This window comes from Somniosus microcephalus, chromosome 1, assembly GCF_052327205.1.
Source record: "Somniosus microcephalus isolate GS21.2 chromosome 1, FLI_Smic_1.0, whole genome shotgun sequence".
NCBI classification, from domain to species: domain Eukaryota; kingdom Metazoa; phylum Chordata; class Chondrichthyes; order Squaliformes; family Somniosidae; genus Somniosus; species Somniosus microcephalus.
The window spans coordinates 35,808,053-35,952,231 of NC_140987.1; the positions used below are offsets into that span (position 1 = coordinate 35,808,053).

Consider the following 144,179-nt stretch of genomic DNA (forward strand, 5'->3'; position numbering starts at 1 on the left):
CGAAAACATTCCAGGAATTCCTCCTCCTCAGAATTTTTACTAATTTGGGTAGTCCAATCAATATGTAAATTAAAGTCACCCATGATGACAGCTGTGCTCTTATCGCACGCTTCTCTAATTTCCCTTTTTATGCCTTCCCTCACCTCCATATTACTATTTGGAGGCCTATATATCACACCAACTAACGTTTTCCTCCCCTTGCTATTTCTCATTTCTACCCATACAGATTCCGTTTCATCCGAGTTAATATCCTTCCTTTCCATTGCATTAATCCCCTCCTTTACCAGCAATGCTACCCCACCTCCCCTACCTTTTTGCCGATCCTTCCTAAATATTGTATATCCCTGGATGTTAAGTTCCCAGCCTTGCCCACCCTGCAGCCACGTTTCTGTAATCCCAATCAAATCATACTTGTTTACCTCTATTTCCACAACTAATTCATCCACCTTGTTCCTAATGCTTCTAGCATTAAGATACAAAGCCTTCAGGCTTGCTTTTTTCACACTCTCATTATGAATTAGTTTGGCCCTTTGTGTTTCTCTCCTTTGCTTATTGCTTCTCACCTTTCTACCATCTATTTCTGACTTCATATGACTTCCCTCTTTTCCACTATCTAGGTTCCCATCCCCCTGCCAAATTAGTTTAAATCCTCCCGAACCGCCCTAGAAAATATTACCCCGAGGACATCGGCTCCCTCACAGCTCAGGTGTAGACCGTCCCCTTGGTACAGGTCACTCCTCCCCAAGAACTGGTTCCAATGCCTCAAGAATTTAAATCCCTCTCCCTTGCACCACTGCTCAAGCCACGTATTTAGCTTATCTATCTTACTCTCTCTAAACTTATTAGCTCGTGGCACTGGTAGCAATCCAGAGATTACTACCTTTGAGGTCCTACTTTTCAATTTAGCTCCTAACTCCCTAAATTCAGCTTGTAGGACCTGCTCCCTCTTTTTACCTACATCGTTGGTACCTACATGTACCACGACAACTGGCTGATCCCCCTCCCCCTTCAGAATGCTCTGCACCCGCTCCGAGTCATCCTTGACCCTTGCACCAGGGAGGCAACATACCATCTTGGAGTCTCGGTCTCGGCCACAGAAACTCCTATCTATCCCCCTTACAATTGAATCCCCTATCACTATAGCCCTATCCCTCTTTTTCCCACCCTTCTGTGCAGCAGAGCCAGTCATGGTGCCCTGAACCTGGCTGCTGGTGCCTTCCCCTGATAAGTCATCTCCCCCAACAGTACCCAAAACGGTAAACCTGTTTTGGAGGGAGATGACCGCAGGTGACTCCTGCACTACCTTCCTGCCTTTACCCTGCCTTTTGGTCACCCATTTACTGTCTGAGCTAACCTTTACCTGCGGTGTGACCAACTCACTGAATGTGCTATCCACAACATCCTCAGCATCGCGTATGCTCCAGAGTGAGTCCATTCGCAGCTCCAGCGCCGCCATGCGGTCTGCTAGGAGCTGCAGCTGGACACACTTCCTGCACACATAGTTGTCAGGGACAGTGTCCCTGATTTCCCACATGGCACAGGAGAAGCATGACACGGGTCCGAGCTGCCCTTCCATGACTTAACCCTTACAATACCCTTTTATTTACTACGATTTAGCTTAACTATTGAATTCTACTTAGAATAAGTTTGTGAAAGTATTCACCAACCAGTCACCTACCTGTTTTCTGGTGTTGTATTTTCACTGCCGCCTCCTGTCCTGGAACCTTCTCCACCTAGGTTAGGCTCCTGAAATAAAATAAATTGAACCTACCTTTTCAACTTCCCCTAACCCCTAAAAGGTTAGAGGAGGTGGAAGGGTGGGAGACACTACACTGTAGTGTTTCGGGTTTAGCAACAGCTCCACCTATATAAGAGTTACTGGCCTCCTGCTCTCCCGTCTGCACCAGCTGTGAAAGAAAAAGCCCGCGAAAGGTGAGCTTTTAAACTCACCAGTTACTGGCCTCCTGCTCTCCCGACTGCCCCAGCTGTGGTCTCGGGCCTCGCCTCTCTCCGGTTTTTATACCGGCTCTGAATCACTGCTCCCGACTGGTCTCGGGCCTCGCTGGTCGCCGGGTTTTCTCCCGAGCTCCTCCTCGCTGCTCCCGCTGCTCCCGACTGGTCTCGGGCCTCGCCTCTCTCCGGTTTTTATACCGGCTCTGAATCACTGCTCCCGACTGGTCTCGGGCCTCGCTGGTCGCCGGGTTTTCTCCCGAGCTCCTCCTCGCTGCTCCCGCTGCTCCCGACTGGTCTCGGGCCTCGCCTCTCTCCGGTTTTTATACCAGCTCTGAATCACTGCTCCCGACTGGTCTCGGGCCTCGCTGGTCGCCGGGTTTTCTCCCGAGCTCCTCCTCGCTGCTCCCGCTGCTCCCGACTGGTCTCGGGCCTCGCCTCTCTCCGGTTTTTATACCGGCTCTGAATCACTGCTCCCGACTGGTCTCGGGCCTCGCTGGTCGCCGGGTTTTCTCCCGAGCTCCTCCTCGCTGCTCCCGCTGCTCCCGACTGGAAAAGGGACCATCTCTGGAGACGCTGTGCTGTCATCACTGAAACACCCTTCTTAGGGTTAAAAATGGATACCAACGGCTGATGGTCTGTCAGAAGTGTGAATTTTTGGCCCTGCAGGTAATGATTAAACTTCTTCACTCCCCATACAAGGCTAAGAGCCTCCCTATCGATCTGCGCATCGTTGCGCTCAGCGGAGGTCAATGATCTGGATGCAAACGCGACTGGCCTTTCCGCGCCATTTGGCAACTTGTGTGAGAGTACTGCCCCAATACCATATGGAGAAGCATCACAAGCCAACCGAATAGGCAGTGTCGGGTTGAAGTGAGCAACACTTCCTCTGAGGTGATCAATTCTTTGCTTTTGCGAAATGCCTTCTTACAGTTTTCGCTCCATTCCCATGGTACCCCCTTCTGTAAAAGAGCGTTTAGCGGGTGCAGTACCGTGGATAGATTTGGTAGAAATTTATGGTAATAGTTAATCAATCCTAGAAACGACCTCAACTGAGAGACATTATCCGGAGCGGGAGCCTTTACAACTGCCTCTATCTTGTCAGGAGACTTATGAAGCCCCTCCCGGTCAATGACATGACCACAGTACGAGATCCGCTTCTGGAAGAACTCACATTTCTGCCGATTAACTCTAAGTCCATACTCTTTCAGTCTGTTGAGCACCAGTTCCAAGTTTGCGAGGTGTTCTTCATCACCATCACCTGTAATCAGAATATCGTCCAGGTAACATTGTGTGCCTGGAATTCCCTGTAATACCTGCTCCATGGCCCTCTGCCAAATTGCTGGAGCCGATGCCACTCCAAAAACCAACCTATTGTACTGGTACAACCCTCGATGTGTGTTGATCGTGAGGTATTGGCGTGACTCTTCTTCAACCTCCATCTGCAAGTACGCCTGCGCCAGGTCTATCTTGGTGAAGTGTTTCCCGCCAGACAACGAAGCAAAAATATCCTCAATCCGCGGAAGCGGATACTGCACCGTGTGAAGCACCGGATTAACGGTGATTTTGAAATCTCCACAGATGCGAACCTTCCCTGGTTCTCCTGGCTTGTTGCTCGAAGGACGTTTCATAACGGGAACAATGGGCGTAGCCCACTCACTCCAATCTACCTTAGACAGTACACCTGAACGTTCTAGCGCTTCCAGTTCCGCTTCAACAGTAGGTCGTATTGCATAGGGTACCGGTCTGGCTTTAAAACTTTTTGCGTGTGCATGTTCATCAACCTTGATGTTTGCCGTAATTCCTCTCAGTGTTCCCAGTCCCTGCTGGAACACCTCTTTAGCATCATCCAATATTTTGGACAATCGTTTAGGTTTGACATCTGTTTCCCCGGAATCTACCGTTAGTGCCTTCAAGGAGTGCCAGTCCATATTCATTTTCCTAATCCACTCCTGTCCCAGTAGTGGTGGACCTCCTTCAGGTAGCACATATAAGTCCATTACTTGGCTTTCTTCGCCCTTGTGGACCACTTTTACCTCTATCTTTCCGATGGGGTACACTCTTTGCCCCGTGTATGTTTTCAATATAATCTCCGTATCCCGTAGGGGAATATGTTGGAATAACCTTTTGTAATCTTTCTTATTCATGACCATCAATGCCGATCCAGTGTCCAATTCCATCTTTACTTGGACTCCTGCTATCTGAAGGGTGACCCAAATTGTCTGGAGATCTGCATCCTTACCAACGTTGTGTACTCTTAAGCTACCCAGTTCATTACTGCTAGCATCTGAATCTGACTTCTGTTCGGTCGAACTGTTCTTTGTCACCTTGTGTACCTTTATGTATTTTCCTTGCGGTGACTTTTTGTTGCTGGTCTTCTTTCCTGACCGGCATACTTTAGCTATGTGGCCAAGCCTGCCACATGTTCTGCATTCTTGGTTTTTAAACCAACACTGGTTCTGATCGTGCGTTGTCTTTCCACAATGATAACATTTTACAGCACTCAAACCCAATTTATTTGTACTGAGTTCCGGTGACTGTAGCTGCATTACTGCCGTGCCTCTCGCTGCGGCTTCGTGTGCTGCTGCCATAGTGACCGCTTTCTCAAGCGTCAGCTCATTCTCCTCGAGCAGTTGCTTTTGTGTATCTTCTTTTAATAAACCACACACAAATTTATCTCGTAGCGCCTCTGTCAGTCTCGTTCCAAACTGACAGTACTTTGCTAGCTTATGCAATTCCATTAAATATTCAACATTGCTTTCATCCTTCAGCTGCCTTCTGCTGTAAAATTTAAATCGTTCCGCTAGCATCAGCGGCGTGGGGTTTAGATGATTTTTCAGGACAGTAACAATCTCCTCGAACGTCTTATCCGCCGGTTCATCTGGTGATAAAAGATGTTTCAATTGCCCGTATGTCTTCGCACCCATTAAGTTTAATAATGTTAGTGCTTTCTCTTCATCTGGGATTTTATTTGCTTTACAATAATTTTGTATGCGTTCTACATACATGGCCCAATCTTCAATGTCGCTATCAAAGGTGTTAATGTTCCCATGTTTAGGCATCGTTGCAATTTAATTTATTTTAATTTTTATCCAAGGTGGCGGCTTCCCGCTCTTGTCTTCGTCCTCCGCCTACAAAATGGCGGTTTTCCCACGCTTGGCAGTCTTCACCCGTCCCCCGACGCTGTCTCCGCTTCACCGCGGCTCTCGCGCCTTCAGTTGCCCCAGACGCTGCACCTTTTTAGCCCGAATGCAGCCCGGCCCTTATCACCAGCCGCAATCGATGTCCCCGTGCTGCGCCTTTCAGCCCGAATGCGGCCCGGCCCTTATCTCCGGTCGCGATCGATCTCACCGCCCTTATTCCTCCGTCTTCCCTTCCCGTCTGTACAGCCAACGCGGCCGACTTTCTGGTCGCGTCGCTGCCCGGCTTACCCACCACCGTGGTAGAAAGAAGATAGTTGACAGCCGCTGATGGAGGCTTCGAGTTCAGGATGTCTTCTGCACTCTGGTTTCTCGATGTCTGCCAGCAGGGTGATGAGGGTGGAAGCCTCTCTTCGACGTCCGTTCTGTGGACGAAGCCGCCATGGATATAAACTGCCACAGGGTAAGAATCCCATCCTCGTCGCCACTGTTAAGTCTGTGTGTTCTAGTTGTAATTACTAACACAGACTACAAGATTAAAGTTCAACAGGTCTTTACTGGTTGGAGGTCAGGACTATACTAAAATACAATATTACTACACAGTGCTTATATACCGGTGGTCACCATCGGTATTACGTATACAGCAGCCAGAGAAAGTAGTACATCTCTTAAGGTGGAACAGGCTTAAGTTCTCTTAAGGTGAAACAGGTTACATACACCACAGTTAGGATATATCACTGACGATGCTGTGCGATTGCAGGGCGGAATGATGGTGCACAATGCATTGTGAGCTTTCCCTAGTTGGGATCATCTCCGAGAATGGAGCATAGATCAATTAGTCCTGGGGTAAGGATTTAGTATCCTTTGTTATGTTGAATTTATGGGATTAAGATATGGGACTAAGGCAATTCAACAGCAAATGTCAGAGCTTGTAAATTAGATATGGTTGGCTTAGTGCAATTTATTCAGGTTCTGTGAGCCTATTGAAGCTTTTGGAAGAGGCTTTAGAAGTGCACAGGTTAGTGGTGAGAATGCTATTTCCTTTAGAAAATTTAAGATGAGTGCACCACAATCACAAAGGCACCTGTTGCCCACTAGATATCCAACGGTTGTTCATTGGCACTCACTACCATAAAGGTATCAACCCTCTCGGCAGCGTCAGCTGTGGCTCACTTGGTAACACTCTTGCCTTTGAGTCAGAGAGCTTTGGGTTCAGGTCCCACTCCATAGACTTTAGCAGGAAATCTAGGCTGACACTGAGGGAGTGCTACACTGTTGGTAGGTGCTGTCTTTCAGATGAAAAGTTAAGCTGAGGCCCTGTCTGCCTTCTCGGGTAGATGTAAAAGGTTTCATGGCACTATTTGAAAGAGTACAGCAGAGTTTTCCCCAGTGCCCTGGCCAATATTATTCCCTCAAGAAACATCTGGCTATCATCACATTGTGGGAGCTTGCTGTGCACAAATTGGCTGCTGTGTTTCCTAGATTACAACTGTGACTACACTTCTAAGGCATCTTCATTGGCTGTAAAGCACTTGGGAAGTCCTTGAAATCCTGAGGTCATGAAACACCAGTTCTTTCTTTCTTTTCCTTCACTACTAGAGCATGAAGGGATAGAGGGAAAATAATATTCTCACGAGGCTTGTAACTCCCATTGGAATACCAAAAGTTGCTTTAAATGTTTTTATAAAGGATAAAGCCTCTGGGGTTCTGGGGGTGGACTACGAGCGGGTGGCGGAATGAGTCCATTCAGCCCATCGAGTCCGTGCCGGCTCTCTGTAGAGCAATCCAGTCAGTCCCATTTCCCTGCTCTATCCCTGTAGCCCTGCAAGTTTATTTCCCTCAAGTGCCTATCCAGTCTCCCCTTGAAAACATTGAGTGTCTCCGCTTCCACCAGTTCCGTCGGCAGCGAGTTCTAGGTCCTCACCACTCGCTGTGTAAAAAAGTTTTTCCTCACATCCCCCCTGTAACTCTTGCCCAAAACGTTAAACCTGTGTCCCCTAGTCGTTGTACCATCAACTAGTGGGAACAGCCTTTCCCCGTCTAGCCTATTCAAACCTGTCATAATCTTGCACACCTCTATCAAATCACCCCCTCAACCTCCTTTGCTCTAATGAAAACAAATCCAGCTTCTCCAACCTAACCTTGTAGCTAAGTTTGAATATCTGTCCCCTCATCCTACTCTCACAATTTAGCTCAAAGTAATTTTCTGGATCTATCTTCTCTCTACTGGTTACTATTTTATATACCTCTCAAAAGACATCTCTGAGTTGCCTCCTTTCCAGGCTGAAAAGCCCATCTTTCCACATACCTCAGTCTTCTGAGGAATCAGCCTCCTGGCTTTTCTATGCATTGCCCCCTTAGTGACCAGAATTGGTCACCGTATTCAACTTGTGGTGTGACCAGACCTCTTTGAGTTTGGACATGACTTCCTCTAACTTGCACTTTACTGGTTTGGCTATATAGGCCATTCAGCCCCTCAAGCCTATTCCACCATTCAATTAGATCATGGCTGATCTACATCTCAACTCCATTTACCCACATTGGTTACATAGCCCTTAATACCCTTACTTAACAAAAATCTATCAATCTCAGTTTTGAATTTTTCAATTGACCCCCCCCCACACAGCCTCAACAGCTTTTTCAGGGACAGAGTTCCAGATTCCCACTACCCCTTTGTGTGAAGAAATGCTTCCTGACATCACCCCTGAATGGCCTAGCTTGAATTGTAAGGTTATGCCCCTTTGTTCTGGACTCCCCCCACCAGAGGAAATAGTTTCTTTCTATCTACCCTATCAAATCCTGTAATCATCTCAAACACCTCGATTAGTTCACCCTTTAATCTTCTATACTCCAGGGAATACAAGCCTAGTCTATGCAACACGTCCTCATAATTTACTTTGCTTTGCTGATTGCTGCACACAGGAAGGACTTCCAGGTAGGATAGTGGATTAAAGAAACATAGAAACATAGACGATAGGAGCAGGCGTAGGCCAATCGGCCCCTCGAGCCTGCTCCGCCATTTAATGAGATCGTGGCTGATCATCCAAATTCAGTACCCTGTCCCTGCTTTCTCCCCATATCCCTTGATCCCTTTAGCCTTAAGAAATATATCCAACTCCTTCTTGAATATATTTAATGAATTGGTCTCAACTGCCTTGTGTGGTAGAGAATTCCACAGGTTCACCACTCTCTGGGTGAAGAAATTCCTTCTCATCTCAGTCCTAAATGGCTTACCCCTTATCCTTAGACTGTGACCCCTGGTTCTGGACTCCCCCACCATTGGGAACATCCTTCCTGCATCTAGTCTGTCTAGTCCTGTTAGAATTTTATAAGTTTCAATGAGATCCCCTCTCATTCTTCTAAACTCTAGTGAATATAAACCTAATCGACCCAATCTCTCCTCATACGTCATTCCTGTCATCCCAGGCATCAGTCTGGTGAATCTTCACTGCACTCTCTCCATGGCAAGAACATCCTTCCTCAGATAAGGTGACCAAAACTGCACACAATACTCAAGGTGTGGTCTCACCAAGGCCCTGTACAATTGCAGCAAGACATCCTTGCTCCTGTGCTCAAATCTTCTCGCTACGAAGGCCAACATACCATTTGCCTTCTTAACTGCCTGCTGCACCTGCATGCTTACCTTCAGCGACTGGTGCACAAGGACACCCAGGTCTCATTGCACTTCCCCTTCTCCCAATCTATTGCCATTCAGATAATAATCTGTCTTCCTGTTTTTGCCACTGAAGTGGATAACCTCACATTTACCCACATTATACTGCATTTGCCATGCATCTGCCCAATCACCCTGTGATGAAATATTCCATTCACCACTGCCTGTGACTGAGATCGGTTTCAGTGTCATTTCCCTTCCCCCAGACCTCATTGTATTGTGTACTGGAATGTGCTGTATTGTATACTGGAATGTGCTGTGTGTAGGGCTCCGCCCATACCTGGCCCCATTTGTAAGCTAGCTTCAGTCTGGCCTCAGTCTCCAGAAGGAAGACATCTCTCTCTCTTACGTGTTACTTTCTAAGTTAATAAAAGCCTTTTTTTTATTTCTGCTAACTTCGAGTCTCGGAATTATTGAGGCACATCACACCCAACCTGTCCAAATCATACTGGAGTTTCTCTGCATCCTCCTCACAGCACACACGCCCACCCAGCTTTGTGTCATCTGCAAATTTGGAGATATTACATCTAGTTCCCTCGTCTAGATCATCATTAATATATATATTGTGAATAGCTGGGGTCCTAGCACCGATCCCTGCGGTACCCCACTAGTCACTGCCTGCCAGTCAGAAAAAGACCTGTTTATTCCAACTCTTTGCTTCCTGTCTGCCAACCAGTTCTCTATCCAAGACAGTACCTTACCCCCAATCCCATGTGCTTTAACTTTGCACGCTAATCTCTTATGTGGGACTTTATCGAAAGCCTTGTGAAAGTCCAAATACACCACACCCACTGGTTCTCCCTCATCTATTCTACCAGTTACATCCTGAAAAAATTCCAGTAAATTATTAAAGAAGAAATCCAGAAATAATTTAAGGAACAGTTGGATGCTGTGATGGTGGGGAAACTTCCTGCAAGGATGAGTTATGATGGGCTGAATGGCCTTGCTTATAGAATCATAGAATGAGACAGCACAGAAGGAGGCCATTCAGCCCATCTTGCCTGTGCCGGCTCTCTGAAAGAGCTGTCCAGTTACTCCCACTCCCCTGCTCTTTCCCCATCGCCCTCTACGTTTTTTCCCTTCAAGTTTTTATCCAATTCTCTTTTGAAAGTTACTATTGAATCTGCTTCCACCGTCCTTTCAGGCATCGCATTCCAGGTCACAACAACTCGCTGCGTAAAAGCAAATCCTCATGCCACCTCTCGTTCTTTTGCCAATCATCTTAAATCTGTGTCCTCTGGCTACCGACCCTTCTGCCACTGAAAACCGTTTCCCCTTATTTACTCTATCAAAACCATTCATGATTGTTGACAACTCTATCAAATCTCCCCTTAACCTTCTCTGCTCTAAGGAGAATAATCCCAGCTTCTCCAGTCTCCCCACGTAACTGAAGTCCCTCATCCCTGGAACCATTCTGGTAAATCTCCTCTGCACCCTCTCCAAGGCCTTGACATCCTTCATAAAGTGAGGTGACCAGAATTGAACACAATACTCCAGCTGAGGCCTAACCATTGTTTTATAGATGTGGTCTCCTCTACATTTGGGAGACCAAACGCAGATTGGGTGACCACTTTGCGGAACACCTCCGTTCAGTCCGTAAGGATGACCCCGAGCTTCCAGTCGCCTGTCATTTTAATTCACCGCCCCATTCCCACTCAGACCTCACCGTACTCAGGCTCTTGCATTGTTCCACGGAAGCTCAGCGTAAGCTCGAGGAACAGCACCTCATCTTCCGATTAGGCACTTTACTGCCTTCCGGACTCAATATCGAGTTCAACAATTTCAGATCATAACCTCGGCCCCATTACATTTTTATATATTCTTTATCCACACCTTTGTTTTGGCCCTTCCCCCTTTTTTTCTCTCCCACATGGCAGCTGTCTCTCATTCTGCCAGCGCATTTCACACCTAATCTAGAGCCGTCTTTTGTCTCCACTAGTCCTATCACCATCTCGTCTCGATTTGAATACCTCTTAATGTCTCTTCACTTCTCTTTTGTTCTCTCCCAGCCTCCAAACTGGCCTTTAAATCTGTTTCATTTCCTGTGCTTTTTCAGTCCTGACAGAGGGTTTCGACCTGAAACATTGACTCTATTTCTCTCTCCACAGATGTTGCCTGGCCTGCTGAGTTTTTCCAGCATTTCCTGTTGTTATTTTGGATTTCCAGCATCCGTGGTATTTTGCTATCGTACCATTGTTTTATAGAGGTGCGCGTATCTATCTTGGTGCCGCACACAATATATTTAAATGGCCTTTATCAGGGATGAGCCATCTGCAATAGCAACCTGTTTGCTACTTGTAAATCATTAAAACACATTGAGAAATACAACTGCTCCCTTTGTGGGAAGGGCTGATGAAATTGAAGCTTGGAAGTGACTGTGAGTGCAGTCATTGTGTGAACGCTTCATAAATCCTCTCTACTTTTAATGGGTGTGCTCACCTGTTTATATTAAATGAGTTAATGCCTCCAGTATAATAGATGGGAGAGTTTGATACAAGCCCCATCATACAGTAAGATCTTCCTGGGCTGGTTAGTTTTTGAAAAATAATGTGTAGCGTTAGTCAACTTTTTTTTAAAACCTTTTTCGCACCGCGTTATGTAGGCTCAAAACAAAATGGTGGGACGGTGAGGTGAAGTGAAGGTATGCGAGGTTAAAATCAAAGCAGTCTCATGACCAACGTTCCTTGTCATTTTTTTTTTCATGCACCGTCCCTTTAACTGGCTGCGTGGCCCCTTCAAATTTTCATGCGCGCGCTCAGTTTCTCCCATGTGAAAGCCGGCGAGTGGCTTGCGCGGGACCTCCAGATTTGATTTATTTCGTAGTGACCATCATTCCTTCCTCAAACAGCACTACCAAAAACTGACCACCTTGCTGTTTGTGACCTTGCTGTGTGCAAAATAGCTGTTGCGTTTGGCGACATTACAGTCGTCACCGCACTTTCATTAAGCGTAGATCTTGAACTCTGCGCGATTGTGTAAAATGGGTGGTAGTGAATCGGCAGCCCGTTTTAACATCTCTCCCAATTTTTATTTCCGTATCAAACCAGCGGCTGGAAGATGGTCATGAGCAACGTTCCCATTAAGCAGTCCAAAGATATTAATGGCCCAGAAATTCGGGTCGGAGGCTTCCCGCGGGTGCAAGCCTCCGAACTGCACTTACCTAGCGCACCGGCCGTTGTGCTGTGGGCCCGCGTGGGATTCCGATCCTGGGCCTGCTCCAACTGCCGGCGTGCAGTGCTTGCGTATCCCAGGGGCGCAGTTAGTTCGATGCGTCCCCTGGGATCACGTGGGCCACGGAGAGCCAACGGTAGCAGGGAATCTCCATTCATCAAATCTATGAATACAATTCAGCCCCAAAACATATCTAAAACTTCAAATAAATTTTTAAAAAATCATCACATTTTTAAAATTACATAAAATAACTATTTTAAACAATAATTTAAATTTTTGAAAAAATTAATTATACTTTCTAACGGGGCTAAAAATAAACTTACCTTTCTTTAAAGTATTTAAAAATAATAAACCTGTGGAAAAAATGTTTTAATTTTACTTAATTCACCGCTTACCTTGTTAAAAGCAGGCCTTGTGACTACTTTTTACATGCGTAGCTCCTGGAGATTTACCCTCCCGGAAAAACATGGAAAAAAAACGGGAGTTCCAGGCATACGCGCTGCCTCTCCGGCGCACGCGTTCAACCGGTGAACCCCTTCCTTTAAGGGAACGGAAGTTCCGGTTTCCTGCATATGCACAGTGCATGCACAAAACCGGCACTTTCATTGGGCCTACGGGTGAGTACCCAGCGCGTACTCACCCGTGGGGACCCGAAGTTATGGCCCATTAGTATCCAAAAATTCTGATGCTTGACGGCAGTGTAGCCATAAGGAGTTGCTTTAATATCGTTCAATGATCAATACAAATTAACAGCAGTTGAGACAGTACAATTTTATTTTATTGCAAAAGAAAACTTGAGTTTCAAACACTAACAATTTGTATTTATATAGCGTTTTTAAGGTAGTATAACATCCCAAGGTGCTTCACAGGAGCATTAACAAATAAAATTTGACAGCGAGTCACATAAGGAGATATTAGGGCAGGTGACAAAAGCTTGGTCAAAGAGGTAGGTTTTAAGGTGCATCTCAAGAAGGAGAGGTAGAGAGGTGGGGAGATTTAGGGAGGGAATTCCAGAGCTTAGAACCTTGGCACGGCCACCAATGGTGGAGCGATTCAAATCAGGGATGCTTAACAGGCCAGAATTAGAGGAGTGCCGAGATTTCAGAGGGTTGTGGGGCTGGAGGAGGTTACAGAGATAAGGAGTAGAGTTATGGTATTCCACGGCGTGGGGGTGTATCACTGGGACCGAGACTTGGTACATCAATGCTGTGAGGCTTTTCATATCCCCAGCCCCTCGTCGTTCCCTGAACAAGTTTGTGTAAATGTCATTTTAGTGCAACTTTGAACTTGAACACAGCCCAAGGGGGCAATTTTAACCTTTTTTTCCCATTTGTTTGTGGGATTTGGGTGTCGCTGGCAAGACCAGCATTTATTGCCCATCCCTAATTGCCCTTGAGAAGGTGGTGGTGAGCCGCCTTCTTGAACTGCTGCAGTCCGTGTGGTAATGGTACTCCCACAGTGCTGCTAGGTAGGGAGTTCCAGGATTATGACCCAGCGACGATGAAGGATGGGCGAAATACTTCCAAGTCAGGATGGTGTGCGACTTGGAGGGGAACTTGGAGGTGGTGGTGTTCCCATGCGCCTGCTGCCCTTGTCCTTCTAGGTGGAAGAGGTCGCGGGTTTGGGAGGTGCTGCCGAAGAAGCCTTGGCGAGTTGCTGCAGTGCATCTTGTAGATGGTGCACACTGCAGCCACGGTGCGCCGGTGGTGGAGGGAGAGAATGTTTAAGGTGGTGGATGGGGTGCCAATCAAGCGGGCTGCTTTGTCCTGGATGGTGTCAAGCTTCTTGTGTGTTGTTGGAGCTGCACTCATCCAGGCAAGTGGAGAGTATTCCATCACGCTCCTGACTTGTGCCTTGTAGATGGTGGAAAGGCTTTGGGGAGTCAGGAGGTGAGACACTCGCCGCAGAATACCTAAGCCACCCGTTGGGAAACTGACGGGATCAGGTGCAATACTGGGTTCACTCTGAAGTCATTGGGGAGTAATATTGGGCGGGGCGTAAAAACCAGCATTGCGCCCTATTCCGCGGGTTTCTCATCCAGCTCGCTAAGTTAAAAGGGCCTCCCCACCCCCTCTCCGAGCTGCCGATTTAAGTGCTGCACCCGGGACAGAATGGCCCTGAAATACTTAAAAACAGGCTCAAAAAGCTTATTTCTTCTTCTTCACATTTTGCTTTTAAATCAGACATGAAAATGAACGTCCACATGATATCTCCAACAGTCATTTCTAGGCTATCAGTGGAGGAACAATTAAGAAGTTTGTACGGTGCGCCGCTGTCTGCCGTTTAACGGGAGGAATGAACACGGTTTAGTTTAAATGAGTTAATGGGCTGGATTTTGATACTGGAGGCGTGTAGGAGGCGGGACTACAACTTTCGAGGTTGTAGTCCTGCCTCCATCGAGTTGTGGCCAACCCACGCGATTTTCACTTGATTGACCTTGTTGAGCCCGCCCAGTAGGCTCAGCAGGCCAATTAAGGGCCACCCGGCAACAGGTGACATCACAGATTGACATTTCATCTGTCAAGAGCTTTTGACAGATGAAATATCAGCGTTTGACAGCTCTTTGAAGCTGTCAAACACTGACAATCTGTACTCTAAGGTAATTCCTTCCTCTCAGGCTGATTTAGAGATCTCTCCAGAACAGAAAGCTGAATGCTGCAACTTTTGACAGCTCGCGGCCATTCTGCTTTCTGTGCCGGTGAGATGAGGGAACTCCCAAGACCTGAAGGAAGGCTGTAAAGGTAAGTAAAACTTCTTTAACACTTTACCAAACACCAAACACACTTACCTCTGCACTCATGCACCCATCACTCACCTGAACAACGGACATCTCGAACCGTCCAAGCCCTTCAGCCAGACGGTCCGCCTCGCTAACTTGGCGTGGTTTGGAGCCGTCGGGAATCCCACACTTCAACCTTAAAAATAGGGATTAGACTAAAAACTGCCTGTTAACTACTTGTTAACAGGCAGTTAATTGGCACTAATCTCCTTCCCACCTCGGGGAGGTGGCTCCCAGCACAGGTCGGGTATCCGCTTCCTTTGAAACTTGCATGGAGGCGGGTTGGGGGCGGGATGGGTTTGTGCCCCCCGATTTCGAGATTTTAACCCCCCACACGCCTCCAATCCCGCCTCCATGGCCCAATGAAAATCCTGCCCAATGTCTCCATTAAAATGGCAGGCAGAGGACTGTCATGTGACCACGTAAAGCATTCGTCTACTATAAATCCCCAAGAGTAGTTGCCAGCCTTGTAAATTCCAAGTGCCCATTTGCTGTTTTCTATTTTTTAAGTAGTTATCACATCGTCAGGATTTTAAAATAGCATTTTTTTTAAACCTTCGACTTCACCCTCTGAACTCGGGTCACAGGTCAGCTTGCTGGCGCCGCCACTTGCTGACGATGTGACGCCCTCTGCTCACTTAATGTGGGCTCGTAACCAGGGCAGGCCATTTGTACACGGATCTCCGCTCGTTGCCGGGCCTCAGCACCGTTGGCTGGCAGAGGACCACCAGTTGAGCAGTAGCGCGGACGCCCGTTTTTGCGTTGGGATTGTGCCTGACAAGAAGTCTCCGGTCCCACTCAAAACCGAGGAGAATGTCACTGCACAACCGTGCTAAAAAAAAATATAGATGACGCGCGGAAACCTACCATCCCCTCCATCGCTGTAGCTACGGTGGGAGTCACAAAATGGCGGCGGGCACCCGCACGGTCTTGATACATCATGGGCACCTGACAAAGGGGAGGGGGGGGTAATAAGCGGAATAAAATGTGTTGCTGGACAGCTGATGGATTTGCCTGGAAAATGGAGGCCCTTTATAAGGGGACTGATTTCACAGAGGCCATAGATTGAATATGGCGAGTGTTCCAGACCATTCACCTGGCCTGGGCCTTCACCTCTGGGCCTCCTATATACCGCACACCTGCATCACGCTGGTGTACAGTGCCTTGGGGGCCTAGGAGGTGGGAGCAGGGGTAATTCCAATGGATGACACCATCTTGCTGGTCCCACCTCCTTTTAATGCACCAACCCCACTTCCTTTCCCCACATTTCCATGCCTGCTTATTACTTTAAATTATTTTTAGCAGCCTTTGATAACAGATTAGTCTCAATAATCTTTGGTCCCAAGGTGATGATGGCTTTTAAACTGAGTAACAAAAAAGATATTGTGTCTTTAAATGTGTCAAAAATACACTTTGCGACGATTAATCACATCATCCTTAATATAGAATGATGTGAAAACTCGAGCCTTGATTTGAACTTCACCCCAACGGGCAAAAAACAGGTGGGGAGGAGGGAACTGTTAGAATGGAGCGGGGTGGATGGTTACTTACCCACTCTTTCCCCTTCTCCATCTGACCGACAGCAATTTTAAATTTCAGGTGGCAAGGCCACCTGGCGGGATCCTCTTTAAATATGCAGATTCGGTTGGATGGTGTCATCGGGGCCTGAGCAGTGGTGGTTTTCCCCACCAGGCCAAACCTGTCGGGAACAGCTGCTGGGACCGCAAGAGGCCGCTCGCCATTTTTGTTTTTTTAGTTTCCTAGTTGGCCGGGGGGAGGGAGGAGCAGGAGCAGGTGTACCCCAGCTCTCCGCCATTTCCTTCGCGGTTCTGGAGTTACGGAAGGAGACCGGAAGAGAAACCCCTGTGGAATTTTAGAACCAAAGAGTTTATGATTTTGCTACACTAACACACAGAAAGAACCCCCCTGCCTCCTTTGCTTTAGTCTGTTTTCCAGCAGATGAACCACATTTTGACATTAGGGTAGATTTTATGAATCCTTGCCCACCACTGTATTGAAAAATCATGGGTAAGGCACCTGCAATTCTCTAATACACGGTGGCGGCCGGCGAGGACTTGGAATGTCTACGATTTTGTCTCCCTTAGTGGCTTAGTTGGTAAATGCACCTGTGGTACGACACTGAGCTGTACAGACCAAGGTCTCAGCCTCGATCCCTGGTCTTTGCTGCGTTCACGGGCCGGAGAATGAAGAGGCTGATCCTCGGCACAGTTGTGAAGAGTTATGAGGAACAACTCAATAAAGTCGAGCTCTTCAGCCTCGGAAAGAAATGTCTCAACTGGGAACCTTATTGAATCCTCTCCACCACCCTCTCCTTTAAGATGCTCCTTAAAACATACCTCTTTGACCCTACCTCTGACCAAGCGTTTGCTCACCTCTTCCAATATCTTTTTAGGTGGCTCAGTGTCAAATTTTGTTTGGCAACACTCCCATGAAGCTCCTTGAGGTGTTTTACTACATTAAAGGTGCTTTAAAAATGCAAATTGTTGTTGAAAGCAAAACCAGAATAATAGAGATAAGGCGGGGTGCGGGTTCAGGGTTGCAAAGGTGCAGGTTTACGACTTTACATCGTGCTGATAAGGGTTGCTCGGGACAGTGTTGAGGCAGGACACTAGGGGCTGTAATGGGAAAATAGTAGAGTTGACGTTGCAGAAGGAGGTGATCAAATGCGTTGAAGAACTTGCTTCATCCGAACCTCTCTCAGGATCATGCGATTCCACTCAGAAGGCAGTGGATACGCAGTAACTGAGTCTGGCTCAGGAGGGGGAAAAAAAGTCCAAAAAGGTTCCCGCTCTTGTTCAATCTCCAATAATCCCTGCTGGACAGCGCGGATGTGTGGACACTGGACCAGGGCGGGACTGCATTTGTTTATGATGTCCTGAGCCGCACGATCTAGGCTCAGTTAGGTGAGTCATTGGAAGCCTCCAGCACCATAGAATGATACTCCTAGTACAGGGGGGGTAGCGAATGTACAGAACAGACTGCTCAGGGAGAGAGTGACAAGGCAGTGTGTCAGTACAATAACAACAACTTGTATTTATATAGCACCTTTAACGTAGTAAAAAGTCCCAAGGCGCTTCACAGGAGTATTATAAGACAAAAAATTGACACCGAGCCACATAAGGAGAAATTTAGGGCAGATGACCAAAAGCTTGGTCAAAGAATTTGGTTTTTAAGGAGCGTCTTAAAGGAGGAAAGAGAGGCGGAGAGGGTTAGGGAGGGGATTCCAGTAGATGGATACAGTAGCCTGGTGGTTGTGAGTTAAACCCGATTATTTTGGTAATGTCGGGAACATTGAGTTCAGTAAATGTGGTAATTCCTGGGTTAGCGCTGGATAGAATGACCATGAAAAGTACTGGATTGTTGTAAAGACCCAATCGGTTCACCAGTGTCTTTCAGGAAAGGGAGCCTGGTCTGGCCTACATGTGACTCCAGTCCCACACTATGTAGTTGACTCCTGATGCCCTCACGGCAACTAGGTATGGACGATAAATACCTGCGAGAAGTTATTTTAATTTCCCTGCACGTTTCGTGATAAGTTAAAGTATGTAAACGCCACGTCTCCATTGGTGGAATTTTAAACTCCTGGGCGGAAAAGGGGGAACACAGGTTGGTGTCGGCCCAAGCGCTCTTTGTGGGGCTTGGCGGAACACTCCTGCTGCTCCTCGCGCTACAATGCTTGGCTTTAAGTTAAAATTGCATCAGGGTCTTAATGACATCATAGCTAGGCCCTGATTTCCATTTATTCAGGAGCTCCCGACTTTAAAAAAAAAATTTGTTCGCGGGATGTGGGCGTCGCTGGCAAGGCCAGCATTTATTGCCCATCCCTAGTTGCCCTTGAGAAGCTGGTGGTGAGCCGCCCCCTTGAACCGTTGTAGTCTGTGTGGTGAAGGTGAAACTCCCACAGTGCTGTTAGGGAGGGAGTTCCAGGATTTTTACCCAGCGACGATGAAGGATCGGCGATATACTTCCAAGTCAGGATGGTGTGTGACTTGGAGGGGAACTTGGAGGTGGTGGTGTTCCCCTGTGCCTGCTGCTCTTGTCCTTCTAGGTGGAAGAGGTCGCGGGTTTGGGAGGTGCTGCCGAAGAAGCCTTGGCGAGTTGCTGCTGTGCATCTTGTAGATGATACACACTACAGCCATGCTACACCGGTGGTGGAGGGAGTGAATGTTTAAGGTGGTGGATGGGGTGCCAATCAAGCGGGCTGCTTTGTCCTGGATGGTGTCGAGCTTCTCGAGTGTTGTTGGAGCTGCACTCATCCAGGCAAGTGGAGAGTATTCCATCACACTCCTTACTGAGTCGGGCAGGGCGGGGCCTCAACCACCCCTGAAAAAAGTGGCGGGAAACGAGCGGGAAGTGCACCTCATTGGATTTTAACCCCAGTTCCACTTGGTCTCTGCTTGGGACTTGGGAGTTGGAATTACACTGCTCATCTGCAGCAGTTGATAGTTGGCTGCGATCATAGGATCATACGGCCCAGAAGGAGGCTGTTTGGCCCATCGTGCCTGTGCTGTTGATGCAAAAAAAAAATTGAGCAAAAGCATTATCTAGGAAACACTCCTGCTGAGCCTGGCCCACAACTTCCCGAATATGTCCTCGCCTCCCTTGAGTGGCCGGGTTTCCTGCTGCCTGGGACACCTAACCTGCTATGGTAAAACCGGCAAAGCAGTTGTGACGAAGTTCCGATGAAGGGTCATCGACCTGAAACGTTGGCTCTGTTTCTCTCTCCACAGATGCTGCCTGACCTGCTGAGTATCTTCAGCATTTTCTGTGTTTATTTTAGGTTAAAGCAGAGGCTGCCAGCCTCATTAAAATATTTAAATTGCCATCCTGCCTCCTGAGAGCGGATTGGTTGCCCACCCTTTGCCCCGCCTCCATAAAACCCAGAATTGGATGAGTTGGGGCGGGGGGGGGGGGAGGTGGAGGGTCAGGGTTCAGATTTTTTTAAATTTTAGTATCTGTCTCGACCCCAATGCACCCGTTTCTGGCTGTTAAAATTCAGCCCAATATTAGGCAATGCCAAAACAAACAAATCCGCTTGCGAATAATAAATTGGAAAACATTGCAGAGGCCACAAAGGAAAAAAACCTATAAATGATTATTACAGAATTCAACCTATTAGCTGATATATTAAGAGGATCATTTTGTACGCATGCGCTGAGGGGCGGGGGACCCTATGTACAGGGTGCACCACGCTTTAAACTGTCCAAATAACACACACACAAAAAAAAAACATCACGTTTCACTAACGGATTCCTGGGAAATTTGAGCCATGATCAGGCTAAGTGGATTTGCGGAGGCATTTGTTTTGGGAAGCTGAGGGAGGTCCCCTAGTACATAGTGAACAAAACCTTGGCAACTGGGAAAGCATTGCAAATTCAAGCTCCTTATTGTTAGTTTAAACCATAATTAGTCCAACGAAACCCACAATTATTTCCCACCACAGGGTTCCTTTTGATTGTAAAACGTAATTAAATTAAATAATTCTTTTAAAAAGGTTAAAATGTTTTTATGCAGGCTGTGACACAAAAAGTCGTCCAGGAATGAGCCTGTGCAATCTGTGACTATTTTGGCATTGGTGCCGAAGCACCGTTTCATCTACAGGAGGGTTTTGATTTTTTTTTTGGTCGCTCTACACTCTCTTCCACCGTGTTCATTGGGCAGGAGAATTGAAGAGAGGCACGGTTGGCGAGACCGGGGCGATCTCGACACTCGTCAAGGTGCTTTACTTCAGTTCCGGCTGAATCAGTGTCGTCTCGTAGTTCTCAAAGTGGATTCCCATTGACTTGGTTATCTTCATTACGGCTCCGTTCAGCTCTTCCTCTTGAAGTATTTGCATCAGCCCCTGAACGATTAACGAAGGTCTGCAAATGGCGACAACAACAAAAAATAAAAATCGGTAACAATTTAAATTGCAGGTACAAACTGGTAAAAGGCAAATTCAAGACTGATGTTAGGCAGCATACGAATATACATACAAATTAGGAGCAGGAATAGGCCACTCGGCCCCTCGAGCCTGCTCCGCCATTCAATATGATCATGGCTGATCCGATTACTCCATATTCCCGCCTACCCCCGATAACCTTTTCACCCCCTTGCTTACCAAGAATCTATCTACCTCTGCCTTAAAAATATTCAAAGACTCTGCTTCCACCGCCCTCTGAGGGAGAGAGTTCCAAAGACTCACGACCCTCTTGTGAGAAAAAATTTCTCCTCGTCTCTGTCTTCAATGGGCGACCCCTTATTTTTAAACAGTGACCCCTAGTTTCTAGATTCTCCCACATCCACCCTCTCCAGACCCCTCAGGATCTTATATGTTTCAATCAAGTCACCTCTTACTCTTCTAAACTCCAGCGGATACACACACAAAAAAAATCAAATCATAGAAACATAGAAGATAGGAGCAGGAGTAGGCCATTCGGCCCCTCGAGCCTGCTCCACCATTCAATGCGATCATGGCTGATCATCCAAATTCAGTACCCTGTCCCTGCTTTCTCCCCATATCCCTTGATCCCTTTAGCCTTAAGAAATATATCCAACTCCTTCTTGAATATATTTAATGAATTGGCCTCTACTGCCTTCTGTGGTAGAGAATTCCACAGGTTCACCACACTCTGGGTGAAGAAATTCCTCCTCATTTCTGTCCTAAATGGCCTATGCCTTATCCTTAGACTGTGACCCCTGGTTCTGGACTCCCCGACCATCGGGAACATCCTTCCTGCATCTAGTCTGTCCAGTCCTGTCACAATTTTATAAGTTTCAATGAGATCCCCTCTCATTCTTCTAAACTCCAGTGAGTACAAGCCCAATCGACCCAATCTCTCCTCATACGTCATTCCTGCCATCCCAGGTATCAGCCTGGTGAATCTTCGCTGCACTCCTTCCATGGCAAAAACATCCTTCCTCAGATAAGGCGAACAAAACTGCACACAATGCTCAAGATGTGGTCTCACCAAGGCCCTGTACAACTGCAGCAAGACATCCTTGTTCCTGTACTCAAACCCTCTCGCTACGAAGGCCAACATACCATTTGCCTTCTTAACTGCCTGCTGCACCTGCATGCTTACCTTCAGCGACTGGTGCACAAGGACACCCAGGTCTCGTTGCACTTCCCCTTCTCCCAATCTATTGCCATTCAGATAATAATCTGCCTTCCTGTTTTTGCCACCAAAGTGGATAACCTCACATAACAGCACGTCGGCCGGCAGCTCCTTGGCGGGAAGCTCACAGTCCGACTGGGAGGAGTGGAGCTGGGCATGGTGGCCAGAGGTCGGATCGTGAGTGGGAGAAGCAGGCCACCACACGTGGAGCCGGCAACAGTGAGGAGGAGGCCGCGGTGACAAGGAGGACGGAGCGGCTGAGGGACATCGTGCTCCCACTGCTACTGGATGCCATTGAATTGACTTTCTGAACACGGCGCTGTAAGAATAGCTGACGTGTCCCCACGGGGAGTAAGCATTCCATTGTACTTGTACTAGTACTAGTTACATATGGCAAATAAAATTGAATTGAATTGAATTTATCCACGTTATATTGCATCTGCCATGCTTCTGCCCAATCACCCAACCTGTCCATTCTCAGGATGTGGGCATTGCTGGCAAGGCTTGCATTTATTGCTCATCCCTTGTTGCCACGAGAAGGTGGCGGGGCCTTCTTCCTGAACCAATGCGTTCTTTGTAGCGGTTTGATACAACCGAGTATCTAGACCTCTTCAGCTAGTTATTAAGAGTCAAGCACATAGTTGTGGGACTGGAGTCCCATGTAGGCCAGACCAGGTAAGGGGGTAAGGTTTTCTTCCCTAAAGTAGAGAACCAGTTGGGTTTTTAATGACAATCTGACAGCTTCGTGGTCAGATTTACTTATACCAACTTTTTATTTCCAGATTTAAAAAAAAAAACGGTATTTAAATTCTCAAACTGCCATGACGTTACTTGCCATTATTAATCCAGGCCTCTGGATTACTAGCCCAGTAACATAACCACTACACTACCGTATCCACTTCTTCACACAAACAGCAATTAATAGGGATGGGTAGGCTTCCATGGAAGAACATAAGGAGCAGGAGAAGGCCATTCGGCCCTACGAGCCATCCCATCACAGCATCCAACTGCCTTTCAATGACTCCAGAGTTTGCACCGATTCTACCCTACCTGGAAGTCCGTTCCAACCATTAATTGCTGTTGTGAGTGAAGAAGTGGGTCGTGTAGTGCAGTGGTCATGTTACTGAAAGACGGGCTGGATGGGCTGAATGGCCTCGCTCACCTGTCCTTTTGGATTCTTCACGGAATTTCTAAAATGATAGCGACTGTACTCCTGGCCAAGGTGAAGCTACTTGCTAAACGATGTTCCCTTTAAGCTGCGCAGCCCGGGACTGGCTATTTCCAATGTTAAATTACGCGCATGCGTGAAACTGTGAATGGGCCGTGCGGTCCCTTAAAGAGGCCGCGCACCCAAAAACAAATGAGGGGGAACATGGTGACTTAAGGACCCCATTGAGAGTACTGCGTTCAGTTCTGGGCCCCAAATTCTGCTGGTGAAATTCATCTCGGGCAGCAGCGGTAGGGAATCGGGTTCACACTTTGTCTGATTGTCTCTTCCATTGATTTTCAAACCAAGCCAGTTGGCTGGCATCTGAAAAAGACAAGTTAGCATTTCAGGGGGAAGAGACTCTTAGACCTGTTCTGATGATGGGTCTTTATGAAGCAAGAATCTATCTTTTACCTAGCAGACGCCAAGGAGCCTGTTGCAGATTTCCAGACATTGTTTCATACACGAAAGTACACCAAGGAAGTGGGACTAGAGGATACAAGTATGAAATTAGTTAAGTTTGTTTCAGGGAAAAAAAAAACCTCTTTAAAAAAATAATTAAAAAGGCAAATAGAATGTTGGCCTTCGTCTCAAAGGGGTTGGAATACCCAGGGGGGTGAAAGCTATGTTACAGTTATATAAAGCTCTGGTTAGACCCCATTTAGAGTTCAGTTCTGGGCACCAACCTCAAGGAAGGATATATTGGCCTTTGGAGGGGGTATAGCGCAGATTAACTAGAATGATACCGGGGCTAAAAGGGTTAAAATATGAGGACAGGTTGCAAAGACTGGGCTTGTATTCCATTCAGTATAGAAGATTCAGGGGCGATCTAATTGAGTGCTAGCTGCTGAGCTACAACTGTTGGCATTTACATGAGGCCACAGCAGACTTTCGGTTTGCCCAGCCATAACTCACTAGAAATCCTCTGTGCATTTTTGTTTTACCCTCGTTGACCACAAGGCCAAATTTGGCATAAAAATAAAACAAAAAAGGTGACTCAACCGTGGGTAACTAGGGAAATTAGGGATAGCATAAGATCCAAGGAGAAGACATATAAATTGGCCAGAAAAAGCAGTAAACCTGTGGATTGGGAGCAGTTTAGGATTCAACAAAGGAGGACAAATGGATTAATTAAGAAGGGGAAAATAGAATATGAGAGTAAGCTTGCAGGGAACATAAAAACTTACTGTAAAAGCTTTTATAGATATGTGAAGAGAAAAAGATTGGTGAAATCAAGCGTAGGTCCCTTGCAGACAGAATCAGGGGAATTTATAATGGGGAACAAAGAAATGGCTGACCAATTAAATACATACTTTGGTTCTGTCTTCACAAAGGAGGACACAAATAACCTCCCAGAGATGTCAGGGAACATAGGGTCTGATGAAAGGGAGGAACTGAAAGAAATCAGTATTTGTAGGGAAATGGTGTTAGGGAAATTGATGGGATTGAAGGCCGATAAATCCCCAGGGCCTGATAATCTACATCCTAGGGTACTTAAGGAAGTGGCCCTAGAAATAGTAGATGCATGGCTGATCATCTTCCAACATTCGATGGAATCTGGAACAGTACCCATGGATTGGAGGGTAGCCAATGTTGCCCCACTATTCAAAAAAGGTGGTAGAGAGAAAACGGGGAATTACAGACCGGTAAGCCTGGCATCGGTAGTGGGGAAAATGCTAGAGTCCATTATAAAAGATGTAATAGCAGAGCACTTGGAAAAGAGTGACAGGATCGGACAAAGTCAACATGGATTTACAAAAGGTAAATCATGCTTGACTAATCTACTGGAATTTTTTGAGGATGTAACTGGTAGGATAAGGGAGAACCAGTGCATGTGGTGTATTTGGAATTTCAGAAGGCTTTCGATAAGGTCCCGCATAAGAGATTAGCGTGTAAAGTTAAGGCACATGGGATTGGGGGCAAGGTATTTACTTGGATAGAGAACTGGTTGGCAGACAGAAAGCAAAGAGTTGGAATAAACGGGTCATTTTCTGAGTGGCAGGCAGTGACTAGTGGGGTACCACAGGGATTGGTGCTAGGACCCCAGCTATTCACAATATATATTAATGATCTAGACAAGGGAACTAGATGTAATATCTCCAAATTTGCAGACGACACAAAGCTGGGTGGGCATGTGTGCTGTAAGGAGGATGCTGAGAGACAGGTTGGGTGATTGGGCAGAAGCATGGCAGATGTAATATAACGTGGATAAATGTGACGTTATCCACTTTGGTGGCAAAAACAGGAAGGCAGATTATCTGAATGGCAATAGATTGGGAGAAGGGGAAGTGCAACGAGACCTGGGTGTCCTTGTGCACCAGTCGCTGAAGGTAAGCATGCAGGTGCAGCAGGTGGTTAAGAAGGCAAATGGTATGTTGGCCTTCGTAGTGCGAGGGTTTGAGTACAGGAACAAGGATGTTTTGCTGCAGTTGTACAGGGCCTTGGTGAGACCACACCTTGAGTATTGTGTGCAGTTTTGTTCGCCTTATCTGAGGAAGGATGTTCTTGCCATGGAAGGAGTTCAGTGAAGATTCACCAGGCCGATGCCTAGGATGGCAGGAATGATGTATGAGGAGAGATTGGGCCGATTGGGCTTATACTCACTGGAGTTTAGAAGAATGCGAGGGGATCTCATTGAAACTTATAAAATTCTGACAGGACTGGACAGACTAGATGCAGGAAGGATGTTCCCGATGGTCGGGGAGTCCAGAACCAGGGGTCACAGTCTAAGGATAAGGGGCAAGCCATTTAGGACAGAGATGAGGAGGAATTTCTTCACCCAGAGAGTGGTGAACCTATGGAATTCTCTACCACAGAAGGCAGTAGAGGCCAATTCATTAAATACATTCAAGAAGGAGTTGGATATATTTCTTAAGGCTAAAGGGATCAAGGGGTATGGGGAGAAAGCAGGGACCGGGTACTGAATTTGGATGATCAGCCATGATTGCATTGAATGGCGGAGCAGGCTCGAGGGGCCGAATGGCCTACTCCTGCTCCTATCTTCTATGTTTCTATGTTTCCAAGCGTAAACAGCGGAAGGAGCGCACGTCAGCCCAAGCACCCCACCCACCCGCCCCTTCAACCACCGTCTGCCCCACCTGTGACAGAGACTGTAGGTCCCACATTGGACTAATCAGTAAGCTGAGAACTCATTTTTAGGGTGGAAGCAAGTCATCCTCGGTTCCGAGGGACGGCCTAAGAAGTATGCCTTAAACCGCTCCGCCTCTCTCTCCTCCGTTAAGGCGCTCCTTAAAACCTACCTCTTTGAGCCAGCTTTTGGTCGCTTGTCCGTCTATCTCCTCACGTGGCCGTGTGTCAATTTTTGTCCGATAACGCTCCTGTGAAGCGCCTTGGGGACGTTTTACTACGTTAAAGGCACTATATAAATGGAAGTTGTTGTTGCAAGCGCTATTTTCCACCTTTTTTTCCCCTCCAACTAGTATCAGCAGCAAAGACTCATTGATCAAACTCAGAAAGATGAGAGTGGACTGTTCCAGAATCTATTAAAGGACCCCTTTGAGAATGTTTTGCATCCTATTGAAGAACACGGACTTCAATGGCAAACAAAATATGGTGGAATGTAAAACGGGCGGGCGATTCACTGACGTCAGTTTTCCACTTCTGCCCAAAACAAACTTATACCCTTATTTCCTCCGGTAGGGAATTAGAAACAACAGGGGCAATTTTAACCTAACCCGCCCATTGGGAAACTGACGGGACCGGGTGCAACACTGACTATACACCTCGCCCAATTTTGCTCTCCACTGAAGTTCCACCTAATCCCGTGGGGTTCCCACCTTGAGTATTGTGTGCAGTTTTGGTTGCCTTATCTGAGGAAGGACGTTCTTGCCATGGAAAGAGTGCAGCGAAGATTCACCAGGCTAATACCTGGGATGGCAGGAATGACGTACGAGGAGAGATTGGGTCAATTGGGCTTGTACTCACTGGAGTTTAGAAGATTGAGAGGGGATCTCATCGAAACCTGTAAAATTCTGTCAGGCCTGGACAGACTAGATGCAGGAAGGATGTTCCCGATGGCCGGGGAGTCCAGAACCAGGGGTCATAGTCTAAGGATAAGGTGTAAGCCATTTAGGAATGAGATGAGGAGGAATTTCTTCACCCAGATAGTGGTGAACCTGTGGAATTCTCTACCACAGAAGACAGTGGAGGCCAATTCATTAAATATATTCAAGAAGGAGTTGGATATATTTCTTAAGGCTAAAGGGATCAAGGGATATGGGGAGAAGGCAGGGACAGGGTGCTGAATTTGGATGATCAGCCATGATCTCATTGAATGGCGGAGCAGGCTTGAGGGGCCGAATGGCCTACTCCTGCTCCTATCTTCTATGTTTTCTATGTAAGTTAGCTTAAAATGGCCCCAATAGGCACAGAGGTTGGCCATTCAGCCCCTCGAGCCTGGTCGACCATCCAATTAAATCATTGCTGATCTGTATCTCAACTTCCTTTACCTACCTTTTTTGCCCCCCACCCCCATATCCCTTGATACCATTACCCAATAACAATCAATCGCTCTCAGTCTTGAAAATGTCAATTGCCCTGGCATCCACAGCAAGGTTGGGGCAAGTGGAGAGGGGAGTTATAACTTCCTATCAGACTCACTTCCTATCAGACATTGTTGTTTTCTTGCATTACTTTTTCATTTCAAAATGTACTTACTCTAATACTCCGTAGTGCTGCATCAACTTTTGCACGGAGTCCTTGAACATGTAATATTTTCCCATCAGTTCCTCGCAATTCACAGAGTTCAGAAGTGGAGTATCCACAAAGGCCGGACAAATCGTATTGATCCGAACTCCATAGCCCGAGAGCTTTGATGTCAACTGAAAGGAAAGCCACTGGAGAGTTACCATCCTCCGCACAATGTGGTCCCAGTGAGCACATCTTACATAAATCGGGGAGGGAATGTACCAGTGGCTGGGCGTCCAGTGAAGCTCCCTGGGAGTCCCGGGGCAAGTGTATCCTCAGAATTTTTACACCCCACCAGGATGCTGAGAAGTCATTTGTTTTGGGGGTTCTTTGGGATCTGGGGTTTGTTGACAAGGCCGCCATTTGCTGCCCATTCCTTAGTTGCCCCTTGAAAAGGTGGTGGTGGGCCTTCTTGAACCGCTGCAGTCCATGAAGGTACTCCCAGAATGCTCATAGGCACAGAGTTCCAGGATTTTGGGGACCTTCTGGATGCCAAGGTCCATCAGCAGCCAGAAGGCCCCGATCTAAAAAGCCTGAAGCTGTGCTTATATTTCCTGCCCCTTCTGCCAGTACGAGGCCCTACCATGGGTGCCCCAGGGTCATAGTAATCATCAGAGCCCCAGGTCATCACAGCCAGAGTTCCTCAGGGCAGCACCCTTGGACCAACCATTTCCAGCTGCTTCATCAATTACCTTCCCTGGTCAGGAGTGAGGCTGTTTGCTGGCGATTCTCCAGTGGCAATAGTCCAGGGCAGGAAATCCTGGCACTCCTGGTCCTCGATAGTAGCAGCATACATTGGGCAGCAAAATCTGTCCTTATATTTCCAACTTGAAAACACCAAGATCTAATACATTCGGGGGAACCGAGTGGCATGGTGGGTTAGACACTGGCCTTCTCTTTCAGGGAACTCGGTTCAAATCTAATCCAGATAAACAGGATGAGAATTTTCTCCGTCAAGGGTCCTACATGAAATGGGTTTTGGCAGTCTCAATCCAGACCCTTGAAGGGGGAGGAGGGCCTCTACTTCAACATTCAACACGCATGGTCACTCAGGATAACAGGACAGCTAATATGGAGAATGGGAGAATGTTAAATGAAGCAATGGGAACCGCCAGTCTGAGGCCTTGTTGACGTGGCAAAGTGAATAAAACGTTGTTCCACTCCCCAGCACCAACATCTTGAGCACTAAGTTGTGTACAATACAAAAGTCATAAAGACATTTTAAACGCTGATTCCACCTGACCACAATGACAATGGGAGAAAAATAATGACTCAGATGTACTTACTGCAATAGCCCTGGTGAATCCAACCACACCATGTTTTGTGGCTGTGTACACTGGTCCATGTGGTGCTGGGAATATACCTAAATGGATATACAAAAACACTAAAATGGACCAAACAACAATAACTTGCATTTATATAGCGCCTTTAACGTAGTAAAATGTCCCAAGGTGCTTCACAGGAGTGTCACCAAACACGATTTGACCCCGAACCACATTAGGACAGGTGACGATCAAAAAGATAGGTTTTAAGGTGTGTCATAAAGGAGGAGAGGGGAGTAGAGAAGTGGCGAGGGAATTGCAGAGTTTAGGGGCTAGGCAGCTGAAGGCACGGCTGCCAATGGTGGAGCGATGAAAATCTGTGATGCGCAAGAAGCCAGAATTGGAGGGCCACAGAGATCTCGGAGGGTTGTAGGGCTGGAGGAGGGTTACAGAGATAGGGAGGGGCGAGGCCATAAAGGGATTTGAAAACAAGGATACCTGAAATACGAACACCAAATACTGGTTACGCAACTCTTACACCATGGAATACAACTGTTGGATGAAAGGTCATCGACCTGAAATGTTAACTCTGTTTCTCTCTCCAGCATTTTCTGTTTTTATTTCAGATTTACAGCATCCGCAGTATTTTGTCTTTGTATCAATGCAATATAGCTCCATTACTCTGTATATGATCTCACATCTGCACACACTCCATAGCAACCTTTTCCATTCGAAATTGAGGCGGTTTTCATTAGAACAGAGGAGATTTGACAGAAGTGTTTAAAATTATGAAGGGATGGGACAGGGTCTGGAACATGGAGTCATAGATACAAGTTTAAACGCAAGAGATTTAGGACAGAGAGTGGGAGAAAAAAAATTTACACAAAAAAGGTGGAATGTACTACCAGAATGAGTTGACTTCCAAGGATAGGTTAGATACGTGGTTGAAGGAAAGGGGAATAAAGGGATAGAGGAACAGGTTGGGCACTGTGGGATCAGGAATACTGTTCCTATGGAAGATAAACACCAACACGGATTGGTTGGGCCAAATGGCCAGTTTCTGTGTTGCAATTTCTTCGCAGTTCAATGTAGAATTCTTATGCCCACATCTATACTGCCCAAATAATGCTTAGTGCAGCGCCACCACAGGCGGGAGGGTAACAAGGTCACACAGGCGGGAGGGTAACAAGGTCACACAGGCAGATCCCATTCTAATTCTGGACAGGAAATTAATGACTTATTTTTATTATTTGTTCATGGGATGTGGGCATCGCTGGCAATTCATTGTCCCTCCCGAATGGCCCTGGAGAAGGTGGCAGTGAACCGCCCTCTTGAACCGCTGCAGTCCGTCTTCTTTGCAATGGTTTTTTTACAACTGAGTGACTTGCTAGTGACCATTTCTGAGGGTAGTTAAGAGTCAACCACATTGCTGTGGGTTTGGAGTCACACATATCGGCCAGACCGGGTAAGGACGGCAGATTTCCTTCCCGAAAGGTCATGAGTGAACCAGATGGGGTTTTACGACAATCCGGTAGTTTCATGGTCACCATTACTGATGCTAGCTTTTTATTCCAGATTTATTTAATTAACTGAATTTAAATTCCCCAGCTGCCGTGGTAGGATTTGCACTCACGTCTCTGCATCATTAGTCCAGGCCTCTGGATTACTAGTCCAGTAACATAAGCACTATGCTACCGTAGCCCATGAAAATGGAAATGAAAATACAAAAAGAGCAGAATGTACGGCTTTAAAAATGACTGAACCAGATCTGTATCTGATTCAATTGTCCAAGTGTTCCCTGCCCTCTATCCCTGCTGCACCTTAAGGCAACACTTGGTTTTGACTCCCTGTGGGTAATTTTGACATTCTGGAGGACAGTGTGGAATGGGCGACATCGGAACAGCTGGCCCGAACTTCAACGGGAGGGATGTACCACGGGCGGCCGCCATCTGATATCGCCCGATTAACACCATCACCCAAAGTCAAAATGATGTGTGCAACCTCATGGGAGATCAACTAGTGTTTTACAAACAGTGCTGGGGAGAGCGGGGCTCGGGCAGAGAGCCATGCCTTTGTGTGCTGCTCTCTCCTGTTCACTCACTTTTTCTGCCACCTCTCCTAATCAAGCCCAGAGGCCAGAAATTCCACTGATAAAAGGAAGGGGATTTTTATCAACGGAATTCATTAAATGGATAAAAGGGGGTGCAGGAACAGCAAGTCCTGGCAGTTCACATACCCAAATCTTTGAAGGTGGCAGGGCAAGTTGATAAGGCTGTTAATAAAGCAGACGGGATCCTGGGCTTTATAAATAGAGGCATAGGGTACAAAAGCAAGGAAGTTCTGGCCAATATTTATCCCTCAAACAACTCCACTACACAGCAAGGTCATACAAGCAGCAATGAGATAAATGACCAGTTACAGGAAACTTTGGTTTATCCGGAGGTTGTATGGCCGGAAACTTTGCTCTAACGGCAGAAATCAGCAGCCGTTTTAGTTAGTTTTTTTTTCTTCTCCTAACATTCTGTTAACAGGCAGGCTCTGGAAAGTGTCTTTGTAGCTTCGCAACAGCTTCAGAGATGCTTCAAGGTATGGGCCGAGTTATTACGAGCTGTTGCTGAGCAACAGTGTTTGTTGTCAAATACGGAGATTTTCATCTCCGTATGCTTCAACGTTGACTTTGCATGTCCAGCACTTTTGATAGATCGGCAACACGCCGGTCCCGGATATCAGAACTTTTCCTGTAATTGGTCTTTTTGGTCGTGTTGGTTCAAGGTCCAGAACACCCAGAGAAATCCCCTGCTCTTCTTCGAAATAGTGCTTTGGGATCTTTTATACAATCATAGAATGGTTACAGCACAGAAGGAGGCCATTCGGCCCGACGAGCCTGTGCCAGCTCTATGCAAGAGCACCTTAGCTAGTCCCACTCTCCTGCCCTTTCCCCGTAGCCCTGCAATTTTTTTTCCTTCAGGTACTTATGGGAGACAAAGGAAAGGGAAACAAGGATAGAAGCAACAGACGGGAAGGAGAAAAACAAAGGTGGCAATCAGAGAAATCAAGGGTTTAAAACAAACATGGCCACAGTAATTAGTAATTCTAAAAGGTCTAAGAGCGTTAAAAAAAAAGCCTGAAGGCTTTTTGTCTTAATGCAAGGAGCATTCGTAATAAGGTGGATGAATTAGCAGTGCAAATAGAGGTAAATGAATATGATATGATTGGAATTATGGAAACATGGCTCCAGGGGGAACTCAACATCCAGGGGTATTCAATATTCAGGAAAGATAGGCAAAAAGGAAAAGGAGGTGGTGTAGCATTGCTGGTTAAAGAGGGGATTAACACAATTGTAAGGAAAGATATTGGCTCTGATGATGTGGAATCTGTATGGGTAGAACTGAGAAATACCAAAGGGCAGAAAACATTAGTGGGAGTGGTGTATAGACCCCAAAACAGTAATGCAGACATTGGGGATGGCATTAAAAGGGAAATTAGAGAAGCGTGCAATAAGGCCACAGCAGTCATCATGGGTGACTTTAATCTACATATAGATTGGGCTAACCAAATTAGTAACAATACTGAGGAGGAGGAATTCCTGGAGTGTATACGGGATGGTTTCCTGGACCAATATGTTGAAGAACCAACTAGGGATCAGGCCATCTTAGACTGGGTATTATGCAATGAGAAAGGATTAATTAGCAATCTTGTTGTGCGAGGCCCCTTGGGTCGGAGCGATCATAATATGATAGAATTCTTCATTAAGATGGAGAGTGAAGTAGTTGACTCAGAGACTAAGGTCCTGAATTTAAATAAAGGGAACTATGATGGCATGAGACGCGAGTTGGGTAGGATTGATTGGGTAATGTCACTCAAAGGGTTGATGGTGGATAGGCAATGGCAAACATTCAAAGATCGCATGGATGAACTACAGAATTTGTTTATCCCAGTTTGGCATAAAAATAAATTAAAAAAGGTGGCTCAACCGTGGCTAACAAGGGAAATTAGGGATAACATAAGATCCAAAGAGAGGACATATAAATTGGCCAAAAAAGCAGCAAACCTGAGGATTGGGAGCAGTTTAGGATTCAGCAAAGGAGGACAAAGGGATTAATTAAGAGGGGGAAAATAGATGATGAAAGTAAGCTTTCAGGGGACATAAAAACTAACTGTAAAAGCTTTTATAGATATGTGAAGAGAAAAAGATTGGTGAAGTCAAGCGTAGGTCCCTTACAGTCAGAATCAGGGGAATTTATAATGGGGAACAAAGAAATGGCAGACCAATTAAATACTTATTTTGGTTCTGTCTTCATGAAGGAGGACACAAATAACCTCCCAGAGATGTTGGGTAATATAGGGACTAATGAGAGGAAGGAACTGAAAGAAATCAGTATCTGTAGGGAAATGGTGTTGGGGAAGTTGACGGGATTGAAGGCTGATAAATCCCCAGGGCCTGATAATCTACATCCTAGGGTACTTAAGGAAGTGGCCCTGGAGATAGTAGATGCATTGCTGGTCATCTTCCAGAACTCGATAGACTCTGGAACAGTACCCATGGATTGGAGGGTAGCTAATGTTACCCCACTATTCAAAAAAGGTGGTAGAGAAAAAGCGGGGAATTATAGACCAGTAAGCCTAACATCGGTAGTGGGGAAAATGTTAGAGTCCATTATAAAAGATGTAATAGCAGAGCACTTGGAGAGCAGTGATGGGATCGGACAAAGTCAACATGGATTTACAAAGGGTAAATCGTGCTTGACTAATCTACTGGAATTTTTTGAGGGTGTAACTGGTAAAATAGATGAGGGAGAACCAGTGGATGTGGTGTATTTGGACTTTCAGAAGGCTTTCGATAAGGTCCCGTATAAGAGATTGCTTGCAAAATTAAGGCACATGGGATTGGGGGCAAGGTATTGACTTGGCTAGAGAACTGGTTGGCAGATAGAAAGCAAAGAGTTGGAATAAACGGGTCATTTTCCGAGCGGCAGGCAGTGGCTAGTGGGGTACCGCAAGGATCGGTCCTAGGACCCCAGCTGTTCACAATATATATTAATGATCTGGACGAGGGAATTGATGTAGTATCTCCAAATTTGCAGATGACACAAAGCTGGGTGGGAGGGTATGCTGTGAGAGGAGGATGTCGTGAAACTCCAGTACGATTTGGACAGGTTGGGTGATTGGGCAGAAACATGGCAAATGCACTATAATGTGGATAAATGTGAGGTTATCCACTTTGGTGGCAAAAACAGGAAGGCAGATTATTTGAATGGCAATAGATTGAGAGAAGGGGATGTGCAAAGAGACCTGGGTGTTCTTGTGCACCAGTTGCTGAAGCTAAGCATGCAGGTGCAGCAGGCGGTAAAGAAGGCAAATGGTATGTTGGCCTTCGTATCAAGAGGGTTCGAGTACAGGAACAAGGATGTCTTGCTGCAGTTGCACGGGGCCTTGGTGAGACCGCACCTTGAGTATTGTGTGCAGTTTTGGTCGCCTTATCCGAGGAAGGATGTTCTTGCCATGGAAGGAGTGCAGCGAAGATTCACCAGGCTGATACCTGGGATGGCAGGAATGACGTATGAGGAGAGATTGTGTCGATTGGGCTTGTACTCACTGGAGTTTAGAAGATTGAGAGGGGATCTCATCGAAACGTATAAAATTCTGTCAGGCCTGGACAGACTAGATGCAGAAAGAATGTTCCCGATGGCCGGGGAGTCCAGAACTAGGGGTCATAGTCTAAGGATAAGGGGTAAGCCATTTAGGACTGAGATGAGGAGGAATTTCTTCACCCAGAGAGTGGTGAACCTTTGGAATTCTCTGCCACAGAGGGCGGTGGAGGCCAGTTCATTAAATATATTCAAGAAGGAGTTGGATATATTTCTTAAGGCTAAGGGGATCAAGGGACATGGGGAGAAGGCAGGGACAGGGTACTGAATTTGGATGATCAGTCATGATCTCATTGAATGGCAGAGCAGGCTCGAGGGGCTGAATGGCCTACTCCTGCTCCTATCTTCTATGTTTCTATATCTATGTTTACTTATCCAATTTCCTTTTGAAATCCAATTTCCTTTTGAAAGCCACGATTGAATCTGCCTCCACCATCCTTTCAGACAGTGAATTCCAGATCCTAACCACTCTGCATAAAAAGGTTTTTCCTCACGTCACCTTTGGTTCTTCTGCCAATCACCTTAAATCTGTGTATTCTGGTTCTCGACCCTTCCGCCAATGGGAACAGTTTCTCTTTATCTACTCTGTCTAGACCCCTCATAATTTTGACATCTCTATCAAATCTCCCCTTAACCTTCTCTGCTCTAAGGAGAACAACCCCAGCTTCTCCAGTCTATCCATGTAACTGAAGTCTCTCATCCCTGGAATCATTCTCGTAAATCTTTTCTGCACCCTCTCTAAGGCCTTCAACATCCTTCCTAAAATGCGGGACCCAGAATTGGACACATACTCCAATTGAGGCCGAACCAGTGTTTTATAAAGGTTCATCATAACTTCCTTGCTTTTGTACTCTCTGCCTCTATTTATGAAGCCCAAGATCCCGTATGCTTTTTTAACCGCTTTCTCAACCTGCCCTGCCACCTTCAACGATTTCTGCACATATACCCCCAGGTGTCTCTCTTCATGCACCCCCTTTAGAATTGTACCCTTTAGTTTATATTACCTCTCCTCGTTCTTCCTACCAAAATGTATCACTTCAATACATTTTATGTCCACCCGAGAGGGCAGTGGCGGCCTCGTTTTAAAGTCTCACCTGAAAGACGGCGCCTCTGACAGTGCAGCACACCCTCGGTATTGTACTGAAGTGCAAGCCTAGATTACGTGTTCAATTCCTGGCGTGGGGCTTGAACCTATAACATGCGATTCAGAGTAGGCTATCGAGGCATTCTTTTTTAAGCTGGATGGAGATGGGGGTGGGCTCAAGTTGAGTCTGAAGCTTGTAGATCCCCAGGCATCTATACATCAGCATGCTGTAAATGGAGTGACAGCTTTCGAGCATGTCGTCTATCCGACATTTTGGGGGTGAAATTCAGCTTGGGTGGTAGAGCAAAACAAACAACAAACAATAGCACATCGGCAACCAGCTTTACAGGCCGCCCAGTTTTCTGTGCCATTGAGGTTCATGAATTTCACCCCCTTTATTCCAGGAACATATGATAATATACTTACCTCAGAATTCACAACAGTATTATCAAAAGCTCTCTTTCCAATCAGAGATGGCGTGTCTTGGCAACATAACATTTAGTTTTACTGCATTGTGATTGGGCAGAAAATCTCAGGGAAGAAAGGGTTTGGCAATTTAATTAGGAACAGAGGAAGAGAAGGAGACCATTCAGCCCCTCGAGCCTGGTGCGCCATTCGATGAGATCATGGTTGATCTGTAAAACCCAACTCTATCCACCCGTCCTGGCTCCATATCCCCTAATACCTTTGTCGAGCAAAAATCGATCGATCTCATATTTTAAATTATTAATTGAGTTACCATCTACTGCTCTTTGTGGGAGAGAGTTCCACACTTCTACCACCCATTGTGTGAAGAAGTGTTTCCTAACTTCTCTCCTGAATGGCCTGGCTCTGATTTTAAGGTTATGTCCCCTTGTCCAACACTCTCAACACCGGCGGAAGAAGTTTCTCCCTATCTACCCCATCAATTCCTTTCAAAATCCCCAAAACCGCAAACAAAATCGGCCCTTAAACCTTCTATTTTCCAGGGAATACACGCCCAGTTTATGTAATCTCGCCTCATAATCTAAATTTTGGATTGATGAAGAGCAAAAAGTAGAAAATGACCCATTAGAAAAGGAGATTTATCCAATGAGGAAAAAGGAAAGGTATTCGACCAATGAAGAGAAAAGAGCAATGGATATTCACGACAGGCACTGTAGTCATACATTTGTTTTATTCTATAGACAGGTAGATGGGCGGATGGATAATCTAGTTTTGCATGTGCATGGGAGGAGTCTTGTTGGTACAAGGATTAGGTTGTCAGCGTGCTCTGTGCTAAAAGTACATGACGCCCCAGTTACTGAGGTATGAGGGACGTGGACTACTGAGGAATAATCTTCAGCTGATTACAGGGAAATTCTATCTCCAGCATATACTGCAGAGTGCCATTCCTTCCTCATTACACCTGAGGAACACACAATTAAAATGCCTACGTGTTACATGACCGCAGCTAAAGAGCAGGCATGTCACATGTTTAAAGAGGACCACGCCCTGTGTTACGCAAAGTCTGCAGGTAAACAACCCTCACACAAGCAGATGTTTGACACAGCTTACAAGTGCAATAACAGTATGGACACCTGGCAAAGCAGTTTCACTTTAAAAGTCGAAACAATGCTTGAAAGACATTGCTGATTTAATGACACTGTGTGATAGGGACGATAGCGTAGTGTACTGGAAAGGGCACTAGACTTTGAACACAGAAGTTATAAATGTTCTATTCCACCACGGGCAGGTCGTGAAATTGAAACTGCTGGATTGTTGTGAAGACCCAAATGGTTTGCTAATTTCCATTCAGAAAAGGGGAACTTGCTACCTAAGCTACACATGACCTCAGCCCCCACACTATGGCTGGAATTTTACCGGCACTCAGAGTGTGGGTTTGGAGGCGGGTCCGCTGTCAAAATCAAAATGATTGACAGTGGGTCGGTATCCCGCTGTAAACCCGCCTCCTTGCCAGTTTCCCCAAGTGTTGGTGTCGGGTCTGTTCCGGGATGACTGACCCAAGCAGCGGGTCAGCCAATTTAGATAGTTGAAAGCTTATTAAAAAGGTTAAGAACCATTTTCCCATGTACTTACCATTTTACCAGGTTTTCAACGAGGTTCCCGGAGAGCGGCCATCATGTCAGGTAAGTATGTCGGGTTCTCAATGACTGCGGAAAGCTGCAAAAGTGGTCTAAAACCGACCATTTCACAGCTGTTCACTTCCCAATCTCAGAAGCTGGAGCATTAATGATTTGGATCCCACTCTTGAGCTTTATGCACTTTTGAAGTGTTTGCAGTAATCGCTCTACCCACTGTCACCTCCTTGGAACAACCTATCTCAACATTGACAGATTACTTCTGTCATCTCAACCTCACCTGCCAGCTATTCCATCAGCATCGGTGCCTTTCAAAAAAAAAATCTCACCTTGGTCCTCAGAATCCAAACACGATCAGACCCAACACCAGCATCACCGGGCATACAAGCAGCACCAACATCCACACCAACCTTCTCCGCAATCAACTGACGCTGCACTAGACACAGGGCATCATCACCCATGTAAACTGCTGCCCGGGACCCCAGTGATGACATCACCATGTCCAGATTTGCTACACCCTGGCTGTCACATGATGCACCAGGTTGGCACCACCCACACCAACACCATAAAGCATCCCTACAATGTCCAAGTCATTCCTTTCACACTCAATCACCATTGGGGGGGGGGCGGGGGGGATGGTGCTGTTCACCATTCACTGGAACTCATTAAGACACATTCAAAGCTGCATACAAATCTGTTCAAGAAGGCAAAGCGGTGAAAATAAGGATTTCAATGCTTGACAACACATTAACAGAAAGTTTACATGAACATTGGCTAAAACACCCTTGGATGTTGTCAGTTGGTATGATTGGACTAGGATGAGGGTGAGTGTGAAGGGTGGCTAGTGAGATGGGGAAGTGATAATGTAGATTGAGAGGGATGGGTGGAGGTGCATGGTAAGTTGGTGTGAGTGAGGATGTGCAGGAGTAGGGTAGGGAAGGCAGAGTGATCGGGATGTGATGAGAGGCACAGGAGGATGAGATTGTGTGTGGCTTTGTACTAACGTTTTGTGATCTAGTGAGATTACTGAAAAGTTTGAGCCACTGTAGCCTGGTCCTCCTGATGACATCCCTGCTTGTGTCCTCCTGTGCAATGTGCAACCAGGCTGTGTTGGTGTCTGGGGGAGAGGTCTGCCGCCCATTGGAAGGGAAGAAAACCTCCCAGCGTGCTGTGACTCTCGCCATAAGCATATGCTTATGGAGGGAGTCATGGGAGAGCCTGGGTACAGCCGTGCACCTCTGTGCAGTGCTCGTCAGTGTTTGCAGCATCTCAATGCTGTAGAACACTAAGAGCAGAACTGCCAAAATGAATGTGGACGTGGCCCCTTTAAGGAAACCGGCTGATGACGCGTCATCAGAGCCGCTTCCTTTTAATTGGCCGGGAACCTCACAGGGCGGGCTTAACGAGCCCAATCAGGGCAAGATCACTTGGAGGAGGCGGGATGAAGATGGGAGCGGGGTTTGAGGCCGCTCCGTACTCCGGCTGCACCGGATTCGCCACGGCTGGCGAAACCGCGGCCTATGTGGTTACCAATGCCTTCAAGCAAGCCCCTCGGTTATAAAAAGTCACCATGACAACTCGGGACGGCCAACGAAATGTGGTGTTGACAGTATCAACCACACTGAGAGCACATGAACTTACTCAACACGTGTGTAAAACTGTCTGTCTGCTACTTTAACAGAGGCGCTGGCCTGTCTATTTAAATACGTTAATGCCTCTGTTAAAATAGTAAACTCATTTCATATAAATACGGTAAAAAGTGGGTGATTTTGGAGTACCCTGCTCCCAGCAGAAAGCTGCACTCGAAAGAAAGACGGGTCGCTCGTATTTTCCGACATATTCTCTCTGCGAGCGTGGTCTGCGGCCGCGGGATGATAGAATTACCTCTTCATTGGTCGTACATCAACATCGCACAGTGTAGTTTTTAGGCTCATAGTATAAAAACATAAGAGCAGGAGTAGACCATACGGCCCCTCAAGCCTGCTCCGCCCTTTAATAAGATCATCGACCTCAACCTCACTTTCCCGCCCGACCTCCATATCCCTTGATTCCCCTAGAGTCCAAAAATCTATCCATCTCAGTCTTGAATATATTAAAGACTCAGCATTCACAGCCCTCTGAGGCAGAGAATTCCAAAGATTCACAACCCTCTTGAGTGAAGAAATTCCTCCTCATCTCAGTCTTAAATGGCCGACCCCTTATCCTGAGACTATGCCCCCTAGTTCTAGACACTCCAGCCAGGGGAAACAACCTCTCAGCATCTACCCTGTGAATCCCCTTCAGAACCTTGTATGTTTCAATAAGATCACATCTCATTCTTCTAAACTCCAGAGAGTATAGGCCCATTCTACACAATCTCTCATCATAGGACAGCCCTCTCATCCCAGGAATCAATCTAGTGAACATTTGTTGCACCGCCTCCAAGGCAAGTATATCCTTCCTTAGATAAGGAGACCAAAACTGTGCACAGTACTCCAGGTGTGGTCTCACCAAGGCCCTGTACAATTGTAGCAAGACTTCCTTACTCTTATACTCCAACCCCCTTGCAATAAAGGCCAACATGCCATTTGCCTTCCTTATTGCTTGCTGTACCTGCATGCTAGCTTTCTGTGTTTCTTGCACGAGGACACCCAAATCGCTCTGAACACTAACATTTGAAAGTTTCTCGCCATTTAAAAAATATTCTGTTTTTCTATTCTTCCTACTAAAGTGAATAACCTCACATTTCCCTACATTATACTCCATCTGCCACCTTACTGCCCACTCACTCAGTCTGTCTATATCCCTTTGCAGACTCTTCGGGCAGGATTTTCATTGGGCCTTGGAGGCGTGGGGGGTTAAAATCCTGAAATCGGGGGGCACGAACCCATCCCGCCCCCAACCCACCTCCATGCCAGTTTCAAAGGAGGCGGGTACCCGCCCCGCACTGGGAGCCGCCTCCCCGAGGCGGGAAAGGGATTAGTGCCAATTAACTGCCTGTTAACAGGTAGTTAACAGGCAGTTTTTAGTCTAATCCCTATTTTCATAGCTGAAGTGTGGGATTCCCGACGGCTCCAAACCACGCCAAGTTAGCGAGGCGGGTCGTCGGGTTGATGGGCTTGGAAGGGTCGAGATGTCCGATGTTCAGGTGAGTGATGGGTGCATGAGTGCAGAGGTAAGTGTGTTTGGTGTGTTTTAAGTTTTTAAAGAAGTTTTACTTACCTTTACAGCCTTCCTTCCTTCAGGCCTAGGAAGTCCCTCATCTCACCGGCACAGAAAGCAGAATGGCCACAATCTGTCAAAAATTGCAGCATTCAGCTTTCTGCTCCAGGGAGATCTCTAAATCAGCCTGAAGGGAAGGAATTAACTTGGAGTACAGATTGTCAATGTTTGACAGCTTCAAACAGCTGTGAACCACTAATATTTCATCTGTCAAAAGGTCTTGACAGATGAAATGTCAATCTGTGACGTCACCTGTTGCCCCTTAATTGGCCTGCTGAGTCCGCTGGGCGGGCTCAACAAGGTCAATCAAGTCAAAATCGCGTGGGTTGGCTAGAACTCGATGGAGGCGGGACTACAACCCCGAAAGTTGTAGTCCCGCCTCCTCAATGAAAATCCAGCCCTTTGTGTTATATAACAACAAAAATGTGCATTTATATAGCGCCGTTAACAGTAAAATATCCCAAGCCGCTTCGCAAAAGAGTTATCAAACAAAGTTTGCCACTGAGCTACATAAGGAGATATTAGGGCAGGTGACCAAAAGCTTGGTCCGAGAGGTAGGTTTTAAGGAGCATTTTAAAAGGAGGAAAGAGAGCTAGAGAGGCAGAGGGGTTTAGGGAGGGAATTCCAGAGCTTTGGGCCTTGGCAGCTGAAAGCACAGCCGCCAATGGTGGAGCGATTCAAATCAGGGAGACTCAAGAGGCCAGAATTGGAGGAGCGCAAAGATGGAAGAGTACAGCTGGCCCCTGTTACAGAATCTCAATCACGTGCATGTTATATGAGCTGTTTCCAGGACATCATTTGAGTAGTGGCATATGCAGGAATGTAACCTTTAAAGTTGGTCTGTCTTTCAGTTCAGGTATTCGTGATTTTTCCATTGTACTGGGACATAGGCAGATCTCAAGTGTTAAGACTTTACATGAGGGGTGACACACACTGACGTTTCTCACTTCACTGCAATGGTTGCAAAGTCATGTCAAAGTACAACTTGCTACCTTTAAATGTGTCACTAATAGATGATTGCTGACCCATCTTTCCTAAAGTGCACCTGGAGAAAAGAACACAGTTTTGCCAAATTTATGGCTGAGAAATGAAGCCCTTGCTAAAAAAGGAAGAACTTCCATTTCTATCGCGCCTTTCATGACTCGGGACGTTCCAAAATGCTTAACAGCCAATGAAGTACTTTTGAAGTGTCGTCACTATCGTAATGTAGGAAAACGCAGAAAGGTCCCAGAAACAGCAATGTGATAATGACCAGATAATCTGTTTTAATTATGTTAGTTGAGAGATAAATATTGGCCAGGACATTGGGGAGAGCTCCCCTGCTGTTCTTCAAATAGTGCCATGGTATTTTTTACATCCACCCGAGAGGGCAGTCAGGGCCTCCGTTTAACATCTCATCCAAAAGAGGGCACCTCCGACAGAGCAGCACTGCTAATATCATCAACAACTTGTTTTTAAATGTAGCGCCTTTAATGCAGCAAAGTGTCATTCTTGGGACGCCAAGCCAAAGAAAGCAAGGTAGGTCAGCAAGGTCAGAGGTGGTAGGTCAGTGAGACCTGGTGTAGGATAGGATAGTGGCAGGAATGACGTATGAGGAGAGATTGGGATGATTGGGCTTATACTCGCTGCAGTTTAGAAGAATGAGAGGGGATCTCATTGAAACTTATAAAATTCTGACAGGACTGGACAGACTAGATGCACGAAGGCTGTTCCCGATGGCCGGGGTGTCCAGAACCAGGTGTCACAGTCTAAGGATAAGGGGTAAACCATTTAGGACAGAAATGAGGAGGAATTTCTTCACCCAGAGAGTGGTGAACCTGTGGAGTTCTCTACCACAGAAGACAGTTGAGGCCAATTCATTAAATATATTCAAGAAGGAGTTGGATATATTTCTTAAGGCTAAAGGGATCAAGGGATATGGGGAGAAGGCAGGGACAGGGTACTGAATTTGGATGATCAGCCATGATCGCATTGAATGGCGGAGCAGGCTCGAGGGGCCGAATGGCCTACTCCTGCTCCTATCTCCTATGTTTCTATGTCTCTATGGCAGAGTTTTGGATGAGCTGAAGTTTATGGAGGGTGGGAGGCTGGCCAGGAGAGCACGGGATTGGTCGAGTCTGGAGGTGACATGAGGGTTTCAGCAGCAGTTGGGCTGAGGGTGGGGTGGAGGCGGGTGATGTTACCGAGGTGGACGTAGGTGGTTTTTGTGATGGATAGATTATGGGGTTGGAAGCTCACCTTCGGGTTGAATCGGATACTGAGGTTGTGAACTGTCTGGTTTAGCCTTGGATTGTGACCATGGAGGAGGATGGAATTAATGGCAAGGGCATGGAGTGTGGGATGGGGCCCGAAGACAATGGCTTTGATCTCAATGTTTAATTTGAGGAAATTACGACTGGAGTCTGACATGTCTGCAGAGGCAATGGAGGAAACGAGATAGGTGCTGGCGAGCTTAGGCTGGGCGTCGTCAGCATACATGTGAAGCTGACGCCACGTCTGCAGATGATGTCGCCAAGGGGCCACATGTAGTTGAGCAAAATGAGCTGGCCAAGGATAAATCTTAGGGAGGGCTCCAGAGATAATGCTATTGGGGGGACAGAAAATGGAACCAAGTGAGGGCAGTCCCAATGAGGTAGACAATGGTGGGGAAGTCCTGGAAGAGGATGGTATGGTCAACTGTGTCAAAGGCTGCCGAGAGGCTGAGGAGGACAAGGAGAGATGGTGCAACACAGTCATGTGTGACTTTGGCTACATTAGTGACTATTCGTTATCTGCAGTATCGGTGCTCACCCATAGTCTTTGCCCCCATTTTAGTGATCTGGAAATCTGCCATCATTGTTTTCTGCCGTGCAAAGCCTAAGCCTTTTACACTGAATTGTGCACAGCAGGAGCCTACCTTGGCTCAACCTATCTAGTCAAAGAAATACATATCCTGGAATAACCACAGAGCTTAAAGATTAATCTATGTCTGTTCACAGCTCACTGAAACCAAAAGGATAGCTATAGTTGATGCTTCTGAATACAAGAAAGGAAGCTTTTAATAACTCCTCATTCGGTACTGCAATGACTCGCATTTATATAACATCTTTTAAGGTAACAAAATATCCCAAGGCATGTCACAGGTGGGGTTGGATCTGAGCAAATGCAGTTGGGAGAGGTGGCCAAAGAGGTAGGTTTTAAAGAAGAACTCTCATTAAATATAGCATTTTATCACGTGATTATATAGAATTACTCAGAAATTACAACATGGAAACAAATCATTCGGCCCAATCAGTCCATGGGACTTTATCCTCCACATGAGCAGTAATCCTAATCCCATATGCCCGCTCTGTTCCCTTATCCCTTTATTCTCTATTCCTTCAACCACCCATCTAACCCATTATTAAATGTTGACATGGTCTTTACTTCAATCGTTGTAGGGCATTCTAAAGCTTCACAACTCTAAAAATGTTTTTCCTGCTTTCCATCCTAAATTTCCTACATTTAATCTTATGTCCTCTTGTTCTCGGTTCCCCTTCCCACCACTAGAGTGCTTCGCAACCAATGAATTACTTCTGAATTTGACTGTTATGTAGGCAAATGTGGCAGCCAAATTGTATTATACACATCATGGTACCTTAAACATTCACTCCCTCCACCACTGGCGTACCGTGGCTGCAGTGTGTACCATCTACAAGATGCACTGCAGCAACTCGCCAAGGCTTCTTCAACAACATCTCCCAAATACGCGACCTCTACCACCTAGAAGGACAAGGGCAGCAGGCGCATGGGAACACCATTGCCTCTATGTTCCCCTCCAAGCCACACAACATCCCAACTTGGAAATATATCGCCGTTCCTTCATCGTCGCTGGGTCAAAATCCTGGAACTCCCTACCCAACAGCACTGTGGGAGTACCTTCACCACACGGACTGCAGCGGTTCAAGAAGGCGGCTCACCACCACCACCTTCTCAAGGGCAATTAGGGATGGGCAATAAATTCTGGCCTTGCCAGTGATGCTCACATCCCGTGAATGAATAAATAGAGATGTAGCAAGGTGGAAGGGTGGCAAAGCAAGTTGTGCAGAGGACTCAAAGAATCTGCAAAGGGATATAGACAGACTAGGTGAGTGGGCAAACATTTGGCAGATGGAGTATAATGTGGGAAAGTGTGAGGTTATCCACTTTGGCAGGAAAAATTAAAAAGCAAACTATTATTTAAATGGAGAGAGATTACAAAATGCTACAGTTCAGAGGGAGCTGGGGGTCCTTGTGCATGAAACACAAAACGTTAGCATGCAGGTACAGCAAGTAATCAAAAAGGCAAATGGAATGTTGGCCTTTATTTCAAGGGGGTTGGAGTATAAAAGCAGGGAAGTCCTGCTACAACTGTACAGGGTATTGGCGAGACCACACCTTGAGCACTGCGTACAGTTTTGGTCTCCTTATTTAAGGAAGGACATACTTGCATTGGAGGCAGTTCAAAGACGATTCACTAGGTTAATTCCAGAGATGAGGGGTTTGACTTATGAGGAAAGGTTGAGCAGGCTGGGCCTATACTCATTGGAATTTAGAAGAATGAGAGGTGATCTTATTGAAACATGCAAGATACTGAGGGGGCACAACAAGGTAGATGCAGAGAGGATGTTTCCCCTCATGGGGAAATCTAGAACGCGGGGGCACAGTTTTACAATAAAGGGTTGCTCTTTTAGAACTGAGATGAGGAGGAATTTCTTCTCTCAGAGGTTCGTAAATCTGTGGAATTCTCTGCCCCAGAGAGCTGTGGAGGCTGGGTCATTAAATACATTTAAAGTGGAGATAGACAAATTTTTGCAAGATAAGGGAGTGAAGGATTATGGGGAGTGGGCTGGGAAGTGGCTTTGAGGCCAAGATCAGCCATGATCTTATTGAATGGCGGAGCAGGCTCGAGGGGCCAAGTGGCCAATTCCTGCTCCTATTTCTTATGTTATGTTTGGGGAGAGAGTTCGAGAATGTGGGACAAGGTGACTGAAGCCCTCCGTCATCAATGGTGAAATGGAAGCAAGAGGAACACTCAGTAGATCAGAATCCGAAGAGCAGAGGGCATGAATGAGATGCAGAGCCAGGGAAGGTTGTGGTGGTTAAGAAGAAAGACTTGCATTTATATAGCGCCTTTCATGACCACCAGATGTCCCAAAGCGCTTTACAGCCAATGAAGTGCTTTCTGAAGTCACTGTTGTGATGTAGGAAATGCAGCAGCCAATTTGCACACAGCAAGCTCCCACAAACAGCAACGTGATAATGACCAGATAATCTGTTTTAGTGATGTTGATTGAGGGATAAATATTGGCCAGGGCACTGGGGATAACTCCCCTGCTCTTCTTCGAAATAGTGTCATGGGATCTTTTACGTCCACCTGAGAGCGCAGACGGGGCCTCGGTTTAAAGTCTCATCCGAAAGACGGCATCGCCAGCAATGAGATAAACGACCTGTTAATCTGATTCAGTGGTGTTGGCTGAGGAATAAATGTTGGCCAGGACAATGGGAGAACTTCCCTGCTCTTCTTCGAATAGATAAGGTGGAGCAAGGGCACGGAGGGATTTTGTACTAAAATGTGGGCATATTTCCTTCAGTCATCAAATTTAATTTGGCACCCTGCCTAATCGAGTTAGCAAGTTTTACTGATCATCCTTCCGCCTTCCCCCCCCTCCACCCACCTCGCCAACCTTCACACTTGCCCTTCGGTCACGATGCTTGTTTAACACCACAAATAGCTATATATTGGTCAGACCTCCACTGTTCGGACTAGTTATCATTGACACAGCTTGCTGGTGTTTGTGAAAGTGCTCAAACAAATACATTGGGAAAACAGGAATTGAATGACAAGCTTAGACTTTGAGCTGGATTTCACTGCCCTGGTGTTGATGCCAAAGTTCTTCAGCACAAGCACGGCAGCAGTGACTGAAGCCTGTGGGGAGGGCGAGGCAGGTAATGTGACACCAGCAATGAAATGTTATTAACTTCAGAGAAGACACAATGTCCTGGCCTCTGTGTGACGCTGATTCCACCATGTTGGAGTGGCTCAGAACTAAGAAACAACCGAGAGGTTCTAAAATTCCTCAGTGCTAATCCCGCAAGTCATTTCATTTCCTAACCTCCACTTGTGAAGTTATCTCCGTCCTGGCAAATGGGGGTAAGATGTAAGCCAACCGCCCAAGGCAGTCGGCATGTGAAAGAACTGTCGGCCTCCAAAGGAGATACTGACGCAGACAAGCGAGGGTTAACCATTTAAAAAAAGATGTCTGACGTCAGGTGATCTTCTGAAAATGCAAAAGCAAAAATACTGCGGATGCTGGAAATCTGAAATAAAAACCAGAAAATTCCTGGAAAACACTCAGGTCAGGCAGCAGCAGCGGAGAGAGAAAGAGAGTTAATGTTTCAGGTCGATGGCCTTTCTGAAACATTAACAGTTTCTCTCCCCACAGATGCTGCCTGACCTGCTGAGTAGGAACATAGGAACAGAGTAGGCCATTCAGCCCCTCGAGCCTGTTCTGCCATTCAATGAGATCATGGTTGATCTACAACCTAACTCCATATACCCACCTTTGGCCCCTATCCCTTTAGTTAACAAAAAGCTATCAATCACAAATTTAAAATTAACAATTGATCTAGCATCAATTGCTATTTGTGGAACTACAACAACAACTTGTATTTATATAGCACCTTTAACGTAGTAAAACGTCCCAAGGCGCTGCACAGGAGTATTAAAAGACAAAAATTTGACACTGAGCCACATAAGATGAAATGAGGGCAGATGACCAAAAGCTTGGTCAAAGAGGTAGGTTTTAAGGAGCATCTTAAAGGAGGAAAGAGAGGTAGAGAGGATTAGGGAGGGAATTCCAGAGCTTAGGGCCCAGGCAGCTGAAGGCACAGCCACCAATGGTTGAGCGATTATAATCAGAGATGCTCAAGAGGGCAGAATTTGAGGAGCGCAGATATCTCGAGGGGTTGTGGGGCTGAAGGAGATTACAGAGATAGGAAGTGGCGAGGCCATGGAGGGATTTGAAAACAAGGATGAGAATTTTGAAATCGAGGCGTTGCTTAACCGGGAGCTAATGTAGGTCAGCCAGCACAGGGGTGATGGGCGAACGGGACTTGGTGCGAGTTGGGACACGGGCAGCCGAGTTTTGGTTCACCTCAACTTTACGTAGGGTAGAAGGTGGGAGACCAGCCAGGAGTGTGTTGGAATAGTCAAGTCCAGAGGTAACAAAGGCATGGATGAGGGTTTCAGCAGCGGATGAGCTGAGGCAAGGGTGGAGACGGGAGATGTTACGGAGGTGGAAATAGGTGGTCTTAGTTATGCTGCGGTAATGTGGTCGGAAGCTCATTTCAGGGTCAAATATGACACCAAGGTTGCGAACAGTGTGGTTCAGCCTCAGACAGATGTTAGGGAAAGGGATGGAGTTTGGAAGAGAGTTCAAAACATCTGCCACCCTTTGTGTGTAGAAGTGTTTCCTAATTTCACGTCTGGCTCTAATTTTTAGACTATGCCCCCTAGTCCTAGAATCCCCAACCAGCGGAAATAGTTTCTCTCTATCTAATCCCATTAATATCCTGAAAACTTCGATCAGGTCACTCCTTAACCTTTTAAATTCTAGGGAAATACATTAATTTGTGTAATCTCTCCTCGTAATTTAACCCTTGAGGTCCGGGTACCATTCTGGCAAACCTAAGTTGCACTCCCTCCAAGGCCAATATATCCTTCCTAAGGTGTGATGCCCAGAACTGCTCACAGTGCTCCAGATGCGGTCTAACCAGGGTTTTGTATAGCTGCAGCATAAATTCTAGTCCTTTCGATATAAAGGCCAGCATTCCATTAGCCTTTTCCAGAGTATCTCCAGAATCTTCTGAAAATGTGTTGGGTCAATGTTAGTGTTGCCAACTCTGGTTGGGTGTATTCCTGAAGGTTTCATCACATGACCTGCTGCCTCCAACCACCCCGCCCCCACACTGCCGCCATTGGTCCATCCGCCAGGCACACTGACTTCCCACAGCCAATTGGAAAGGCAACAGACTCTTTGCTAGCCGACTGGATTCCCTTTGACTGCCGGTCAAATAAGCCATTCTCCACTCCCCACCTCGCCAATCTACAATATTTTTAAACTGATAAATGAACATGGTCAAAGAAAATGTAAAAAAAAAATACACCATTTTATTTTAAACGCCCCTATGATTTTCCTCCCGGGTTGCTTGCAGCAGTGTCCCGGAGATTGATCTTCAATTCTCCGAGACTCCAGGACAATCCTGGAAGGTTGGCAACCCTCGTCAATGTCTGGCCACCAACCTTCTTATCAGTAAATGATTGCTTCACATCCATGCTACAGTTATATTGTGAATGGACCCTTAGGAGCGATGATCTGGAGAAGCAAAGACTCAAGGGAAATCTGAGAATATGAAATAGACTTGACGTAGGAACAGTACAGAGGCGCATAACAATACTAGAAATGCACAGGAAACAGCAATGATCCAATAGCGGCTCAAGATATCAAAGTATAAGAGACCAGGAAAAGAGGAAATCTGCTGAAAGGCTGGGAGGAAAGAGGATTGAGATTAATTGCTACAGCCGTAGAGCCGAGGTGGAACCAGCATCATAGGAGAAGATTGAACACTTTGGGTGCAATCATGCCAGCCCTGGGGAGGCGGGACTGCCGGAAAAATGGCAGAATTTGGGAGCGGATGCCCAACCCGCCTCCATGCCATCTTCCCAGGAGGCAGGCAGAAAATAGGATTATCTCCTTTTTGCCCTCACAAGTGCGGGCTTCCCGAAGGCTCCGAAACCCGCCAGGGTCACCGAGGCGAGTAGGGGGTCTGCGGGGGTGCAAAAGTGTGCTGTGAAGGTGAGTGATGGGCGCAAGTGTGGAGAGGTGAGTATCTGAGGTAAGTGCAAAGTGTTAGTAAATGTGTACTTACCTTTGTTTCTTCCTGCAGGCTTCAGTCGGTGTGTATGCGGAGAGTCTCGCACCTCCGTGGCAGAGATGACAGATGGCCGTTGCATTCTCCAATGCAACAACCATCTCATTTCTGCAAAAGAAAGAGGTTTGATGAGGTCTTGAATTCAAGACTTCATCAAACTACAGAGAATGTCACTGTTTGACAGCTTCACAGAGCTGTCAAACGATGACAATTCATCTGTCAAAAATGTTTATATTCGCTAGAGTTTAGAAGAATGAGAGGGGATCTCATTGAAACTTATAAAATTCTAACAGGACTAGACAGACTAGATGCAGGAAGGATGTTCCCGATGGCAGGGGAGTCCAGAACCAGTCTAAGGATAAGGGATAAGCCATTTAAGACTGAGATGAGGAGGAATTTCTTCACCCAGAGAGTGGGGAACCTGTGGAATTCTCTACCACAGAAGGCAGTTGAGGCCAACTTATTAAATATATTCCAGAAGGAGTTAGATATATTTCTTGAGGCTAAAAGGATCAAGGGATATATGGGGAGAAAGCAGGGACAGGGTACTGAATTTGGATGATCAGCCATGATTTCAGTAAATGGCAGAACAGGCTCGAGGGGCCGAATGGCCTACTCCTGCTCCTATCTTCTATGTTTCTATATTTCATACCTTGACGTGCTCTGCAACTGGCTTCCCTTAATTGGCTGGGCGGGCTTAACAAGGTCAATCAAGGGAAAATAGCGTGGGTTTGCTAGAAGTTGTTGGAGGCAGGACTGAAACCCGACAAGTGGGAGTCCCGCCTCCAAAAGCACCGCATTGGTCTCAAAAGGGGTAATTTTGCCAATGTTCCCCCTAATTTCTTTTTGGGTGCACGGCCCCTTTAAGGGGTTGTGTGGCCCATTCACAGTTTCGCGCTTGCGCAAAATTTAACATTGGAAAAGCGGGTCCCGGGCTGCCCAGCTTCTTTCCCCACAGCCTCACTTTGAATTATAGTTGCCCACTTTCTGATGGTGTCAGCCGTGGCTCAGTGGGTAGCACCCTCGCCTCTGAGTCAGAAGGTTGTTGGTTCAAGTCCCACTCCAGGAACCTGAGCACATAAATCTAGGCTGACACTCCCAGTGCAGTACTGAGGGAGCCCTGCACTGTCGGAGGTGCCGTCTTTCAGATAAGACGTTAAACCGAGCCCCCGTCTGCTTTCTTAGGTGGACGTAAAAGATCCCATGGCGCTATTTCAAAGAAGAGCAGGGGAGGTATCCCCGGTGTCCTGGCCAATATTTATCCCTCAACCAACATAACAAAAAAAAAATTATCTGGTCGTTATCACATTGCTGTTTGTGGGACCTTGCTGGGTGCAAATTGGCTGCTACATTTCCCACATTACAACAGTCACTCCGCTTCAAAGAGTGCTTTGAGATGTCCGGTGGTCATGAAAGGCGCTACATAAATGCAAGTCTTTCTTTTCCTTTGTATTGCAGTTCAGCACGGCCGCACAGCTTAGAGGGAACGCTGAAATGTCAGCCTAGATTCTGCGCTCAAGTCTCTGGAGTGGGACTTGGAACCTACGACCTTCTGACTCAGGATGAGGGTGAGATCCCATGAGCCCTTTTGACTGCAGTTATACTGCAGCTTTCGCATCACTGTAAATTGATCGTTATTTCACATTGGGCCAGAATTTGCTGCAGCAGTTTGCCGTTAAGGTCGACCTCCCCCTGCACGCTTCAGCTCAAAAACTTTTGCTCACAAAGTTTCTGAAAGTACGAGCAGACAACCACACAGCGAGGGGAACAGGGCATTCGAGACCCGAGTGAACAGGGCAAGCAACAGGGTTATCCCCTTAAACAATGAGATTTGAAGATTGGGAAATAAACACAGGAAGGATTGGGAAGAAGGGTGAATTCAATGTCAAATCATTTAAAGAGAAATAAAGAGGGAAAGAAAGATTGGATTGAGAGAGAATAGACAGAAAGGAAAAGTAAGTGTATAATTTTTTTTTTTAATCCCATCTGAAAAATTTAAAACCTGAAGGAATGAAACTCCACACCAGTTACTTTTCGGTGCCAGCGAGGTTGATTGGCAGTCATGAACGCTTACCGTGTCGTTAAAAGGGTACTCACGCTTGTAGTGACAAACCTTAACTTTCTCTGCCGAGTTTAATGGACAATTAAAGCAAGTTCCTAAAAGAAACAGGGAGGCTCAGGGCGAGATGCCGTTTTCGCAAAGTTAAAGTAGCACAACTGGGACAGCAACTCTTGGATATTCACATTTAACCGCGCATCTGCCCCTCGCCTGAAGTTGCTGTGCCATTTACCCACAAATAACAGCGAGAGCCATTAGCCTTGCCATTGTTTTGACAGCAAATTAGACGCTGGGAGGACACGGTGTGCGGGTTGTAATGAGGCAGAGATCCAAGGGGAGACAGGAATTTCTCTGAGCCGGCTGGTAGCCTTTAAACATTTAAGTTTAAAAAAATAAGATGAAGTTGTTCACAGTTGAAACAGGCTCAGAAATGCAAAGAGTCATGGGGGCAAAAATTCAGTATCGCCCCGTTTGGGGCGTCATTATCGACCGTGTGCAAAGTTTAGCGCTTCACGCTAATTATCGCCTCCGATGGCAAACTTGGCTTTTATCACCCCTGGAGGTGATTGGAGCGCTAAATCAGGCGCTTCACACCTGTCTTAAGGCACAAAGGCCGAGGAGCGAGGCGCTACCTCAGAGCGCTGGCGAATCTCATGTGATGCCAGTCAGCAATGGAACACAGATACACTGGCGCCGGCCAGTTCTTAAAGGGGAGTTCTGATGAAAGGTCATCGACCTGAAACGTTAACTCTGTTTCTCTCTTCACAGATGCTGCTTGACCTGCTGAGTTTCTTCAGCATTTTCTGTTTTTATCTTAAAGGGGAGGGTTGATTTTGCCCTCAATCCACATCCTGCTCATTGCAGCCTTGAATCTCGGCCTGGAGAGACCTGTACATCAAATCTGCTGGAAAGAACAATGGAGAGACCCAGGGAAAGAGCTCAGAGTGCAGCACCCATAGTCTCTTCTAAATCAATACAAGGGCAAATCAAAATGAACCTTCAAAACTCAGTACCCAAAACTCCTTCACACAGCGTTGAATCTCTCCTGAAGTCTCTCTTTCTCTCTCTCTCTCTCAGAATGCGTGGTGCAAAAATGTCACCAACAAAAAAAGGGCAGGAAGCGGTCGCCTTTATATAGCGCTCCCCCTGTCCCTTTCCGACTGCAAAATGCTCCCCTCAACCTGTCGTTGCTAGCGGCAGGTGGTAAGGCAGGGGACGCCACTCAATATCCAGTCCGGGGCGCTACGCACTCGACTGACGTCACGATCTGCTGGTGCAGGAGATCGTGGCGATAGTGTTTAGCGCTGCCGCAAAATGTCTAGTTAATTTTGCGAGCGGCGCAAACATCGTCGCGCCGGGGCGCTAGTTGCTTTGCGCCCCATTAGCGTCCTCTAAGGTGCTAACGGGAGGCGCAAACCAACTGAATTTTTCCCCCATGATGCTCCCTGCCTCGTTCAAAGCAGCCAGACAGAGCAGTGAAAGAATATTGAAAGCTCTCAGTCGAGTAGCTCAAATGGAAGAACCAGCTCGTGAAGTCTGCTCAGGACAAATGTGCCTCTTAATGATATGACCTGATAAGGTAGATGTAGAGACGTCGTTTCACTTGTGGGGGAGGGAGAAAAAAGTCAAAAACGAGGAGCCATAAATGTAAGATAGTCACCGATAAATCCAATAAGGAATTCAGGAAAAACTTCTTTACTCAGGGAGAGTGGAATTCATTATCACAAGGAGTAGTTGAGGCAAATAGCATTGATGCATTGAAGGGGAAGCTAGATAAACACACGAGGGAGAAAGGAGTAGAAGGCTATGCTAATGGTTGAGATGAAGTAAGGTGGGAGGAGGCGCGTGTGGAGCATAAACACCGGCACGGACCAGTTGGGTCAAATGGCCAGTTTCTGTTCTGTAAAATTCTAGGTAGTTCTATGATAAAAGGCAAGAGCAGCATTCATTTTGGCTTAGGTGAAAACATCAGGTAAATTCATTTAATTTAAAAAAAAGACTTGCCGGTAACACAATTCTCCACATTAACACCGTTAACACTTGCCTATAAGTGTACGTCATCAGTTTCTATATGAAAAGCATTGCATTGCTCACAGTCATAAAAGTAAATTAATAATTGGGCTCCCTATGAGAATGCAGCGGCGGGATGAATCTCTCCATGCACTATTAGAAGTCATAAAACATAGAAACATAGAAGATAGGAGCAGGAGTAGGCCATTCAGCCCCTCGAGCCTGCTCCGCCATTCAATGCAATCATGGCTGATCATCCAAATTCAGTACCCTGTCCCTGCTTTCTCCCCATATCCCTTGATCCCTTTAGCCTTAAGAAATATATCCAACTCCTTCTTGAATATATTTAATGAATTGGCCTCTACTGCCGTCTGTGGTAGAGAATTCACAGGTTCACCACTCTCTGGGTGAAGAAATTCCTCCTCATCTCTGTCCTAAATTGCCTACCCCTTATCCTTAGACTGTGACCCCTGGTTCTGGACTCCCCGACCATCGGGAACATCCTTCCTGCATCTAGTCTGTCCAGTCCGTCTGTCCAGTCCTGTTAGAATTTTATAAGTTTCAATGAGATCCCCTCTCATTCTTCTAAACTCCAGCGAGTACAAGCCCAATTGACCCAATCTCTCCTCATACGTCATTCCTGCCATCCCAGGTATCAGTCTGGTGAATCTTCGCTGAACTCCTTCCATGGCAAGAACATCCTTCCTCAGATAAGGCGACCAAAACTGCACACAATACTCAAGGTGTGGTCTCACTAAGGCCCTGTACAACTGCAGCAAGACATCCTTGTTCCTGTACTCAAACCCTCTCGCTACGAAGGCCAACATACCATTTGCCTTCTTAACCGCCTGCTGCACCTGCATGCTTACCTTCAGCACAAGGACGCCCAGGTCTCGTTGCACTTCCCCTTCTCCCAAAAAGATGTATAAGTCACAGTGTCTAGTACTCTCATTTCATAAGCCAAGATGTTTGTCCTTCCATAACGTGGCATGGGTTTGGTTCCTGTAAATAAGCTCCGTTAAAGGGGCGACACCACCAGAATCGAGCATCTGGGGGGGGGGGGGGGGGGGCGGCGGGGGGGAAAGGTCTTCACCATGGTTGCATGCGGTAGGGGCCAAACGCATGCGACTGAAAAGTGAAGGTTCGTCTGCCATTAATTACAAATTGAATAATGTTGTACAACTCTTGATTAAAATAAACATGCACGGTGAGAGCGCGCTCTTGAGAAAACGCTGCAACGCACACATGCCAAATGTGGTTTTGTACACTTCTTAGAATATAGTGTCATGTGAGGGGCAAAAAGGGGAGGTGTTATAGTTGAGGTTTTTACAGCTGGCCTTTAGCTGAAACTCAAGTCTGCTCAGAAAAGTTCCCCAAAGCTGACTGAAGCCATCTCTTAAAAGCTGCTTCAATCCACCACATGATTCCGAGATGAATCCACAAATATAACACTGAGACTCCCCAATGAGATTTGACAGCACAATATTTCAAAGCAATTTACTCTCGGAAAGGATGCCAAAATATAAAAAAAGGCCATTCCATAACCCATCTGGGTTGGCATGATAGTGAGGTTAACAATTTGCTGCAAGTGCAGCTCAACCAGTAAACAATGGCAGAGAACTGAAAACCATGACAAATAAAGCTGAATAATCTGTGTCCAATTAGCTGGCGTCTGACCGCAGCTGGAGACAGCAAACTGGCCTCAACATCCCCGGGTTAGGGAAGAGAAAAGTTCCGCGCCCGATCACGATCCGGAGCCCCCCTGACTGGAAGTGCACAGGGAGGCAAGCCCTTGGGAGAGAACCAGGGTTGTCCTGGGGTCTCCAGGAGTTAAATTAACAAAAAATGGTAGCTACTAAAATGGGTGCCACTTCACTTCTCAACACAGACTGACCCTGGCCTTGGCTGGAGTTCAGAAATGAACTTGGTAGCAGTCCAAAAAGACCGGGAACAAATAGACCTAGAAATTCAGTATCGTCACGTTTGGGGCGCTACAGCCGGGCGTTGGCTAAATTTAGCGCCGGGCGCAACTTAGCGCCACCTTCGCCGAAATTGAGTTGCATTGCCCCAAGAGGTTGCTGCTGCGCTAAAGCAGGCGGTGCACGACTATCATAAGGCGCTAAGCCGGCGAGCCGAGGTGCTACCAGCGAGGGCGGGCGCAGCGCATGTGCTGCGAGTTATAGATTGCAGGCAGACACGCTGGCGCCGGTCAGCTCTTAAAGGGGGAGGGTCAATTTGTTTTGCTGCCACGCCCTGCACACTGCAGCCCTGAATCTAGGCCTAGACAGACCTGCTTCAACAACTCAACGCCCACGACCATGGAGAAGGCCAGGGAGCGAGCGCAGCGCTTTAGTGAGGGTGCCCTGAAGGTTCTGGCTGGCGCAGTGGAGCGCCGGCGACCTACCCTATTCCCTGACAGTGGCAGGAGGCCGCTACCCAGCGAATACAGGAAAGCCTGGAGGGAGGTGGCAAACAGAGTGACCTCCAGCAGCATGGTCCCCAGGACACCCACGCAGTGCAGAAAGTTCAACGACCTCACTCGGGTTGTCAGGGTGAGTACCCTTTCCAGTATCCTCTTCATCCCTGCATGTGCACCTCACTTTATGGCCAAAGGGTCCTGAAAGCCCCAATGCCCAGCCCTCATCCAACACCTATGGGACTCTCATGGAAATCACATGCACATTCACCACTTTACACACTGTCAGGGCTATTCCACCATGGGAGGCAGTGCAGGCAAGATCAGGGCTTGACACTGTCAGGGCTATTCCACCATGGGAGGCAGTGCAGGCAAAGTCAGGGCTTGTCACTGTCAGGGCTATTCCACCATGGGAGGCAGTGCAGGCCAGATCAAGGCTTGACACTGTACTCAGAGCCTGTACTTTCTCTTGCAGGGCAAGCTGGCCCACAATCGCAGGCAGCAGCTACGGACCGGGGGAGGCCGTCCTGAGCTTAAAGACCTCAGCGACCTGGAGCAGCGAGTGGAGCAGATTATGGGAGGCCGGCTGATTGGCCCCGTCGCCACTGGAGATGCTGACCCCGTTCTGGACAGCAATGGTAAGGTCATCACCTTTTTGACCTCTCTCTTTCCACTTGTGCCTCACAGCAGCATCCTTTGCCACTCTCGAACCAATGCAGTGCATTGCAGCACTCATGCCTCCCTCGCTGCCGCCCTGTCCTCACTCTAAAGCAACTCTTGTGCCTCCCTGCTTTCAGATGCTGAATCGCCAGGTGAGGAGGCGGGCCCTCAAGCTGGCACTGTGAGTGAATCGGAAGGCGAGGAGGAGGAAGAGGAAGCTGGACCACCAGTGCCACCCTCAGCCGAGGCAGCCCATGGCCATGATGGGGACACGTCTTCCCTGGAGGGGAGCCATGGTGTGGAGATGCCGGAGTTGGACTGGGGTGGACAAATGTAAGAAGTCACACAACACCAGGTTATAGTCCAACAGCTTTATTTGAAATCACAAGCTTTCGGAGCGCTGCTCCTTCTTCAGGTGAAGTGGAGAAATGCATAAAGACACAGCTTATATAGTCAGAGAATCATGTCAGATGTTTACAGGTAACCTTTCCAACTGACATGATTCTCTGACTATATAAGCTGTGTCTTTATGCATTTCTCCACTTCACCTGAAGGAGCAGCGCTCCGAAAGCTTGTGATTTCAAATAAAGCTGTTGGACTATAACCTGGTGTTGTGTGACTTCTTACTGGAGGGGAGCAGGGGGGAAGGATCTGATGACAGTGAAGCTCCAGGGCCCAGCGGGCTGCAGCAACGCGGGAGGGGTAGGGAAGCTCGGCGGCCTTCTCCCCGAAGGGCGAGTTCGGCCTCCAGTCCTGCTACAGTGAGCGCAGAGGAGGTGCGGCTCCTTGGTGAAATGGGCGCCCAGGCTGAGCGCAGGCACACTGAGCTCATGGCTGCAGTGGCAAGGATGTCTGACTGCATAGATTCACTGGCAAGGAGTGTGCAGGAATTCGGGGCAGCACAGGCCAGGAGTGTGCAGGAATTCGGGGCAGCACAGGCCAGGAGTCTGCAGGAGGTCACTGCATCACAGGCCAGGAGGCAGCAGGAGGTTGCTGCATCACAGGCCAGGAGTCAGCAGGACGTTGCTGCATCACATGCGGCTTCCAGCCAAGTGCTTAGTTGTGCCATGCATTCACTGGCTGGTCTGATGCAGACACAGATCAGGGCCACACGGGCCCTAATTGCTGCCACCCTCGCTGGATCGGCCAGGAATCGCCGGGGCCCTCGCCGCGCCGCAGCAGCCTGTGCTTCAGCAGATTGCTGCGCATGCTTCAGTGCTGCCCCGTGCAAGTGCCTCGTCCGACCAGGGAGTGCCTGTGCTCTGTCAGGTTGGCAGCATTCCTGCTGCCAACACTGTCACTTCTCCACTGCAGCTGCCACCACCCGTAGGACAGACTGCTGCCGCCCAAGCAGAGTTGGAGCAGTCAGCAGCCGGGCCCTCCAGGCCCAGAGCTGGTCCAGGCCGTCCCCCAAGGGCATCTGCCGACTCACTATCTGACCCTCAGCAGCCTTCCCCCAGCCTTGCTGCAGCCACTGGGGTTCCATTGAGGAGGAGCTGCAGGGCGGGAAGGGGCCAATCGCGCAAGCGAGGCGGATCACCCTCGCAGGCCAAAAAGTAGGTGGTGTGGTAAAATGTTGAGTTTTTTTTATGAAGGCCAAGAATGTTGTGTTTGTTTATTATGAAGGCCGAGGATCATGGTCATTTTTGTTTCACTGTTTTGTTCATTTTCTCCAGGTTGAGAGAGCCAGTTATGTGTCTGACTGTTTTTTGGGGGGTTTCTCTGTATTTGTTTGTCATGCGGGAAGGGCACAGAGTTTGTTAGATAAAGAATTGTCTTTATTCAGATTGTCCATGTTTGCACTTTGAACTATTTGTTGCCTTGACCGCCTCAGGGTTTGCGGAGCGGCTCCATTCATGTTCTTTCAATGGCACAAGCCATTCCCTGAGAGGGGGCCTAGAACTGACTTGCAATAAGCCGCTGACGGACGGCCCTTGCACTTTGTGCCTCCCTCCCGTCTTGGTGCTCCTCCTCCTCCTCCTCCAGTGATCCTCCAATGTCTGCTGGCAGTGGCTGAGTCCTGAGGATAGCCAGGTTGCGCAGCATGCAGCACACTACAACGAAATGGAAGACTCACTCAGGTGAGTATTGAAGGGCTCCCCCGGAATGGTCCAGACAGCGGAACCATTGCTTCAGCACGCCGATTGTGTGCTCAATGATGTTCCTGGTCGCTTGATGGCTGTCATTGTATCATTCTTCAGCAGGGGTGGTGGGCGCACAGAATGGAGTCATCAGCCGGGTGCACAAAGGATAGCCCTTGTCCCCGAGAAGCCAGCCTCCTGGGTGAGCCGGGGCTTCGAAAATGTTTGCCACAGAAGTCTGGCGCAGGATGAAGGCATCGTGGCTGCTGCCTGGAAAGCGGGCATTCACAGCTAGTATGAGCTGCCTGTGGTCACAAACCAACTGCACGTTCAGCGAATGGTAGCCCTTCCGGTTGCGGTAATCCTCGGCATTCTCTAGAGGCGCCCGCAAAGCCACATGCGTGCAGTCAATGGCGCCCTGGACCATGGGGAAGCCCGCTATTCTTGCAAATCCCATTGCACGCTCTTGCTGCTTGTCCGGGGTTATGGGGAAGGAAATGTACTGACGTCTCCTTCTGAAGAGGGCATTCGTGACCTGGCGGATGCAGCAATGCACCGCGAACTGGGAGATATTGGCAATGTCCCCAGTAGCGGATTGGAAGGAGCCGGTGGCATAGAAGTTGAGAGCCACTGTCACCTTCACCGCCACCGACAGAGACGTCCTGCTCCTCAGCTGAAGCTGCAGATTTCTCTGAAGCAGGTGGCAGATCTCCGTGACCACCTCCCTTCTGAATCGAAGCCTCTGAATGCACTGCTCCTCAGACATGTTGAGGTAGGAGAAGTGCTGTCGGTATACCCTGGGAGGGTAAGGCCTCCTGTGCCGATGCCTGTTGGCCCTTCTCCGTCTGGCCATGATTGGCACTCTCTCTCTGAGCCCTTTCAATGCAATGCAGAAACCCAACGTTTCCACCCATTGCAGCCCCCATTATATGTGGCCACTCAAGGCCATGGCACTGAGAAATAAATCCAACTGCAAAGCTCTGGCCTGAAGCCAGAAGTACTTGTGCGAGCGATGAGTCAAAGCAGAAAGCTCTCTCCCTTTGTCTCTCTCCAAATCTCTCTCTCAACACACAGGAGTGGAACAAAATGGCTGCCACAAAGAATGCAGGAAGAGTCCCCTTTAAATAGCGCCCCACCGCGACTGGGAACCGTTCCACTCAACCAGTCGCTGGGAGCGCCAGGTGCAAAGGGGGGCGCCACTGAAGTTGCAGTTCGGGGCGCACCAAGGGCGTTGCACCATGAAATGGCGTCAGGATCTGTGCGCACAGCTGAGCGGGCACTGCGGTTTTGCGCCGCCGCTAGTTCTTGACTCAAGTTCGCGAGAGGCGCAGATCGCGCTGCGCCCGGGCGCTAGCCGCTTCGCGCCCCACTTCTTGCCCTCTTAAGGCACTAGCGGCTGGCACTAACAACTGAATTTCTAGGCCATAGTTTTTACAGATATACAATTTTCCTAAAATAAAAACCCACCAGAGGCAATAAATTAATTACAACTTCCACAAGAGAGACACAGGCCTCAAAACAAGTGAGACAATGCAAAAATGTACATTAAATCTTCAGAGGCATTCATAAAGCCAATTAATACATTCCACACAGGCAGCGTCACTGACATAAACATAGAAACATAGAAGATAGGAGCAGGAGTAGGCCATTCGGCCCCTCGAGCCTGATCTGCCATTTAATGAGATCATGGCTGATCATCCAAATTCTGTACCCTATCCCCGCTTTCTCCCCGTATCCCTTTAGCCTTAAGAAACATATCTAATTCCTTCTTGAATATCTTTAATGAATTGGCCTCAACTGCCTTCTGTGGTAGAGAATTCCACAGGTTCACCACTCTCTGGGTGAAGAAATTCCTCCTCATTTCTGTCCTAAAAGGCCTAGCCCTTATTCTTAGACTGTGACCCCTGGTTCTGGATTCCCCGACCATCGGGAACATCCTCCCTGCATCTAGTCTGTCCAGTCCTGCCAGAATTTTATAAGTTTCAATGAGGTCCCCTCTCATTCTTCTAAACTCTAGCGAATACAAGCCCAATCAACCCAATCTCTCTTCATATATCATTCCTGCCATCCCAGATATCAGTCTGGTGAATCTTTGCTGCACTCCCTCCATGGCAAGAACATTCTTCCTCAGATAAGGTGACCAAAACTGCACACAATACTCAAGGTGTGGTCTCACCAAGGCCCTGTACAACTGCAGCAAGACATCCTTACTCCTGTACTCTAATCCTCTCGCTATGAAGGCCAACATACTATGTGCCTTCTTAACCACCTTCTGCACCTGCATGCTTACCTTCAGCGAATGGTGCACAAGGACACCCAGGTCTTGTTGCACTTCCCCTTTTCCCAATCTATTGTTGTTCAGATAATAATCTGCCTTCCTGTTTTTTCCACCAAAGTGGATAACATAAGAAATAGGAGCAGGAGTAGGCCAATCAGCCCCTCGAGCCTGCTCCGCCATTCAATAAGATCATGGCTGATCTGATCCTAACCGCCAATCTACTATCACAGAACCATCTCCTGAATCTAACAGAATTAGGCACACGAAATAGGAGCAGGATCAGGCTACACGGCCCCTGGGCCCGCTCCGCTACCCATAGGGCCATGTCCGATCCGAACCTAGACTCATGTCCAAATTCCTGCCCGCTCCCCGTAACCCTTAATTCCCTTTACTTCTAGGAAACTGTCTATTTCTGTTTTAAATTTATGATGTAGCTTCTACAGCTTTTTGGGGCAGCATATTCCATGGACCTACCACCCTCTGAGTGAAGTAGTTCCTCCTCATCTCAGTTTTGAAAGAGCAGCCCCTTATTCTAAGACTGTGCCCCCTAGTTCTAGTTTCACCCATCATCGGGAACATCCTCCCCGCATCCACCCGATCCAACCCCTTCACAATCTTATATGTTTCAATAAGATCGCCTCTCATTCTTCTGAACTCCAATGAGTCCCAATCTACTCAACCTCTCCTCATATGTCCACCCCTCATCCCCGGGATTAACCGAGTGAACCTTCTTTGTACTGACTCGAGAGCAAGTATGTTTTTTCTTAAGTATGGACACCAAAACTGTATGCAGTATTCCAGGTGCGGTCTCACCAATACCTTGTACAACTGAAGCAATACCTCCCTATTTTTATATTCTATCCCCCTAGCAATGAAAGCCAACATTCCATTGGCCTTCTTAATCACTTGCTGCACCTGCATACTAACCTTTTGAGTTTCGTGCACCAGGACCCCCAGATCCCTTTGTACTTCAGTACTTTCCAGTTTCTTGCCATTAAGATAATAACTTGCTCTATGATTTTTCCTGCCAAAGTGCATAACCTCACACTTTCCAGTATTGTATTCCATCTGCCAAATCTCTGCCCACTTACTTAGCCTGTCTATGTCCCCTTGCAGGTTTTTTATGTCCTCCTCACTCACTACTTTCCCTCCCATCTTAGTATCATCTGCAAACTTTGATATGTTACACTTGGTCCCCTCCTCCAAATCGTTGATATAGATTGTAAAGAGTTGGGGACCCAGCACTGACCCCTGCGGAACACCACTAGTTACTGATTGCCAGTCTGAGAGTGAACCATTTATCCCAACTCTCTGCCTTCTGTTAGATAGCCAATCCTCTATCCATGCCAGAATATTACCCCCAATCGCGTGATTTTTTATCTTAAGCAATAATATTTTGTGTGGCACCTTGTCAAATGCCTTTTGGAAGTCTAAATACACTACGTCCACTGGTTCCCCTTTATCCACCCTATATGTTACTTCCTCAAAGAACTCCAGCAAATTTGTCAAACATGACTTCCCCTTCATAAAACCATGCTGACTTTGTCCTATTAAATTATGATTATCCAAATGTCCTGTTACTGTCTCCTTAATAATGGACTCCAAAATTTTACCGACCACAGATGTTAGGCTAACCGGTCTATAGTTTCCAGCCTTCTGTCTACTGCCCTTTTTAAATAAGGGTATTACATTAGCAGTTTTCCAGTCTGTTGGGACCTTTGCTGAGTCCAGGGAGTTTTGGAAAATTATTACCAATGCATCCACAATCCCTACCGCCACTTCCCTCAAGACCCTAGGATGTAAGCCATCAGGTCCAGGTGATTTATCCGCCTTGAGTCCCATTATTTTACTGAGTACCACTTCCTTAGTGATTTTGATCGTGTTTAGCTCCTCCCCCCCTATAGCCCCCTGTTTGTCCAGTGTTGGGATATTCTTAGTGTCCTCTACTGTAAAGACTGATACAAAATATTCAGTGTTTTTGCCATCTCCATATTTCCCACCATTAATTTCCCGGTCTCATCCTCTAAGGGACCAACATTTACTTTAGCCTCGCATTTATCCACATTATACTGCATCTGCCAACCTGTCCAAATCATACTGGAGTTTCTCTGCATCCTCCTCACAGCACACACGCCCACCCAGCTTTGTGTCGTCTGCAAACTTGGAGATATTACATTTAGTTCCCTCGTCTAGATCATTTAACAAAGTCACAGAATTTAACAAAGTCACAGAAAATCGGCTGCCAGGAACTCAGGCCTACAGCAGTGCCACCTAGATTCAACCACACAATAGATTAAATATATGTTGTAAATATATCTACCTATAATATCTTAAAAAAGCTTTTAAGGAATTCGTTAGGGTAGTTACAGAGAAAGTATTTCCTCTGGTGGGGAAATCCAGAACAAGAGGGCATAATTTTAAAAAGTAGCATTCGGCCAATGAGGATCACTTTATCACACGAAGGGAAGTGGAAATCTGGAACTCACCCCCCCAAAATGGCTGCGGATGCTGGGTCAATTGAAATTTTTTTTATTAGGTATAGGCAACAACAGATATGGAACAAAAGTGGGCAGAGAGTGTCAAGGTAAAATTGATTGGTGGAACTGGTTCGAAGGGCTGAATGGCCTACTTCTGTTCCTATAGAAACATAGAAGACAGGAGCAGGAGTAAGCCATTCGGCCCCTTGAGCCTGCTCCGCCATTCAATGCGATCATGGCTGATCATCCAAATTCAGTACCCTGTCCCTGCTTTCTCTCCATACCCCTTGATCCCTTTAGCCTTAAGAAATATATCGAACTCCTTCTTGAATATATTTAATGAATTGGCTCCACTACCTTCTGTGGTCGACAATTCCACAGGTTCACCACTCTCTGGGTGAAGAAATTCCTCCTCATTTCTGTCCTAAATGGCTTACCCCTTATCTTTAGACTGTGACCCCTGGTTCTGGACTCCCCGACCATCGGGAACATCCTTCCTGCATCTAGTCTGTCCTGTCCCCAAAATCTTACTTCCTGTTTTCATTTTCTGTCACACTTTTAAAAGAAAGAACTTGCATTTATTTAGTCCTTTCCACAACCACAGGATGTCCCAAAACACTTCACAGCCAGTGAAGCACTTCTGACGTGTAGTCACTGTTTGTAATGTGGGGAAATACTGCAGCAAAATCGCAAACAACATTCCAAAAAACAGTAAATGAGAAAAATGACCAGATTATCTGTTTTAGTAATGTTGGTTGAGGGATAAATTTTGGCCAAGACACTGGGGAGACCTCCCCTGCTCTTCTTCAAATAGGGCCATGGGATCTTTTATATCCACCGGAGAGAGCAGACGGGGCCTCGGTTTAATGTCTCAACCGAAAGACAGCAGCTCCGACAGTGCATCACCACCTCATTATTGCACGGTAGCATCAGCCTAGATTATGTGCTCGAGCCTCTAGAGTGGGGCTTGAACCCATGGCCTTCTGACTTAGAGGAGAGATTGCTACGACTGAGCCAAGGCGGACACTTTTTCAACAATAAATTCCTATGTCCACATTTATAATGGAAACTGCCTATGTAAACTTGTCACGTTGTAATTACACGCTCCTGCCAGTGGCGGTGCTGTAACTCCTCAGCTTCGCACCTCTCAGCTCCTTAGCCTGTACTGCAGAGAAACTCCTGTGCTCCAAACAGCTCTACATTTTCCCCTATTTGCTGTAAGTTATATTATTTACAGTTAAATAGCAAAAAGTATTATACAAAAGTAACAAAATATACAGTGTTAAAATTGGGTTTGAGTTACATCTGCATGCCCTGGTCCCATTATTCCATGCCCTCTAGCCTTGCTTCACCTAAAGACTACACTTGATCTTCACTCCCAGTGTGTGTGATACCATGGGGAGCTCGGCTAGTAAAATATAAGAACATAAAAGAAAACTAATAATCATGCAATCAAAACTACAACAATTGTTTAGTCAACAACTTGACAATCCTGCATAAGTCACTGTAACAACTGGACAAGGCACTGCCAGCAGTTCATACTGGCCAGTACAAAGCAAAAACCTGCATCACCAGCATTGACAGGTAAAGTTACAGACAATATCATGAGTCAACTGATGCCCAAATAGGATAACTCAGCCCTCACTGCAAGCTATCTCCCAGGTTACATTCCAGTGTTTGTGGCTCTACGTAGTAACCCACTATAAAGTGAAGAGGCATCCAATAAAAATTGGACAAATTACAAAACAATATTTGGAATATTTAACCAAATGGCAAGGCAGAGCTTGGAAACTGAAAAAAGACTTGCATTTATATCGCACCTTTCACAACCTCAGGACGTCCCAAAGTACTTTCCAGCCAATGAAGTACTATTTGAAGTGTAGTCACTGTTGTAATGTAGGAAACACAGCAGTTAATTTGCACACAGCAAGCTCCCACAAACAGCAATGTGATAATGACTAGATAATCTGTTTTACTGATGTTGGTTGAGGGATAAATATTGGCCAGGACACCGGGGAGAACTCCCACTGCTCATATTCACATTGTGCCGTGGGATCTCTTACGCCCACCCGAGCGACGGACGGACGGACGCACGCACGCACACACCTTGGTGAGACCACATCTGGAGTACTGTGTGCAGTTTTGGTCTCCTTACCTAAGAAAGGGTATACTTGCCATCGAGGGAGTGCAGTGAAGGTTCACCAGACTGATTCCTGGGATGGCAGGACTATCGACTAGCCCTATATTCACTAGAGTTTAGAAGAATGAGAGGGGATCTCATTGAAACATATAAAATTCTGACAGGGCTAGACAGACTGGATGCAGGGAGGATGTTTCCCCTGACTGGGGGCTCTAGAACGAGGGGTCACAGTCTCAGGATACGGGGTAGGGCATTTAGGACTGAGATGAGGAGAAATTTCTTCACTCAGTGTGGTAAACCTATGGAATTCTCTGCCACAGAAGGCTGTGGAGGCCAAGTCACTGAATATATTTAAGAAGGAGATAGATAGATTTCTAGACGCAAAAGGCGCCAAGGGGTATGGGGAGAAAGCAGGAATATGGTATTGAGATAGAGGATCAACCATGATCATACTGAATGGCGAAGCAGGCTCGAAGGGCTGAATGGCCTACTCCTGCTCCTTTTTTTCTAGGTTTCTAAACCTATGAGAGGTCTCAACACATGGGGAAAGAAAAAGTGACATTTTGACTGCACTTTAAGCAGGCTGAATGTTGAAAATTGTAGATAGATAATGGTTGGCAAAAATGCCTGACTGCCAGTGAGTGAAAAGATATTAAAGTCAAAACTAAAACCAGCATCAAATTATGTTAATTCACGTGTCGTAATATCGAGGCATGACAAGATATACAGCACAGGAAAGCCCACTGCAATGAATTCGTAAGAACATAAGAATTAGGAGCAGGAGTGGGCCATATGGCCCCTCGAGCCTGTTCTGCTATTCAATAAGATCATGGCTGATCTTCGACCTCAGCTCCACTTTCCCACCCAATCTCCATATCCCTTGATTCCCCATGAGTCCAAAAATCTATCTATCTCAGCCTTGAATATAATCAACGATTCAGCATCCACAGCACTTTGGGGCAGAGAATTCCAAAGATTCACAACCCTCAGGTGAAGAAATTCCTCCTCATCTCAGGCTTAAAAATGGCCAAACCTTTATCTTGAAGCTATGGGCTGGATTTTGCCAGCCGAGACGAGTTGGGGGCAGGATTGCTGGTTTCCGGGTTTTAGTCCCGCCCTCAGCGACCTGATGCTACTTTCCTTTGATTGGCCTTGTTAAGCCCTCTGATGCGCCATCAATTACTCAAAAGACTGAGGTTAAGCGAGTAACAACCAGGCTTTTATTAACTAAAGAATGAAGGTCTAGTCTCGAGTGGTCGACCCGTCCAGAATACTAAGGGACTGGGAGGTAGTCACTTATATACCTGGAATAGTGGGAGGAGTCAGCCGAGGCATGTCCAGACCTGTACCTAGTGGAATACACATACACATACAGACAGGTATAACAGTTGTTTACCACATTCACCCCTGGTTTAAAAATGAGTCCGGCGGGGTGAAGTGTATTTAAAAGTTCGTGTATTGGAGTCTCTACGGAGGTCTTGTCTGCCGCTGTGATCGACATGGCGACGGCAGGGGTGGTGGAGCTTCCGGCGTCGCGTCCCGTGTAGGCTGGGGCACTGGAGTGTAGTCCTCGTGGCTGACGGTCCAAGGCGAGCCGGCTGCAGGATTGCTGGCCAATTAAGGGAAAGCCGGTGTCAGATGACGTCAGTGCATGACGCTTCATCTGCCGGTTTTGTTAAAGTGACAGGCCCCATAATTTTTTGACAGATGAACTGTCAGTGTTTGACAGCATTGAGGTGCTGTCAAACACTGACAATCACTGTCCAAAGGTGAGCCCTTGCACCCAGGCTCGCCAATGACTCTCTCCTTAGGAGAAAACAGATGGCAACTGCATGTGACATTGCAGAAGCCATCTGTCAATTCTCCCGATCAGATGAGGCTTCACAGAAACATCAAATCTTGTCACCTGCAGATACATATAAACAGAATAAAAATATTTCTCACTACATTCTCTCACCTGTCATACTTACCTGTGCACAATTGCACCCATCACACTACCTGTGCAGCCGTCATTTGCACACTTACACTGCAGCAGACCCACAGCTCACCTCGCTGACCCTGGCGGGGTTTCCCGCCGCTGGGAAGCCCGCATCAGCAGGCTGAAAATGGGGAAAAGCCTCTAAACTGCCTATTAATAGGCAGTTAATTGGCTCTAATCCCCTTCCCGCCGCTAGGAGACAGGTCCCTGCGCGAGTCGGGGACCTGCCTCCCGGGAAGATGGTTCGGAGGGCGGTTGGGACCCGCTCCCAATTTTTCCCATTTTCCCAGCAGTCCTGCCTCCAAACCCGCCTCCTCAGGGCTGGTAAAATCCAGCCCTCTATCCCCTAGTTCTAGAAACTCTAACCAGGGAAAACAATCCCTCAGCATCTACCCTATCAATCCCCCTCAGAATCTTATATGTTTCAATGAGATCACCTAATAAATAGATGGCCTTTTTATACAAGGGTATAAAATGCCACTGCACAAATCCTTCTTATATTGCTCAATGATTTCTAAACTGTTTATATTTAAAAGGACTACTGAATTAATTTAATGAACAACCCAGTCAGGAAGTCTTCGAGAAGCACAGACTCCACAGTCTCCCCAACCTCTGCATCGCACCTGTTCAGCCAGTTGTGATGTTCTACAAGCCTTCCTGATTTACTGCCACCTCACATCAATTTTCCTGACCTGTTGTTTCCTCCTGTTACATTTTCCTTACCTGCTGTTCCGGTAGCAGCCCTGGTGGTACAGTGGGATTGTAAGAAAGAGAATCCTCCCCGACCCCAATCCTTAATGGAGTCAAAGGCTGAGGCCTCAGGCAGCTGCATTTTCAGCCCCTTGTCACAGAATCATAACACAGTAGGAGGCCATTCGGTCCGTCGAATCCGTGCCGGCTCTCTGCAAGAGCACTTCACCAATCCCACTCCCCCGCCCTTTCCCCATAGCCCTGCAAATTTTTCCCTCAGGTACTTATCTAATCCTTATTAATTCTGCATTTCATCTTTCAGAGAATTACTTGCTGAGGGACAGCAGATCAAAGGCAACAATAAACAAGGCTCGACCACAGCACATTCCTACGCACCTATCTGAAACGTTGGCCAAGTGGACTGAAAGACTGGTTATTTTATTGAACACATCAGAGTGCCCTGTCCTGTATTCCTGCTCCATTTGCATCCAAGTACCCTACAAAAATTGGTTTCTTCAATCTGAAAGTTGATCTTCACACTTTACTAATGTCCATTCCCCTCCCATCGGTTACAAAATCAAAGTGCTAGAGACACAGAGCAGATCAGTCAGCAGACCAGAGCTCCGCCCACCATTTCCCCTCGACCCCCTCCACATTCTCCAAATTGTCAGACTGTTTGTCCAACATCCAGTACTGGATGAGCAGGCATTTTCTCCAATTAAATATTGGGAAGACCGATGCCATCGTCTTCGGGCCCCGCCACAAGCTCCGTTCCCTAGACACCAACTCCATCCCTCCCCCTAACATCTGTCTGAGGCTGAACCACACTGTTCGCAACCTTGGTGTCACACCTGACCCTGAAATAAGCTTCCGACCACACATCCATGGCATAACTAAGACGGCCTATTTCCACCTCCGTAACATCACCTGTTTCCGCCCTTGCCTCAGCTCATCCGCTGCTGAGACTCTCATCCATGCCTTTGTTACCTCTAGACTTGACTATTCCAACGCACTCCTGGCTGGCCTTCCACATTCTACCCGACATAAACTTGAGGTGATCCAAAACTCAGCTGCCCGTGTCCTAACTCACACCAAGTCCCGTTCATCCATCACCCCTGTGCTCGCTGACCTACACTGGCTCCCGGTTAAGCAGCGCCTCGATTTCAAAATTCTCATCCTTGTTTTCAAATCCCTCCATGGCCTCGCCCCCTCCCTATCTCTGTAATCTCCTTCAGCCCCACAACCCCCCGAGATATCTGCGCTCCTCTAATTCTACCCTCTTGCGGATCCCTGATTATAATCACTCAACCATCGGTGGCCGTGCCTTCAGCTGCCTAGGCTCGAAGCTCTGGAATTCCCTCCCTAATCCTGTCCGCCTCACTACCTCTCTTTCCTCATTTAAGATGCTCCTTAAAACCTACCTCTTTGACCAAGCTTTTGGTCACCTGCCCTAGTTTATCCTTATGTGGATCGGTGTCAAATTTGTTGTCTTAAAATACTCCTGTGAAGCGCCTTGGGAGGTTTTACTACGTTAAAGACGTTATATAAACACAAGTTGTATCAGCTGTGGCTCAGTGGGTAGCACCTTCGCCTCGGAGTCTGGGTCAAGTCCCACTCCAGGAACTTGAGCAAAAAAGTCTAGGCTGATGCTCCAGTACAGTACTGAGGGAGCGCTGCACTGTTGGAGGTGCCGTCTTTTGGATGAGACGTTAAACCAAGGCCCCGTCTGCTCTCTCAGGTGGATGTAAAGAATCCCATTGCACTATTCAAAGAAGAAAAGGAGTTATCCCCGGTGTCCTGGCCAACATTTATCCCTCAACTAACATAACAAAAAACAGATTTGGTCATTAACACATTGCTGTTTGTGGGAGCTTGCTGTGCACAAATTGGCTGCCGCATTTACATAGAAACATAGAAGATAGGAGCAGGAGTAGGCCATTCGGCCCTTCGAGCCTGCTCCGCCATTCAATGAGATCATAGCTGATCATCCAAATTCAGTACCCTGTCCCTGCCTTCTCCCCATATCCCTTGATCCCTTTAGCCTTAAGAAATATATCCAACTCTTTCTTGAATATATTTAATGAACTGGCCTCCACCGCCCTCTGTGGCAGAGAATTCCACAGGTTCACCACTCTCTGGGTGATGAAATTCCTCATTTCAATCCTAAATGGCTTACCCCTTATCCTTAGACTATGACCCCTGGTTCTGGACTCCCTGGCCATCCGAAACATCCTTCCTACATCTAGTCTGTCCAGACCTGACAGAATTTTATAGGTTTCGATGAGATCCCCTCTTAATCTTCTAAACTCCAGTGAGTATAAGCCCAATCGACACAATCTCTCCTCATACGTCATTCCTGCCATCCCAGGTATCAGCCTGGTGAATCTTCGCTGCACTCCCTCCATGGCAAGAACGTCCTTCCTCAGGTAAGGTGAACAAAACTGCACACAATACTCAAGGTGCGGTCTCACCAAGGCCCTGTACAACTGTAGCAAGACAGCCTTGTTACTGTACTCGAACCCTCTTGCTACGAAGGCCAACATACCATTTGCCTCTTAACCGCCTGCTGCACCTGCATGCTTACCTTCAGCGACTGCTGCACAAGAACACCCAGGTCGCTTTGCACTTCCCCTTCTCCCAATCTATTGCCATTCAAATAATAATCTGCCTTCCTGTTTTTGCCACATTTATCCACATTATAGTGCATTTGCCATGTTTCTGCCCAATCACCCAACCTATCCAAATCGTACTGGAGTTTCACGACATCCTCCTCACAGCTTACCCTCCCGCCCAGCTTTGTGTCGTCTGCAAATTTGGAGATATTACATCCAATTCCCTCGTCCAGATCATTAATATATATAGTGAACAGCTGGGGTCCTAGGACCGATCCTTGCGGTACCCCACTAGTCACTGCCTGCCACTCGGAAAACGACCCGTTTATTCCAACTCCTTGCTTTCTGTCCGCCAACCAGTTCTCTATCCAAGTCAATACCTTGCCCCCAATCCCATGTGCCTTAATTTTGCACGCTAATCTCTTATGTGGGACCTTATCGAAAGCCTTCTGAAAGTCCAAATACACCACATCCACTGGTTCTCCCTTATCTATTTTACCAGTTACATCCTCAAAAAATTCCAGTAGATTAGTCAAGCATGATTTACCTTTTGTAAATCCATGTTGACTTTGTCCGATCCTGTCACTGCTTTCCAAGTGCTCTGCTATTACATCTTTACAACAGTGACTCCACTTCAAAAGTATTTAATTGGCTGTAAAGGGCTTGGAGATGTCCGGTGGTTGTGAAAGGCGCTACATAAATGCAAGTCTTTCTTTGTTGTTGATGTATCTCATCTCCTACTCAAGAGAGTTTCGATCCTTGTCCTATCAGTATTTACAATCCTCACCTGCTCTGCCTGGATCCAACTGAAAAGTCCTATCTGCTCCATAATACTGATGGAAAAAGCAGGAGCGCTGCATCCTTGATCTTGCAGTATCAGGATGCCAGGAGAAAACTAAACTAGCCTTCCTACTGCTATGGAATTGGTCTAACAGTTTACGTAAGAACATACAAAATAGGAACAGCAGTAGGCCATTCGGCCATTCGAGCCTGCTCCGCCATTCAATAAAATCATGGCTGATCTTCTACCTCATCTCCACCTTCCCGCCCGATCCCCATATCCCTTAATTCCCAAAATCTATTGATCTCTGTCTTGAATATACTCAACAACTGAGCCTCCACAGCCCTCTGGGGTAGAGAATTCCAAGATTCACAACACCCTCGCCGAGTGAAGAGATTTCTCATCTCAGACCTAAATGGCTGACCCCTTATTCTGAGACTTTGACCCCTAGTTCTAGATTCCCCAGCCAAGGGGAAACATCCTCCTAGCATCTACCATCAAGCCCCTTAAGAATTTTATACATTTCAATGAGATCACCTCTCAGTCTTCTGAACCCTATGGAATATAGACCTAGTCCACTCAATCTCTCCTCATAGACAATCCCCCCATCCCAGCAATCAGTCTAGTGAACCTTGTTGCATTCCCTCGAAGGCAAGTATATTCTTCCTTAGTAAGGAGACCAAAACTGTACACAGTACTCCAGGTGTGGTCTCACCAAAGCCCTATATAATTGCAGTAAAATGTCTTTACTCTTATACTCCAATCCTTTTGTAATAAAGGCCAACATACCATTTGCTTTCCTATTAGCTTGCTGTACTGTACTTGCATGTTAACTTTGTGATTTTGTGTACAAGGACACCCAGGTCCCTTTGATTAACAACATTTCCTAATCTCTCATCATTTAAAATTTCATTGAGCATGAACATTCAAACCAAGCATAAATGTCCTAACGGTTCAACAGAATTTCTAATTGATCCCTTAAACTCTTTCTCAAAAAAAGGGACAGCAGTACATTTGAATAGCAACACGAAGGTGGAGGCAGCAAGGGAAAAATCATAGAAATTTATGGCACAGAAGGAGGCCATTTGGCCCAATGTATCTGTGCTAGCCAAAAAAGAGCTATCCAACCTAACCTCACTTGCCAGCTCTTGGTCCGTAGTCTTATAGGTTACAGCACGTCAAGTGCATATCCAAGTACTTTTTAAATGTGATGAGGGTTTCTGCCTCTACCACCCTTTCAGGCAGTGAGTTCCAGACCCCCACCACACTCTGGGTGAATAAAGTTCTCAACTCCCCTCTAATCCTTCTACCAATTACTTTAACTCTATGTCCCCTGGTTATTGATCTCTCTGCTAAGGGAAATAGGTCCTTCCTATCTGCTCTATCTAGGCCCCTCAGATTTTATACACCTCAATCAAGTCTCTCCTCGGCCTCCTCTGTTCCAAAGAAATCAACCCCAGACTGTCCAACCTTTCCTCACAGCTAAAGTTCTCCAGTCCTGGCAACATCCTCGTAAATCTCCTCTGCACCCTCTCTAGTGCAATCACATCTTTCCTGTAATGTGGTGACCAGAACTGTACGCAGTAATCTAGTTGTGGCAGAACTAGTGTTTTATACAGTTCAAGCATAACCTTCCTGCACTTCTATGCCTCAACTAATAAAGGAAAGTATCCCATATGCCTTCTGAACTACCTTATCGACCTGTCTTGCTACTTTCAGGGATCTGTGGACATGCACTCCAAGGTCCCTCTGTTCCTCTACACTTCTCTGTATCCTAACATTTACTGTATATTCCCATGCCTTGTTAGCCCTCCCCAAATGCATTACCTCACACTTCTCTGGATTGAATTCCATTTACCACTGTTCTGCCCACCTGACCTGCAGTCGACAGCTTTCTTCCTCACTTTCAACCACACGGCCAATTTCTGCATCATCTGCAAACTTTTTAATCAGGCCTCTACATTTAAAGTATAAATCATTGATATGTACACCACGAAAACAAGAGACCTAGTACTGAGCCCTGCGGAACCCCACTGAAAACAGCCTTCCAGTCACAAAAACACCCGTTGACCATTACCCTTTGCTTCCTGCCACTGAGCCAATTTTGGATCCAACTTGCCACTTTCCCTTGGATCCCATGGGCTTTTACTTTTCTGACCAATCTGCTGTGTGGGATCTTGTCAAAAGCCTTCCTAAAATCCATGTGGACTACATCAAATACACAACCCTCATCGACCCTCCTTGTTACCTCCTCAAAAAAGTCAATCAAGTTAGTCAGACGCGACCGTCCCTTAACAAATCCAAGGACAGGTAAAGTGAGCGAGTGGAAAGGGGACCTGGAGGAAAACACGACCATTTAAAAAAAGATAGAATTTGCATTTATATAGAACCTTTTACAACCTCAGGGTGTCCCAAAGTGCTTTACAGCCAATGAAGTACTTTTGAAGTGTAGTCACTGTTGTACTGTAGGAAACGCGGCACCCAATTTGCGCACAGCAAGCTCCCACAAACAGCAATGAGATAATGACCAGAAAATCTGTTTTAGTGAGTTTGGTTGAGGGATAAATATTGGCCAGGACACCGGGGAGAACTCCCCTGCTCTTCTTTGAAATAATGCCTTGGAATCTTTTACATCCACCTGGGAGGGCAGACCATCGGCATGGAGTTGTGAGGTGTAGGGGTAGGAATGGCTGCCCTAAAGTGCAGAGTGGAGGTACGACACCACTAACATCACACCAGTAGCCATCAGTATACGATGTTTCAGTCTTGAGAATTGTCAGCACTTGCAATACATTATAATATCTCACTGTCTAGGCTCCCACATGAAGGATGACTACACCGATGAGGGACTGGAGGGCACTTGGCATCTGTGCAATTGTACTTCAGGAAGTGCTTCAGTAGCGGAGGTGAGAAAATTGGCGGAAGAACGGCATAGTAAAACATGAACTGAATGGGCCCGGCATTCCTGGGTGTCCGTCTCACCAGACCACATCGCTAGCCGGAGACCCCGTCCCATGACATGCTCATCCAGACGAGCACACTGCAGAACAGTGGCACTCGCTCCGAAGCACAGGCTGGAATGCTGGAGCTGTGGTACCACAGCCACTCCGCCGGTGAGGTCCAAAAAAAACAAACACCTTTGTTCTTTATATCTTCTGCTCCCAATGGAGCAAGCAGGCACCTTGGGGTAGCCGAACAATCCCCACTGGGATCCATCACCGTTCCCTAGTAAAAGTTTGGAGTCAAGGCCCCCCAAGATGGACTCACACCAGCTCTTCCTTATCACGGGGAAGGTGGGGGTGAGGGAGGGATGTGAAGGAATAAACCATATTCAGAAAAATACACCATTCTGTGAAAGAATTCTGTCCTTATTAAAACATGACAAACTGAGCTTGAAAATCTAAAAACTTAACAATACAGCTTCTCCATTGTTAGGCTTTTAGATTTTCAAGCCCAGTTTGTCATGTATAAGGCGGCCAAAATTCTTTCATAGAATGGTGTATTTTTCTGAATATGGCTTATTCCTTCACAGGGAAACGTAGTTTGAAGATCTGCTAATGTCTGCTCTCCGCTTCCCTCTCCGCCCCACCTCCCAACTGAAATTTAAAGGGCCGGTGCAAATGAAGTGCAATCTTGGTGTAACCAGGATTCTGTTCAAAATTCCTGGCCTTCTGGGCAGAAATCCATCTTTCCGTTCTCTCTAGCCCCAGAAATTTTGGGGCCAATGGATTTAAGAATCATTTAATCTCAGATCTGCTTTTGAGATGTAAAATTTTCAGCACTCAATCCCTGAGAAATCTGATGATCCACAACTGTTTTGAAACGCAACAGGGCATATTTTCCTGACACAAAGCTTCGAGCACTGGAGACGCACAGTCGGAATCTGGGCATGGAGGTCAGGGCATCCCGCGTAATCTTCCATTAAATTAGTTTTAAAAAGGATAGAAAATCCAGCAGGACCTGCTGATCTCCATTCCCCAATTCTCAATCATTAAAATCATAGAATCATTCATACAGCACAGAAGGAGGCTTTGAAAGAGCTATCCAATTAGTCCCAATCCCCTGCTCTTTCCCCATAGCCCTGCAAATTTTTCCTTTACAAGTATTTATCCACTTCCCTTTTGAAAGTTACTATTGAATCTGATTCCACCACCCTTTCAGCCAGAGCATTCCAGGTCATAACCACTCACTGCGTTACAAAAAAAAAATTCTCATCTCCTCTTTGGTTCTCATTACTGACCCTCCTGACAGTGAAAACAATTTCTCCCTATTTGCTCCATCAGAATCATTAATAATTTTGAACACCTCTGTTAAATCTCCCCTTAACCTTCTTTGCTCCAAAAAAAGAGAAAAATCCCAGCTTCTCCACATAACTGAAGTCCCCCATCCCTGGTATCATTCTAGTAAATCTCCTCCGCACCCTCGCCTAGGTTTTGACATCCTTCCTAAAGTGCGCTCCCGGTGCAGAGCATCGCAAATCTGCAAAATATGTCCTAAAATCCAAAAATAATAAATGGTAATAAACACATAAATGACAGCTCAGCAAGAATTTCAAGCCACAGGGGATGTTTAGTTCTCTGGAAACAAATCACGCTTGTTGCTGAGTTCAGCAAGAGGAAATTCAGACCCAATCAAATGCCTGATTGCCTCACTTATCTAACCTCTTTAGATTTGGCTCATTCAGCTTGTAAGAATTTAGTATGCCAATAGCTGACTTGTCAGAAATAAGGCAACATGCAACAGTAGAACGGCGCAAAAGATTCATTAGAACATTCTGGAGAAATAAACACATAGGAAATGTAGACTTTTGGAGGTTGTCAACCATGGAGACTAGTTGTTTGGTTGAGCTCACCTTAGGCTGATCATAGAAAACGATGGTGAAATTTTGCTCCAGGTCTACCTAAAAGGGGTTGCAGCATTCCAAACAAGGTGTCCACAGAAAAGAAAAAGACGCATTTATTTAACGCCCTCAGGACATCCCAAAGCGCTTTACAGCGAAAAGTGTACTTTTGGAGTGTAGGCACTGTTGTAATGTAGGAAACGCGGCAGCCAATTTGCACACAGCAGGCTCCCACAAACAGCAATGGGATAGTGACCAGATAGCCTGTTTTCAGTGATGTTGATTGAGGGATAAATATTGGTCGGGACAACAAGTAAAGGTGGGGTTAACTGCAGCACAGCATGAACCATCACACTGTGAGAAAGGTCCAGCCATGCAGAAAGATCTAAAGAGGCAAGAGGACTTCAATCTTCACTGGAAGTTAGGATGGAAGAGCTGCGAGGATTGGAGGAGCTGCAATTTTCCATTTTACCGGAGGCTTAACAGACAAACTGCAGAGTTACGGGCTGGCATTGTTTCCTTTGACATCCTTATTTTGGGAAAGTAGAAAGCTGGGGATAAGGAATGTTGATTGAGCCTATCAACCTTGTCATATCGCCGATGCCTTGAGTGTCTGATTCATGTAGAAACCTACTGTTATGGTCGAGTAACCAAAACAAACTACTGAGAAACACAAGTGATACGTGTTCAGTCCCGAGACATTGGACTCATGTTGATGTTGATATATATATATAATAAAATATAAATATATATAATATAGAGATAGAGATAGATATATAGATATATAAAACTCTTTTTTATCCGGCAAAGTCCAGATTACAGAGAGGTATACTTACCAAGGTACGAGAGCCCCGTACACAGCCACTAATATACAGTAAAACTTACCTGAACCTACTCCTGAATTTTGCTGGTTAAGAGAGATTTCCAGATATTTAGGTGCCGGTTAAGAGATATATATATATATATATATATATACACACACATCTCAACAAGATATTTCTGAAAGTTAACCAGCTAAAACTGCACAGATTACCAACATATGGTTAAGTTTGTCCAGCTAGGATCATCCTACTTGCGAGACGTTGGGTTAGAGGGTTTTCTGGATCAAAATAGGAAATCACAACCTCCACTGACACGAGCCATCAATTAGTCAGTTATATGCAAGCTACTCCATGTCCTAATGCGATTATACACAGTGCGTAATGTCACTGTGGTCAATTAACCATACCCAGGAGCACTACAGACCTGATTAACACAGTATGATAGCAAAATACTGCGGATGCTGGAAATCTGAAACAACAGAAACATATAAACATAGAAGATAGGAGCAGGAGTAGGCCATTCGGCCCCTCGAGCCTGCTCCACCATTCATTGCGATCATGGCTGATCATCCGAATTCAATATCCTGTCCCTGCCTTCTCTCCATATCCCTTGATCCCTTTAGCCTTAAGAAATATATCTAACTCCTTCTTGAATATATTTAATGAATTGGCCTCTACTGCCTTCTGTGGTAGAGAATTCCACAGGTTCACCACTCTCTGGGTGAAGAAATTCCTCCTCATTTCTGTCCTAAATGGTTTACCCTTTATCCTTAGACTGCGACCCCTGGTTCTGGACTCCCTGGCCATCGGGAACATCCTTCCTGTATCGAGTCTGTCTAGCTCTGTCAGAATTTTATAAGTTTCAATGAGATCCCCTCTCATTCTTCTAAACTCCAGCGAGTATAAGCCCAATCGACCCATTCTCTCCTCATACATCATTCCTGCCATCCCAGGTATCAGCCTGGTGAATCTTCGCTGCACTCCCTCCATGGCAAGAACATCCTTCCTTAGATAAGGCGAACAAAACTGCATACAATACTCAAGATGTAGTCTCACCAAGGCCCTGTACAACTGCAGCAAGACATCCTTGTTCCTGTACTCGAACCCTCTCGCTACAAAGGCCAACATACCATTTGCCTTCTTAACCGCCTGCTGCACTTGCATGCTTACCTTCAGCAACTGGTGCATAAGGACACCCAGGTCTCGTTGCACTTCCCTTTCTCCCAATCTATTGCCATTCAGATAATAATCTGCCTTCCTGTTTTTGACACCAAAGTGGATAACCTCACATTTATCCACGTTATATTACATCTGCCATGCTTCTGCCCAATCACCCAACCTGTCCAAATCATACTGGAGTTTCTCGGCATCCTCCTCACAGCACACACGCCTACCAAGCTTTGTGTCATCTGCAAACTTGGAGATATTACATCTAGTTCCCTCGTCTAGATCATTAATATATATTGTGAATAGCTGGGGTCCTAGGACCGATCCCTTCGGTACCCCACTAGTCACTGTCTGCCACTCGGAGAAAGACCCGTTTATTCCAACTCTTTGCTTTCTGTCTGCCAACCAGTTCTCTATCCAAGCTAATACCTTGCCCCCAATCCCATGTGCCTTAACTTTACACGCTAATCTCTTATGCGGGACCTTACCGAAAGCCTTCTGAAAGTCCAAATAAGCCACATCCACTGGTTCTCCCTTATCTATTTTACCAGTTACATGCTCAAAAAATTCCAGTAGATTGGTGAAGCACGATTTACCTTTTGTAAATCCATGTTGACTTTGTCCAATCCTGTCACTGTTTTCCAAGTGCTCTGCTATTACATCCTTTATAATGGACTCTAGCATTTTCCCCACTACCGATGTCAGGCTTACCGGTCTGTAATTCCCTGTTTTCTCTCTACCACCTTTTTTGAATAGTGGGGTAACATTAGCTACCCTCCAATCCATGGGTACTGTTCCAGAATCTATCGAATTCTGGAAGATGACCAGCAATGCATCTACTATTTCTAGGGCCACTTTCTTAAGTACCCTAGGATGTAGCTTATCAGGCCCTGGGGATTTATTGGCCTTCAATTCCGTCAATTTCCCTAACACCATTTCCTTACAATACTGATTTCTTTCAGTTCCTCCCTCTCATTAGACCCTATGTTCCCCGACATCTCTGGGAGGTTATTTGTGTCCTCCTTTGTGAAGACAGAACCAAAGTATGTATTTAATTGGTGTAGTGTATGTGCCTTTAAGAGCCCCAGGTGTGCTGTAATGCCGCTAATGGCCACTCGGGCTATATAAGCCTGTATATTGTGTATATCCGTTCGAACCCCCCCCAGGCTTTGCTTAGTAAACACCTATGAACCAACTCCTGTCTTCAGCGTCTTTATCAACACACGGACACTACAGTGGCGACGAGGATGGGATCGGACTTACCGGCAATTCGGCAGCACCTCCAGGACATCGATTCCTCGGGCGTCCAGAAGACTCAAGAAAGTGAGAGAAGCTGTGGTTTCACCAGCTGGCCAAGCTGGTGGCAGGTACTGCGCTAATCCTTCCTGGGCGTCAGGCTGGGGCTCCAGCGGCTGGCTCTACAGCTGAGACAGGCAGCGAAATCGGAGGCAAGCAATAACGGACTGGGAGGGAGCACTCGGGAGACGGCCGGCGCGGCAAGCAGGTCAGCGTTCAGACCAGCAGAGAAAATCTGGCGGGAACGAGTCTCCAACTGTAAACAAATAAAACATTTTAAAAAAAGAACGGAAACCGCAGGAAACAGCGTTGTCATCGGCAGCAGCGGCGGGAAACGCCATATCTTTGCTGCTCAAAAGAAAGAAAAGCGCGGGAAGTGCCATATCTTTTCTGAAATGCCTAAGTCTGGCAATATTGATGCTTTTGATAGCAAAATAGGGGATTGGACCACATACGTGGAAAGAGTAGAGGTATATTGCACTGCAAATGGAATAGAAGATGAAAAAAAAGCTTCAGTACTGCTGAACTTAATGGGCGCAAAGGCATACGGGCTGTTACAAAATTTAATCACTCCAGCCAAACCAAAGGACAAGAATTTTAAAGAAATTGTTGATACCCTGCAGGAGCACTTAAACCCAACACCACTGCCGATAGCGGAACGATTCAAATTCTTCAAGAGAAATCAACACAAGAATGAAAGTAACGCTGATTACCTAACCGAATTAAGAAAGCTATCAAAGCACTGCCAATTCGGGGCAGGACTAGCAGATTATCTTCGAGACAAATTCGTTTGCGGTCTCTTAAGTGAAGGAACACAAAAAAGGCTGCTTTCTGAAAAAGATTTAACATTGGACAAAGCTTTCAGTATGGCTGTATCATACGAAGCAGCAGCAAGAGGAGCAGCAGAGATACAACAAAAGACACAGGACTTCGGCACCCATGAAATGACACAGGGTTTCGAAAGATGTTATCGCTGCGGCAGATCCACCCATAACCAGAAGGACTGCTGGTTCAAGGACAAAGCATGCAGGCAATGCGGAAAGATTGGACACATTGCACGGGTATGCCGATCTGGACAAAATAAATCCACTGACATAAAAAAAAATAAAGGAAAGTACAGGAAGGTACAAATGATGACGGACAGTAGCTCCGAAGACCAGAAGAGCGATAGCGACTCCGAAAACAAGAGACTAAGCTGTCTCAAATTACATAATGTACTTGCCAAAGATGATTACCAAACCATTTGGGTTACCCTCACGATAGCAGGGTCCCCTGTTAAAATGGAGCTAGATACAGGATCAGCTCTAATCGTAATAAATCGACGGGATTACGAGAGGCTATTATTGCATATACCTCTAAAAGACACATCCATTATCTTAAAAACATATACGGGGCAGAAAGTATACCCCAAAGGAAAAATAAGGGTGCCTGTGGTATACAACGGCAAAGAAATACAAAAGTTGTATTTATACATTCTACAAGATGGTGGTCCACCGTTGTTGGGACGTGAATGGATCAGAAAGATACGTTTAGACTGGCACTCCATTCAGGCACTGACGGTGACCAGTAAGAAAATAAACAACGATGACATCATACCTGAACGATTAAAAGACATCTTGGCCAACGCCAAAGAAGTGTTTCAAGAGAAACTAGGAACCTTGAAAGGCATCACCGCCTCAATAAAAGTGGAAGATGCAACAATTCCCAAATTTTTTAAGGCAAGACCGGTGCCATACGCAATTTGTCCAGCAGTCGAGGCAGAGCTGGAGAATTTGGAAAAGGCAGGCGTATTATCCAAAATAGATTGGAGCGAGTGGGCAACACCCATCGTTCCAGTAATGAAAAAAGCATTGAATAATGATAAATCTGAAGAACAGAGAAATATTCGCATCTGTGGAGACTTCAAGGTGACTGTAAACCCGGTCCTTCACAAAGTACAGTATCCTCTTCCGAGGATAGAAGATATTTTTGCCTCACTATCCGGAGGGAAATGTTTCACCAAAATTGACTTGGCACAGGCATATCTACAGATGGAGGTTGAGGAGGCCTCTAAAAAGTATCTCACGATAAACACACACAAAGGCCTGTACCAGTACAATCGACTGGTTTTTGGAGTAGCATCAGCTCCAGCTATCTGGCAAAGAGCTATGGAGCAAGTCCTGCAAGAGATTCCGGGGACTCAATGCTACCTAGACGACATCCTTGTAACAGGAGAAAACGACAACGAGCACCTTGCCAATTTGGAGCAGGTGCTCACTAGGCTGAAAGAACGGGGCCTACGAGCAAATCGCCCCGAGTGTGAATTTCAGATATCATATTGTGGCCACATAATTAATGAGGAAGGGTTGCATAAGTCACCTGAAAAAATTGAAGCGATCATAAAAGTCCCAGCACCTGAAAATGTTTCACAATTAAGGTCGTTCCTGGGATTAATAAATTACTATCATAAATTTTTACCGAACTTATCAACTCTTCTACACCCTCTTAATGAACTTCTACAAACAGGAGTGATTTGGAAATGGAACGAAGACTGTAAACGTGCCTTCCATAAATGCAAAGACTTAATCACATCCGAAGAAGTTTTGGCTCATTACAACCCATCACTGCCAATCAGACTGGCGTGCGATGCATCCCCTTACGGCATAGGAGCAGTATTATCCGATAAATTCCTTGATGGCTCAGAACGGCCGATAGCTTTTGCGTCACGCTCATTAAACTCAGCTGAGCGTAACTATGCCCAAATCGACAGGAAGCACTCAGCCTGGTATGGGGAGTGAAGCAATTCAACCATTACCTACACGGACAAAAATTTACCTTATTGACTGACCATCAACCCCTCATCTCCATATTCAACCCTAAAAAGGGTGTTCCCATTATGACAGCGCAAAGGCTACAGAGGTGGTCACTTTTTCTAGGGGCACACCAATACAACATAGAATACAAAGGATCAAAACAGCATGGGAATGCTGACAGTTTATCGCGCCTACCATTGCCAACGGTAGAAGAGGCACCTACAGTAGACCCAGTAGAGATGTTCCACTCTACCATAGTGGAATGTCTACCAGTAACAAATTCTGCCATCGAAAGGGAGACGAGAAATGACCCGACGCTCCCACGGGTCTACGAATTAACAGTGAAGGGATGGCCAGCACATGGCGAACCACTGTTGCCAGCATTCTCACAAAGAGAACAGCTGTCAGTGTGCCGAGGAACCTTGATGTGTGGATCCAGAGTGGTGATTCCACCCAAACTCCAGGATAAAGTGCTAAAGGAGCTTCACGAGGGGCATCTGGGTGGAGTGAAAATGAAGAACCTAGCTAGGGCGTTTGTATGGTGGCCAGGTATCGATGGAGACATCGAAGAAATGACCAAGAGCTGCCTAGGATGCCAGAAGGTCCAAACGCTCCACCACAGGCCCCTCTACATCCATGGGAGTGGCCCTCATCTCCCTGGCAAAGGGTGCACATCGACTTTGCTGGTCCATTTATGGACTCAATGTTCTTAATCGCGGTTGATGCACACTCCAAGTGGCCGGAGGTAATAAAGATGTCCTCCACCACCACGGAAAAAACCATCACAGTATTAAGGACCATATTTGCCAGGAGTGGGCTGCCGGAACAGATATGTTCTGATGATGGACCGCAATTTGTGTCCGAAGAATTCAGAAAGTTCTTAAAAAACAATGGGGTTAAGCACTACACGTCCGCCCCATATCATCCTGCCACCAATGGATTGGCTGAAAGGTTTGTCCAGACCTTCAAGGAGGCCATAAAGACCATGGATAATGAAGACATAAAACTTCAGCACAAGGTGGATAACTTCTTATTCGCATACAGGAATGCAACACATATGGTTACCAACCAAACTCCCGCCATGATGTTCTTCAATAGAAACCTAAGATGCCGGCTGGATTTGGTTAAGCCCAACATCAGAAGGGACGTGGAGAACCGGCAGTTTCAAGGCATGAATGAAAGGCCAACTGGAACCTTCCAGATAGGTCAACAAGTTTTGGCCGTGGACTACCGTACCGAGAAATGGCAGCCTGGAACTATCTGCACACGACTAGGACCACTGATGTATACCGTGGACATCGGAGAAAGCATAATAATGCACCATGCTGACCAAATCAGAAAGTCATCCGAAAAGGGACAACCTACACCACAACTCTATACGTCTAACGATGAAGTAGAGATACCCATATCTACCTCCGATCCGGTGATACTGGAACTCGATGAACCCGACACTGGCATTCAAGCCGAATCAGCTTTGCCAAAAGAACCTACTACACCACCAGAAACTACTACACCTCCGAGGCGTTATCCGGACCGAGTCAGGAAGCCTCCTGAGAGACTGACTTATAATTAATTAACTACAGCAATGTGTATATTATTTTTCTTATAACATGTAATTAATAATTACTTAAAATATGATGTACTGGTTAACTAAAAGGGGAGGAATTGTAGTGTATGTGCCTTTAAGAGCCCCAGGTGTGCTGTAATACCGGTAATGCCCACTCGGGCTATATAAGCATGTATATTGTTTATATCCATTAGAACCCCCCCCAGACTTTGCTTAGCAAACACCTATGAACCAACTCCTGTCTTCAGTATCTTTATCAACACACGAACACTACAATTGGTCTGCCATTTCTTTGTTCCCCAATATAAATTCCCCTGATTCTGTCTGCAAGGGACCTACGCTTGACTTCACCAATCTTTTTCTCTTCTCATAAAAAGCTTTTACAGTCAGTTTTTATGTTCCCTGCAAGCTTACTCTCAAGCAGAAAATGCTGGAAAAACTCAGCAGGCCAGGCAACATCCGTGGAGAGAGAAATAGAGTCAACGTTTCAGGTCGAAACCCTTCATCAGGACTGAAAAAGCACAGGAAATGAAACAGATTAAAAGGCTGGTTTCAGGGCTGGGAAATGGGGATGAAAGAACAAAAGAGAAGTGAAGAGACATTAAGAGGTATTCAAAACAAGACGAGATGGTGATAGGACTAGTGGAGACAAAAGACGGCTCTAGATTAGGTGTGAAATGCGCTGGCAGAATGAGAGACAGCTGCCATGTGGGAGAGAAAAAAAGGGGGAAGGGCCAAAACAAAGGTGTGGATAAAATATATATAAAAATGTAATAGGGGCCGAAGTTATTATCTGAAATTGCTGAACTCGATATTGAGTCCGGAAGGCTGTAAAGTGCCTAATCGGAAGACGAGGTGCTGTTCCTCGAGCTTACGCTGGGTTTCCGTGGAACAATGCAAGAGCCCGAGTACAGTGAGGTCTGAGTGGGAATGGGGCGGTGAATTAAAATGACAGGCGACCGGAAGCTCGGGGTTCCCCTTACGGATTGAATGGAGGTGTTCTGCAAAGCGGTCACCCAATCTGCGTTTGGTCTCCCCGATGTAGAGGAGATCACATCGTGAGCAGCGAATACAGTATACTAGATTGCAAGAAGTACAAGTAAATCGCTGATTCACCTGGAAGGGGTGTTTGGGGCCCTTAACACAGTTGCTGATTTACAAAGATCACCAGAGACGATCAACAGGGTTGAAAACTCCCATCACAACTGTGCCATTTTGGAGCAAAGTCAACTCCAAAGAAACCCGACTTACAACTGTACAACATGGTACTGAAGATGGGAAGAGTGCAAGAGATACATCAATACTAAAGTTACTGCTCGTATACAACTCAAAAATAAGCAAATACAAACTGCATGGAAGACTGAGGAGGAATTCATCTTTGTTCAACCAGATTTACACTTATCCAAGTTTTGCACGATAACGCTGTGTCATGAATCTTCCCATTCATGTTGAAATGACTCATGAGATAACACTGGGCGGCCAGCTGGTGGCGCTGTCCAAGGAGTATAAATACTCGGGCGTGGGCCCAGCTTGCTCAGGATGTTTTTGTAACCAGGAACTAGTGATGTAACTAGAACTCATGGTTGTGAAACAGTTGATTAAAGCCTTGTTTTATACTCAAACAAGTAATTAGTAGTTTTCTTATGTCACGCTGCATGCTACGCAATGGCAGAACAGGCTCGAGGGGTTGAATGGCCTACTCCTGTTCCTATGTAAAGCATTCAAGGTGTGGATAAACTTACATAAAGCTGGGATTGGCATAGAGAAATAGCACACAATTGAAACAATGGGGGAATATCCATTATGAATGGTGTTGACCAAGCCAGGGAAGAGACTGAAGGAGACTCAACATTTACCATGTCTCGTCACTGCAGAGCAAGAATTAATGGCCCGTAATTTCCGATCGGGGGCTTCCTGCGTGCGGAGGCCTCCTATTGGAAAAAAATCTACGCTCTTACCTGAGGGATCCCGAGGTCTGGACATTTCCACTCCTGGGCCTCTCCACAGTCGAAATGCGCAGGGCCCACATATCCCAGGGGCGCATGTGGTTTGCAAGCGTCCCTGAGATCATGTGGGCCAGGCCAGCCAATAGGAGAAGGGAATCTCCCTTCATACTTTTGACAAATAGACCTGTCAAATATATGAATGGAGATCACCCCAAAAAGACACAAACATTAAATAAATTTTAAAAAAAACATCATGTTTTTAAAATGAGTTAAAATGACGTTAAATATTTTAAACAATAATTCTTTTCCTCAAAAAATTAAATTTAAGTTTTTTTATGGGGCTAAAAATAAAACAACCTTTTTTAAAAGTATTTTAAAATTATAAATGAGTGAAAAAATATTATTTTTATAAACTTTTTTCAACTCTTATGCTGGTAAAAGCAGACCTTATGCTTTTACCAGGCGTAAGATTTCTAAGGGTTTTCTGCAGGCGGAGGTTCTGCAGAAACGGAACTCTCCCCCTGCAGAGGCCCTTCACCAGGGCAGGTGTCCGATCAGTCAAGAGCATTCTTGACGAACGGAAATACCGTTTTTTCAGCGCATGCCTGAAACCGGCATTTCCGATGTTCCTACGGGTGTGTACACAGCCCGTACACACCCCTGGGCATCGATAATACGGGCCAATAAAGCTAACAGAATGCTCGAGCTATATTGCTAAATCGCTCGAGTACAAAACAGGACAGGAGGTCGACTTATAATACAAGTCCTCCACAGGGCGCCTGAAAGTGCTACGCTTTCCCATAATGTGCCTGTTATAAAAGTAGCATATTCTCCAACTCACCAAGTGTACTGAAGTGAGAGGCCTGCTAGCATTAAATATAAAAAAAATCACCTGCAATATTATTTTTTCCTTCGAGCAATTAGGACAGTGGGTTCCCCCGAAAGTGCATCGACATTTGCAACAAGTTCCTCAACGCGCATAAGTTCGGAAACCACCGCTTTAAGAGTAGCTGCCTTGTGAATATTAGCTTATCGGAGAGAATATCCACAAATGGCCAATGAAGAGGCTCAGAGCGCAAAGACAAGTGTACAGGGAATTTCTGCCAGTGTTACTTTTACACAATGCTTCCTTCCCTTTGTTATTTCAAGGATGGAAAATAAACTGCAAAAGAAATCCTTCGTGCTTCCCTTTGCAATGTTCACCAACTGCAGCCAGAAATTCACTGATTGAGGAAATCACTCTGCTCAAAGTACAAATGTGATCACATGACTGGAAAAAAAATTAAGAAAATTCTCAGAAGAATAAAAAAAAAGTTTCTTGATAAAGCAGCAGCAGCAGTATTGGAGTATAAGACGACATCTATCCAAAGGTCCCTTTCCAAATATAGTTAGACCTATATAAAATGGGGAGTAGGGACTCGTCTGGTTCCTTTGTGTAGCACGATCATAAACATTACTAATGCAAAGTGAAGAGAAAGACTGAAAATATATTAAAATCTGAAACTGCTGGAAATACGCAACAGATCGTTCTACAGCCACGGAGAAAAAAACCAGATGTTTTGAACAGATCCTTTCTTCAGAAAAAAGACATGGTGTGATGTCATCGCTGTGCGCAGCGCCCCAACCGCAAACTTGACTCGCGCCCCCTGACCTACCACTGGACGCGATGTCTGACAGGGTCAGGGTGGCGCGTTTTTGCAGCCGGGGCGGCGCAAATTAAAGGGCAGGTGCCTGGTGGCCATTTTTTTTTTAGCTGCCTGCCAGCACCTGCCCCACCCCACCCATCTCCTGCGGGGTGTCGGCCGCGATCGGTCAGCTCGGCGCCCCGCTCCCCGGTGGTCCAGCAGGGTCCCGGTGCTGGGCCCCTCCCCTTTAATCAAGGGAGGGAGGCCCGCAGTACTGCGGCGCTATGTGCCGGCGCGTGTGGCGCTGCTGCACTTAGCGCCGTGATATTCAATAGGAGCGCCCCAAGAGGGATCAAGAGTCCTGCTTGTGCTGTGCTCCACCAGTGGATCATGAAATTTGCACGCTCTCAGCCCATGCAGTCATAGAACCAATCAATCAATCATATCGAATCAGAGAGCACAGATGGAGGCCATTCGGCCTGTCGTGCCCATGCCAACTATGAAAGAATGAGTTACCCAATCAGTCCCACTCCCCTGCTCTTTCCCCCAATCGTCCTGCAATCAGCCATGAAAATGAATGTGGTGAAAATTGCGGGATGGGAGTCCAGAAATTGGGGTTTTTATCCGAACGTCATTACGCTCGTAACCGGAGCAATTCTTTCCCCGCAGGTGAACAATCTTTCACTCGATGACAAAGTAAATCCTTCTTTTGCGAACCTATCTGCAACATTTTTAGCAGAATTGTATTCCTGATAGAAATACCGCTATCGAGAAATATATTTGTTTTGTTTTTTAAAAAAAGAGATCTTTTCTTACCTGCTAAAGATGCCACGTTCACAATAACTCCTCCTTTTCCACCAGTCTCTTTGCTCATGTATTCCAGAGCTATGTACGTTCCTCTTATCACCGAGGTCTGGCATTTAGAAAATACAATTTATTTTTAAATCCGTTTAAAAAAACTCAGTTTCCTGTCAATAAAGTTTAAATCTGGGTTAGGTAATAAGTGATGGGATTGATTCACACATCAACTAATCATACATATAAAAAAATTATATACTTTGTTCCCTAGCAGTGAACACATATTGCCTGCTGGAGCATATATTGGAAACTTGTGCGTATGATGTGCAGGATATTTCCCGAGCAGGGATGAGATACTTCCGCTATGGGGAAAGAATAGAGAAGTTTCTCAGAGCAGAGAAGGTTCGGGGAGATTTAAGAGGTGTTCGAAATTATGAGTGGTTTTGACAATAAAGAGAAACTGTTTCCACTGGTGGGTGGGTCGGTTATCAGAGGACACAGATTTAAGACAATTCGCAAAAAATCCAGTGGGGAGAATTTTTTTTAAAACTCAGCGAGTCGTGATGATCTGGAACACACTGCCTGAAAGGGTAGAGGAAGCGGATTCAATATTAATTTTCAAAAGGGAATTGGATATATACAATACTTGAAAAGGAAAAATTTGCAGGGCTACGGGGAAAGGGCAGGGGAGTGGGACCAATTGGACAGCTCTTTCAAAGAGCCAGCATAGCCACGATGGGCTGAAATGTTTCCAAATCCCTCCATGGCCTCGCCCCTCCCTATCTCTCTAATCTCCTTCAGCCCCAACCGCCACCCCCCACCTCCCGGCTCCCCGAGATATCTGTGCTCCTCTAATTCTGCCCTCTTGAGCTTCCCTGATTATAATTGCTCAACCATTGGTGGCCGTGCCTTCTGTTGCCTGGGTCCCTAAGCTCTGGAATTCCCTGCCTGAACCTCTCTGCCTCGCTACCTCTCTTTCCTCCTTTAAGAAGCTCCTTAAAACCTACCTCTTTGTCCAAGCTTTTGGTCACCTGCCCTAATTTCTCCTTATGTGGCTCGGTGGCAAATTTTGTGTCTTTTAACGCTCCTGTGAAGCACCTTGGGACGTTTTCTTACGTCAAAGGCGCCATATAAATACAAGTTGTTGTTGAAAAATTGTATGCAATGCGCATCTGATTTTCCGATATGCAGTGCGAGATCGCACTTGTACTTAATCGTAGGTTGGTATTGCTTTGAAATCGTTATTTTAGATCTTAACTGGGATTTCGGCCCAAACTATTCAGCTTACTTTGCTTCCCTAATTAGTTTAATCACGCTCTCGGTGATGTTTTCCTGTTTAGTTAAGAAGGCCTGTGCCTTTGGATCATTTCTACAGTGTCCGTGACCATAATCTTGCAGTCATACTACCATTTCTATGGAGGTGCCGAGCCATTACTGTTGAGTCAGGCTCCTATTTGACAACAGAACGCAGCAAGTGTGAGGCGCTCCACCCTTCTCATTCAGGGAGACCCTTCCCCCACACGGCTTGGACTGAACACTGCGCGGTGCACAACTCCAGTCAAACCAGGCTTCAAACTGGTTAGACCTCCTTGGTTGGGGGCTTTAGAAATTCATACAGAGTCTTCTTAATGTTTTGACAAAGCAGAGCCTGCATTCTCAAAACATCAAAAAGTTAACCGTCCGGGGTTGCAGCTCTTTCTCTGTGAGCAAGTGGGCACAGCCCTGACTCAGTGACCAGAATTCAGTACACAAGGCAATATAACAGAGGGTCACAGCCAAGCAATAAAACAGTGGCCCTACCAGCTATACAACAGGAATCCTATCAGCATTAACTCTGGACACAGATGTGTAATGAAATATAACCACAGCCTAAAGCAAATGTGGCAGCAAGAAAAAAAAAATCAATTAAGCATCGATTTCCAACTGAGAATAATTGGCTGATTCTAATTTCAAACTTTATTCCTAAATAAACCTATTGAGAAAGCACTCTAATTATCTTTAACATAGCACAGAGTGTAGCAAACATTAATTTAGTGAGCCTGTGCCAACAAAAAGATTGTTTTGAAATTCAACAGCACCTTGAATTAATTTATAACATGACTGAAATTTTCTCCAGATTATAAAACAGTAAAACGAGTCTCCATTTACACTTTACTGCCTTCCGGACTCAATATCGAGTTCAACAATTTCAGATCATAACCTCGGCCCCCATTACATTTTTATATATATTTTTTATCCACACCTTTGTTTTGGCCCTTCCCCTTTTTTTCTCTCCCACATGGCAGCTGTCTCTCATTCTGCCAGCGCATTTCACACCTAATCTAGAGCCGTCTTTTGGCTCCACTAGTCCTATCACCATCTCGTCTGGTTTTGAATACCTCTTAATGTCTCTTCACTTCTCTTTTGTTCTCTCATCCCCATTTCCCAGCCCCCAAACTGGCCTTTTAATCTGTTTCATTTCCTGTGGTTTTTTCAGTCCTGACGAAGGGTTTTGACCTGAAACGTTGACTCTATTTCTCTCTCCACGGATGTTGCCTGGCCTGCTGAGTTTTTCCAGCATTTTCTGTTATTTCTCCATTTATACTGGTTCCATCCCACCCCCCAGAAAGACCAATCCTGGAATATGCATATATCATATTAAAAGTGCAATTCTCCGCAGTTTATAAGCCAGTACGAGTAATTTGGAGTTAACGCGTGTGTCTTTGCAAGTAAGGAAGGGTTTCAGCTGTATAAACAAGAGATGATGATTAGTGTGTACTCAAGAGCTGTTGTTCCTTACCAAATTAACGTTGATTGTTCGTTCCCAGTCGTTCTCATTGTTTACTCCGGCATTGTTACACACTATATCCAAACTTCCAAAGTGATCAGCTGTCTTCCTGAAAGCCCCTAAACGCAGGACAGAATCATAAAACAGTACAGCACAGAAGGAGGCCATTTGGCCCATCAAGTCGGCACCGGCAATCCAGTTCGTCCCACTCCCCCGGCTCTTTTTCCCTGCAATGTTTTCGTCAATGATTTATCCAATTCGCTTTTGAAAGCTACTATTGAATCTGTATCCACCACCCTATCAGGCACTGCATTCCAAATCCGAACCATTCATTGTGTTAAACACTTTTTCCCTCATGTCGCCTCTCGTTTTTTTGCCAATCACCTTCAATCTGTGCCCTCTGGTTACCGACCCTTCAGCCATTGGAAACAGCTTATCGTTTATTTACTCTATCTAAAACCCTTCATGATTTTAAACACCTCTAGCAAATCGCCTCAACCTTCTCTGCTCCAAGGAGTTTGCTAGAAATTAATCTTTTTTTTTTTCCATATTTGAGAGTTTACATTTTTCGCACATGACTGCTTAATGCAGACTTCGCCGCTCATTATAAAAGTCATTGGGCAATTCAGCACAAGAAGAGGCCATTCTCCCCCCACACCGCACCACCCCACACCCACCATGTGCCTGTACTAGCTCCACTTATAGAACTGTTTAAAACCTACCAAGCTTTTGGTCACCTATGCTAACGTCTCCTTCTTTGGCGTGGTCTCAGTTTTTGTCCGATTTATGCTCCTATGAAGCGCCTTGGGACATGTTACTACATTAAAAAAGGTGCTATATAAATGCAAGCTGTTGCTGTTTATTTTAATCTCATATATTGCTCCCTTGCGCACTTTTAATATTTCGAGCCTTCATCTATATCCTTGGGGAATGCCGTCACTGGCCTAGCTTCAGTAGCTCTTCGCGGTGATGCATTCCCCATTCTAGTGATCTGTTGCGCAAAAAAACTTCTAACCTTTTACTGCTAATTATGTTAAATTTTTTAAAAATTGCCTACATAAACAACAGTCACGGCACTCTTTAAAATTAAAGTAATTTATTGTATAAAAAAAAAGACTTGCATTTATATAGCGCCTTTCACGACCACCGGACGTCCCAAAGCGCTTTGCAGCCAACTAACTACTTTTGAAGTGTAGTCACTGTTGTAATGTAGGAAACGCGGCAGCCAATTTGCGCACAGCAAGCTTTCACAAACAGCAATGTGATAATGACTCGATAGTCTGTTTTTGTGATCCTGATTGAGGTATAAATATTGGCAAGGACACCTTGAGACTTTTTGAAGTGATGAGATACTCTCCTGGAAACTACAGTGGTTGCCCTAACAGCTTAACACATTGGCATTAGTAAATAATTTTAAATGGGTTGTTAACACTAACGGAGGGAGTCATCTGATATGAAGATGCCAAGCGTTCATCAGATAACATGTCACCGTAATTTCTGGCTGATATAAATATACAAGTTAGGTGTGTGTGTATTTGACATTTGTCAAAGGACATATTATACGGTCCGTCTTGCTGCAATCATTAACCTGCACACAGTTGCAAATCCAACACACACTGCTGCAGATCATATTACAATACAGCATGCCTTTTCTTCTGCAAAATGTTTGTTGCCTCGGGCTACTTGAAATTACATCGAAATTCTTTATTACTATTACAAAAGACAAACCCTCGTTCTGAGTCACTTACGTTTCAACTGTTCCTCTGAACCCACGTCACATTTTATGAATAAACTGCAGGCAGCATCAAACTCCCCATCCAGTGCCTTCTTACAGGCTTCTCCAGCACTTCCATTCAAATCCACAAGAGCCACCTGGTTGGGGGGGGGGGGGGTGGAATGGTGAAGTCAGGAAGGGGGGAGAGAGAGAGAGAGGGAGAGAGGAGGAATGAAGACAGGAGAGGGGAGAGAGAGAGAGAGAGGAGGAATGAAGACAGGAGGGGGAGAAAGAGAGAGAGAGGAGGAATGAAGACAGGAGAGGGGAGAGAGAGAGAGAGGAGGAATGAAGACAGGAGAGGGAAGAAAGAAAGAGAGAGAGGAATGAAGACAGGAGGGGGAAGAAAGAAATAGAGACAGAGAGAGGAATGAAGACAGGAGGGGGAAGAGAGAGAGAGGAATGAAGACAGGAGGGGGAAGAAAGAAAGAGAGAGAGAGAGGAATGAAGACAGGAGGGGGAAGAGAGAGAGAGGAATGAAGACAGGAGAGGGGAAGAGAGAGAGGAGGAATGAAGACAGGCGAGGGGAAGAGAGAGAGGAGGAATGAAGACAGGCGAGGGGAAGAGAGGAGGAATGAAGACAGGCGAGGGGAAGAGAAAGAGGAGGAATGAAGACAGGCGAGGGGAAGAGAGGGAGAAGGAATGAAGACAAGAGAGGGGAAGAGAGGAGGAATGAAGACAAGAGAGGGGAAGAGAGAGAGGAGGAATGAAGACAAGAGAGGGGAAGAGAGAGAGGAGGAATGAAGACAGGCGAGGGGAAGAGAGGGAGAAGGAATGAAGACAAGAGAGGGGAAGAGAGGAGGAATGAAGACAAGAGAGGGGAAGAGAGAGAGGAGGAATGAAGACAAGAGAGGGGAAGAGAGAGAGAAGGAATGAAGACAGGGGAGGGGAAGAGAGAGAGAAGGAATGAAGACAGGGGAGGGGAAGAGAGAGAGGAGGAATGAAGACAAGAGAGGGGAAGAGAGAGAGAAGGAATGAAGACAGGTGAGGGGAAGAGAGAGAGAAGGAATGAAGACAGGTGAGGGGAAGAGAGAGAGGAGGAATGAAGACAGGCGAGGGGAAGAGAGGAGGAATGAAGACAGGTGAGGGGGAGAGAGGAGGAATGAAGACAGGCGAGGGGAAGAGAGAGGAGGAATGAAGACAGGCGAGGGGAAGAGAGAGGAGGAATGAAGACAGGCGAGAGGAAGAGAGAGAGGAGGAATGAAGACAGGAGAGGGGAAGAGAGAGAGGAGGAATGAAGACAAGAGAGGGGAAGAGAGAGAGGAGGAATGAAGACAGGAGAGGGGAAGAGAGAGAGGAGGAATGAAGACAGGCGAGGGGAAAAGAGAGAGGAGGAATGAAGACAAGAGAGGGGAAGAGAGAGGAGGAAAGAGAGAGAAGGAATGAAGACAGGAGAGGGGAAGAGAGAGAGGAGGAATGAAGACAAGAGAAGGGAAGAGAGAGAGGAGGAATGAAGACAAGAGAGGGGGAGAGAGGAGGAATGAAGACAGGCGAGGGGAAAAGAGAGAGGAGGAATGAAGACAAGAGAGGGGAAGAGAGAGAGGAGGAATGAAGACAGGCGAGGGGAAGAGAGAAGGAATGAAGACAGGAGAGGGGAAGAGAGAGAGGAGGAATGAAGACAAGAGAAGGGAAGAGAGAGAGGAGGAATGAAGACAAGAGAGGGGAAGAGAGAGAGGAGGAATGAAGACAGGAGAGGGGAAGAGAGAGGGGAGGAATGATGACAGGTGAGGGGAAGAGAGGAGGAATGAAGACAGGCGAGGGGAAGAGAGAGAGGAGGAATGAAGACAAGAGAGGGGAAAAGAGAGAGGAGGAATGAAGACAGGAGCGGGGAAGAGAGAGAGGAGGAATGAAGACAGGCGAGGGGAAGAGAGAGAGGAGGAATGAAGACAGGCGAGGGGAAGAGAGGAGGAATGAAGACAGGAGAGAGAGAAGGAATGAAGACGGGGAGGGGAAGAGAGAGAGAGGAATGAAGACAGGAGAGGGGAAGAGAGAGAGGAGGAATGAAGACAGGAGAGGGGAAGAGAGAGAGGAGGAATGAAGACAGGCGAGGGGAAAGAGAGAGGAAGAGAGAGAGGAGGAATGAAGACAGGCGAGGGGGAGAGAGAGAGAGAGAAGGAATGAAGACAGGAGAGGGGAAGAGAGAGAGGAGGAATGAAGACAAGAGAAGGGAAGAGAGAGAGGAGGAATGAAGACAAGAGAGGGGAAGAGAGAGAGGAGGAATGAAGACAGGAGAGGGGAAGAGAGAGAGGAGGAATGAAGACAGGTGAGGGGAAGAGAGAGGAGGAATGAAGACAGGCGAGGGGAAGAGAGAGGAGGAATGAAGACAGGCGAGGGGAAGAGAGAGGAGGAATGAAGACAGGCGAGGGGAAGAGAGAGGAGGAATGAAGACAGGCGAGGGGAAGAGAGAGGAGGAATGAAGACAGGAGAAGGGAAGAGAGAGAGGAGGAATGAAGACAGGTGAGGGGAGGAGAGAGGAGGAATGAAGACAGGAGAGAGAGAAGGAATGAAGACAGGGGGGAGAGAGAAGGAATGAAGACAGGAGAGGGGAAGAGAGAGAGGAGGAATGAAGACAGGTGAGAGAAAGGAGGCATGAAGACAGGAGAGGGGAAGAGAGAGAGAAGGAATGAAGACAGGTGAGGAGAGAGAGAGAGTGGACAGCGAGGGAGGGAGTGGGAAGAGAGGAGGGAGGAGAGCGAGTCGACAGGGAGGTGGTGGGAAGAGAGAGTAAAAGTCAATTAAATTAACAATGCAATAAGACTCAGCAGTTCACCCTGCGCCGTGCAGTCAGTTGCAGGTTGAAGCGAGCGGTCGTACCTTTACGCCGTGTTTCAGCAGAGCTTCAGAGAAGGATCTGCCGATCCCCTGCGCCGCTCCAGTCACCAGCGCCACTTTGCCAATGAGATCCATCTGAGTCCCCCGGGTGCTGCGATCCACTCACCGCCTGGGCTTTATGTAGGAGGAGGGCTGGCCGCTGGCTTGCTGTCGCTGTGAAGGGTGCAGTGACAATGTGCAAACTTCAGCAAGTTGTCTCTCTCTCTCTCTCTCGCACACACACTGTTTACTCTCTGGTGCTTCCCTCAATGTTTTCATCACGTGTGGTCAGAGTGTAGCAGCGATCAGTGCCAGACTGTAACTTACCGCCCCTTCTAGCACATTGCAGACCCCTCTAGCCTCCTCTAGGGGACCTGGACCCGATATGTGCACCTCCCCCATCTCTCTCTATGCGAGTCACTAGTGAGTTTGGTGTTCGAGTCTGTTTGCCTTTCCACCTTACAGCAAATTAACAAGCTACAATTATGTAATCGGAGTGAGCTCATCCACAACTTAAGTGAAAACAGCAGACTGTTAAGAAGCACAAATTGAAGCAACCACTTTGCAACATCAATGCTAGAGATGCCCTATTGCCAGACCCCTAGCCTCTGTAAATAAAGAAAGCGTCTAACCACGGCTCCTTGACATTCAATGGCATTACCATCACCGAATCCCCCACCATCAAAATCCTGGGTGGGGGGTCACCATTGACCAGAAACTTAACTGGACCAGCCACACAAATACTGTGGCAACAAGAGTGGGTCAGAGGCTGGGTATTCTGCGGCGAGTGTCTCACCTCCTGACTCCCTAAAGCCTTTCCAGCATCTACAAGGCACAAATCAGGAGTGTGATGGAATGCTTTCCACTTGCCTGGATGAGTGCAGCTCCAACAACACTCAAGAAGACTCGACACCATCTAAGAAAAAGCAGCCCGCTTGATTGGCACCCCATCCACCACCTTAAACATTCACTCCCTCCACCACCGACGCACCGTGGCTGCAGTGTGTAACATTTACAAGATGCACTGCAGCAACTCACCAAGGCTTCTTCGGCAGCACCTCGCAAACCCGTGACCTCTACCACCTAGAAGGACAAGGGCAGCAGGTTCATGGGAACACCACCACCTCCAAGTTCCCCTCCAAGTCACACACCATCCTGACCTGGAAGTATATCACCGTTCCTTCATCGTCGCTGGGTCAAAATCCTGGAACTCCCTCCCTAACAGCACTGTGGGAGTACCTTCACCACAGGGACTGCAGCGGTTCAAGAAGGCGGCTCACCACCACCTTCTCAAGGGCAACTAGGGATGGGCAATAAATGCTGGCCTTGCCAGCGACAGCCAGATCCCATGAACAGATATCTATACCGCCTTACACGACCTCAGGACGTCCCAAAGCACTTTACAGCTGATGAAGTACTTTTTGAAGTGTAGTCATTGTAGGGAAACACTGCAGCCAATTTGCGCACAGCAAGGTCCCACAAACAGCAATATGATAATGACCAGATAATCTGTTTTAGAGATGTTGCTTGAGGGATAATCCAAAAGGCAGCAGCTCCAACAGTGCAGCACTCCCTCAGTACTACATTGGCGTGTCAGCCTGGATTATATGCACAAGTCCCTGGAGAGGGATTGTGAATCCACAACCTTCTGATTCGGAGGCACAAGATCGACCACAGCTGACACATATCAAGGGAAGTGTCTCCAACCAACCTGCCCCTCACTTAAAAGCCCAGACACTTCTGCCACTCAACAATTCTGACAGCAACTGCATCTTCCAAGCCTCTCGCACTGCGTCAACATACTTGCCATTCCTTCCCCTTGTTCAGTATGCCTGACCCAGGTATGAAAGCTCAATGCAAACTAGAAACAGAATTCCTCCCTACCTAACAGCCCTGTGGGAGCACCTTCACACATGGACTACGGATGTAGTGGCGCTTCTTAGTTTCCAAACAGGCAGGCCACTGAGCTGTGGGGCCTTTAACAACGAGTAGACGCGTGTCGAAATAAAACGTTCCCAAACGTAGCTTTGTCTTTTAAACTGTTTACTATAACACTTAACAAACGGAATTACAAAGCAAACACGTATAAACAAACACGGTCAAAAACTGTACTGCTCCAAACCTCACAGCTTCTGCCTCTTTCACCACGTGCAGTTTAAACTGTAAAATGGCTGCACCCATGTGTGGCTTAGGGACTGTTCCATTGTGGCAAGAATGAAGGGGGTGTCGGACTATACTACTGGAGCAAGAAAATAGGGGGTTTCTTAATACAATAAGTCGGTCAGGTAAATTAACTGTATTATGCCATTTAGCCACTATTTTAAAGTATTTTCTTAAGCTTTTATGGCTCTTACATTCCGGCCCCTAATTGACTAGGCACGTGAAGCATATCAATTACTCAAACATTCTTAAGAGTCATAAACTAATGAGTTCAACATATTTACAATATAAATGTCCACTTTTTTCATTCAGGAACCTTTCACGCTACTTCTTGTAGCAGGCAGAGCTTTGTGATCGGTCTTTCCAGGGTCGTGTAACCGTCTGCAAACAATGCATTCAGAGAGTATTTTTCTTATTACGGAATTAGCTCCTGGAATCCAGTATCTTTGTCTTAGCTTCGCAAGCACGTGATTCCTCCCACTGTGTCCAATACTCTGGTGTATATGCTGAAGAATGAGAGTAGCAACCCGGAGGTCCTTAGAAAGGATAGCAGGATGCTTGGCCTCCTCTGGCATAGCAGATTTGTTTAGTCTCCCTCCCACCCTCAGTACTCCATCTTGCAGTGTAGGGTCCAGCTTGTAGATATGACTACCTTTCTTGATTGGAGTATTTCGCTGTAGAGCTTCGATTTCTTCTGGGTATCTTTGTCTTTGACTGAAGCGAACTATCTCCTTCTCAGCCTTGGCCAAATCCTCCACGGTCAATGAATTCTTGCCCAATGTGGTCTTGTGCTGATGCATGTACTGCTGTAGAAGCATTCTCTGCTTATCAGGGTTACTTTCAGACTGACTGATAGTGGCTCGGTACTCTTTTCTCTTACCGCTCAGGTGTAGCAGCAACTCTTTCAACCTTAGAAACCATGCAACTGCTTTCCTCAACTGGTGCCATCCTGAGAAATGGTTAACAAGCTTGTTCACTGTGTCGAGGTTCTCTTTCGTATTTATGAGATTTACTGTGACTGATCTCTTGACTTCGAAGTCGTCTTCAGCAATCTGACTTGGCATATCTGGTCTTTCTGGCCATGATCTCTCTGTTTCCAGCAGATAACTTGGGCCTTGTATCCAAGTTTCGCTCCTCGTGAAGTTTTCAGCCTTCAATCCCCGTGAGGCTTGATCTGCTGGGTTTAATGAGGTGTTTACATACCTCCATTGAGATGGTTGTGTAGCTTCTCTAATGGATGAGATTCTGTTTGCTACGAAGGTCTTGAAGCGTATCTTCTCATTCTCTATATACTTCAGCACCGTCGTGCTATCCGTCCAGAAGACAGATTCTTCTAATGGGAGCTGTAACTCTTTACGCATCACCTGGTCAACTTTAACTGCAACAACCGCTGCCGTCAATTCCAGTCTCGGGATGGTGACCTGCTTCAGCGGAGCCACCCTGGATTTCCCCATGAGGAAGGCACAATGTTTCTGGCCCTGTTGATTTGTCAGCAAGAGGTAAGTAGCCGTGCCATAGCCGTCCTCACTGGCGTCTGAGAAATGACGTAGTTGAGCTGTCCTTGTAACTCCAAAACTCGCGGGCTTGATGCATCTACTGACGTTGAAGCTAGAAAGTTGTTGCAGATCTGTCAGCCATCTGTGCCATCTCTGAGCTTGACCTTCTGGGATATCTTCATCCCATCCTCTCTTGTCTCTACACAGCTCTCGTAGCATCAGCTTCACCGGCAGAATGAGTGGTGCCAGGAATCCGAGAGGGTCGTAGATGGAACTGACCACGGAGAGAATCCCTCGTCTTGTGGATGGTCTTTCGTTCACCATTATCCTGAAGTTGAACGTGTCTGACTCGATGCACCATTGTACACCAAGAGCTTTCTCGATAGGAAGGACATCGTGGCTCAGGTCCAGATCTTTGACTTCAGTGGCTCTTTCCTTTTCTGGGATAGAAGCTAGAACTGCTCTGCTGTTGCTTATCCACTTAGTCAGATGGAATCCTCCATTCGAACACAGAGTTCTAAGGTCTCTTGACAGTGCGATGGCATCGTCTTCTGTTGACACGGACTTCAGACAGTCATCGACATAAAAGTTTCTGAAGATTGTCTCCACAGCCTCTGATGGTGCTTTGCCTTTGCCATCTTCTGCAGTTTTTCTGAGAGCGTAGCTTGCACAGCTGGGAGATGATGTGGCTCCAAACAAGTGTACGGCCATTCTACATTCCACCATCGCTTGACTAACGTCGCCATCTGGCCACCAAAGGAAACGCAGAAGATCAGCATCTTCATCAGGGATTCTGACTTGGTAGAACATTGATTCTATGTCTGCCATCATGGCAACGAGCTCTTGTCTAAACCTAGTCAAGACGCCAATGAGGGTATTAGTAAGATCAGGACCTTGAAGCAGCTGGTCATTCAGTGAAGTTCCTCTGAATGAGGCGGCGCAGTCAAACACTACACGGATCTTTTTCTTCTTTGGGTGATACACCCCGTGATGAGGAATGTACCAGACCCTTCCATCGTCTCTGTTCAACTGTTCTTCGGGCACTTTTACAGCATAGCCTTTCGCTATGATGTTTCTCATGAAGTCTTTGTAGTCTTCGTGAAAGTCAGGGTTCTTGTTCAGCTTTCTCTTTAGACTGATGGCGCGTTGCTCTGCTATGCAGCGATTGTTCGGCATCTTCGCGGTCTGTCTTCTCAGTGGCAAACCAATGTGATAGTGGCCATCAATGAACTGTGTAGACCTTGTCATCAAATCCATGAACTGATGGTCTTCTTGTGACATCTCTGTCTTTTCCTCACAGCTGCGTTCTGAGAAGTCTGCGTTGAACTGCTGTATCAACAGCTCTTCAATGCTTGCGATAGAGATGCGATTAACTGTGACATTTTGTCGTTCCTCCTTGTTCGACTTGTTGCCATCATCTCCCCTTACCGGTCCATTGACTACCCATCCAAGGGCTGTCCTGACGGCATAGGGTCCGTCATCCTTGCTGTTTATCACCTGCCATGGCTCCATAGTTTTGTAGGCATTGGTTCCAATTAATAGGCCAATTTCTGCTTCAATGTATGGGAGACGCACCTTTTCTAGGTAAGGCCATCTATCCACATCCTTCTGCAGGGCTAGGTTCCCTATTCTAACAGGAATCTCCCTCTGTGTGAAAACATTAGGCAGGTCTATGAAGTCCTTCTCTTCAAGTCCACACACTTCTAGGTCTGACAGGATATAACTTTGCATTGCCTTCTCATGACCCATGGTGCGTAATAGGATTTCTGTTCTTCTGCCTCTAACGTTCAGCTGTCGCATGAGTGATTCTGTGCAGAACGTTGCTGAACTACCTGGATCCATGAAGGCGTAAGTCTCCACAACCTTCTCACTCCTCTTAGACTTGATCCTTACTGGTACGATGGCAAGAATACAATCACTGTCACCGGCCCCAGTAAGTCCGCAAGTCTCTGGTTCTAGCGACACCAGAGCACTTGAAACAACCGTCTCGTCGGTATTGTTTTCTTCACTCTTCTTAGCGACTTGTTCTTCTTTATGGATATGCAGCAGACTGGGATGTTTCCGAGTGCACTCTCTGCATGTTGTTCTTTGCTTACAGTTTCTACTCAGGTGCCCCTGAGAGAGACATCCAAAACATAGGCCGTTGCACTTCAGGAATTCGATTCTGTCCTTATGTGGCTGTGCTTTGATGTCGCTGCAGAAATCCAATGTATGATTCTTCTGGCAGAATAGGCATGGCTTCTGAAAGGCATCAGCAGACGTCCCTGTGCTGCTCCTTTTGGTAGAGGAGTTCTGGGGCCTTTCTTCCTCGGCCTGAGTGACGATAGTTGCAAAGCTGCTTCCCCTGGAACCACCTTTCCTGAGAGTCTTTGATTCAACAGGCTTGGCTTTCACTCTTCCATCAGTAGTCGGGCTGACATCCTGGATGTTTCCAAACAATGGGTCCCTAGCAATTTTAGCCTGTTTGTCTATGAAATTCACTAAGTCTGCGAACCTGGCTCTACTTTTCCGTCTCTCCATTATCTCAAAGGCTGTTCTTCTCCATTGTTCTCTCATCCTGTAAGGAAGCTTAGAGATGATGATTCTCATAGTCGTAGGATTGTCCATCTCTTCCATGAATTCAACATCCTCCATGGTGTTGCGACATCCTATGAGGAAAAGAACGTATGCGTTCAATGCCTCTCCGTCCTCCGATCTGATCTGTGGCCACTTGGTAGCCTTTTCAATATATGCAGTGCTATCTTCAGCTCGTTACCATAGTGCTCCTGCAGCAACTTCCTGGCTTCTATGTATCCCCGGTCCAGTCTCATGTGTTCACAGCTTCTGACCAGGTCTTGTGGTTTACCACTGGTGTACTGTCCCAGGTAGTACAACTTATCACTGCTGCTCTCTGTTTTGGAGTCAATGGCTTGTTCAAAGGATCTGATGAAGGGCTTATACTTGAGTGGGTCGCCTTGGAACACTGGTATGTCTCTTTGAGGGAGTCGAAACAGATTCTGTTGTTTTACAAGCATCTCTGTAATTTCGTTCTGACGTTGCATCACTCGGTATAGGCTTCTCCCTGTGTCTTCAGGCCTCTGGTGGTCATCAGCAGGGTCTAGTCTAGACCGTCTGATGTCTGGGGTAGCATCACGTGCTCCTGTTAGTGGAGAGGCCACTCTTCCACGCTGTAATGCCAGGGGATTGCCTTCGGGCTCTGTTGTAACTCCTGAAGGTGCCCTGGATCCAACTCTATGTGACAACGTTGACTGGCAGTGGCTCCCGCCATCCCGTGAGCCTTCATAATCTTCGTACGCACTCAACCTGGCATCTGAGACCTCGATAGCTGTTTTTATCTCCAGCTGTTCTTTCTTTGCCTGCACCTGGGCCCGTTGGGCCTGCACTTGGGCCTGCAGTTGGGCCTGTTGGGCCTGCAGTTGGGCCTCTTGGACCTGCAGTTGGGCCTCTTCCCATTCAAGAGCTTGCTTCTCCGCTAAAGATGCTGCGCGCGCCATCAGCGCCGCCCGTTCAGCCTCCGCTCTCATGCGTCGTGACGAGCTTGTGGTGGAAGCGACTGACCTGCGTCCAGAAACAGAGCTACCTTCTTTTCGATTTTTGCTCGGTCTGGCGGAAGTCTCTGAAACGCTATCGTCTGGTCCGACTTCATCGTCAAGTTTATCTTTCTCTGCTGTATCAGCATCTTGTCGAATCTTTAAAATCCACTGTTCCATGGCCTTGATATAGTCCTTAATGCTGGTTGATTTAAGATCAAACCAGTTGTGCTGATCAGCGTTTCCCTTTTCTTCAGACAGAAGTGCTAATACATCTTCATTGAGTACATTAAACTCTTCATGCAGCTTGGAGAAATCGTAATACATTATGTCTTCAGCTTTCTTAATATTAGCATTATCTTCCATGAGGCGATCAATTATCTTCATTTTTCCAGTTATCTGAGCTAATTTAGCCTTCCTTGCACCTATGCTTCTATGTAACTTCTCTTCCATTGCCTTTGGGGTGAGCTTTATTTCCCTCTTTTGGCTAGCAATCCTTCTGGCTGAGGTAAGCTCCTGGCTCCGCAAGGCCTCGGCCATTTTACCCGCAGCTCTTATTTAGCTTCTCAATAGAATGAACAAAGCAAGTAACAGTCACTGTACCTTCGCTTTCTTATATTGTCGTCTGGCTCCGTGACCATTCATGTATACGTTCGCCGACGATTCCGTCCCTTCCTTAAAATAGTGGACAGAGGAATGTCCAATGAAATTGCTAAGCATTCATTCTCCGATATCTCCAGCAGTGGTTTCTAGCACATGCGCTCTGTAAGATTCTAAACACCATAACAAAACCGCTGCTACCGTGTGGAGATCGAAGTTCAGAACGAATTGTGAAATGGTTATGGAATACTCAAAATGTGGGAAGTCAGCGTGGTCCTTTGTTTGTGAAGACACAAAATGGCGGAAGTCGGCCTGGGGTCCTTTGTTTGTGAAGACACAAAATGGCGGAAGTCACCAGGGGGTCCTTTGCCTGGTGGGCAGCATGTGGTCCTTTGTTTGGGAGACCGCATGGACAGGAAGGAGACGCCGCGTGAAGGGGAAGTCCCGCCCCCACACACATCACAGGAACATGAACGTGTCATGCAGAAGGAACTTCAATCAGGGAAGGTTTGGAGTGAAACTGACCGATCAGAGGAAGGCAGATGGTGATACACGAGTGGGGCCGGCAGAAAGGCCCTATAAAGGAATGGCCCAGAGGCGGGAAACTCAGAAAGAAGAAAGAAGGAAGAACAGAGGAACAAAAAAAGCTGGCCAGTCTGTGTTTGCAACCTTTGACTTTTCTGGACCGATCACCCAGAGATAAAGGAGTATGTATGAAAGTCGGACATAGAGCTTAGATATTGTTAAAGTGTATTTTTATCTACGGTTGACTTGGGATATAAATTGTCAGGAGTTAGTGTATCAGTTGCTGGGAAGTACTTTTATGTACGGGTAAATTGGGAGCATATTGATTACGATGTACACTTGAATTTTGAACTGTAGCGTGAATAAAGACCAATTTTATTGATCACATACTTATCTGTCATTGTTCTGCTTATTCATAATTCTCGAGGCCCGAACAATAGTAAGAGAAAGGCTTACCGCTCTTTTTGAACCTGTCAAACAGGTTTATTTTAATTGGAATTGGAAAGCATTGCACTGCATTCATAGAATGGCCCAGAAAATATGGTTTGCAGGAACAGACATAGGGAGCTTGTGCTTTTACTAATTGTTACCTTTTGTGTCAACTGTGGCTCCGTTGTTAACACTCTCGCCTCTGAGTCAGAAGGTTGTGGGTATAAGTCCCACTCCAAAGACCTGAGAACATAATCCAGGCTGACACTCCACTGCAGTACTGCGGGAGCGCTGCACTGTCGGCAGTACCGTCTTTTAGAACATAAGAACATAAGAACATATGAAATAGGAGCAGGAGTAGGCCATTCAGCCCTTCGAGCCTGCTCTGCCATTCAATATCTTCTGCCTCAACTCCATTCACCAGCCCTATCGCCATATCCCTTGATGCCCTTACTAGCCAGAAATCTATCAACTTCTGTTTTGAATATACCCAATGACTGAGCCTCCACAGCCCTCTGGGGTAGAGAATTCCAAAGATTCACCACCCTCTGTGTGAAGAAATTTCTTCTCATCGCAGTCCTGAATGGCCTACCTTTTATCCTGAGGCTGTGGCCCCTGGTTCTAGACTCCCCAGCCAAGGGAAACATTCTCCCAGCCTCCACCCTATCAAGCCCTGTAATAATTTTAGAGTCATAGAGTCATAGAGTTATACAGCACGGATAGAGGCCCTTCGGCCCATCGTGTCCGCGCCGGCCATCAAGCCCTGTCTGATCTAATCCCATATTCCAGCATTTGGTCTGTAGCCTTGTATGCTATGGCATTTCAAGTGCTCATCCAAATGCTTCTTAAATGTTGTGAGGGTTCCTGCCTCCACAACCCTTTCAGGCAGTGAGTTCCAGACTCCAACCACCCTCTGGGTGAAAAAGTTCTTCCTCAAATCCCCTCTAAACCTCCCGCCCTTTACCTTGAATCTATGCCCCCTAGTTATTGACCCCTCTACTAAGGGAAAAAGCTCCTCAGCATCCATCCTATCTATGCCCCTCATAATTTTGTACACCTCAATCATGTCCCCCCTCAGCCTCCTCTGCTCCAAGGAAAACAAACCCAATCTGCCCAGTCTCTCTTCATAGCTGAAGCGCTCCAGCCCCGGTAACATCCTGGTGAACCTCCTCTGCACCCTCTCCAACGCGATCACATCCTTCCTGTAGTGTGGCGACCAGAACTGCACACAGTATTCCAGCTGTGGCCTAACCAGTGTTTTATACAGTTCCATCATAACCTCCTTGCTCTTATATTCAATGCCTCGGCTAATGAAGGCAAGTATCCCATATGCCTTTTTTTACCACCTTATCCATCTGTTCCGCCGCCTTCAGGGATCTGTGTACTTGCACACCCAGATCCCTCTGACCCTCCGTCTTGCCTAGGGTCTTACCATTCATTGTGTATTCCCTTGCCTTGTTAGTCCCCCCAAAGTGCATCACCTCGCACTTTTCCGGGTTAAATTCCATTTGCCACTGTTCCGCCCATCTGACCAACCCATCTATATCGTCCTGCAGACTGAGGCTACCCTCCTCGCTATTTACCACCCTACCAATTTTTGTATCATCCGCAAACTTACTGATCATACCTTTTACATTCATATCCAAGTCATTAATGTAGACCACAAACAGCAAGGGACCCAGCACCGATCCCTGTGGTACCCCACTGGCCACAGGCTTCCAGTCACAAAAACAACCTTCGACCATCACCCTCTGCCTTCTGTCACTAAGCCAGTTTTGTATCCAATGTGCCAAGGCACCCTGGATTCCATGGGCTCTTACCTTCTTGACCAGTCTCCTGTGCGGGACTTTATCGAAGGCTTAACTGAAATCCATATATACCACATCCACTGCGTTACCCTCATCCACACACCTAGTCACCCCCTCAAAAAATTCAATCAAATTAGTCAGACATGATCTTCCCTTGACAAAGCCATGTTGACTATCCCTGATTAATCCTTGCCTCTCCAAGTGGAGACAAATTTTGTCCCTCAGAATTTTTTCCAATAATTTTCCTACCACTGATGTTAGGCTCACTGGCCTGTAGTTCCCCGGTTTTTCCCTTCTTCCCTTCTTGAATAATGGTACTACATTAGCGGTTCTCCAGTCCTCTGGCACATCCCCTGTGGCCAGAGAGGTCCTGAATATATGTGTTAGAGCCCCCGCAATCTCTTCCTTTGCCTCACACAGCAGCCTGGGATACATTTCATCCGGGCCTGGGGATTTATCCATTTTTAGGCCAGCTAAAACCGCCAATACCTCCTCCCTCTCGATGTGAGTATGTTCGAGCATATCACAGTCCCCCCGCCCTATTTCTATGTCTACATCGTCCTTCTCCATAGTGAAAACAGATGCAAAAAATTCATTTAGAACCCCTCCTACATCTTCCGGCTCCACACACAGATTGCCACTTTTGTCCCTAATGGGCCCTATTTTTTCCCTAGTTATCCTCTTACCCTTAATATACTTATAAAACATCTTAGGATTTTCCTTTATTTTGTTCGCCAGTGTTATTTCATGGCCCCTCCTTGATCTCCTAATTTCTTTTTTAAGTATCCCCCTGCACTTTTTGTACTCCTCTAGGGCTTCCTCCGTCTTTAGCCTTTTGTATCTGCCAAAAGCCCTCCTTTTTTTCCTAATCCATTCTCGTATATCCCCTGACATGCAAGGTTCCCTGTGGTTTTGGGAACCACCCTTGACCTTTACGGGAACATGTTGCCATTGTATGATCCCAATCTCCCTTCTGAAAGCCTCCCATTGCTCTGATGCGGATTTTCCTACAAGTAATTGATCCCAGTCCATTTTGGCCAGATCCTGCCTTATCCTATTAAAATCGGCCTTCCCCCAATTTAGAACCTTTATTTCCTGCCCATCCCTGTCCTTTTCCATGACCACCTTAAATCTTACCATATTATGGTCACTGTCACCAAAGTGCTCACCTACTAGCACTTTTTCCACTTGGCCGGCCACATTCCCTAGAATTAGGTCCAGTACCGCCCCCTCTCTTGTAGGACTTTCTACATGCTGGCTCAAAAAGCTCTCCTGGATGCACTTTAAGAATTCTACACCCTCTGAGCCTTTCACACTCTGACTATCCCAGTTAATATTGGGGAAGTTGAAATCCCCCATTATTATTACCCTATTATTTGTACATTCCTCTGAGATTTGCCTACATATCTGTTCCTCTATCTCCCCCTGACTGTTTGGAGTCCTATAGTACACTCCCAGCAAAGTGCTTGCCCCCTTTTTGTTTTTAAGCTCCACCCATATGGCCTCATTAGAGGAACCTGCTAATATATCATCCCTCCTACTGCAGTACTTGACTCCTTAATTAATATTGCGACACCCCCTCCTCTTATACCTCCCCCTCTGTCTCGCCTGATGATTCTGTACCCCGGAATATTGAGCTGCCAGTCTTGCCCCTCCCTCAACCATGTCTCCGTGATAGCAACAATATCATACTCCCATGTGTTTATCAACACCTTCAGTTCATCCACCTTACTTGCAAGACTCCTTGCATTAAAATAGATGCCATCCAGCCTTGCCCTTATATATTTGCCCTGTCTACCAAGCTGACTTGTTTTTTTCTCTATAATTGGCAACACATCACCCCCTATTTCAGCTCCCCTCTGTATCCCATCCCCCTGCCAAGTTAGTTTAAACCCCCCCCAACAGTGCTAGCAAACCTCCCCGCAAGGATATTTGTCCCGCTCTGGTTCAGGTGCAACCCGTCCGACTTGTACAAGTCCCACCTTTCCCAGAAGCAGGCCCAGTGATCCAGGAAAGTAAAGCCCTCCCCCCTACACCAACTCTTTAGCCATGCATTCATCTGCTCTATCCTCCCATTCCTATACTCACTAGCACATGGCACTGGGAGTAATCCAGAGATTACAACCTTTGAGGTCCTGCTCTTTAATCTGTTACCTAGCTCCCTAAATTCTTGATGCAGGACCTCATCCCCCTTCCTACCTATGTCGTTGGTCCCAATGTGGACCACGACCTCTGCCTGCTCACTCTCCCCCTTAAGAATGCCCTGTAGCCGCTCAGTGACATCCCTGACCCTGGCCCCAGGGAGGCAACAAACCATCCTGGAGTCACGTTTGCGACCACAGAAACGCCTATCTGTTCCCCTTACGATAGAATCCCCTACCACTATTGCTCTCCCACTCTTTTTCCTCCCTCCCTGAGCAGCAGAAGCGTCCCTGGTGCCAGGAAGCTGGCTGCTGCTGCCTTCCCCTGGTGAGTCATCCCCCTCAACAGTATCCAACTTGGTATACCTGTTTGAAAGGGGGATGTCCGCAGGGGTTCCCTGCACTACCTGCCTGCCTTTGTTGCTCCCTGGTCACCCCCTGTGCTGCCCTACCCTGAGGGCTTCAGTGAGATTCCCTCTCATTCTTCTGAATTCAAGAGAACACAGGCCTAGTTTACTCAATCTCTTCTCATACGAGAGTACCGCCATCTCAGGAATCAATCTTGTGAACCTTTGTTGCACTCTCTCTATGGCAAGTGGTTATGTTACTGGCACTAGTAATCCAGAGGTCTGGACTAATGATCACAGAAATGTGAGTTCACATTCCAACATGACAGCTGTGGAATTTAAATTCAGTTAATTAAATAAATCTGGAATAAAAAGCTAGCATCAGTAATGGTGACCATGAAACTATCGGATTGTTGTAAAAACCCATCTGGTTCACTAATGTCCTTTAGAGAAGGAAATCTGCCATCCTTACCTGATCTGGCCTATATGTGCCTCCAGACCCACAGCAATATGATTGACTCTTAACTGCTCCTCTGTGGTTCAAGAAGGTGGCTCACCACCACCTCCTCAAGGGCAATTAGGGATGGGCAGTAAATGCTGGCCTTGCTGGTGATGCCCACAAATAAAAAAAAATAACAAGCTGGTGACTAGCGTACATGTGGATGATCGATATGATCATCTTGTTTGCTGCTCCTCTGAGCTCTGTTCTTGGGCTGTTGAAAGTTTGAGCATTGTTTGAGGTACGGAGATACCCTGCTGCTGTTAGCTGCCGGAATACCATGCTCCCACCACCAACAGCATGCTATCAATGAATAGGTGATTTTACACCGTCTAAAAAAAAATGCTCCTGTCTTGGTTAGTGTGATCGGTCTTAAGTACTTCGTCTTTTACACTCCATCAGACTCAATGTGACGCTGCTGTGCACACCCAAACTTACTTAAATAGGGTGAAGATACTCGATTCCCACATCTACGAATGTACGAAAATGACGGGCAGGAAAAGACCAGCTGGTCCATCAAGCCTGTTCTGTGCTCATGATGGCCAGAGCATCATGACTAGACCCTTCCTACCGCAGCCCTCACCCCACCCGAAACCTTCCCACCCGCCACAGCCACATAATCTCCTGGGAGAGGCAAAAAAAATACCCTGAACAAAAGTAACAGCCAATTATAGAGCCACATCTTCAGTGGTCTGTGTTAGATCCGTGTGTTAAGGGAGACACGGAATGCAGGAATTGATTTAACAAGTGTTTACTGAACAAAGTCTGGAGGTGAACTAACAACACAAGACGCTACACAGGCTTATATACCCGAGTGGTCACTACTGGTACTACAGTATACAGGGGCTTCAAAAACATAGTTCCTCTTAAAGGTACATACACTACAATTCCTCCCCTTTTAGATGAATAGTACATAACATTTTAAGTAATCATTAAACAACATTTTTACAAGAACAATAATATACACATTTGCTGAAGTTAATCAATTACAAATTCAGTCTCTCTGGAGGCTTCCAGACTCGGTCCGGATAATGCCTCGGTGGTGTAGTAGGTTCTTTTGGCAAGGTCGATTCGGCTTCAGTGCTAGTGTCGGGTTCATCTGGTTCCAGTATCACCGGATCGGAGGTAGATACTATGGGTATCTTTGCTTCATCACTAGGCGTATAGAGTTGTGGTGTAGGTTGTCCTTTTTCGGATGACTCTATGATCTGGTCAGCATGGCGCCTTATGATGCTTTCTCCATTGTCCATGGTATACATCAGCGGTCCTAGTCGTGTGCAAATAGTTCCAGGCTGCCATTTCTCGGTACGGTAGTCCCGGGCCAAAACTGGTTGACCTATCTGGAAGGTTCTAGTTGGCCTTTCATTCATGCTTTGAAATTGCCGGTTCTCTACGTCCCTTCTGATGTTTGGCTTGACCAAATCCAGCCGGCATCTTAGTCTTCTATTGAAAAACATCATGGCGGGGGTTTGGTGTGTAACCACATGTGTTGCATTCCTGCATGCAAACAAGAAGTTATCTACCATAATTTGTAGATTTATGTCTTCATTACCCATGGCCTTTATGGCCTTCTTGAAGGTCTGGACAAACCTTTCAGCCAATCTATTGGTGGCGGGATGGTATGGGGCGGATGTGTAGTGCTTAACCCCACTGTTTTTTAAGAACTTCCTGAATTCTTCGGATACAAATTGCGGTCCATTATCAGAACAGATCTGTTCAGGCAGCCCATTCCTGGCGAATATGGTCCTTAATACTGTGATGGTTTTTTCCATGGTGGTGGAGGACATCTTTATTACCTTCGGCCACTTGGAGTGTGCATCCACCGCAATTAAGAACATTGAGTCCATAAATGGACCAGCAAAGTCGATATGTACCCATTGCCATGGAGATGAGGGCCACTCCCATGGATGTAGAGGGGCTTGTGGTGGGGCGCTTTGGACCTTCTGGCATCCTAGACAGCTCTTGGTCATTTCTTCGATGTCTCCATCGATACCTGACCACCGCACAAACGCTCTGGCTAAGTTCTTCATTTTCACTCCACCCAGATGCCCCTCGTGAAGCTCCTTTAGCACTCTATCCTTGAGTTTGGGTGGAATCACCACTCTGGATCCACACATCAAGGTTCCTCGGCACACTGACAGCTGTTCTCTTCTTTGCGAGAATGCTGGCAACAGTGGTTCGCCATGTGCTGGCCATCCCTTCACCGTTAAATCGTAGACTCGTGAGAGAGTCGGGTCATTTCGCGTTTCCTTTTCAATGGTAGAATTTGTCACCGGTAGACATTCTACTATGATCGAGTGGAATATCTCCACTAGGTCCACTGTATGCGCCTCTTCCACCATTGGCAACGGTAGGCGCGATAACCCGTCAGCATTCCCATGCTGTTTTGTTCCTTTATACTCTATGTCATATTGGTGCGCCCCTAGGAAAAGGGACCACATCTGTAGCCTTTGCGCTGTCATAATGGGAACGCCCTTTTTAGGGTTGAATATGGAGACGAGGGGTTGATGGTCAGTCAACAAGGTAAACTTTTGTCCGTGTAGGTAATGGTTGAATTTCTTCACCCCCCACACCAGGCTGAGTGCCTCCCTGTCGATCTGGGCATAGTTAGGCTCAGCTGAGTTCAAAGAGCATGACGCAAAAGCTATCGGCCGCTCTGAGCCATCAGGGAATCTATGCGATAATACTGCTCCCACGCCGTAAGGGGATGCATCGCACGCCAGTCTGATTGGCAGTGATGGGTTGTAATGAGCCAACACTTCCCTGGACGTGATCAAGCCTTTGCATTTATGGAAGGCACGTTTACAGTCTTCGCTCCATTTCCAAACTACTCCCGTTTGTAGCAGTGCGTTAAGCGGGTGCAGAACCGTCGACAAGTTTGGTAAAAATTTATGATAGTAATTTACTAATCCCAGGAACGACCTTAATTGTGAGACATTTTCAGGCGCTGGGGCCTTTACGACCGCTTCAATTTTTTCAGGTGACTTATGCAACCCTTCTTCGTTAATGACATGGCCACAATATGATATTTGTTTCTGGAAAAATTCGCATTTGGGGCGATTTGCTCGTAGGCCCCGTTCTCTCAGCCTCATGAGCACCTGCTCCAAGTTGGCAAGGTGCTCGTTGTCGTTTTCTCCTGTTACAAGGATGTTGTCTAGGTAGCATTGAGTCCCCGGAATCCCTTGCAGGACTTGCTCCATAGCTCTTTGCCAGATAGCCGGAGCTGATGCCACTCCGAAAACCAGTCGATTGTACTGGCACAGGCCTTTGTGTGTGTTTATCGTGAGATACTTTTTAGAGGTCTCCTCAACCTCCATCTGTAGATATGCCTGTGCTAAGTCAATTTTGGTGAAACGTTTCCCTCCGGATAGTGAGGCGAAAATATCTTCTATCCTCGGAAGAGGATACTGTACCATGTGAAGGACCAGGTTTACAGTCACCTTGAAGTCCCCACAGATGCGAACTTTTCTCTGTTCTTCAGATTTATCATTATTCAACGTTTTCTTCATGACCGGGACGATGGGTGTTGCCCACTCGCTCCAATCTACCTTGGATAACACGCCTGCTTTTTCTAAATTCTCCAGCTCTGCCTCGACGGCTGGACGAATTGCGTATGGCACCGGTCTTGCCTTAAAAAACTTGGGAATTGCCGCATCTTCCACTTTTATTGAGGCGGTGGCGCCTTTCAAGGTTCCTAGTTCCTGTTGAAACACTTCTTTGGCGTTAGCCAAGATTTCTTTTAATCATCCAGGTATGACGTCATCATCGGTTTTTTTTCTTACTGGTCACCGTCAGTGCCTGAATGGAGTGCCAGTCTAAACGTATCTTTCTGATCCATTCACGTCCCAACAACGGCGGACCACCATCTTGCAGAACGTATAAATACAACTTCTGTATTTCCTTGCCGTTGTATACAACAGGCACCCTTATTTTCCCTCTGGGGTATACTTTCTGCCCCGTATATGTCTTCAAGACAATGGATGTGTCTTTCAAAGGTATATGCGGAAATAACCGCTCGTAAACCCGTCGACTCATGATGGTCAGAGCTGATCCTGTATCTAGCTCCATTTTGACTGGGGACCCCGCTATCGTGAGGGTAACCCAAATGGTCTGGTAATCTTCTTTGGCAATTACATTATGTAATTTGAGACAGCTTAGTCTCTTGTTTCCAGAGTCGCTATCGCTCTTCTGGTCTTCGGAGCTACTGTCCATCATCATTTGTACCTTTCTGTACTTTTCCTTATTGACCTTTTTACTGTCAGCGGATTTCTTTCCAGATCTGCATACACGCGCAACGTGTCCCATCTTTCCGCCTTACCTGCATGCTTTGTCCTTGAACCAGCAGTCCTTCTGGTCATGGGTGGATCTGCCGCAGCGATAACATCTCTCGAAACCCCGTGTCATTTCATGGGTGCCGAAGTCCTGTGGCTTTTGCTGTATCTCTGCAGCTCCTCTTGTTGCTGCTTCGTATGATACAGCCACACTGAAAGCCTTGTCCAGTGTCAAATCTTTCTCAGAAAGTAGTCTTTTCTGTGTTCCTTCGCTTAGGAGACCGCAGACGAATTTGTCTCGTAGAGAATCTGCCAGTCCTGCCCCGAATTGGCAGTGCTTTGACAGCTTTCGTAATTCGGTGAGGTAATCAGCGTTACTTTCCTTCTTGTGCTGATTCCTCCTGAAGAATTTGAATCGTTCCGCTATCAGCAGCGGTGTTGGGTTTAAGTGCTCCTGTAAGGTATCAACAATCTCATTAAAATTCTTGTCCATCGGTTTGGCTGGAGTGATCAAGTTTCGTAACAGCCCGTATGTCCTTGCGCCCATCAGATTTAGAAGTACCGATGCCTTTTTATCATCCGTTACTTCATTCGCCTTGCAATATACCTCCACTCTTTCCACATATGTGGTCCAATCTTCTATATCACTATCGAAAGCAGTAATATTGCCAGTCTTCGGCATCTTGAAAATCTAAAATGGCGCTTCCCACGCTTTTCTTTCTTCCCCGCCGAGTTAAGATGGCACCTCCCGCGCTTTACCGCCGCTGCCGCTGCTGCCAACGCTGTTCTCCGTGGTTCCCGTTGCGACCTGCAGCTTTTCGCGGTATTTCTATTTTTTTTAATATATCGCTTCAATAGTTTCTCCGTTACTTGGAGAACCGTTCCCGTCATGGAGCGGACCCTCTGGGACTTTCCCCTCCCTCTGCTCGGTCCGAACGCCGACCTGCTTTGCAGCACCGGCCGCGCCCTGAGTGCTCCACCCTCTCTCTCTCTTTGCTTCTGCTTCCCGACTCGCTGCCCGGCCCCGTTGCAGAGCCACCCGATCGAGCTCTAGCCCGCCGCAGCCCAGGTAGGATCAGTGCACTACCTGCCACCAGCCCGTTTAGCTGGGGAAACCACAGACTGGAGACCAAGCCTGGCCCTCGTTTTTGAGTTTCTTCGAGTTATTTTTTTTATTTTTATTTTTTTTCTGGCTTCGACCTTCGTCTGAGGAATCGTTCCCCTTGAGGTGCTGCCGAATTGCAGGTAAGTTCGTTTCTAACTCGTCGCCACTGTTAGATCCGTGTGTTAAGGGAGACATGGAATGCAGGAGTTGATTTAACAAGTGTTTACTGAACAAAGTCTGGAGGTGAACTAACAACACAAGACGCTACACAGGCTTATATACCCGAGTGGTCACTACTGGTACTACAGTATACAGGGGCTTCAAAAACATAGTTCCTCTTAAAGGTACATACACTACAGTCTGCAGTTCCATCAGTTCTGGGCCATTCACACTAAGAGGTGCAGCCATCAGAGAGTAACCTTTGCCTCTATTGTTAGCCGCACTCCTGTAACGTAAGTGTGATTGGAAGTGCCTAGGACTGTATGAGATCCACCTACACCAGCAAACTATATAAACATTGCATCAACTGCGCAGGTGTCCACCATGGGTGAAAATAAAACTTTGAATCGTACGGATTTGCTGAGCTTTCTTATTGATTGAGTAACTCAATAAACGAAAGCTACGTATAAAGATCTTAAAGGGGGTAGATTTTCCAGCCTACATGGCCGTGGTGCCAGTGTAGAATGGCTGAGAAACTGTGCGTAGACCCATATTGTTGGACTCTTGCCCACTTCGCACATTGCAAGATTTTCTGGCTGGTTCGAATACACCCTCTTGAGTGACAGGAAATTGTGCACTGTACAACACTATAGCCTGTATAAAAACGTCAGTGTAAAGCCAGGTTCAAATAGTTTGAGGCAATAGTAGTGTAAGGGTGAGTACTTTCGATTTGAAACATGGATTTTCAATCCGGAGACACCACGCTGTAAGGGTTTGCGAGCGGATGCCAATGTAGTCCATGTTATGTTGGTACCTTCCTACCTAGACACAATTTAGGACTCAGAACTCAGAGATTCAAACATGAAGTGCTTTATTGGAAGGAAAGGAAGTTCTGGAAAGTTCCGAACAAAGAGAGCTAAACTTAACAGAGAACACCCAACCACTTATCTCCTGTGACAGCGCCACCACAGGTGGGAGGAGAACACACAATAGAACACACAATACATAACAGTCCACATAAGCATCAGATTTTTGACCATTATTCAAACGTCTGTAGTTTAAAAAAATTAATTCTTGGGATGTGGGCGTCGCTGGCAAGGCCAGCATTTATTGCCCATCCCTAGTTGCCCTTGAGAAGCTGGTGGTGGGCCTTCTTCTTGAACCGCTGCAGTCCGTGTGGTGAAGGTGCTCCCACCATGCTGTTAGGGAGGGAGTTCCAGGATTTTGACCCAGAGACGATGAAGGAACGGCGACATATTTCCAAGTCAGGATGGCATGCGACTTGGAGGGGAGCTTGAAGGTGGTGGTGTTCCCATGCGCTTGCTGCCCTTGTCCTTCTAGGGGGTAGAAGTCACGAGCTTGGCAGATGCTTTTCAAATACAAGTGAGTAGAATTTCCGCTTGGTTGCGCTGTTTTTTCCCCCAGCGTATTTCAATCCAAAGGATTGAGGAATTATAAGCGCAAATTGAGTATCCACAAATTTTTGCGCTAGTTTTAAAAACATCGCGCTCGAAGCCAGCCCCGCCAACAAAAGTGGCCACAGCCTCAGGATGAATTAATTGTCGTTGGGAGTTTCTGCTAATTGCGCTCATTTGTGGGCCTTTGAGGAGCCTCCAAAAATTAAGCTGGAATTTTTGGGCGCGAGGACACTGCAAAACATGTTTTAAATGCTTTTGCCTGCAATTATTTGTTTAATTTACTAAGAAACTGACTACTGTACCCCAATATAACTAGGAAATGGTTCTGTATAGTTTTTCAAAGTCGTTTTCAGTCATTTAAAATCGGGTTACTTACAGGTGGAGAATTAACGCTGTGAGTAACATTGCTTATTTTTGTGATAAGCCTATTTTCAGCTGTATTAATCAAACTGCCACAAGTTACCACTCTTTTAAATATATCAAGAAATACTTTTTGAAGCAGAATGTTTTATAAAGTTATGTTTAAAAATGTTTCCTAATTGCACTCCTTCGTGGCAAGTTTTGCATTCGGCAATATGTAAATGAGATTGAGCAGAAACGCCTTTCGAAACGGGCGCAATTGTGGTCGCAATTTGCGCCCAGATCGCTGATTGCACCCAAAGCGGAAACTCTTGACCAAGGAGCTTTCTTTAAGGAACATAGGAACAGGGCTAGATCACTCAGCCCCTCGACCCGGTTTTACCATTCAATGAGATCATGGCTGATCTGTATCCAAACTCCATTTACCCGACTTGGCTCCATATCGGTGTGAGGTCATTTGACCTTCCTACTTTTCTTCCTGTTGACCCCAGGAAGCAGTTTTTCCAGGAAGAACCTGACTTGAGTAATGGAGAATCTGCCATGAGAGGTTCCATTTACAATCCAATGTAATCTGATTTCATATGTTAGGCCAAGCGCAATATCTGTGAGTATCTTTGGTTCTTAGCATAATAGCAATGTTGTCAGAGTAATATTTTGATAATACTATGTTTATAAAAGGTTAATATTTAATAGTTACAGAAGTTAGTCCAAATGTTAGTTAGTTATACAATTAGTCCATTCTACTGTTGTAAATATGTTTATATCTTATGTAATATTGAATGTATAGTACTCAGTTTATGTACAAAACATACTTTGTCTTTGTTTACAGTTTCACAAATTTGTTCAAGTAAAGCTTCAAAACAGCAAACGGCTTCAGAAGAATTATTTTGAATAGAGTGTTTAACTTGCTGGATAACTAGATAGGAGCACGTCTAGCACGGCCAGTACATGTAATCTCTCCTCATAATTTAACTGTTAGAGTCACAGTAACATCCTGGTGAATCTGCGCTGCACTCCTTTCTGAGGTGCGGTGCCCAGAACTGTACACAGTACTCCAGATGTGTTAAAACCAGGGCTGTGTATACTGTGTGAAGCAAAACTTTCTCCCATTTATATTGTAGCCCTTTGGTTATAAAGGCTAACATTCCATTAACCTTTTTGATTATTTTTTTTACCTGACCATTACATTTTAGTGATCTGAGTACATGGACCCTGACATGAATCTTGTCATTCATGTGAAAATGACTTATGTAATAATACTGGGTGGCCTGCTGGTGGTGCTGTCCAGGGAGAGTATAAATACTCGGGCATGGGCCCAGCTTGCTCAGGACATTCTTTAACAGGAACTAGTGAAGGACACAACTAGATCTCCATGTTGAAAAACAGTTGATTAAAGCCTTGTTTAATACTCAGACCAAGTGCCTAGTAGTTTTCTTACGTCAGACCCCTAAATCTCTTTGGGCCTCCAGGGTCAAAATCCTGGAACTCCCTCCCTAACAGCGCTGTGGGAGTACCTTCACCACACGGACTGCAGCGGTTCAAGAAGGCGGCTCAACATCACCTTCTCAAGGGCAACTAGGGATGGGCAATAAATGTTGGCCTGGCCAGCAACGCCCGGATCCCATAAGCGGATTTAAAAAAAATGCTTTTCACCATTTAAAAAATACTCAGATCTATCCTTTTCTGTTCCAGAATGGATGACTTCACACTTACACAATAGCAAAATACTGCGGATGCTGGAAATCTGAAATAACAACAGAAAATGCTGGAAACACTCAACAGGTCAGGCAGCATCTGTGGAGAGAGAAACAAGAGTTAACGTTTACAGGTCGAAGACCTGTCATCAGAACCGGAAAAAGTTAGAGATGTAACAAATTTTTAAGCAAGTGCTGGGGCAGAGAAAGGGGGGAGGGGAGGAAAGAACAAAAGGGAAGGTCTGTGATAGGGTGGAAGGCAGGAGAGATTGAGAGACAAAAGGGATGATGGTGCAAGGCAAGAGGAGATGGTAATGGGACAAGTTAAGAAACAAAAGATGAGTCTAGATGAGATGTAAATGGCAATGGCAGAATCATCAACAGCTGCTGTAGTGTATGTACCTTTAAGAGAGAACTACTTTTACAGCTCCTGTATACTGTAGTACCGGCAGTGACCACACCTGTATATAAGCCTTGAGCATGCCTCTGTACTCCCAGTCTTGAGACTACCCTACTCCGGTAAACATCTGTTGATTGTTAAGTTACAGCCTCCGTGTAGTTATTGGAAAACATCATACTCTAAGAATCACGGATCTAACAGTGGCGACGAGGTCGATTTGAATCTACCTGCAACTCTGCATTTCCCTTCAAGGATTCGCTCCGGGAGGGCGGTGGAAGAAAGTCGAGGCCAGAAGCACGGGCGTCGACCACGAGCAACCGCCCAGTCGTCTGGCAGAGAGTGAACATCGCAGGGGAGGCTATTGAGAGCCGGGCTTGGTTCCCCAGCCACGACGATCCAGCAACAGACTGGCAACAGGTACGGCGCAGACCCTACCCGGACAGCGGCAGCTGGAGCCGACCGACGGCAGAGAAAAAGCCGAGCAGTGTCGACGGGGTAAGAGAGAGGGTGAAGCGCACAGGGTGCAGCCGGGGGTTGAAAACCGAGTGGCGTCGAGGAAAAACGAAACAGAGAGAGAGGGGGTAAAGCAGCAGCCGGGTTCAGGACCGAGCGGCGGAAACGGGAAAGGCACACAGGAAAACGCGCAGAGCACAGCCAGGGCTCAAGGGCTGAACAGTGTCCGTGGGGAGAAGAAGGGAGATCGCGGGAGACGCCATTGAGCCGCGGAGAAGAAGGAAGAGCGCGGGAGATGCCATTTTTAGAAGCCGCAGCGGAGAAGAAGGGTGAGCGCGGAAAGAAAGGAAAGCACAGGAGACGCCATTTTGTGCCAGCGGAGAAGAAGGGAGAGCGCGGGAGATGCCATTTTTTACAGTTAAATCACACCCAGGGATGCTGAAGAGTGGCAGTATCTCTACGTTCGACAATGAAGTCGAAGATTGGGCGACATATGTGGAACGCATTGAGGTGTACTGCAGGGCGAATGAAGTGCCAGATGCTAGGAAAGCACTGGTTTTGTTAAATTCCATGGGTGCAAAAACTTATGGCTTACTGCGAAACCTAATAACCCCAGAGCAGCCCGTGGATAAGAATTTCGAAAGCATAGTAGAAATCCTACAGGACCACTTAAACCCCACACCGCTGCTGATAGCAGAAAGATTTAAGTTCCACAAAAGGAACCAGCATAAAGACGAAAGTAATGCTGAGTACTTAACGGAACTGCGCAAGCTATCGAAACACTGCCAGTTTGGAGTGGGACTAGCAGATACGTTAAGGGACAAGTTTGTGTGTGGGCTTCAAAGTGAAGGAACCCAGGAATGGCTTCTATCAGAAAAGGATCTTACGCTGGACAAGGCTTTCAGCATGGCAGTATCACATGAAGCAGCCGCAAGGGGTGCTGCAGAGATACAACGGAGACCGCAAGAATATGGCACCAATGAAATGTCATATGGAACAGGGAAGTGTTATCGCTGCGGCAGAACAACACACGACCAGAAGGATTGTTGGTTCAAGGACCAAGTGTGCAGACAGTGTGGAAAAGCAGGACACACAGCAAGAGTCTGCAGGTCAGGGAAGAAAACCAACAGCAAGAAATCGCCACAGGAGAAGTACAAAAAGGTACATAAGGTGATGGACAGTAGTTCAGACGAACAGAAAAGTGATACAGACTCCGGAAGCAAGGAGCTGGGTTGTCTGAAACTACATAAGGTAACCAAAATGGAGGATCACCAGACTATCTGGGTCACACTCAAGATAGACGGAGTCCAAGTGAAAATGGAATTGGACACAGGATCAGCCCTAACAGTCATAAACCAAAGGGACTACAAGCGGCTATTTTCACATATACCCTTGAAAGCTACAGAGATTGTCTTGAAGACGTACATGGGGCAAAAAGTCTACCCCAAAGGAAAAATAAGGGTGAAAGTGATATACAAAGGCCAGGAAATACCTAAAATGAACCTACATGTATTACCAGATGGAAGACCACCACTACTAGGACGTGAATGGATCCGGAAGATACAATTAGATTGGCATTCCATACAGGCACTGAAGGTTGAGGCCAAAAAGGATGATGACGTCACACCTGGACGACTGTCAAAAATGCTAACTGACGCAAAAGAAGTGTTCCAGGAGGGACTCGGAACACTAAAAGGCATAACAGCAATGATTAAAATAGAGGAAAATGCAAGCCCAAAGTTTCTTAAGGCCAGACCAGTGCCTTATGCGATCCGACCAGCCGTCGAAGCAGAGCTGGAAGGGTTGGAACGTTCAGGAGTACTGTCCAAAGTAGACTGGAGCGAGTGGGCTACACCCATCGTTCCTGTAATGAAGAGGTCGTTGAGTATTACGCCTGGGGAACCAAAGAAGGTCCGCATCTGTGGGGATTTTAAGGTGACAGTGAACCCAGTCCTTCACACGGTACAATATCCACTTCCACGAATTGAGGGTATTTTCGCCTCGCTATCTGGAGGTAAACGCTTCACCAAAATTGATCTAGCCCAGGCGTACTTGCAAATGGAGGTAGAAGAAGCCTCGAAACAATACCTCACGATCAACACTCATAAAGGTCTCTACCAATACAACCGGCTGGTGTTCGGGGTAGCATCAGCTCCGGCTATTTGGCAAAGGGCGATGGATCAAGTCCTGCAAGGGATTCCAGGGACCCAGTGTTATTTGGACGACATCCTGGTCACGGGCGAAAATGACAGTGATCACCTCGCCAACCTGGAGAAGGTGCTCACTAGATTAAAGGAATATGGGCTACGAGCTAATCGCCACAAGTGCGAGTTTTTCCAGAAGCAGATCTCGTATTGTGGCCACGTTATTGATGAAGAGGGGTTACATAAGTCCCCTGAAAAGATTGAGGCAGTAGTCAAGGCTCCAGCACCGGAAAATGTGTCACAACTGAGGTCGTTCCTCGGGCTGGTGAACTACTACCATAAGTTCTTACCAAATTTGTCTACAGTATTACACCCACTGAACACCCTACTGCAAACGGGGGTACCATGGAAGTGGAATGACGAACGTAAATGAGCTTTCCAGAAGTGCAAAGAATTGATCACATCAAAAGAGGTGTTGGCCCATTTCAACCCAGCACTACCAATTCGTTTGGCATGTGATGCATCACCCTATGGTATTGGAGCGGTGCTGTCGCACAGATTCCCAGACGGGTTGGAGAGGCCAGTAGCCTTTGCGTCTCGGTCACTAACCTCAGCCGAGCGCAACTACGCCCAGATTGACAGGGAGGCCCTCAGCCTAGTATGGGGAGTAAAAAAATTCTACCACTATCTGCATGGGCAGAAGTTCACCTTGCTGACTGACCACCAACCACTTGTCTCCATCTTTAATCCAAAGAAGGGCGTTCCGGTGATGACTGCACAACGGTTACAAAGATGGTCCCTTTTTCTAGGGGCGAACCAATATGAAATAGAATATAAAGGCACAAAACAGCATGGAAACGCTGATGGGCTATCACGCCTGCCACTGCCTACTGTGGAGGAAGCACCAGCAGTGGAACCTATCGAGATATTTTATTCGTCAATAATTGAACGATTGCCAGTAACTAACGCGGATATAGAGAAGGAGACCCGCAATGATCCGACACTGTCTCGGGTATATGATTTGACGGTGAGGGGATGGCGAACACATGGTGGCTCACTGTTGCCAGCATTCTCATCCAGAAGAGAACAGCTGTCAGTATGCCAGGGGACAGTGATGTGTGGATCCAGAGTAGTGATTCCACCCAAGTTAAGGGAGAGAGTGCTCAATGAGCTTCATGAAGGTCATCTGGGGGGAGTGAAAATGAAAAGCCTTGCTAGGGCTTATGTGTGGTGGCCGGGGATCGATCAACAAATCGAGGACCTAACCAAGAGCTGCTCAGGATGCCAGAAGATCCAAAATGCACCACCACATGGCCCTCTACACCCATGGGAGTGGCCCTCCTCTCCATGGCAACGGGTGCATATTGATTTTGCTGGTCCATTCATGGACTCAATGTTCTTAATAGCAGTGGATGCTCACTCGAAATGGCCTGAGGTGGTAAAAATTTCCTCAACCACTACAGAGAAAACGATTGCAGTCCTACGGACCATATTTGCCAGGAACGGCTTGCCAGAGCAGATTTGCTCTGATAATGGACCACCGTTTGTGTCCGAAGAGTTTCGGAAATTTATGAGAAGGAATGGGGTAAGGCATTATACATCCGCCCCGTATCATCCAGCCACAAATGGATTGGCAGAGAGGTTCGTACAAACCTTTAAAAAGGCGATAAAGGCCATGTGCGATGATGAAATTCCACTACAGCATAAGGTGGACAATTTCCTGTTAGCCTACAGAAATGTGACACATGCAGTTACCAACCAGACCCCGGCCATGATGTTCTTTAACCGAAGGTTGAGATCTCGTCTGGATTTGTTCATACCAAATGTGCGAAGAAATGTTGAGGATAAACAATTCCAGCACATCAATGAGAAGCCGACAAGGAGCTTCAATATAGGACAACCAGTCTTGGCCCGTGACTACCGAACAGAGAAATGGCAACCCGGAACGATATGCACACGGCAGGGGCCATTAATGTACACAGTGGATGTCGGGGAGAACATTGTGAGACGCCACGTCGATCAGATGTTAGCGTCACAGGAACGAGTCAACCCCATGTCTCGCGTACCTGTGGATGAACCCGACATACCGGTAACATCTAGCCCAGAAACAGTAGCAGTGGAAACTGATGAACTAACCGACGGAAGGGGGCCAAAATCGCCTCCGCACCAAGAACAAGAACCTCAGGAAAGGCGCTATCCAGAAAGGATCAGGAAGCCACCCCAAAGACTGAATCTATAAATGGACTATTTCTGTTTAATGTGCATGTTAAAGTGTTAATTGTTATTTGAATATTATGGGTACTGCTAATCTAAAAGGGGAGGAATTGTAGTGTATGTACCTTTAAGAGAGAACTACTTTTACAGCTCCTGTTTACTGTAGTACCGGCAGTGCCCACACCTGTATATAAGCCTTGAGCATGCCTCTGTACTCCCAGTCTTGAGACTACCTTACTCCAGTAAACACCTGTTGATTGTTAAGTTACAGCCTCCGTGTAGTTATTGGAAAACATCATACTCTAAGAATCATGGATCTAACAGCTGCCATGTGAAAATAAACTAAAATAAAAAAAAATATCGGGACCGAGGTTATGGTCTGAAATTATTGAACTCGATGTTGAGTCCAGAAGGCTGTAAAGTGCCTAGTCGAAAGATGAGGTGCTGTTCCTCGAGCTTACATTGAGCTTCATTGGATCAGTGTAAGAGGCCGAGGACGTACCTGTGTTGAAATCTATCTGCAACAATGTTTCCCACTCACTTAATCAATGTCTCTTTGTAATTGTATGCTTCCATCTAAAGTACTTACTATGCCACCAATCTTTGTGCCATCACCAAACTTGAATATATGGCGCTCTATTATCTTATCTAAATCCTTGTATTTATTGAAAAATTAAGGTGCTATTTCAACATTGAGTTCAACAATTTCAGATCATAACCACTGCTCCCATTTTTTCGGCCAGCGGGAGCGGGTAATGATTCTGCAATTGCCATTTACACCTCCTCTAGACCCATCTTTTGTTTCTTTACTTGTCCCATTACCACTCCCTTTTGCCTTACACCATCAACCCTTTTGCCGTTTAATCACTCCTGCCTTCCACCCTATCACAGACCTTCCCTTTTGTTCTTTCCACCCCTCCCCACTTTCCAAGACTCTGCACCTGCTTAAAAACAGTCACATCTCCAACTTCTTCCAGTTCTGACGAAGGGTCATCGACCTGAAGCGTTAACTCTGTTTCTCTCTCCACAGATGCTGCCTGACCTGCTGAGTGTTTCCAGCATTTTCTTGTTTTTATTTCAGATTTCCAGCATCCGCAGTATTTTGCTTTTGTGAACGTGTTATCTCCGTTGCTGATCAGTAATAAAAAATACTATTTTGGCAACGATAATGTGGCCAAGTTGGAGATGTTCGCTGTGGCAAAGTGCAGGTGCTGAATTTGGCCACTGGATGGTGTATAATCTGGTCTCGTTGGGTTTCCTCATCCTATCTGCAGGGTAGAGCTTGAGTGACCATTTCCAGCCATGTTCAAAATCCAGTTGAAGGAATCTAAACACATCCCAAATGAATCTTGGTGTAAAAGGCGATCCGATTTCCCTTGTTATGTTACAGGTAGTTGGCAGTGTATTAATTGATCCACAGTTAAGAAAAGAGTAGAGACGCATTGCGGCGCTCGAGCTGCGGGTGGATGAATTTTGGAGCATGCGCGATGCTGAGAGGGTCGTGGATAGCACGTTTAGCGAGTTGTTCATGCCTCAGGGTAGGGCTGCACAGGCAGAAAGAAAGTGGGTGACCATCAGGCGGAGCAACAGAGGCAGGCAGGAAGTGCAGGGAGCCCCTGCGGACATCCCCCTTTCAAACAGGTATACCAAGTTGGATACTGTTGAGGGGGATGACTCACCAGGGGAAGGCAGCAGCAGCCAGCTTCCTGGCACCAGGGACGCTTCTGCTGCTCAGGAAGGGAGGAAAAAGAGTGGGAGAGCAATAGTGGTAGGGGATTCTATCGTAAGGGGAACAGATAGGCGTTTCTGTGGCCGCAAACGTGACTCCAGGATGGTTTCTTGCCTCCCTGGGGCCAGGGTCATGGATGTCACTGAGCGGCTACAGGGCATTCTTAAGGGGGAGGCTGAGCAGGCAGAGGTTGTGGTCCACATTGGGACCAACGACATAGGTAGGAAGGGGGATGAGGTCCTGCATCAAGAATTTAGGGAGCTAGGTAACAGATTAAAGGGCAGGACCTCAAAGGTTGTAATCTCTGGATTACTCCCAGTGCCACGTGCTAGTGAGTATAGGAATAGGAGGATAGTGCAGATGAATGCGTGGCTAAAGAGTTGGTGTAGGAGGGAGGGTTTTAGTTTCCTGGATCACTGGGCCTGCTTCTGGGAAAGGTGGGACTTGTACAAGTCGGACGGGTTGCACCTGAACCAGAGCGGGACAAATATCCTTGCGGGGAGGTTTGCTAGCACTGTTGGGGGGGTTTAAACTAACTTGGCAGGGGGATGGGATACAGAGGGGAGCTGAAATAGGGGGTGATGTGATGCCAATTATAGAGAAAAGAACAAGTCAGCTTGGTAGACAGGGCAAATATATAAGGGCAAGGCTGGATGGCATCTATTTTAATGCAAGGAGTCTTGCAAATAAGGTGGATGAACTGAAGGTGTTGATAAACACATGGGAGTATGATATTGTTGCTATCACAGAGACATGGTTGAGGGAGGGGCAAGACTGGCAGCTCAATATTCCGGGGTACAGAATATTCAGGCGAGACAGAGGGGGAGGTAAAAGAGGAGGGGGTGTCGCAATATTAATTAAGGAGTCAATTACTGCAGTAAGGAGGGATGATATATTAGCAGGTTCCTCTAATGAGGCCATATGGGTGGAGCTTAAAAACAAAAAGGGGGCAAGCACTTTGCTGGGTGTGTACTATAGGCCTCCAAACAGTCAGGGGGAGATAGAGGAACAGATATGTAGGCAAATCTCAGAGAAATGTGCAAATAATAGGGTAATAATAATGGGGGATTTCAACTTCCCCAATATTAACTGGGATAGTCAAAGTGTGAAAGGCTCAGAGGGTGTAGAATTCTTAAAGTGCATCCAGGAGAGCTTTTTGAGCCAGCATGTAGAAAGTCCTACAAGAGAGAGGGCGGTACTGGACCTAATTCTAGGGAATGTGGCCGGCCAAGTGGAAAAAGTGCTAGTAGGTGAGCACTTTGGTGACAGTGACCATAATATGGTGAGATTTAAGGTGGTCATGGAAAAGGACAGGGATGGGCCGGAAATAAAGGTTCTAAATTGGGGGAAGGCTGATTTTAATAGGATAAGGAAGGATCTGGCCAAAATGGACTGGGATCAGCTACTTGTAGGAAAATCCGCATCGGAGCAATGGGAGGCTTTCAGAAGGGAGATTGAGATCATACAATGGCAACATGTTCCCGTAAAGGTCAAGGGTGGTTCCAAAAACCACAGGGAACCTTGGATGTCAGGGGATATACGAGAATGGATTAGGAAAAAAAGGAGGGCTTTTGGCAGATACAAAAGGCTAAAGACGGAGGAAGCCCTAGAGGAGTACAAAAAGTGCAGGGGGATACTTAAAAAAGAAATTAGGAGATCAAGGAGGGGCCATGAAATAACACTGGCGAGCAAAATAAAGGAAAATCCTAAGATGTTTTATAAGTATATTAAGGGTAAGAGGATAACTAGGGAAAAAATAGGGCCCATTAGGGACAAAAGTGGCAATCTGTGTGTGGAGCCGGAAGATGTAGGAGGGGTTCTAAATGAATTTTTTGCATCTGTTTTCACTATGGAGGAGGATGATGTAGACATAGAAATAGGGCGGGGGGACTGTGATATGCTCGAACATATTAACATCGAGAGGGAGGAGGTATTGGCGGTTTTAGCAGGCCTAAAAATGGATAAATCCCCAGGCCCGGATGAAATGTATCCCAGGCTGCTGTGTGAGGCAAAGGAAGAGATTGCGGGGGCTCTAACACATATATTCAGGACCTCTCTGGCCACAGGGGATGTGCCAGAGGACTGGAGAACCGCTAATGTAGTACCATTATTCAAGAAGGGAAGTAGGGAAAAACCGGGAAACTACAGGCCAGTGAGCCTAACATCAGTGGTAGGAAAATTATTGGAAAAAATTCTGAGGGACAAAATTAGTCTCCACTTGGAGAGACAAGGATTAATCAGGGATAGTCAACATGGCTTTGTCAAGGGAAGATCATGTCTGACTAATTTGATTGAATTTTTTAAGGGGGTGACTAGGTGTGTGGATGAGGGTAATGCAGTGGATGTGGTATACATGGATTTCAGTAAGGCCTTCGATAAAGTCCCGCACAGGAGACTGGTCAAGAAGGTAAGAGCCCATGGAATCCAGGGTGCCTTGGCACATTGGGTACAAAACTGGCTTAGTGGCAGAAGGCAGAGGGTGATGGTCGAAGGTTGTTTTTGTGACTGGAAGCCTGTGGCCAGTGGGGTGCCACAGGGATCGGTGCTGGGTCCCTTGCTGTTTGTGGTCTACATTAATGACTTGGATATGAATGTAAAAGGTATGATCAGTAAGTTCGCGGATGATACAAAAATTGGTAGGGTGGTAAATAGCGAGGAGGGTAGCCTCAGTCTGCAGGACGATATAGATGGGTTGGTCAGATGGGCGGAACAGTGGCAAATGGAATTTAACCCGGAAAAGTGCGAGGTGATGCACTTTGGGGGGACTAACAAGGCAAGGGAATACACAACGAATGGTAAGACCCTAGGCAAGACGGAGGGGCAGAGGGATCTGGGTGTGCAAGTACACAGATCCCTGAAGGCGGCGGAACAGGTGGATGAGGTGGTAAAAAAGGCATATGGGATACTTGCCTTCATTAGCCGAGGCATAGAATATAAGAGCAAGGAGGTTATGATGGAGCTGTATAAAACACTGGTTAGGCCACAGCTGGAATACTGTGTGCAGTTCTGGTCGCCACACTACAGGAAGGATGTGATCGCTTTGGAGAGGGTGCAGAGGAGATTCACCAGGATGTTACCAGGGCTGGAGCGCTTCAGCTATGATGAAAGACTGGGCAGATTGGGTTTGTTCTCCTTGGAGCAGAGGAGGCTGAGGGGGGACATGATTGAGGTGCACAAAATTATGAGGTGCATAGATAGGATGGATACTGAGGAGCTTTTTCCCTTAGTAGAAGGGTCAATAACTAGGGGGCATAGATTCAAGGTAAAGGGCAGGAGGTTTAGAGGGGATTTGAGAAAGAACTTTTTCACCCAGAGGGTGGTTGGAGTCTGGAACTCACTGCCTGAAAGGGTTGTGGAGGCAGGAACCCTCACAACATTTAAGAAGCATTTGGATGAGCACTTGAAATGCCATAACATACAAGGCTACGGACCAAATGCTGGAATATGGGATTAGATTAGACAGGGCTTGATGGCCGGCACGGACACGATGGGCCGAAGGGCCTCTATCCGTGCTGTATAACTCTATGACTCTATGACTGTATGAGACTGCCACATATGTAACCGTCATATACAACAGGCAGATTATTCGGATGTTTGAATTCAGAATTATTTTATAATTAGCAACATGTTTTAAAAATGTAATCAGTCAGATAGTGATAATAAAACATGTGCGCATGATGGCTTTGGATTGCTAGCTTTTTGTGAACCAAAGGTATTAAGGGATATAGGGCAAAGGGGGGTATATGGAGTTAGGCCACAGATCAGCCATGATCTCAATTAATGGGAACACAGACTCGAGGGGCTAAACAGTCTCTGTTTCTAAAACATTTGCCCATGATGGTTTTGGATATATGTTTTTGAAAAGGAAAGATTTGCAGGGTTACGGGGAAAGAGTAGGCGAGGGGAACTAATTGGAAAGCACTTTCAAAGAGCCAGCACAGGTGCAATGGGCTGAATGGCCTCCTTCTGTGCTGTTTGTTGCAGGAAGGCCACCACTGCCCTTTCTCTCTTGATTTGTATCTGCTTAAATTTTACAACAACAGCTTGCATTTCCATAGCATTGTTCATGTATGACCTGGGTGTCCTTGTACATGAGTCACTGAAAGTGAATGTGCAAGTGCAGCAAGCCATTATGTAGGCAAATGATATGCTGGCCTTCATTACAAGAGGATTTGAGGACAGGAGCAAAGAAGTCTTACTCAAATTATATAGGGCCTTGGTGAGATAACACTTGGAGTACTGTGTACAATTTTGGTCTCCTTACCTAAGGAAGGATATACTTGCCATAGAAGGAGCGCAATGAAGGTTCACGAGATTGATTCCTGGGATGGTGGGACTGTCGTATGAGAAGAGATTGAGTAAACTAGGCCTGTATTCTCTTGAATTCAGAAGAATGAGAGGGGATCGCATTGAAGCATACAAAATTATTACAGGGCTTGATAGGGTGGATGCTGGGAGAATGTTTCCCTTGGCTGAGGAGTCTAGAACCAGGGGCTACAGCCTCAGGATAAAAGGTAGGCCATTCAGGACTGAGATGAGAAGAAATTTCTCCACACAGATGGTGATGAATCTTTGGAATTCTCTACCCCAGAGGGCTGTGGAGGCTCAGTCATTGGGTATATTCAAAACAGAAGTCGATAGATTTCTGACTAGAAAGGGCATCAAGGGATATGGCGATAGGGCCGGTGAATGGAATTGAGGCAGAAGATTAGCCATGATCTCATTGAATGGCGGAGCAGGCTCGAAGGGCCGAAAGGCCTACTCCTGCTCCTATTTCTTATGTTCTTATGTTCTTATGTGCAGTTAGATGTCCCAAGACGCTCTCTAGTGCAATCAATGAGGAGTGTAAAAGAGCATGCCAGGCATATCTAAAAATGAGGAGCCAACCTCGGGATACTGCAACACAGGACTACATGCATGCTAAACAGCGAAAGCAGCAAGCTATAGACAGAGCTAAGCGATACCACAACCAACAGATCAGATCAAAGCTCTGCAGTCCTGCCACATTCGGTCGTGAATGGTGGTGGACAATTAAACAACTAACGGGAGGAGGAGGCTCCATGAACATCCCCATCCTCAATGATGGTGGAGCCCAGCACGCGAGTGTAAAAGACAAAGCTGAAGTGTGTGCAACCATTTTCAGCTGGAAGTGCCCCAGGAGTTCCTCAGGGCAGTGTCAGCTGTCAGCAACCATCTTCAGCTGCTTCATCAATGACCTTCCCTCCAACATAAGGTCAGAAATGGGGATGTTTGCTGATGACTGCACAGTGTTCAGTTCCATTCGCAACTCATCAGAAAATGAAGCAATCCATGCCCGCATGCAGCAAGACCTGGACAACATTCAGGCTTGGGCTGATAAGTGGCAAGTAATATTCGCGCCACAGAGGTGCCAGGCAATGACTATCTCCAACAAGCGAGAGTCTAACCACCTCCCCTTGACATTCAACGGCATTACCATCGCTGAATCCCCCACCATCAATTTCCTGGGGGTCACCATTGACCAGAAACTTAACTGGACCAGCCACATAAATACTGTGGCTAAAGAGCAGGTCAGAGGCTGGGTATTCTGTGGCGAGTGTCTCACCTCCTAACTCCTCAAAGCCTTTCCACCATCTACAAGGCAGAAGTAAGGAGTGTGATGGAATACTCTCCACTTCCCTGGATGAGTGCAGCTCCAACAAAACTCAAGAAACTCGACACCATCCAGGACAAAGCAGCCCGCTTGATTGGCACCCCATCCGCCACCTTAAACATTCGCTCCCTCCACCACTGGTGCACCGTGGCTGCAGTGTGTACTATCTACAAGATGGACTGCAGCAACTCGCCAAGGCTTCTTCAACAGCACCTCCCAAACCTGTGACCTCTAGCAACTAGGAGGACAAGGCCAGCAGGTGCATGGGAATGCCACCACCTCCAAGTTCCTCTCCAAGTCACACAACATCCTGACTTGGAAATATATTACTGTTCCTTCATCGTCGCTGGGTGAAAATCCTGGAACTCCTTCCCTAACAGCACAGTGGGAGTACCTTCACTACACGGACTGCAGCGGTTCAAGAAGGTGGCTCATCACCACCTTCTCAAGGGCAATAAGAGATGGGCAATAAATGCTGGCCTTGCCAGCGACGCTCACATCCCAGGAACAAATTTATAAAAAACACATCTTTCCTGTAATGTGGTGACCAGAACTGTATGCAGTACTCTAGCTTTGCCCTAACTAATGTTTTATACAGTTCAAACATAACCTCCCTGCTCTTATCTTCCATGCCTCTGCTAATAAAGGAAATTATCCCGTATGCCTTCTCAACCACCTTATCTACCCGTCCTGTTGTGAAGGAATAAGCAATATACCTATTCAGAAAAATACACCATCCTATGAAAGAATTTTGACTTTATTAAAACATGACAAACTGTGCTTAAAAATCTAAAAGCCTCAACAATGGAGAAGCTGTAAACAGCATACAAGCTATTGAGATAAGATAAGTTGTTGACACTGAATCAATGGCCTTGTTGAAACAGAAGGTTAAAGGTTCCTAAAAGTCTGAAGCTTTCGTAAGAATGGAATACCATACCCTGTTAAGATGTCTTAAACCAACACTTCGTAAACAAACAAAGAAAATTAAAAATACATATGCCTTCGTAAAAGTAACATCAAATGAAACATGGAGACACGAACCAGTGTTACAACCAGTTGAGGTAACTAAGAAGACAATGGTGCATCCGGTTGAGGTATTTTTAATTTACATGTTGTAAAAAGATACAAACAGAAGACTGTAGTGTATGTACCTTTAAGAGCCCCTGTGTACTGTAATACCGGTAGTGACCACTCAGGTATATAAGCCTGTATATCGTCTTGTATCTTTTAGTTCACCTCCAGACTTTGTTCAGTAAACACCTGGTAAACCAACTCCTGCATTCCGTGTCTCCATTAACACACGGATACAACAGTGGCGACGAATTGGAAACGGAGTTACCTGCAATTCGGCAGCACCTCAAGGAGATCGATTCCTCAGACGAAGGTCGACGGAAAAAAAAAAAACTGTGGTTTCACCAGCTAGCCGGGCTGGTGGCAGGTACTGCACTAATCCTTCCTGGGCGGCGGGCTGGGGCTCGATCGGGTGGCTCTGCAGTGGGGCCGAGCAGCGAGTCGGAAGGTGGAGGCAAACAGAGACGGAGGGTGGAGCACTCGGGAGACGGCCGGCGCTGCAAAGCAGGTTGGCGCTCGGACCAAGCAGAGGGAGGGAAAAGTCCCAGAGAGTCCGACGGGAACGAGTCTCCAACTATTAAAAATATCTGTGTAAATAAAAACCGCAGAGAACAGCGTTGTCAGCAGCGGCAGCGGCGGGAAAGCGCGGGAGGCGCCATTTTTTCTCGGCAGGGAAGAAAGGAAAGCGCGGGAGGCGCCATTTTTGATTTTCAGGATGCCTAAGACTGGCAATATTACTGCTTTCGATAGTAATATAGAGGATTGGACCACATATGTGGAAAGAGTGGAGGTATATTGCACAGCGAATGAAGTAGAGGATGATAAAAAGGCATCGGTACTTCTAAATCTGATGGGCGCAAGGACATACGGGCTGTTACGAAATGTAATCACTCCAGCCAAACCGATGGACAAGAATTTTAAGGAGATTGTTGATACCCTACATGTAGTGCATGTGCCTTTAAGAGCCCCATGTGTGCTGTAATGCCGGTAATGGCCACTCGGGCTATATAAGCCTGTATATTGTGTTATATCCGTTAGTTCCCCTCCAGACTTTGCTTAGTAAACACCTATGAAACCAACTCCTGTCTTCAGTGTCTCTATCAACACACAGACACAACAGTGGCGACGAAGTGGAAACGGACTTACCTGCAATTCGGCAGCACCTCAAGGACATCGATTCCTCTGGCGTCCAGAAGAATCAAGGAAGTGAAAAAAGCTGTGGTTTCACCAGCTGGCCAAGCTGGTGGCAGGTACTGCGCTAATCCTTCCTGGGCGTCAGGCTGGGGCTCCAGCGGCTGCTTTTACAGCTGGGCCAAGCAGCGAAAGCGGAGGCAAGCAGTAACAGACGGGGAGGGAGACGGCCGGCGCTGCAAACAGGTCGGCGTTCAGACCTAGAGAGAAAGTCCGGCGGGAACGAGTCTCCAACTGTAAATAAATAAATAATAAAAGAACGGAAACCGCGGGAAACAGCGTTGTCATCAGCAGCAGCGGCGGGAAAGCGCGGGAAGCGCCATAGCTTTTCTGCAGAAAAGAAAGAAAAGCGTGGGAAGCGCCATATCTTTTCTAAGATGCCTAAGTCTGGCAATATTGATGCTTTTGATAGCGAGATAGAGGATTGGACCACATATGTGGAAAGAGAAGATGAAAAAAAAGCTTCAGTACTGCTGAATCTAATGGGCGCAAAGACATACGGGCTGTTACGAAATTTAATCACTCCAGCCAAACCAAAGGACAAGGATTTTAAAGAAATTGTTGATACCCTACAGGAGCACTTAAACCCAACACCGCTGCCGATAGCGAAATGATTCAAATTCTTCAAGAGAAATCAACACAAGAATGAAAGTAACACTGATTACCTCACCGAATTAAGAAAGCTATCAAAACACTGCCAATTCGGGGCAGGACTAGCAGATTATCTTCGAGACAAATTCGTCTGTGGTCTCTTAAGTGAAGGAACACAGTAAAGGCTGCTTTCTGAAAAAGATTTAACACTGGACAAGGCTTTCAGTATGGCTGTATCATACGAAGCAGCCACAAGAGGAGCTGCAGAAATACAACAAAAGACACAGGACTTTGACACCCATGAAATGACATAGGGTTTCGAGAGATGTTATCGCTGCGGCAAATCCACCCATGACCAGAGGGACTGCTGGTTCAAGGACAAAGCATGCAGACAATGCGGAAAGATTGGACACATTGCACGGGTATGCCGATCTGGACAAAATAAATCCACAGACAGGAAAAAAAAAATCAATAAAGAAAAGTACAGAAAGGTACAAATGATGACGGACAGTAGCTCCGAAGACCAGAAGAGCGATAGCGACTCCGAAAACAAGAGACTAAGCTGTCTTAAATTACATAATGTACTTGCCAAAGATGATTACCAGACCATTTGGGTTACACTCACGATAGCAGGGTCCCCAGTTAAAATGGAGCTAGATACAGGATCAGCTCTGACCGTAATAAATCGACGGGATTACGAGCGGCTATTTCCGCATATACCTTTAAAAGACACATCCATTATCTTGAAAACATATACGGGGCAGAAAGTATACCCCAAAGGAAAAATAAGGGTGCCTGTTGTATACAACGGCAAGGAAATACAAAAGTTGTATTTATACATTCTACAAGATGGTGGCCCACCGCTGTTAGGACGTGAATGGATCAGGAAAATACGTTTAGACTGGCACTCCATTCAGGCACTGACGGTGACCAGTAAGAAAAAAAACGATGATGACATCATACCTGAATGATTAAAAGACATCTTGGCCAACGCCAAAGAAGTGTTTCAAGAGAAACTAGGAACATTGAAAGGCATCACCGCCTCAATAAAAGTGGAAGATGCAGCAATTCCCAAGTTTTATAAAGCAAGACCAGTGCCATACGCAATTCGTCCAGCAGTCGAGGCAGAGCTGGAGAATTTGGAAAATGCAGGCGTATAATCCAAAATAGATTGGAGTGAGTGGGCAACACCCATTGTTCCAGTCATGAAGAAAGCATTGAATAATGAAAAATCTGAAGAACAGAGAAAAATTCCCATCTGTGGAGACTTCAAGGTGACGGTAAACCCGGTCCTTCACACAGTACAGTATCCTCTTCCGAGGATAGAAGATATTTTCGCCTCACTATCCGGAGGGAAACGTTTCACCAAAATTGACTTGGCACAGGCATATCTACACATGGAGGTTGAAGAGGCCTCTAAAAAATATCTCACAATAAATACACACAAAGGTCTGTACCAGTACAATCGACTGGTTTTCGGAGTAGCATCCGCTCCAGCTATCTGGCAAAGAGCTATGGAGCAAGTCCTCCAAGGGATTCCGGGGACTCAATACTACCTAGACGACATCCTTGTAACAGGAGAAAATGACAACGAGCACCTTGCCAATTTGGAGCAGGTGCTCACTAGGCTGAGAGAACGGGGCCTATGAGCAAATTGCCCCAAGTGTGAATTTTTCCAAAATCAAATATCATATTGTGGCCACATAATTAATAAGGAAGGGTTGCATAAGTCACCTGAAAAAAATTGAAGCGGTCATAAAAGCCCCAGCACCTGAAAATGTTACACAATTAAGGTCGTTCCTGGGATTAATAAATTACTATCATAAATTTTTACCGAACTTATCAACTCTTCTACACCCTCTTAGTGAACTGCTACAAACAGGAGTAATTTGGAAATGGAGCGAAGACTGTAAACGTGCCTTCCATAAATGCAAAGACTTAATCACGTCCAAAGAAGTTTTGGCTCATTACAATCCATCACTGTCAATCAGACTGGCGTGCGATGCATCCCCTTGCGGCATAGGAGCAGTATTATCGCATAAATTCCCTGATGGCTCGGGACGGCCTATAGCTTTTGCGTCACGCTCATTGAACTCAGCTGTGCGTAACTATGCCCAAATCGACAGGGAAGCACTCAGCCTGGTATGGGGAGTGAAGAAATTCAACCATTACCTACACGGACAAAAATTTACCTTGTTGACTGACCATCAACCCCTCATCTCCATATTCAACCCTAAAAAGGGTGTTTCCATTATGACAGCGCAAAGGCTACAGAGGTGGTCCCTTTTTCTAGGGGCACACCAATACAACATAGAATACAAAGGATCAAAACAGCATGGGAATGCTGACGGTTTATCGCGCCTACCGTTGCCAACGGTAGAAGAGGCACCTACAGTAGACCCAGTGGAGATGTTCCACTCAACCATAGTGGAATGTCTACCAGTAACAAATTCTGCCATTGAAAAGGAAACGAGAAATGACCCGACTCTCTCACGAGTCTACGACTTAACGGTGAAGGGATGGCCAGCACATGGCGAACCACTGTTGCCAGCATTCTCGCAAAGAAGAGAACAGCTGTCAGTATGCCGAGGAACCTTGATGTGTGGATCCAGAGTGGTGATTCCACCCAAACTCCAGGATAAAGTGCTAAAGGAGCTTCACGAGGGGCATCTGGGTGGAGTGAAAATGAAGAACCTAGCCAGAGCGTTTGTGTGGTGGCCAGGTATCGATGGAGACATCGAAGAAATGACCAAGAGCTGCCTAGGATGCCAGAAGGTCCAAACCGCTTCACCCCAAACCCCTCCACATCCATGGGAGTGGCCCTCATCTCCCTGGCAAAGGGTACACATCGACTTTGCTGGTCCCTTTATGGACTCAATGTTCTTAATCGCGGTTGATGCACACTCCAAGTGGCCAGAGGTAATAAAGATGTCCTCCACCACCACGGAAAAAACCATCACAGTATTAAGGACCATATTTGCCAGGAATGGGCTGCCGGAACAGATCTGTTCTGATAATGGACCGCAATTTGTGTCCAAAGAATTCAGGAAGTTCTTAAAAAACAATGGGGTTTAGCATGACACGTCCGCCCCATACCATCCCGCCACCAATGGATTGGCTGAAAGGTTTGTCCAGACCTTCAAGAAGGCCATAAAGGCCATGGGTAATGAAGACATAAAACTTCAGCACAAGGTGGATAACTTCTTGTTCGCATACAGGAATGCAACACATATGGTTACCAACCAAACTCCCGCCATGATGTTCTTCAATAGAAGCCTAAGATGCTGGCTGGATTTGATCAAGCCCAACATCAGAAGGGACGTGGAGAACCGGCAATTTCAAGGCATGAATGAAAGGCCAACTAGAACCTTCCAGATAGGTCAACAAGTTTTGGCCCGGGACTACCATACCGAGAAATGGCAGCCTGGAACTATCTGCACACGACTAGGACCGCTGATGTATACCGTGGACATCGGAGAAAGCATAATAAGGCGCCATGCTGACCAAATCATAGAGTCATCCGAAAAGGGACAACCTACACCACAACTCTATACGCCTAACGATGAAGTAGAGATACCCATATCTACCTCCGATCCGGTGATACTGGAACCCGATGAACCTGACACTGGCATTCAAGCCGAATCAGCCTTGCCAAAAGAACCTACTGCACCACCAGAAACTACTACACCACCGAGGCGTTATCCGGACCGAGTCAGGAAGCCTCCAGAGAGACTGACTTATAATTAATTAACTGCAGCAATGTGTATATTATTTTTCTTATAACATGCAATTAATAATTACTTAAAATATTATGTACTGGTTAGCTAAAAGGGGAGGAATTGTAGTGTATGTGCCTTTAAGAGCCCCATGTGTGCTGTAATGCCGGTAATGGCCACTCGGGCGATATAAGCCTGTATATTGTGTTATATCCGTTAGTTCCCCTCCAGACTTGGCTTGGTAAACACTTATGAAACCAACTCCTGTCTTCAGTGTCTCTATCAACACACAGACACAACACTGCAGGAGCACTTAAACCCAACACCGCTGCTGATAGCGGAATGATTCAAATTCTTCAGGAGGAATCAGCACAAGAATGAAAGTAATGCTGATTACCTCACCGAATTAAGAAAGCTGTCAAAGCACTGCCAATTCGGGGCAGGACTGGCAGATTCTCTACGAGACAAATTCGTCTGCGGTCTCCTAAGTGAAGAACACAGAAAAGACTACTTTCTGCGAAAGATTTAACACTGGACAATGTAATGATATCAGCAAATAGTGATGTTATTTGCCTGTTTGATTATCATGTCTTACGAGCATAGTTGCCTGATTGATTACTTATGCCTGACCAGCAGAGGTCATGTGACAGAGACAAGCAGTTTGGTTTAGTTTCGGTTTCATTCTAGATGCATCACTAACATGATGTCTCCTGTAAATGCTGTTAAAAGAGTTGAACAAGCTTTAGATTAAAAGACAATCTCTTTCATAAATGTCTCGTCATTGAACCCACAAAGAAATCAATACATGGTGTCAGAAGTGGGATTGAAAGAGATGAAGAGGAAAAATCTGAAGTTAAATCAGCTCTCCACAGATTAGCAAGCCAAAAGAGAACATCGTTACTTACCATTAGAGAATAGCTAACGAAGTGAAAAATGGAAGGTTTACTCCCACCGGCAAAGCTTCAGTTGACAGGTAATGTGGCTGAAAATTGGAGGAGATTCAAACAACGTTTAGAGTTGTATTTAGCGGCAATCGGAGCTGACGAGAAAAGTAATAAAAAGAAATCGTCACTGTTCTTACATGTCGTGGGTGATGAAGCGCTGGAGGTGTATAATAACTTCACATTCGCTGCTGATGGAGACAAAATGAAACTAGATAAAATAATGGAACAGTTTGAGGCCTACTGCATACCTAAACGTAATGTGACGCTTGAGAGGCACAGATTTTTCACATGTGTACAGAAAACAGGTGAGACTATTGATCAGTATGTGACTGAACTGAGAAACAGAAGCAAATCGTGTGAATTTGGGGGACTGACAGACTCGCTGATAAAAGACAGACTGGTGTGTGGTATTCCAGATAATGGTCTAAGGGAAAGACTGCTAAGAGAGCAAGATCTAGACCTGGGAAAAGCCATAGCACTGTGTAGGGCTACAGAGACTGTGAAGTTGCAGGCAAAGGAGCTGTTCAGTGACAGTAGCTGCAACGTGGATGCAGTGAGAATGAACGGACACAAACCGTTTAACAAAAAGAGCACCAATGTGAAAAAAGAGGCGTGGCCAGCGAATGAAAATGAAAGGGACAATCGAAAGTCATGTAGTCGATGCGGTACACAGCATCCACCAAGAAAGTGTCCAGCATATGGTAAAACATGCAATAGTTGCAACAAAAACAACCATTATGCCCGTTGCTGTAAGAACCAAATGCAACAAAGCAAGGTCCATGCAGTAGATGAAAGCGACATAGAGGAGTTCTATGTAGATGTTGTGTCTGAAAACAAAAAAGAAGAAAGAGACTGGATGTTGACACTAAAAGTGAATGACATACTCATTCCATTTAAATTGGATACTGGAGCACAAGTTAATGTGATATCAGAGACTGATTTTAAGAAAATTAGACCCGGACCAAAGATACATGGAATAAAAGTGAAAGTGACAGGATACTCAGGTATTGATATACCAGTGAAAGGAAGATGCATTGTCAAAGTAACACACAAGGACAGAGAGCACACGCTAGCATTAATCGTGGTGCCAAAGAATGTGCAAGCCATACTAGGTTTAAAAGCCTGTGAGAGACTGAACCTGGTAAAGAACATAAGAACATAAGAACATAAGAAATAGGAGCAGGAGTAGGCCAATCGGCCCCTCGAGCCTGCTCCACCATTCAATAAGATCATGGCTGATCTGATCCTAACCTCAAATCTTCTATCACTCTGCATCCACCCGAACCCATGTGATCTCCCGGGAGAGGCGAAAAACCAGATAAAGACCCAATGGCCAATTTGGGAGAAAAAAATCTGGGAAATTCCTCTCCGACCCATCTAGGCGATCGAAATTCTTCCAGGAGATCACTCTGTCCCTATATTTTCTACAGTACTTACCTTCTGTAAAGGCGATCTCCACCCCAGCCAGGAACAGGAATAAAACCATCTCCTGAAATCTAACAGAATTAGAACACAGTAGGAGCAGAACAAGGCTACACGGCCCCTGGGCCCGCTCCACTACCCACAGGGCCATGACCATTCCGAACCCAGACTCATGTCCAATTTCCTGCCCGCTCCCCGTAACCCTTTATTCCCTTTACTTCTAGGAAACTATCTATTTCTGTTTTAAATTTATTTAATGATGTAGCTTCCACAGCTTTCTGGGGCAGCAAATTCCACAAACCTACCACCCTCTGAGTGAAGAAGTTTCTCCTCATCTCAGTTTTGAATGAGCAGCCCCTTATTTTAAGATTATGCCCCCTAGTTCTAGTTTCACCCATCATTGGGAACATCCTCACCGCATCCACCCGATCAAGCCCCTTCACAATCTTATATGTTTCAATAAGATCGCCTCTCATTCTTCTGAACTCCAATGAGTAGAGTCCCAATCTACTCAACCTCTCCTCATATGACCACCCCCTCATCCCCGGGATTAACCGAGTGAACCTTCTTTGTACTGACTCGAGAGCAAGTATGTCTTTTCTTAAGTATGGACACCAAAACTGTATGCAGTATTCCAGGTGCGGCCTCACCAATACCTTGTACAACTGCAGCAATACCTCCCTGTTTTTATATTCCAACCCCCTAGCAATAAAAGCCAACATTCCATTGGCCTTCTTAATCACTTGCTGCACCTGCATACTAACTTTTTGAGTTTCGTGCACCAGGACCCCCAGATCCCTTTGTACTACAGTACTTTCCAGTTTCTTGCCATTAAGATAATAACTTGCTCTATGATTTTTCCTGCCAAAGTGCATAACCTCACACTTTCCAGTATTGTATTCCATCTGCCAAATCTCTGCCCACTTACTTAGCCTGTCTATGTCCCTTTGCAGGTTTTTTATGTCCTCCTCACTCACTACTTTCCCTCCCATCTTTGTATCATCTGCAAACTTTGATATGTTACACTCGGTCCCCTCCTCCAAATCGTTAATATAGATTGTAAAGAGTTGGGGACCCAGCACTGACCCCTGCGGAACACCACTAGTTACTGGTTGCCAATCTGAGAACGAACCATTTATCCCAACTCTTTGCTTTCTGTTAGAGAGCCAATCCTCCACCCACGCCAGAATATTACCCCCAATCCCGTGATTTTTTATCTTGAGCAATAATCTTTTGTGTGGCACCTTGTCAAATGCCTTTTGGAAGTCTAAATACACTACGTCCACTGGTTCCCCTTTATCCACCCTGTATGTTACTTCCTCAAAAAACTCAAGCAAATTTGTTAAACATGACTTCCCCTTCATGAAACCATGCTGAGTTTGCCCTATTAAATTATGTTTATCCAAATGTCCCGTTACTGTCTCCTTAATAATGGACTCTAACATTTTACCAACCACAGATGTTAGGCTAACAGGTCTATAGTTTCCAGCCTTCTGCCTACTACCCTTTTTAAATAAGGGTGTTACATTAGCAGTTTTCCAATCTGCTGGGACCTTTGCTGAGTCCAGTGAGTTTTGGAAAATTATTACCAATGCATCCACAATCCCTACCGCTACTTCCCTCAAGACCCTGGGATGCAAGCCATCAGGTCCAGGGGATTTATCCGCCTTGAGTCCCATTATTTTACCAAGTACCACTTCCTTAGTGATTTTAATCGTATTTAGTTCCTCCCCCCCTAGAGCCCCCTGTTTGTCCAGTGTTGGGATATTCTTAGTGTCCTCTACTGTAAAGACTGATACAAAATAATTGTTCAGTGTTTTTGCCATCTCCATGTTTCCCACCATTAATTTCCCGGTCTCATCCTCTAAGGGACCAACATTTACTTTAGCCACCCTTTTTCTTTTTATATAACTATAGAAACTTTTACTGTCTGTTTTTATATTTTTTGCTAATTTACTTTCATAATCTATCTTCCCTTTCTTAATCAATCTTTTTGTTATTTTTTGCTGTCTTTTAAAGACTTCCCAATCTTCCATCCTCCCACTAGATTTGGCTACCTTATATGCCCTTGTTTTTAGTCGGATACTATCCTTAATTACTTTACTTAGCCACGGATAGCTATCTTTTCTTTTACACCCTTTTTTCCTCAGTGGAATATATTTTTTTTGGAAGTTGTAAAATAACTCCTTAAATGTACACCACTGGTCATGTACCGTCTTACCCTTTAATCTATTTTCCCAGTCCACTCTAATTAATTCCGCTCTCATACCTTCATAGTCTCCTTTATTCAAGCTCAGCACGCTTGTTTGAGATCCAACCTTCTCACCCTCTAATTGAATATGGAACTCAACCATGTTATGGTCACTCATTCCAAGGGGATCCTTTACTAGGACATTTTTAATTAATCCTGTCTCATTACACAGGACCAAATCTAAGGTTGCTTGCCCCCTGGTCGGTTCAGTTACATACTGCTCAAGAAACCCATCCCTAATACACTCAATGAACTCTTCCTCAAGGCTGCTCTGCCCAATTTGATTTGTCCAGTTAATATGATAATTAAAATCCCCCATAATTATAGCTGTTCCCTTATTACAAGCCTCAACTATTTCCTGATTAATACTCCGTCCAACAGAGTTGCAACTGTTCGGAGGCCTATAGACTACACCCACTAGTGTTTTTTTCCCCTTATTATTCCTTACCTCCACCCAAACTGTTTCACTATCCTGCTCCTTTGACCCAATATCATTTCTCTGTATTATAGTGATTCCTTCCTTTATTAACATTGTGGAAAGCGAAAGGAGAGACAGTCTATGATGAACTCATGAAAGTGTACAATGACCTATTTAAGGGTCTTGGCTGCATTCCAGGAGAACACACGATCAGAGTAGATAAAAGTATGACACCGGTCATACATCCATGCAGAAAAGTTCCGTTTGCTCTTCAAAAGCAACTGAAGGCAGAGTTGGACAGGATGGAAAGCCTGAACGTGATTCCGAAGATAGATGAGCCAACTGAGTGGGTGAGTTCCCTCGTCGTAGTGGACAAAAAGAATGGAAAGCTCAGAATTTGCCTGGATCCAAGAGATCTAAACAGAGCAATAAAGAGAGAGCACTTCAAGCTTCCTACACGTGAGGAAATCATGGCACAGTTTGCAAATGCAAAGTATTTCAGCAAGTTAGATGCATCATCAGGATTTTGGCAGATGAAATTGGACGAAGCAAGTTCAAGACTGTGCATGTTCAACAGTCCATTTGGCAGATACAGATTCCTAAGGTTACCATTTGGCATTGCCTCAGCTCCTGAAGTGTATCACAAAACTATCCATATGATCTATGAGCACCTGGAGGGAGTTGATACATCAATGGATGACATCATAGTATGGGGAACCACGAGAACTGAGCATGACGAGAGACTGAAAAAAGTGCTGGAAGCAACAAGGAAAACAAACCTGAAGCTGAATAGAGAGAAATGCCAGCTCGGGGTGACAGAACTGACATTCGTGGGAGATATCCTTAGCAGTGAGGGCATCAGACCAGATCCCAGAAAGGTGTCCGCCATTGAGAATATGCCAAAGCCACAATGCAAAAAGGACGTGCAGAGGTTTCATGGAATGATCAACTACATGGGGAAATTCATATCCAACCTCTCAGAAAAGATGGCGCCACTGAGAAGACTAACTGAAAAGAACATAGAATGGGAAAGGAATCATGAGCATGAGAAGTCATGGAGCGATCTAAAGAAACTGCTCACAGAGGAACCAGTTCTGAGGTTTTATGACCCAGCGAGACCCATCAAGATATCATCAGATGCATCACA

At 46.3% G+C, this 144,179-nt stretch overlaps 1 protein-coding gene across 3 annotated transcripts; it reads right to left on the reverse strand.

Moving 5' to 3' along the window:
- Nucleotides 1-20,215: 20,215 nt before the first annotated feature.
- Nucleotides 20,216-98,469, reverse strand: hpgd (15-hydroxyprostaglandin dehydrogenase). 3 transcript variants are annotated; one of them, XM_085977743.1, is made up of 8 exons: nucleotides 98,437-98,469; nucleotides 96,318-96,488; nucleotides 93,481-93,604; nucleotides 91,745-91,851; nucleotides 88,984-89,080; nucleotides 29,032-29,108; nucleotides 27,716-27,879; nucleotides 20,216-20,595 (listed from the first exon to the last, which is right to left on the reverse strand). In XM_085977743.1, exons 2-8 carry the CDS (start codon nucleotides 96,408-96,410, stop codon nucleotides 20,457-20,459), a joined length of 801 nt encoding a protein of 266 aa, XP_085833869.1. In that variant the 5' UTR covers nucleotides 96,411-96,488; nucleotides 98,437-98,469; the 3' UTR covers nucleotides 20,216-20,456. The 3 variants fall into 3 exon arrangements, with proteins under 3 accessions (XP_085833869.1, XP_085833863.1, XP_085833861.1); XM_085977737.1 differs by lacking the exon at nucleotides 98,437-98,469 and adding an exon at nucleotides 98,199-98,303; XM_085977735.1 differs by lacking the exon at nucleotides 98,437-98,469 and having other exon boundaries at nucleotides 96,318-96,740.
- Between the last annotated feature and the right edge of the window lie 45,710 nt (nucleotides 98,470-144,179).

Coding starts and splice junctions, on each gene's coding strand:
- hpgd (XM_085977743.1), bottom strand. CDS start 96,410: ATGGATCTCATTGGCAAAGTGGCGCTGGTGACTGGAGCGGCGCAGGGG. Junction 93,605..96,317: donor TGCTGAAACACGGCGTAAAG/GTACGACCGCTC, acceptor CCCCCCAACCAG/GTGGCTCTTGTGGATTTGAA. Junction 89,081..91,744: donor GAACAATCAACGTTAATTTG/GTAAGGAACAAC, acceptor TCTAAATGCCAG/ACCTCGGTGATAAGAGGAAC.